This window comes from Colossoma macropomum, unplaced genomic scaffold (genome assembly GCF_904425465.1).
Source record: "Colossoma macropomum unplaced genomic scaffold, Colossoma_macropomum, whole genome shotgun sequence".
Lineage (NCBI taxonomy): Eukaryota > Metazoa > Chordata > Actinopteri > Characiformes > Serrasalmidae > Colossoma > Colossoma macropomum.
In genome coordinates, this window is record NW_023494805.1 from 736,082 (window position 1) to 880,260 (window position 144,179).

Sequence of the window (144,179 nt, forward strand, 5' to 3'; positions counted from 1 at the left end):
CTCTCTAAACCCAAACACGTCCGTACCAACTGTATCAGGGTCAGATCTCTGTACAGTGGTGGTGATAGGAACCAGGGGTCGCCATGACTACAACACAGATATAGACATTTTATTTACTATCCAGAACCACCAGTGAACCTACACGAGTCTTCTGAGTTTATATGAATGTTGATGATGAAAATAGTGGAAAATCTGAAATAATAAGTTTTCTTTGGGGACTATTTTGCCTCACAGCGCCCTGCATGTATCCCTCCACCATGAATGGAGTTTAAGTTCTCTAAACTATCATAAAACAGTGTCTCAGTCATCAGGCAGTGAATTCATAACCATTTCATGTAGGAACTTTCTGTGAGGGAGCTTTTAGAGGTGGACGTCTGGTTCCTATCACCACCACTGTGAACAGTTCTGACTCAGCAAGTTTATCTAGAACAGCGTTTCACACCAAACCACTCTGAACCGACTCTGTTTACATCTTAACCACTTATTAATGTTGAACTTCCCCTTTGATAATGTGAGCATTACAGATAAGCTTAATGGTAACTATCAAAATAAAGGTGTCTGAAATGTTGTATGAACATTTATGACAGACTGAAGCTGTTATTAGTTGTACTCAGTCAGGCTGGGTCAGTTTCAGATGGTCAAGAAATCCCAATGAGCAACTCAGACGAATCAAAGCAGTCAATCTTCTCCTGAGTGAAGCTGAGTGAAGTCCATTAGACGCAGCTATGTCACTCCTGAAATGAGGCGTTTTGTGAGAGGCAGGAACCTCTCGTTGCCTCAGGCTGTGCTGCTCGTAAACTCTCAGGGCTGATGACTTTACTTCTTGTCCAGAAGCCTGACACACTGACCGGAGGAATTCACTGAGACACCCCGTCAGGTCTGTCTGATGTGATCTCAGGTAAAGTGTGGAAATTCTTCACAAACAAACCATAATAAAGTCCTCTTTATCAGTGGAGCCCAAACAGACTTTTCCTCATTTCACTCTCCTTCACTCCACAGCCGTCAGCTGCAGTGCAGCAGCGGGAGAGCGAAAAGCCAAAGCTTTAGCATAAAGCTGAATAAATCTGTAATTAGCTTTTAGGAAATGTGCCAGCCTTTGTCTCTTTATGCTAACAAACCGCGGACGCCTGCTCCGACTAGACCGTACGTTCCAGAAGCTTCCACCAACTTCTGCCTGTCGGCTGCAGCCTGAGCGATGCTGAATCAGACGCTTTGATACTGATCTGAGGTCAGTTCGTCATGAGCTTGTCTGATCGTTAGCCCAGAGGTCGAACGATCTACCTTTCTGGCTTTTCCTGCACTTTAGTGACTGCGTTCAGCTCAAAACTGACGCTAATCACATTCTGATAAAGTCTCCTGATAACCTCACTCTGATGCTAACTGCATTTTACTAAACTCTAACTGCATTTTACTAAACTCTAACTGCATTCTGCTAAACTCTAACTGCATTCTACTAAACTCTAACTGCATTTTACTAAACTCTAACTGCATTCTACTAAACTCTAACTGCATTTAATAAACTCTAACTGCATTCTACTAAACTCTAACTGCATTCTACTAAACTCTATCTGCATTCTACTAAACTCTAACTGCATTCTACTAAACTCTAACTGCATTCTGCTAAATTTTAACTGCATTCTGCTAAACTCTAACTGTATTCTACTAAACTCTAACTGCATTCTACTAAACTTTAACTGCATTCTGCTAAACTCTAACTGCATTCTACTAAACTCTAACTGCATTCTGCTAAACTTTAACTGCATTTGCTAAACAGTGACGCTAACTGCATTCTACAAAACTCTAACTGCATTCTACTAAACTCTAACTGCATTCTTATGAAAAGTGACGCTAACTGCATTCTACTAAACTATAACTGCATCATGATAAACAGTGACATTAACTGCATTCTACTAAACTCTAACTGTATTCTAACAAACAGTGATGCTAACTGCATTCTACTAAACTCTAACTGTATTCTAACAAACAGTGATGCTAACTGCATTCTACTAAACTCCAACTGCATCCTGATAAACAGTGATGATAACTGTATTCTACTAAGCTCCAGCTGCATTCTACTAAACTCTAACTGCATCCTGATAAACAGTGATGATAACTGTATTCTACTAAGCTCCAGCTGCATCCTGATAAACAGTTACATTAACTGCATTCTACTAAACTCTAACTGCATTCTAATAAACAGTAACGCTAACTGCATTCTGATAGACTCTCAATGCCATCGTGATGAACAGTGATGTTAACTGCATGTTTATGAACTTTGTGGCTAATCACATTCTGACAAACTCCAACCACTGAAAAATTGAAAGCCACTTTCTGATAAAATGTGATGCTACATTCTGATAAACAGTTACACTAACTGCATTCTGATAATAAACCCTTTGATGATAACTATTCAGATAAAATGCGAATTGTATCCTGATAAATTCTCTGATGGCAGCTCTTCTGATAACTGATGCTGACTGTTCTTATGAACTCCTGCGTGGTTATAAACTGCACTCTGATGAACTGCATGCTAACTGCGTAGCTGTTCCATCCCGACTCAGGGAGCTGTTCTGAGACCAGCCTCTCCACGCGGCTCTGTGAGGCCCTAAAAGCTTCAAGTGGGTCAGACAGACAACAATTAAGCAGAAGAGAGTAGCTCGGACCGGGTTAATGACCTACTTAATTACGGCTTTTAAAAACGACCCCCAGAGGCTCATCTTTATTCCCATGCCCCTCCAGCGGGACAAAACCCCGGAGAGTCCTCCTCCTGCCCCGGCCTTTCATACTTTAACACCCGGAAGAACCCTGGAGACGAGCTAGTACCGACTGAAGGGCAGTCGGACACACAGAGACGGCGGGAGAGTGAGTTCAGCATCAGTGCGGATTCAGCGCGACTGTATTAATGAGTTCACACAGTTCACAGCTGTTACTCAGCGTTCAGCTCTGAGACACACAGTTCTGCCTCAGTCTGCAGCTACTCAGTGGGACATGCTTAACAAGACGGTTCTTCAAGGGTTCTTCAGTAAAGGGGTATTGTATATAGAACCATATACAGCACATTCTCCATCAATCTAAAGAAGCATGAAAAGTTTTTACACGATAGCTTTTAAATAAAGTGAATGGTTCTATTTAGAACCATGAGTTCTACATGGAACCATTTGCACGATTAAATGGTTCCTTTGATGGTGACATTGTTCTTCAGATTGATGGAGAATGTGTTGTATGTGGTTCTATATAGCACCAAAAAGGGTTCTTCTACTGTGTATGAGCTCGACAAGAGCAGAACCCTTTTTGGTGCCATATAGAACCATATACAACACATTCTCCATCAACCTGAAGAATGCTTTCATCATGCAGAGAACCATTTAAGCATGCAAATTGTTCTACATAGAACTATTCCCTTTACATAAGATTCCTTGAAGAACCATCTTATTTAAGAATGTAATTTCAGACACTTGATAGATTTTAAATAAAGGGATGAGTTCTACATGGAACCATTTCATGCATAAAGAGTTCTCTCAAATGGTTCTAAAGACTGATGGAGAATGTGTGGTGGGTGGTTCTATATTCCACCAAAAAGGGTTCTGCTGTTGTTACAAGTTTCACATGATAATAATAGAACACTTTTTGGTGCTATACAGAACCATTTCAAAAAAGTTTTATAGAACCATATACAGTAAATTTTCTATCAATCTGGAGAACCATTTCACCATGAAGAGAACACTTCAAAAGGTGCAAAAGGTTCTAAAAAGAACCATTCCCTTTACCAAAGAACCCTAGTTTACACAAAAAAAAGAAAGAAAGGGAATGGTTCTGTTTAGAACTATGAGTTCTACATGGAACCATTGCATACTTAAAGCGTTCTTCAGATTGATAGAGAATGTGTTGAATTTGGTTCTATAAGGCACAGAAAAGGGTTCTGTTGTTGTTACTAGCTTGACATCATAATAATAGAAGAACCAAAAAGGTTCCATATAAAGAACAACATACCATACATTCTCCATCAATCCGAAGAACGCTTTCACTATGCAGAGAACCCTTTCAGCATGGAACGGTTCTATATAGAACATTCCCTTTACTAAAGAGCCCTTGGAGAACCGTCTTTTTAGAGTCTAGTTTAGACACTTGGTATGTTTTAAATAGCTTTATATGCTATAAATTCAAATAAAAAGATAAAGTTCTAGCTTCGTTTTCTAACTTCTACATGTGACGTCTTTGTTTGACATTAATCAAAGGACTCGTGTCCTCTGTCTCAGTGAGACACGACAGGAATCGAGCTCGAGAGCTGAAAGGAAGCTGCAGTCGGTCCTTCACTGACCCCCCCTCAGAGGACAGCGACGTCGGGTCAGAACCGTATCAGTACCAGCTACGAGCTCTATATAGTGTAGTGGGTAACACCTCTGCCTTCTATGCTGCAGACTGGGGTTCAGTCCCTGTCTGGGTCAGCACCCTACACTATACCAGTAAGAGTCCTTGGGCAGGACTCATAACACTGCCTTCACCTTCAAATTGTACGTTGCTCTGGATAAGAGCGTCTGCCAAATGCCGTAAATGTAAATGTATACGCAACACAGACCTGGGTCATTCTACAGAAACGTCCACTTTTGTGTCCCTGGCATTTACAGATATATTACACTTAAAACGTCAATTTAGCAATATTGGTTTTTAAATCAATAATATAGAATTCCAAGCACCACAGAAGAGCTCGTCCTCACAGTCATGTGTGAAGGCTGAGGCCATATTTTGAGGCAAAAAACATGTTTTTCTGCCATTTTAACTGCAATAATCTATACATGACTATGAAATATATGATTTAAATGACATGAAGAAAACAAATGACAAATAAATATTATAAAATATATAATGAAAGTTGTTGTCCCAGGAGTCGAGTCACTGGTGTTATCGCGTAACAAAAATCTCTTATTTTGAAATAAAAGTTCATATAAAATAAAAGCACAAATAAAAGTCACACTGATGACATCACTCAACTTCCTTTTACCTGTTTTCTGAGGATCTATGAAGAAAAGCTCATGGTGAGTCCACTGAGTCTTTCAGTTATCAGAGATTTTCTCATTTAGCTCATGATTTCATATGAAGCTTTTAGCTGAAGTCAGTGGTGTGACCGACTTTATTTTGAGGTCATTGTGAAAATAATAGAATCCATATGGATTAAATTCCATATTTTAGTGGATATTCCATGATTGACAACATGTGGTTTGATGCTCTGTAGCAGCCATTCTGGAAAATGTATTGTTCATTAATTATGTATCTGGTGTTTCTTTATTATGTGGAACACCAATGAGGATCAGTAACACCAGTGACTCCTATGGACAGATAGAAAAGTGGACGTTTCTGTAGAATGACCCACCCACATCATACTGACCCACAGAGCGGTCAGGAGGGTCTAATCGGACTGACCACACACAGAAACTATGCCAGCGTTCTATTACTGCACTGACAGTCACCTCCGCAACAGCAGCCCACATGCTTTTAAACCCCTGTCCACAGTAACGTCGGGACAGTGATGAGGTTCCAGTGCAGATTATCACTGAAATAAGTCCCACAAACTCTAATCAGTCTGAAATTTGGCTTTTAAACCAGTTTTGCATTAACGGTCACCTCCGAAACAGCAAACCACACGCATTTAAAGCACCAAACTCACAGAAGTGTTATTGAAATAATCTATTAAAATTCTAAATAGTGTGAAAAATTCTGCTGTGAAAATCACTTTTACACTGAAATCAACCCCAAAAAAGCAAACAACACACTTTAGAAATGAAAATGAGCAAAGTTCTCCTCAATAAAGTGACAAAGTGGAAAAAACGCTTCAATAAAACAAACGATTAAACACGTTCAAACCATTTAAACACGTTCAAATCATCTCTTATCTTACAACAAGGCAAGTGACTCTTAAGGCAGCACTGAAGTGTGTTTGAGCTACAGTTACACAGGAACTCTGAAGACCTTCATGTTTTGTCATTAAATCACTTTTGCACTGAAATTCACCTCCGAAATAGAAAAAGACAAACTTTACAGATGTAAAATGATCGTAGTTCTCGTTAATAAAGTCAGTAAAGGGTCATTTTACTGAAGCGTCCACTTTTCTATCTCTCTGTCACTTTTTACTGATCCTCAATGGTGTTACACATAAGAAACGTCAAGTGATGTCATCAGTGTGACTTTTATTTCAGAAAAAGAGATTTTTTGTTACGCAGTAACACGAGTGACTCGACTCCGGGGGACTTTCATTATATATTTTATAATATTTATTTGTCATTTGTTTTCTTTATGGCATTTAATTCATATATTTCATAGTCATGTATAGATTATTGCAGTTAAAATTGCAGAAAAACATGTTTTTTACCTCAAAATCTGGCCTCAGCCTTCACACACGACTGTGAGGACGAGCTCTTCTGTGGTGCTTGTAGTTTTATATGATTGATTTAAAAACCAATATTGTTTTATTTTAAGAATATAAATAACATGTTTTTCTAGTGTGATATATCTGTAAACACTAGGGACACAAAAATGGACATTTCCATAGAATGACCCTAAAGTGGTTAAAATGCTGAGTAACTCCGACAGTGAGAGGATCTACAAAGTGGACCTGACCACAGAAAAAGCATAATAATAATAATATTTATAATAAATGATCGAATACACATCACTGAGTCAGGTAAATGAATGAAATGTCACTTGTGTCTCTGACGTCCTCACCTCACACAGAAGTGGCGCCGTGTTAAATCAGTATTTGTGGTTATTTTAGTCGGTAAAGTCGAGCGGATTAAACGATGCGCATTATTGAAAATTTTACAGTAACTCAAATTCAACATTTTGAATATATAACACAGCTGGAGGTCTGGAGTAAAAGTTTCAGTCACCATGAGTGACTTTCTCAGTTACAGTCAGATCAGCTGAGAGGTTTCAATATTTAAACAGTTACAGAAACACAAACAAACAGAAATGGGCTGAACTTTGTGGTTACATCACTTCTGCACTGATATTCACCCCCAAACAGCAGCTTGAGACAGAAAAGTGACTGAAGTTCTACTTATCAAAGACACGAAAGTGGTTAAAACACTGAGTATCCAACAGTGAGACGATCTGCAGAGACGACATATCACCAACAAACCTACAGTAACACACAAATTCTACTGTTAACAGACTTTTACACTGACATTCAGCCCCAAAACAGCAGCTTTAGACACGAAAACGGACAGATTTCTCCTTAATGTAGTCACTAAAGCAGAGACTGCAGGGTAAACGCTTCAGACTGTTTTAGCACTTTAACACTGACTGTCACGACAAATTAAACATCTGACGTTTTCTCAGAAATCTTGAAAAAACATTGAAACTAAGCTACAGGAGCGGAAAAACTCAGAAATGTCTTAAATTCTGCTGTTAATTCACTTTTGCACTGACATTCATCCCCAAAATAGCAGCTTTAGACAGGAAAACGACCAAATTTCTCCTTAATAAAGTCACTGATATATTAAAATGTGAGAAGATCCGCAGAGACTGCAGAGTAAACGCTTCAGTCTGACTGTTTTAGTACGTTTTACCCCGACGGTCACCACAAACGGAACATCTGACTCAGTTTTAAAGCCCTTTTCTCAGTAAAATCAGTTCAGCTGAGAGGTTTTAATACTGAAGCTGAGCTACAGGAGCACAAAAACTAAAAACTCTCTTAAATTTTGTTGTTAAATCACTTTTTTGCACTGAAATTAACCTCCAAAACAGCAGCTTTAGAAAAGAAAGTGATTGAAGTTCCCCTTAATAAAGACACCGATGTGGTTAAAACACTGAGTATCCGACAGTGAGAGGGTCTGCAGAGACGGCAGAGTAAAAGCTTCAGACAGTTTTAGCACTTTCTACACTGACAGTCACCGTTAATGAAACATCTGACTGACGTTTAAAGCCCTTTTCTCAGTGCAGATCAGCTCAGCTGCTAAACTGAGTTACAGTAACAGAGAAACGCTGCCTGAGTCCGAGTTTGGTTTAGTCTTCTGGAGTTTGCGGCGGCGGCGTTCACTCGGAGGAGGGTTTAACAGAGAGAGGGAGTCAGAGAGGAGTACAGAGGAGTGAAGAGGAGTAGACAGAGGAGCAGACAGAGGAGCAGACAGAGGAGTAGAGAGGAGTACGAAGGCTGTAAACTCACCACCATATGGGATAAGTGGCGAGGGAGCGCGGCAGTCCGCTCAGCAGCAGCACACACAGCACATACACCATCCTTACACTCTCTCACACACACACACACACACACACCACTCAGCCTCCACACACTGAGACTCCACACGCTCCCACCCACACGCCCACCCGCTCGCACGCCCAGCCGCCCGCCCGCCCCGCTGAGAGAGAGAGAGAGAGAGAGAGCAGGTACGGCCTCGGGGGGACATGCTAATGATCCACATCAGAGAGAGAGAGAGAGAGAGAGAGAGAGAGAGAGAGAGAGAGAGAGAGAGAGAGAGAACAGAGAGAGAGAGAGAACAGAGAAAGAGAGAGAGAGAGAGAGAGAGAAGAACAGAGAGAGAGGGAGAGAAAGAAAGAAAGAACACAGAGAGAACAGAGAAAGAAGAGAGAGAGACAGAGAGAGAGAGAAAGAACAGAGAGAGAGAGAGAACAGAGAAAGAAGTAAGAGAGAGACAGAGTGAGAGAGAGGACAGAGAGAGAGAGAGGAGAGAGAGAGAGGAGGAGAGAGAGAGAGAGAGAACAGAGACAGAGAGAGAGACAGAGAGAGAACAGAAAGAGAGAGAGAGAGAGAGAGAACAGAGGACACTTGACGCTCTTCCTTTTAAAACTTTTTTGTTCAATTTTTGAAATGTTTTTTTTCTTCTTTTTTCATTTGTTTTCAAACTTTCCTTTAAACATTTTCCAATGTTTATTCTGTAAACACTTCCAGCTGATGATGTTCTCTTTTGATATGTTTTATTTCGTCTTCAATAAAATTTTGTTTTTCGATTTTTGAATTTATTTCCATTTTTTGTTTCAGTTGTTTCTTGTAATGAAGAACTTTTCAGTTTTAAAATTTTTTTTTGATTTTTTCCAATTATTTTGGTTTAATGGTCATTTCTTATTTCTTAGCTATTTATTCATATTTATTTCCATTTTTAATCATCATTTTTCACTGTTTTTTCCTGTATTTTTCACTGAAGCAGATTATCTAGTCCTGGACAGTCTCAATGGGGCACATTTAAAGTATTATATGATAAATATTAAAGTGTTTATTAGACGTGTTAGCGCTGCCTCTGTACTGCCGTAATAATTAACCCTTAAACTCCCAGATTTATTGATCCTCAGCCTTATTATTAAAGTCCAGTCCACTCTGACGGAGCTCTGTCTGAGGTGTAGCCATCTGGACCTGCTGGCCGTGTAAGCAATTCACTGCTATGCTCTAATAAAGAGGGCTGACCTTCAGAGGGTCCATTTCAGTGTAACTCCAGTGGCGCAGTGGACACTGTGAGTCATCAGTGAAGCAGGTCTGACCTCGGCTCAGTCCGGATGTGTATTGTGGGGTCAGCGTGAGGAGCAGCAGGTGAAAGGATGAGGAAACACTCTCGCCCTGACCACTCGCTCCCATTCAGATTCGGAGAGGGTTCTCAGATAAAGATCTGTCTGGAGGAACCGGCGCTTCAGCCTGACTCCACTCAGGCCTGCAGCCCTCTGGACTCCACACTGTCCCTTCAACCTGATTCAGAGGGAGTGGGCAGCGGTCAGCACAGAACCACTCAGTAGGTTTAGATCAGGGGTGCCCAAACTTTTGCTTTAAGGGACCAAAGTGCAGTGTGCTCTTCAAAAAGATAGTTCTTCAAAGGTTCTTTAGTAAACACAATGGTTCTATATAGAACCGTGAACACTCAAAGAACCATTTGCATGCTTAAAATGTGTCGCATGTGGTTCTACAGAGCATCAAGAAGGGTTCCTCTACTGTTATGATGTCAAGCTTGAAAACATATATATCACCTTTTTTGGTGATATATAGAACCATTTTCAAAAGGGTTCTCTATAGATCCATATACAAATCATACTCCATCAATCTGAAGAATCATTTCGTCATATAAAGAACCATTTAAGCATGCAAATGGTTCTCTGAGTGTTCATAGTTCTATATAGAACCATTGTCTGTATATAGAACCCTTGGAGAACCATCTTTTTTAAGAGTTATGGCCTAAAAACAAAACAGAAATAAATAAAATATTACATTTTGTCACTAAAACCCTTAAAGAGAGAAATAAGAAATTAATCATTCATATACAGCGTAAAAACATGCTGGGGAACATTAGGGGTCAGGGTTACTTTCTGGCTGACCAAATCAAATGTCCTCACACTTTAGCCTCGATTCAGACAGAAGTATATGGGCCCGTCTTCAGACCACTCTGAGTCCTTCACTGAGGCAAAGACAGAGGCAGCCCTGAGTTGCAGGTGAACGAGTCTTCACTCCTCACCTGTTTCAGCTCATCAGCTCATTACAGAACCCTTTACCTGGATCAGACGGGCCTGATTCAGCCAGAAAACACCACCTGAGTACATTCATACTGAACTGCGTGTTGATCTGCAGCTGAATTCACTCAGAGGAACTGAGGCAGGGGTTCACACCTCCGGTCCTGGAGAGCTGGTGTCCAGCACAGTGAGCTAGTACTCAAACACACCCACTGACCCTGACCTTTAACAGAGGAGCTGAATCAGGTGTGTTTGAGCAGGTAAATAACTGTGCTGGACACTGACCCCCCAGGACCGGACATGTGCACCCCTGAACTAAGCCACTTTGAAACTGAGAGCCCCCCGGACCTAACCAGCTCAGCCTTTTATACAGCACCATCTAGTGGCCAATGCTGAGCAACAACAGTTAGAATGGTTTTCATTCAGCTTTAAAATCGACTCCAGAGTCTCCATTCAGCTTTAAAATCGACTCCAGAGTCTACATTCAGCTTTAAAATCGACTCCAGAGTCTTCATTCAGCTTTAATATCAACTCCAGAGTCTCCATTCAGCTTTAAAAGCGACTCCAGAGTCTCCATTCAGCTTTAAAAGCGACTCCAGAGTCTTCATTTAGCTTTAATATCGACTCCAGAGTCTCCATCTGGGTTTAAAATCAACTCCAGAGTCTTCATTCAGCTTTAAAAGCGACTCCAGGGTCTTCATTCAGCTTTAAAAGCGACTCCAGAGTCTTCATTAAGCTTTAACATCAACTCCAGACTCTCCATCTGGGTTTAAAATCAACTCCAGAGTCTCCATTCAGCTTTAAAATCAACTCCAGTCTTCATTCAGCTTTAAAATCGACTCCAGAGTCTCCATTCAGCTTTAAAATCAACTCCAGTCTTCATTCAGCTTTAAAATCGACTCCAGTCTTCATTCAGCTTTAAAAGCAACTCCAGGGTCTCCATTCAGCTTTAAAATCGACTCCAGTCTTCATTCAGCTTTAAAAGCAACTCCAGAGTCTCCATTCAGCTTTAAAATCGACTCCAGAGTCTTCATTCAGCTTTAAAATCGACTCCAGTCTCCATTCAGCTTTAAAAGCGACTCCAGTCTTCATTCAGCTTTAAAAGTGACTCCAGAGTCTTCATTCAGCTTTAAAAGCGACTCCAGAGTCTACATTCAGCTTTAAAATCGACTCCAGAGTCTCCATCTGGGTTTAAAATCAACTCCAGAGTCTTCATTCAGCTTTAAAATCGACTCCAGAGTCTACATTCAGCTTTAAAATCGACTCCAGAGTCTTCATTCAGCTTTAAAATCGACTCCAGAGTCTCCATCTGGGTTTAAAATCAACTCCAGAGTCTTCATTCAGCTTTAAAATCGACTCCAGGGTCTACATTCAGCTTTAAAATCGACTCCAGAGTCTTCATTCAGCTTTAAAATCGACTCCAGAGTCTCCATCTGGGTTTAAAATCAACTCCAGAGTCTTCATTCAGCTTTAAAATCGACTCCAGAGTCTACATTCAGCTTTAAAATCGACTCCAGAGTCTCCATTCAGCTTTAAAATCGACTCCAGAGTCTCCATTCAGCTTTAAAAGCGACTCCAGAGTCTACATTCAGCTTTAAAATCGACTCCAGAGTCTCCATTCAGCTTTAAAAGCGACTCCAGAGTCTACATTCAGCTTTAAAATCGACTCCAGAGTCTCCATCTGGGTTTAAAATCAACTCCAGAGTCTTCATTCAGCTTTAAAATCGACTCCAGAGTCTACATTCAGCTTTAAAATCGACTCCAGAGTCTCCATTCAGCTTTAAAAGCGACTCCAGAGTCTCCATTCAGCTTTAAAAGCGACTCCAGAGTCTCCATCTGGGTTTAAAATCAACTCCAGAGTCTCCATCTGGGTTTAAAATCAACTCCAGAGTCTTCATTCAGCTTTAAAATCGACTCCAGTCTACATTCAGCTTTAAAATCGACTCCAGAGTCTACATTCAGCTTTAAAATCGACTCCAGAGTCTTCATTCAGCTTTAAAATCGACTCCAGAGTCTACATTCAGCTTTAAAATCAACTCCAGTCTTCATTCAGCTTTAAAACTACCTGCACTCACTCTGGAGTTTGAAAGAGTGTGCTGAGACTCAGTGTCACACCGCCCTCTAGTGGCAGAGAGAAACACTGCAAGACACTGTCCCATCTAAAGCAATGTTCTTACGTTTTGTGTGGTGTTTTAATGGAGGCTCATTACAGACTGAGATAAGCTGCTGCAATGGACTCAGTTCATATCAGAGGTATTAGAGACGCCTTAGACAGCACTGATCTACTGATTCACACTCATTAATACAGTAATACATTCATCTCATACTGCAGCTGTAAATCAGGGCTGTGAGCTGCAAACGCTTCTCTGTGAAACTCCAGCTGCTGAATCAGCGGTTATGGGTTTAATGGTCAGTCTTTCTTTAGTAGTGAGTAAAACAGAGTGTAATGAGCCTGTCAAAAGTTTTGGGACACCTAGATTCTCAAACTGTTTAATACAAATTAACACTTTTTCTTTGTGGGTTTGCAATAACTTACCATATTAAAGCCTCATCTGATTTATTTAGAAGAGAACAATATCATACATGTAAATATTAGTGACAATTTACTTTAATTCAACCCTTATTTACACTAGAATTAATATACTGAAGAATTAAAACAAAACAATAATTATGAAACAATGATGCAGCTTATCAACATAGCATTGGTCAGGAGCTGGACTGAAGGCCTCACACGTTAAATTAACCACCAATATAAATAGGGAAAGACAGAATCAACCAACCACACTTTAATTTACAATTAAACCAGCTTAGAGAACCACACTAGACCTTCTGGAAGTTCTAGATACATCACTGACTGTGAATACAAGCTGTAGTCTACGCAGGTTTGGGTTAGTTGTTAGGAATGGAAAACAACGGCGGCAGCTGTATGTCAGCTCTATTTACTCTTTACCAATCAGCACTCAGTAGCAGTAATGTTAACCAATCAGCACTCAGTAGCAGTGATGTTAATCAATCGGCACTCAGTAGCAGTAATGTTAACCAATCGGCACTCAGTAGCAGTGATGTTAACCAATCGGCACTCAGTAGCAGTGATGTTAACCAATCGGCACTCAGTAGCAGTGATGTTAACCAATCGGCACTCAGTAGCAGTGATGTTAACCAATCGGCACTCGGTAGCAGTAATGCTAACCAATCGGCACTCAGTAGCAGTAATGCTAACCAATCGACACTCAGTAGCAGTGATATCAGCATCCTGCTGTTTGTTGTAGGAAAACACACAGTTCCAGGTAAGTTTTCTTTTCTTTTATATATATATATATTATTAATATTATACATCCTTCATCCTTCTACTATCCAAAATGATAGGAAGCTCCTGCAGAAATAGTTAGAAATGTTTAATCTTTATTTTTAGCTTCATCCCCTCCCATTCATTGAGGACTCTGGCGCCCTCTAGTGTTTTACACTCATATTTTACATATAAAGTGGCCATTAAGTGGCCAGTCTCCCCATAAACGAGCTGTGCTATAAAGCCTGTGATCCTAATGGGATGGGATCATATCAAAACAATAATAAAACATAAACAGTAAATACTAACAGAAGCCTGTGGGGTGACTCCAGTAGGTGAGGTACAGTGTGGTGTTATTACAGTGGGCAGAATCAGACCTCCGCGGTGTGAAATATGTGTTTATATAGTGTTTATATATGCTGTCCAGCTAGCGCGTTCAGCTGGAGTTTCCTATAGCGGAGCAGCAGGCGGGGGTGTAGATTACCTAAGGATTTTTCCGCTAGCTGGAGTAACTCAGCTAACTCAGCTGGAGATGACGTGATGTGAAACACACTCGAGTGACAAGAAAAACTCTGGACGTTCTGGACGCTGCAGCACGTTCTGCTCACGCTGTGGGAAAAAATATCACACTTCCTGTGCTCGGGTACACAGGGAGGCAGTGTGCTGGTGCCTCCAGCAGCCCGCAGGCTGAGATATATAGGCCGGGTTGGTCAGGGGGTGATTAATTTTGCCCCCCTAGGTGGGTAGAAACTTGTAGGACCCTCAGCGCTGCCTCCTCACCCAACCTGACTCTGACACCATGATTAGTCGGGGTACCTACATACACATATATAGCTTTGTGGGGCTAATGAGAACGTCTGCGGAGAACCAGGAGCTAAATGTTGGGGGGAACGTAGAAGTTTTAGGGTCAAAGTCAGTGTTAAACTCCTAAACCAGGCCAACGTTCTCATGAAGGCGGAGGCGCTGATTCGCTCGACAACACTGTTCAATGGCCAAGCTTCTCGTTAGCACATGGATGTAATGTAAGTGAGCATTAATAGTGGGTGATATAGTAGTTTATTAACACTCTTTAAAAAGAGGGTGAGTTTTACTACGCGTCACTCTGGTCTGTCACAAATGAGCACAGATAACACACAAACAGTGCAGACCATGCTAACGTTACCCCGTTCAGCTGAGTGTCTGAGTCAGAGGTTTAACTCACTTTTCAAATGAAAATGAAAGCACAGTGGACCCTCGATCACCGCCCACTAACAAATGTTAACATCAAATAAACAAAAGTCGCTCAGCGCCGCCCTCTAAAGGCGTCATTAACAAACATCAAATAAACAAAAGTCGCTCAGCGCCGCCCTCTAAAGGCATCATTAACAAACATCAAACAAACAAATGCTGCTCAGCGCCGCCCTCTAAAGGAATCATTAAGAAACATCAAACAAACAAACGTCGCTCAGCGCCGCCCTCTAAAGGCGTGATTAACAAACATCAAACAAACAAACGCTGCTCAGCGCCGCCCTCTAAAGGCGTCATTAACAAACATCAAACAAACAAACGCTGCTCAGCGCCGCCCTCTAAAGGAGTCATTAACAAACATCAAACAAACAAACGCTGCTCAGCGCCGCCCTCTAAAGGAGTCATTAACAAACATCAAACAAACAAACGCTGCTCAGCGCCGCCCTCTAAAGGCGTCACTAACAACGATCAAATAAACCAACGTCTCTCAGTGCCGCCCTCTAAAGGCGTCATTAACATACATCAAATAACGTCACTCAGCGCCGCCCTCTAAAGGTATTTTTGGGAGTTACAATTTTTTATTTTTATTGTTTGTTGTTTTCATTTCTTGATTTAATTTAACTCTCTCTCATTATTTATGTTTTAGGTTTATCTCAGGGATTTAGATTACGCCCCTGCCAGGAATCTTATGGATTCTCTGTCTCTCTCTCTCTCTCTCTCTCTCTCTCTCCTTTTCTCTCTCTGCTTTCTCTCTCTCTCTCTCTCTCTCCCTCTCTCTCTCTCCCTCTCTCTTTCTCTCTCTCTCTCTCTCTCTCTCTCTCTCCCTCTCTCTCTCTCCCTCTCTCTCTCTCTCTCCCTCTCTCTTTCTCTCTCTCTCTCTCTCTCTCTCTCTCTCTCTCTCAGTGTGCTGCATTTTCCTGCCTGCCTCTGAGGGACTTTGTATCAACACTCTGGAGCTTCCCTCTGCCTGTTCTTACCTCAGTAGCACCATGAGCTCATGCAGACAGGATGATGTAAAGGGAAGGAAGCGTCCAAAAGCTCACGTTCCCTGGGTGGGCCGAACTCACCGCGGCACCATCTGCTACAGAAGGTTCTCACAGAACTCTGTTCACTTCAGCTCTGTTTTAATTGTATGGTTCCCTCAACAACAGTCATTGTCCTAAAGCAGCTTTAATCCAGACCCCCCCCAAAATGAGTCTAACAATTTCAGAAGAACCTCGCTAAGAGCATGAAGAAGAACCACTGAGATGAACCAAGACTCAAAAAGAGTCCCTGCCTGGGCCTGGCCACTTTATTAGAAACATCTACCTTCTACTTCTGCTAACTGGCCGCTTTATAAGAAACACCTATCTTGTACTTCCACTGACTGGTCACTTTATTATAAACACCTACCTTCTACTTCCACTCACTGGCCACTTTATTAGAAACACCTACCTTGTGCTTCAACTAACTGGCCACTTCATTAGAAACACCTATCTTGTGCTTCCACTTACTGGCCACTTTGTTAGAAACAGCTAACTTGTACTTGCCTTAACTGGCCACTTTAATAGAAACACCTATCTTGTGCTTCAATTAACTGGCCACTTTATTAGAAACACACACCTTGTGCTTCCACTAACTGGCCATTTTATTAGAAACACCTACCTTGTACTTCCACTGACTGGCCACTTTATTAGAAACACCTACCTTGCACTTCCACTAACTGGCCACTTTATTAGAAACATCTACCCTCTACTTCCACTAACTGGCCACTTTATTAGAAACACCTACCTTATAGGTGTACAGTTAGACTGCAGTTGATCGGATATTGTTTAGGTACTGTATCATGGTTTCTCTGCACAGTGGTCACAACGGTGTGTTAGTGGAAACGTGTTGGTCAACTGTCTACGTGTGGGGTAACAGGAAAACTGTGTAAATCAGATTGTTTTCCATGCTGGAAACCCATTGACTGCTTTCTTTAGTTTGAGCCAGAAGTCCAACATTATCGAATGGTATTCACAGATGCCGCTCAGGCAGAGGAGCCATGGGGACGACTGAGAGAGTGATGGAGCATCAGTAGGACACCTGCTGGTGATGTATTGTAAGAGCACACTGGGTATGTTCATTCTGGGGTCGATGATAAGAAGCCCCTGATGGTCAGTCGTTCATCCTTCGCGTTCCAGCTGCAGAGCAGGTTTTGGCATTGATTGAATCTGGAGGTTCTGAGAGCAAAACAAGATTCATGCATCCTGCCTTATATCAACCCCTCTCTGTTTCTCTCTCTCTGGGCTTCTGGTTTATATATTTCAGGAGGTGCTGACTCACAAACTGGAACATGTGTGTCGCTCATGGTAACCTGGAGAGAGTGAAGTAAACAGAGCGGCTGAGTGGAGCAGGGGTCAAACCCATTAAAACCTGCCCTCCACAAGCCAATCAACTTTAGGTACTACTGTTCATTGTCAAGTGTCTAATGTGTGTAGTTATTATCACGTAGGTAATGTATATAATGTAGTTATTACCACGTAGGTAATGTTTATAATTTACTATTTTAACCTGTTGTGCTCGTGGGTATATTTCGGTTTTTCCATCTGAATTTACATCCCCAAATCTTAAGGCAAATTATTCAGAAACTGCCTGAAATAAACGTAATTTTTTGTATTTTCCCTCAAATTAACAGATCATATGTTTTATAATCATACACATATTGCTATATGCTTACAATTTACTACTGAAAGCCAAAAATCTTAGACTCTCTTTGTATTATTTTATAAAAGTAATGTTTACAGAGCAGATCACTGAAGAGACGCCATCTGAGATCCAGTTTATAAAAAAAAATGGGTGGACTTTCAGTAGTGGAAAAATGGGTGGACTTTCAGTAGTGGAAAAATGGGTGGACTTTCAGTAGACAAAAAAAAATTGTGAGTTCAGCTTCTTTTATTATAAGGGTTTAAAATTACATCACCATCTATTTGACTGGAAAGAAGACCTTTTGAATGAAGCTTATGAAATATGAAAGTTATAAACCGGTGGTTCCAAGGAGTTAAGCAGGTTAAATGCTAGTGCAATATTGGTTTCTGAAGTTAAAAACCAGAAATAACCAGAACATTTTGTTTGTCAAAATCAGCTGGTTGTGAGAAGGTAAATGAGACAAGAACATGCTAATGATACTCGCCACAGTGAACAACATGGCATGTAACCTTTTGATGGCTGAAAAAAAAACTAGCGAACAAATCAATAAGATAAGAAAATGTTAGCAGGAAGTCAGAGGGTTTAACACAAGATGCAAAGCGCTGGCTAATCAAAAACAAAAACAGAAAAAACATTACATTTTACCACAAAGAACCCAACAGGCCTGTAGAGTCCTGGGACAATGTCTTATGGACAGATGTGATAAACAAGAACCTGCACCAGAATGTGGAGGAATGAAAGAACTGCACCACGACATCTGTGACACATGGTGGAGGTAGTGCCACGTACAGCTGCAGTGAACTGGGACACTCATTTTATTGGCAAAAGAACCAGATTTCTAGCCTTTACTGGTGATGAAATGGAATAACTCATCCTTATAAACAGTGGAACTGGATCACTTGTCATTACAGATTCTTTAACTGGATCACTCATCCTTACTGATGATGCAACAGGATTACTCATCTTTATGAATTATGGAACTGGATCACTCGTCCTTCTTGATAACTTTATCACTTGTCTTTTTTGATGGTGGAACTGGATCTCTCATTTTTCTGGATGATGGATCTGATTCACTTGTCTTTACTGATCATCAACCTGGATTTCTCATACTTACAGAAGATGTAACAGGATCACTTGTTTTTATTAATGATAGAACTGGATCACTTTATTGAAGATGGAACCATATTACTCTCCTACATTCATGGTGGAACTAGATCACTCCTCTACATTTATGACAGAAACAGATTCCTCATTATTGATGAGGGAACTGTATCGTTGTTCTTTACTGACGATGGAACAATATCACACTTTAATTTCCTAATTATTGAGCTTGATTACTCGTCTTTACCGATAACAGAACCAGATCACCTGCCTTTATTGGTTATGGACCTGGATCGTTTCTCTTTATAGATGACAGACCTGCGTTTCTTCTCTTTATTAATGATGGAACTGGATCACTTCTCTTTATTGATGATGGAACCAGATCACTTCTCTTTATTGAAGATGGAACCAGATCACTTGTCTTTATTGGTTATGGAACTGGATCATTTCTCTTTATAGATGACAGACCTGAGTTTCTTCTCTTTATTGATGATGGAACCAGATTACTTGCCTTTATCATTGATGGAACCAGATCACTTGTCTTTATTACTGATGGAACCGGATCACTTGCCATTTATTGATAATGGAACCAGATCGCTTGCTTTTATTGATGGTGGAACCTGATCACTTGCCTTTATTGATGATGGAACTGGATCACTTGCCGTTATTGATGGTGGAATTTGATCCCTTCTCTTTATTGATGATCCAGATCACTCATGTTTATTGAAGATGAAACTATATGTGTTCTCTTGTCTTTACTGATGATGGAACTGGATCACTCACCTACTGATGTGACAGATAATGGAAGCAGAAGGATGGACTCAGGTGCATCTCAGGTGCTCAAATCTGACCAAATTCTTTGAGGATTTGAGTATCAGTAGTTGGAGCTTCACAAAACCCCAAAACACAGAATGGATTATTTTTCATATGACTGATTCTAATTCAAATACACTCACATTAATGCAGACATTTCATACTTCAAACTCATTAATGCTGCTTCATTTGAAGTCCAGAGTGCTGCAGCACGGAACATGGAACATGCTGCAGTTCTTCACTCTAGGATTCCACTGTGTGCTTAATGTCACAGCGGCAGTGAACTTGGTGAACTTTCTGGACGTGGCTCTCCTCTCCTGAAGAAGAATGCATTTCTAAGCAGCGAGCATTGAGAGAAATTCATTATGTGGTTAGATAACAATCATCTGTCATGCAGGTTTCATGGTTTACAGTCATCATTTTGGAAACGTCATTACCGTTTGTGATGAACAGTGAAGGCTGTAGCTCCAGAGTGTGTGCGGTTCCAGCCAGTAGAGGTCAGACTTGTTTGAGGAACAGCTGCTCTCTCTCCAGAAGAGTGCAGGAACCACCTGCTCACTCCTCACTCTTCATGGAAAGCAGGGGTGAAAAAAGTCCAGAGAAACTGCACTGAAGTGAAAGCATGAATCAAAATCTCACTCGCTTAAAGTGTGGAGCCAAAAATAGAGAAAAAAGTCTCCACTTTTAAAGATACTCACACATATGAAGATAAAAGTAAATGTTTTACCACATTAAGGCTTTGCTTGGTTGTGTTCTTGCACAAATGATCATAGATTGTGGACAGTTTTGTTTTGATGTTTTAATAAAGAAAGTGAAATGTTCAGTGGGTTCACTGGCCAGAGAAACGGTTAAAAAGGGTCATTTCAAAGTCAATAGAACATGTGAAGAGTAAAAAGTATCTTCTGATTAATGCTGGAAAGTAATTTGTTCCTTATCCAAACTGCATATTTGCATATATCTGCATATTATTGTTCTTAATATCGACATTTACTAAATAATCACATGTAATCAGATTCTGATTAACTCTATGGACTCACAAGAGGTTTGGACCATGCCTTCAAGGTGTAGTTGCAATATGAAGGAGACTGCTTGACTGCAGGACAGAGGAGAACTCTGAGATCTTTCTCACCCACTGCTATATAGGAGGAGACTAATATATAAGGCTGGAGGTTAGAGAACCAGCCCTGTGACCGGAAGGTTGCTGGTTCGATCCCTTGAGCTGACAGTACGTGACTGAAGTGCCCTTGAGCAAGATGCCTAACCCCCAACTGCTCCCCCCAAGTGCTGTGGATAGGGCTGCCCACCGCTTCAGGCTAGTGTGCTCACTGCCCCCTAGTGGGACTAATAAGGGTCACTTAATCTAATCTAATATGGCTCTATAACGAGTCTCCTTATTGCAGAGATGGTACTGATCTCCTGCTGTCTGAACTGAGATGAACCTCATCACTGTATCACCTCTCCTGTTAATACACACTGTGCAATATATCATAACTGCTACTGTAAAGACTCTCACTGTGCACTTTACACTGTAAACACTGCTGATATTCCTAGTTATGTTTATACTCATTGTGTTATGACTACCTCATAGCACTCAGTGCAACACCTGCTCTCATGGAAATACAACAAATCTGTCTTATCTGCCACGTAAATATGCAAATAGATATACTTCTATTTCTACTCTCTCATCCTTTTTTCTCACATATGTGTAATTTTTATTTCCGCCTAATATTGCGCTGCTGTCGGGAGAAAACCTTGTATCTCCAAAATGGTCATTTTTCTATCTTGGACTGGAGTCCTGGGGCTTCTAATTTGAGCTGTTTTGATGGACAGAGACAGGACTGAGTAGAAGAGGGAGAAGATATGGAGGTGGTTAGGTTTGAAAACTTCAAAACAAACTTTAAATCTCCATTTTGGTTGTTTTATTATGTTCATATTTGGCGAACATTGAAAACTCAAGCTGCTCTTCTTTACTGTAATGGTTTAATGATGAACGCTCCAAAATGGACTAAAATCTCCTAACATTCACAAAAGGTTTTCCTTGTCCTGTCATTTTCTTTGTCCTGTGGTGACGATATATGGAAGTAGGCGGAGCTTCAGGTGCGGTCCTCCTCCCATGCTACAGTTCCTAACTCCAGAGTGTACTCTGCCTAATCGGGTTTTGTAAACTTTGCAAAACGACATTATATCTCCATTCATCAAAAGTCACTCATGGCTGTCTGGCCGTTCCATTGTTGGGTTATTAGTACTTCCTTAAAGCCTGGGAGAGTTCTCCTGCTTGGCTGGAGAACAATAGAAAATCTTTAATAGAGCCTTGCGGTGTTTGATGTGGGTCAGTCTGTGGCCACTCCTGTCCTTAAAGCCATCTACGCTCAGCAAACGCAAACCACCTCCACTCGGCCATTAACAGAGCGCCGGTGAATAGAGCGCCGGCTCTCTGTTCTCCGTATGGGTGGCGGCTCAAAGAGCCCTGATAGCTTTTTAAAGGTTGAGCGACAGTTACTGTCTAGGTGTTGTTTAGCCCAATGCAGTTAAACGAGCATGAAGAAAATGAAGAATGAAGCTGTTTGTCAGACAGACTGTCTTTTACACTCTGCATGCAGATCCACTCTCAGCAGGACTGCACTCTCCCTGTGCTGAGAGGAAACAGACACAGCTCCTCTTCTCTTCCTTCAGAACTGCAATCATCAGCCAAAATCCATTTAGGACGCCTGGTGAGATACTTTGTTATAAAACTATGGAATTTATTATGGAAAAAACAATAAACACAGAAAACGTGTCAGAAGATATTAAAAACATAGTATAAAGAGTGAGAGAGGACAGAGTGACAGAGGGAGAGAGAGAGGGAGAGAAAGGCTCAGAGTGAGAGAAGGTGAAAGATGGGAGTGAAGAGGATGAGGAGAGTGAAATAGAAAGGGTGAGAGAGAAAGATGAATAGAGTAAGAGAGGGAGAGTGGGGGTGAGAGAGGGTGAGAGATGGATGGTGAGAGAGTGAGAGAGCGGGGTGAGTGATGAAAAATTCTTATTATTTTTAAATTCTTCTGTTCTTCTGGCAGAATATTTTGTTTATTTTAAGAATTATAGCTTCAAACAAGCAAAATATCTCCCAGTAAAATACAACCGAATTTCCAAAAAAGTTGTGACGCTGTGCAGAATGTAAATAAAAATAGAATACAATTATATGCAAATCATTTAAACTATATTTTTAAAGGAAAATACTACAAAGACAACATATCAAATGTTGAAACTGAGAAATTTGATTGTTTTTTGAAAAATATTTGCCCATTTTGAATTTGATGCCAACAACATGTTCCAAAAAAGTTGGGACAGGTTCATGTTTATCACTGAGTTTCATCACTTCTTCTTTAAACATCACTCTGTAAGCGTTTGGTAACTGAGGAGACACTGCTGTAGATTAGAAAGTGAAATGTTTTCCTGATCTTGTTTCATACAGGATTTCAGCTGCTCATCAGTTCAGGGTCTCCTTTGTCATATTTTTTTATTTCAAAATGCACCAAATGTTTTCAGTGGTGACAGATCTGGACTGCAGGCAGGTCAGTTTAGCACCTGGACTCTTTTAATACAGAGCAATGCTGTTGTAATACATGCAGAATTTGGTTTGTAATTGTCTTGCTGAAATAATCAAGGCCTTCCCTGAAAAAGACGTCGTCTGGACGGCAGCATATGTTGCCAAAACCTGTATATATCGTTCAGCATTAATGGTGCCTTCACAGATGATCACATCACCCATACCATGTGCACTAATGCACCCCTAAACCATCATGAATAATGGCTTTAGGACTGTGCACTGATAACAAGCTGAGTGGTCTTTAGCCCGGAGGACACAGTGTCCATGATTTCCACAAAGAATTTCAAATGTTGATTTTTTGGACCACAGGACACTTTTCCACTTCCCCTCCGTCCATTTTAAATGAGCTCGGGCCCAGAGAACTATGTCTGTTTTTAATGCAGTGCAACCTGAGAGCCCAAAGATCACAGCCAGCATATACTGGTTTTTGGCCTTGTCCCTCACATACAGAGATTTCTCCAGATTCTCTGAGTCTTTTAATGATATTACGTACTGTAGATGATGAAAAGCAACAGTTCTTTGCTATTTTAGGTTGAGAAACGTTATTCCTGAATTGTTGCACTATTTAATTGTGCAGTCTTTCACAGAGTGGTGAACCCTCCTCATCTTTACTTCTGAGAGACTCCGCCTCTCTGAGATGCTCTTTATACCCAATTATGTTACTTACCTGTTGCCAATCAACCACCAGGTGTTTTTTTTTTAGCATTACACAACTTTGTCAGCCTTTTGTTGCCCCGTCCCAACTTTTTTGGAACGTGTTGTTGGCATCAAATTCAAAATGGGCAAATATTTTTCAACAAAACATAAAATTTCTCAGTTTCAACATTTGATATGTTGTCTTTGAATATAGGGTTTAAATGATTTGCACATCATTGCATTTTGTTTTTATTTACATTTTGGACAACGTCCCAACTTTTTTGAAAATGGGGTTGTACGTTTCTCTACATAACAGGACTTAAATAAAGAATATTTACAAATAAGTTCAATAATCCTCTGATATATTTAGGGCACTCTTATGATATCTAATATTAGATGTATAACTCCCTTTAAGATGACTTCACTCACTAAGATGTCCTGCTCTGTGCTGAGAACACTAAATGAATTCAGAGTGAGGTGTGGGAGTGTTTACTGTGGACAGGACTGAAGTACTAGCTGCCTACAGTAAACACTAACTGAGTGCATATGTTAACATGAACGACACATGAGCTTCTACATTAATAATGATTGGTAATAAAGTAAAGTAAAGTAATTTAATGCATTAAGGTTATTTTCACATCAAGTGTTGACTAACAATAACTGATTAACTGTAACAGTGGTTAATGATAGTAACTGATAGCTCCTATTAACATATAACAACAGAATGAATATTTCACTTCTTTGTTCATAAACTACACATATAGATAAAGATTCAGTTATTAATGTTCAATAATAGCTTAATTACCTGTATTAGCACTGAAATCAGGAGCCAGTAGAAACTCATTAAAGTTAAAATCCCTCTCATTTTATGATGATTGAGCTCATACTGGTCTAGTCTGATCATCTTTAATAAGAGCAGATCTGCTGGTCATTTTCAGGTCATTTTCAGGATTTTCTGGCTGGTTAAGACTTTGCCAGCTGAATTATTAGTCTCTGTTCTTTTTCTTTATGGAGTTAATAAAGCAGTTTATTATCATACGGGAGGCTTTTTGAACGTTTCATGCCTACTTTGAGCAGAATTTTCAGGAGTGGGTCTCATTTTAATCACTTCAGTGCTGATTTAGGCTTGTTTATTAAAGTGTCTCCAGTGTTGAGCTTAAAGCTGTTCATTCTCAAGACACTTTGTTCCAAATGAGGTTTAAGAAAATGCTTAAAACTAGATTGATCTGCTCGTTTCAGCTAATTTTAGACTGTTATTGTGGCACCAGATTAGAACGGTGTTATAAATTCATCCACAGTGTATTAAATCAGTGGAATATTCAGTGGTTTACAGATCAGAGGATCATTTACAGCCCAGCGCGGAACATTCTCACCGTACTAGCAGCTTGTTATGCTTTGATTTCGGGACTTCGGTTCTGGATTTGTTTTTGTTTTTCCTCTTTTCTGACGCTGACGTGTTCTGCAGTCTGTCCTTCTGTTCCTCCGGTCAGTCTTCAGTGGCTCCGCTGACAGGTGAGCTCATTCAGGCCGGACGCGACTCACTCCAGCCTGCTGACCCTCTTATCTCTCCCTGGGCTTTGATGTCCTTCCCTCTTGCCCGCTCTCTCACTGCCCAGTGGTCAGGAGATAAACCTATGGGTGGACCAAGACTCCCTCACTGACCTCTAACCCTTTCATCAGCTCTCAGTTATGATGGGGCAGCTAGACCCCCCCCACCACCCCTGCCCCCACTTAGATCTCATGCGCAGAATAGAGAGACCGCAGACGTTGAAGATGGACATATTTAATATTCACATTCATCTATCAGGTAGATATTATCTTGACTGTGATTTTTCACTGTGATTCTAATAGTGACTGTATTCATGACAGTGATTGTGACTGTGATTCTGATTGTGACCGATCCTTATTTGGAATATTTCTCAGATTGTGTTGCTCTTTCTGGTTGTGATTCTGATTCTGACAGTGATTCCCATTGTGATCGATGTTCTTTTTATAAATGTGACTGTTATTCCGATTATTACTGTGACAGTGATTCTGATTCAGAATGTTGTTCTGATTTTTGATTCTGATTGTGATTGTGATTCTGATTGTGACTGTGATTCTGATTGTGACTAATTCTGATTGCTATTCTGACAGTGATTCTGATTCAAAATGTTTTTCTGATTGTGTGTCAGTTTTTGATTGTGACTGTGATTCTGATTGTTGTTATGATTGTGACTGTGATCATGACTAATTCTGATTGTGATACTGATGGTAATTCCAACTGTGATTCTGCTTGTGGTTCTTATTTTGATTCTGATTGTGACTGTGATTCTGATTTTTATTCTGACAGTGATTCTGATTCAGAATGTTTTTCTGATTGTGAGTCAGTTTTTTATTGACTGTGATTCTGATTGTTATGAATGTGACTGTGATTCTGATTCTGACTGTGATTCTGATTGTGGTTCTGGTTGTGGTCCTTATTTTTATTCTAATTGTGACTGTGATACTGATGTGATTCTGATTGTGACTGTGATTCTGATTGTGACTGTAACTGTTTATTATTGTGATTCTAAATGTGATTGTGATCATGTTTCAGATTGTGGATCTTTTTGTGATTGTGATTCTGCTTGTGATTCTAATTGTGACTGTGATTGTTACTGATTGTGATTCTGACTTTGACTCTGATTGTGACTGTGATTGTTACTGATTGTGATTCTGACTTTGACTCTGATTGTGACTGTGATCATGACTGTTATTATGATTGTGATTAAGACTCTGTTTGTGATTCTGCTTGTGATTTTTATTGTAATTTTGATCTCCTGGTCAGAACGTCTTGACCATACGGTCATATTCCTACAGTATGAAGAGTTTTTCTGATCAGCCATCTCTGTCTGAAAGGCCAGATTAACACAGCAGTGTGTTTTAGCCTGCGTGTTCATGCTAATGTATATTCCTGATTACGACTTGCTGTCAGCAGTTTAAAACTACAGAACAGAGCAGCTCCGTCAGCGCAGGCGCCTATTTTCACAATTAGTCTCAAATAAGAGTGAGTGTTATTGTTGGCATGGCACTCTGACAGGTGTGAGGCGGAGCTGTTACATGTACGATGTCATTAGAGGGGAAATTCACACTGGTGTATTTTGACCAGAACCCCTCACTGAGCTGTCTTTCTGGACATTCGGATGGCCAGTCAAGCGGTCCTTCTGAAGCTGCTGGGCAGCAGGATCTCCAGGCCTGTCCTGTGGCACCCAGAGGCTGCCAGAGCGGCCTGTCTGTCTCACACGAAGCTGTGGAAACGTGAGGAAAACGGCCGACAGTCGAGCAGACATAGCGGCTCTGAGTGATGACTGTTTTGATTAGAAAGGAGATATTTCAACCGAACTGTCACTCCTGCTGAAAAACGGCGTCAGAGTAAACGTGCTACAGAGCTTATCCAAGAAAAAGAACGACGTGAGGAAAAAAGATTGAAATACCTTCAGCTGCAGAGCCAAAGCTGTTGCACTAACTTTGAAATTTGACGGAGTTTATATTTCTTTCACTTCCTTAAATCGAGACTTATTACTGTCACTTTTCTATACTTTCAGTTCACATCATGTAATTGTTCAAATACAGAGACAGGGCAGTTCCATTTAACACTGATATGAAATTGATTGGACGTTTTAATAAAAACAGTAAAATATAGTAACTGGACTAATAAACAACAAAAGTAAAATCTGCTGATTTGTCGCAAAGTCTAAATGAAAGTGTAAGTAAAAGCACAAGCTTTAAATTTCATCATCATCATCATCATCATCTTTAACCACGTAGTCCAGAGAGGGTCGTGGTAGCAGTTGGGAGAGTTTCTCCAGCTCATTCCTGGGGGACCCCAAGCCACTCCCAGGCCAACTTGGAGACATAGTCCCAGTCCTAGGACGACCCCGGGGTCTAAACCCATTAGGTCGTGCCTGGTAAACCCCACCAGGGAGGTGTCCAGGGGGTCATTCTGATCAGATGCCCAACCCACCTCAACTGGCTCCTCTCAGTGTGGAGGAGTAGCGACTCTACTCCGAGCTCCTCCTGGATGGCCGAGCTCCTCACCCTGTCAGTAGAGTGTAGCCTCCACCCTGTGAAGAGGCTCATTTCCACTGCTTGTATCTGTGATTTCATTCTTTCAGTCATGACCCAAAGCTCATCCAGTAAACAGAGAGCTTTGCCTTATGGCTCAGCTCCTTATTCACCACTACAGTCCGGTACAGTGACCGCATCACTGCTGCCGCCTGTCCCAGGCTGCGGCCGAGCTCACCATCCCTCTTCCTATCACTCGTCAACAAGACCCTGAGACGCTGAAACTCCTCCACCTGGGCAGGTCCTCTACCCTTTCAATATCAATAGTACTGTAACAATAAAAAGACATCTTCCATAATAATACAGTACAGTAACAATGTACAACAACTTCAATACTTTTTTTAGTACTTATTTCAATGTAATTACATATGTTTATATAATGATTGCATAGTTAAACAATTAATAACATTTCTATCCAATTTCCATTCCATATCAACAGTTTACACTTTCATGTTTTCTTTTCGTTTCAATATAAAAAGACAACAAACCCAGTAAAACTGTAAAGGATATGTATTTTTTGGAGAGTCAAACTCTTGGTTAAGACTTTATTGAAGGCACCGACAAAGGGACTTTATAACATGTTCATAACCATTGAATAATATATTTAAAAGACAATACTTGCCAGTAATTGCAGAACGACTTGAGCTGTTCTATGATTTAAATAACATAGTGTTGGCATTAGTGGGCTGTAAACTAAAGTGATGTACAATTGTTCTGTTTATAACGCTGTTATGAAGCATCATTCCTGAGTAATAGCACTTATGAGGCAGAGGCCTAATTCAGAATGACACCGGTTCTAAACACAACTGGTAACAAAAGTACAGAAGCACAGTGTTTCTTAAAGACACCAGCTAACCACAGAAACGTAATGTGACAATATCTGTAATAACTAGAATAACTAAAACATTTTGAGAACTTCTGCTTTCAGTCAAATGATACTTTAACAAGGATATTTCTACCTTTACTCAAGTGCAGGACTTTTCGTATATATACGTATATGAATATGTGTATTTATGATTATCAGGAAAACATGAATGTAAGGTGATTTTTATTTCAAAATAAGAGATTTTTGTTACGCGGTAACACCAGTGACACGACTCCTGGTGGTCCACAGCTTTCAGTATATATTTTATAGTATTTATTTGTCATTTGTTTTCTTTATGTCATTTAAATAATCTGTTTCATAGTCATGTATAGATTATTGTATTTAAAATTGCAGAAAATTGTGTTTTTTATCTTAAAATATGGCCTCAGCCTTCACACATGACTGTGAGGACGAGCTCTTCTGTGGTGCTTGGAATTCTAGATAATTGATTTAAAAACCAATATTGCTGAATTGAGGCTCAGAAAGGTGTAACTGTTAAAATCACTTATTGTTTTATTTTAAAAATATAAATAAATTGTAACCCTAACATGTTTTTTAGGTGTAATATATCTGTAAACACTGGGGACACAGAAGTGGACGTTTCTATTGAATGACCCAAACATTCAGCTACTGTTTTATAAATACATTAACCCCTTAAATGGCCAAAGTATCCTTATGCACTGTATATAGGAACGGCTTAGGCAGTTTGCATTGAAGTCTCTGTAGGTACTGAATAGGCCTGGGATTTTAAGGGGTTAAATTCTCATGCACATGTAATGAAGTCCCCGATGTAGGAAGGCTTTAAGTAACGTGTTACCAGCTCTTCCTTTCACTCCTGACTTGCGATGTTGTGACTTTGTGGGTTTCCTTCAGGTCCTGGATGTGCTGGAATCTCACCTTTTCCCCCCGTAACCTTTCAGCTGTGAAAATTCCCGGGCAGCATTGTCAGGACAGGGTGTCTACCGAAAACGCCTCTGGGGTGCAGACACGTTCCTACACGCCGGCGTGTATTAGCGAAGGAATTTCACTCCATTTCACACAGAAAAGCACCTCCTCCGGTCAAACGCACACAACACCACTGCAAAACAAGCTGGAGACTCCTGTTCTCAGCAAACAGACACCATTTATCTCTGATTCTTCTGGAAAACATTCCGTCTGTGAGACAGCTGAGATGCTTCCACTGCACGGCCCACCAGTGGAGCCGCAGTTCAGGCAATTAAGACTACGAGGCTAATGTAGATAACAAGCAATCAAAGCTTATACCCCACCAGTTAGCATGGTGCTAACTGCATGCGGAAATCGTCATATGCCAACTGAAAACTGTGTTAATCATTCAGAGTGGTTTGGTGTGAAATGCTCCGTTCTAGATAAACTTACCGAGTCAGAACTGTTCACAGTGGTGGTGATAGGAACCAGACGTCCACCTCTAAAAGCTCCCTCACAGAAAGTTCCTACATGAAATGGTTATGAATTCACTGCCTGATGACTGAGACACTGTTTTATGATAGTTTAGAGAACTTAAACTCCATTCATGGTGGAGGGATACATGCAGGGCGCTGTGAGGCAAAATAGTCCCCAAAGAAAACTTATTATTTCAGATTTTCCACTATTTTCCATCATCAACATTCCATATAAACCCAGAAGACTCGTGTAGGTTCACTGGTGGTTCTGGATAGTAAATAAAATGTCTATATGTGTGTTGTAGTCATGGCGACCCCTGGTTCCTATCACCACCACTGTAAAGACACCTGAACCATTTCACACCAAACCACTCTGAATCTCTCTGATTACACCTCACACTCAGTTAAACATTATGAATTATTGCTTGAAAACTCTAACAGACTTGATTATGTGGTTTCTGACACTGTATGAAAAACTACTATCCATTATATTATTTTGTCTATTTGTTATATCTAATTGCTAGTCGGTGGAGTATAAGCATCCATTACTTGTTAGCTACATTAGCCTGATAGCTCCAGTGTTAAAACTAAAGAAACCAACTTCAGACACCAGACATGTCTCGGCTGTTCAGCTATACTTGGTGTGAAAACAAAGAAAAATTGATTTCTGTTTTTTAGCTGAACTAGTGGTTTTAACCTGATCTCTTTCCAGGAGGGAGGACATTCCACAGGTATGCTGACCTGGGGGGCGACAGCGTGTGTGTGTGTGTGGGTCTCCTGGGCCATATCTGTCAGTGGGGTAAATGAGGCTTAAAATGAATATTTTACATTCTTCTTTCCCTCTCAGTAGCTGTTCTCCCTGGAGCACTCGTCATGGCCCACATCATGCATGAGGCCCAAATCAGAGTGTGTGTGTGTGTGTGTGTGTGTGTCTGTGTGTGTGTGTGTGAAAGCACAGTGAGGAAGCACAGTGTGGAGTTTAACAGTTTATTCAGTGATACGACTCAGATACGATTTATACTCAAATACAGTTACTCTTAGTTACTCTGCGCTTATGCACAGTTAAAACTTACTGTCAGTTATGATTTATGCTTAAATGTGGTTTACATTCAGAAATGATTTGCATTCATCTGATTTATGCTCAGATACAGTTAATGCTTGGATATGGTTCACACTCAGATTCAGTTTACACTGAGATATGGTTTACACTGAGATACGGTTTACACTGAGATACGGTTTACACTCAGATTCAGTTTACACTGAGATACGGTTTACACTGAGATACGGTTTACACTCAGATTCAGTTTACACTGAGATACGGTTTACACTGAGATACGGTTTACACTGAGATACGGTTTACACTCAGATTCAGTTTACACTGAGATACGGTTTACACTGAGATACGGTTTACACTCAGATTCAGTTTACACTGAGATACGGTTTACACTGAGATACGGTTTACACTGAGCTACAGTTTACACTGAGATACGATTCACACTCAGATTCAGTTTACACTGAGATACGGTTTCCACTTAGAGATTGTTTTCACTCAGATACAGTTAATGTTTGGATACGGTTTACAGTCATATTCAATTGAAGCACAAATACAGTTTACACTCAGATATGTTTACACTCAGGTACTGTTTACACTTAGATACGGTTTACACTCACATACGGTTTACACTTAAGTACAATTTAAAGTCAGATACAGTTCACACTCAAGAACAGTTTATACTCAGATACAGTTTACACGTAAATACAGTTAGATACGGTTTACACTCAGATGCGGTTTACACTCAGATGCGGTTTACACTCAGATTCGGTTTACACTCAGATACAGTTTACACTCAGATATAGTTTACACTTAAATACAGTTAGGGATAAAATCTAAATTTTACTTTCTGATATAGATTATACTGAAGGAAAGTGTCTGCTTAGATATGATTCATATTATTTATGCTGGGATATGACTCTCACTCAGATTACAGCTGCGTATACAGCTATTCTGAAAGTCTCACTCAGTTCCAGACAGCCTCCTATTGTAGTTCTATTGGCACATTCAGTCAGGTGGCTCAAACGCTTTGACTGTACATGTAAAAGTTCCATTGGCTCTTAGTTGAGGAGCAGAATGTGTTGGCCAAACTCATCAGTTTGAAACTGAAAGGTTTCGGTCAACACTGTCCAGCTCATTCCAACAGCTCTGACCTCAAGGCCCAGCGGTACCTTATTGTAATTGCAAAGAAGCGTAGCACTGCTGGCTAGCACGGCTAATCCTCTCTGATTATTCTGGTCACAGCGGCAGTGGAAAAGAGGCTGACTGTGAGAGAAGCTGATTCTTGGCACAGCAGAGTGAAAGTCTTTCTGATGAAGAAATCTGGGGACTGATATTAAACCTCATCATGCCTCCGGGATCAGGGCGCAAACGGCACCACATGTAAAGTGGACATGAACCGAAATGGACAAAACACTTCAGTGGGTGAGAGTTGAGAAGGTTACCATGAATTTATGACCAGACGTGTTTAGAACTGAGCTTTGGTTAGGATTGCATTGTAGTTTTGGATTACACTAAGGGTTGGGTTATGACTAGGGTTGGGTGGTGGTTAAAATGGGTTGTGTTTAGTGTTGGGTTATGTTTAGTGTTGGGATTGTGATTTGGGTTGGTCTGTGTTTAGGGTTAGGGTATGGTTAGTGTTGTGTTATGATTTGGGTTGGGTTGTGTTTAGGGTTAGGGTATGGTTATTGTTGGGTTGTGATTTGGGTTGGGTTATGGTTAGTGTTGGGTTATGATTTGGGTTGGGTTGTGTTTAGTGTTAGGGTATGGTTAGTGTTGGGTTATGATTTGGGTTGGGTTATGGTTAGTGTTGGGTTATGATTTGGGTTGGGTTGTGTTTAGGGCTGGGTTATGGTTATTGCTGGGTTATGATTTAGGTTGGGTTATGGTTAGTGTTGGGTTATGATTTGGTTTGGGTTGTGTTTAGGGTTAGGGCATGGTTAGTGTTGGGTTATGATTTGGGTTGGGTTATGGTTAGTGTTGGGTTATGGTTTGGTTTGGGTTATTGTTTGGGTTGGGTTGTGTTTAGTGTTAGGTTATGGTTAGAGTTGGGTTATGGTTTGGTTTGGGTTGTGTTTAGGGTTGGGTTATGGTTATTGTTGGGTTGTGATTTGGGTTGGGTTGTGTTTAGGGTTGGGTTATGGTTATTGCTGGGTTATGATTTAGGTTGGATTATGATTTGGGTTGGGTTGTGTTTAGGGTTGGGTTATGGTTAGTGTTGGGTTATGATTTGGTTTGGGTTGTGTTTAGTGTTAGGGTATGGTTAGTGTTGGGTTATGATTTGGGTTGGGTTGTGTTTAGTGTTAGGTTATGGTTAGAGTTGGGTTATGGTTTGGTTTGGGTTATGGTTAGTGTTGGGTTATGATTTGGTTTGGGTTGTGTTTAGTGTTAGGTTATGGTTAGTGTTGGGTTATTGTTTGGGTTGGGTTATGGTTAGTGTTGGGTTTTGTTTGGGTGTTATGGTTAGTGTTGGGTTATGGTTAGTGTTGGGTTATGATTTGGGTTAGGGCATGGTTAGTGTTGGGTTATGGTTAGTGTTGGGTTATTGTTTGGGTTGGGTTATGGTTAGTGTTGGGTTATGGTTAGTGTTGGGTTATGATTTGGGTTAGGGCATGGTTAGTGTTGGGTTATGGTTAGTGTTGGGTTATTGTTTGGGTTGGGTTATGGTTAGTGTTGGGTTATGGTTAGTGTTGGGTTATGATTTGGGTTAGGGTATGGTTAGTGTTGCGTTATGATTTGGGTTAGGGTATGGTTAGTGTTGCGTTATGATTTGGGTTAGGGTATGGTTAGTGTTGGGTTGTGTTTAGTGTTAGGTTATGGTTAGAGTTGGGTTATGGTTTGGTTTGGGTTATGGTTAGTGTTGGGTTATGGTTAGTGTTGGGTTATGGTTAGTGGTGGGTTATGATTTGGGTTAGGGCATGGTTAGTGTTGGGTTATGGTTAGGTTTGGGTTATGGTTAGGGTTATGGTCATAGTTAAGGTTGGGTTAAGATCAGAATTGCTTAGAACTGAGCTGTGGACAGGATCAGCTTCTCTGGACATGTTTTGAGAGCGGTCCTGTGAGTGCAGATGCCTTAAGTGAGCGAATGAGTGAAATATTTCTGCTGGATTCAGGTGATGCAGGACTGTCTGTCACCCCAGAAGATACCCACATTCCGGGCTTGTTGACGTTTCTGCTGGCCGACTCCCGCAGCTCGCTGACCGAACTCTTCCTTCTCTCCATTTTTCATCTGCGACAGCCCATGTCCACATCAGCCTGATCCAGAGGCACGCAGACATCTTCTCTCGAATGATGACAAACGCAGCATTACAGCGTTACCTACAGGTGCTCCTTACTGAGATCACTCTGCAGCAGCAGTCGGAATCTGGACCCACCTGAGAGCAGTATGTGTTCATCACTTTAAGGACGTTCTGATCTGAAGGTTTTTGCTTAAATGTTAGGAATGTGATACAAATATAAATAGCATTTATGCCTGTATATGAATTGAATATCTCAATTTTGAATTGAAGGATTATATTTTTAAACCCAACAAGTAGTTTTGGGCAGCCAAGAAGCTGTATGTTCATCTCTGGTGGCTCCTCATGAAGCTGCTTAAGAGAGAACCAAAGTTTAGTCATCTAAACTGAAGAATCTGAGTCTAGATTTGTTTACACGTTTCTGGTTCTTGAGCCTTCTTTCTAGTTTCGGTGTCACTGTTATTCTAAAATGTGGAGAATGAGTCGATGTGTAGGTGTGTCTGAACTTCTAAGAACACGGCTTAGGGGAGATATTGGGAGAGCCTTCTGTCAGCACAAGCACATTTATCTGACATTCTGCTCTGTCCAGTCTGAAAGAGTTGAGAAATCGTTCTGAGACGTTACAAAAGTTTTAATAGATGACGATAATATAAGAGATTAACCTCTGTCTTACAAAACTCAACGATAAATGAATCACTGAATGAATAGCTTTCGTTCATAACTTCTCAATTATCACACAGCCCATTAGGTGAGATTCCACTGCCAGTAGCTGGTAAGATTACTTTTGCCATTATAGGTTCTTAGCGGGGCAGACGGAGTTGCATCAGGGCTGCGATTGTGCCACAATCCGGCAGAACTGGAAGTTCTACAAACAGAAACCTGGCAGTGGACTCCAGCAGCAGCACCATCAGGCCTGCTGTTTGTGCTGCTGTGATTCTGGCCTTGTAAACTCAGCAAATTCAGACCATGCCTACAACAGAGACCACCCTTTACTTAATTTCCTCTTAGGATGTGAGACAAGATAATCCATTTGTATAAAGAAGAAAGAAGTTAAAAACTGATTAAAAGCTCAAAAGAAAATGTGGCTCCTAACAACCACCTGGAAGACCTGGTAGACCCCAAAACTGCCCCCATCAGATAAACAGCACTTAAAGCTTTCATCTCTGAGAGAGAGGAGAAAATCAAGCTCCATGCTTGGTTGATCATTTTCTGAAGTAATCAAACCCATTCAGTGGTGTTGAGGTCTGGACTCTGGGGTGGTCAGTCCATTGTCCAGCTTCTTTGTTTGATGTGTCCGTCTCATTTTCTCAGTGAGGTTCTTCTTGATCAGCTACACATCCTTTCAGACCCACAGTGCTGAGTCGTCTTCTCACAGTGGAAGGATGGACAGAAACACCTGTGGATGTTTTCAGATCTGAAGCAGCTTTAAGTGCTGTTTATCTGATGGGGGCAGTTTTGGGGTCGACCAGGTCTTCCAGGTGGTTGTTAGGAGACACATTTTCTCTGTACCTTTAAATCAGTTTTTGAGCTCCAGTTTTGGAAACTCCTGTTTTTCACTCTGACTTTATCCTTATTGTATATCTAACCTCCTCATAAATATCTCCCGAAAGATCAATAACTTGTACTTCATGGCTTTTTTTGCTGGAAATGAAATAAATGAATGGATTTCCTTGGTTTGTGCTCAGTACTGTATTTGCCCAAAAGCCACAAACATGCTGGCTGCATGACACATCTTGCGATATATTTCTAGCGTATTCCAAGTATTTCACATTTCTGTAGTAGTATCACCTGAAACAGACTCTACCTGAGATTTTCAGCACTTCTGCTTATGTTGCATATTTTCACAGTTACACTGTCAGACTCATTAAACTGAAGCGTGTGATCAAGTCTCATAAAAAGGGTGGAGAGATTGGATTGTTCTCTGTGTTGAAAACACAGAAGACTGTTCCTGTGTTAATAAAACGCCGAGGCATGAACAGACAGAAAGCTTTCTGTGTTCGGCTCTTGCCAAAGCAAACTTCTCAATGAGATTTATGACTTCCAATAAGTTATTTTGCTTACTGATTAAAATGTTTCATCTAGATCGCTTGCAAAATATTACCCTAAAGAAGGATTCAGAATATTCCGGTGCCTGCAGTTGTTCACCACGGCTGAACCTGTGCCAGCATTTTTTTCTTAGAATCATAACTAACGTAAAAAAAAGACAAAGTAAGGAAACAGGAGGGCAGTGAAAGGCACATTGAGAAAAGTCAGGGACGGAGGCCGATTTTTGACCTTGCTGGACAATATTTAACTGAAACGGACATGCATAATGGGAAAAATATGTATATGCTGTATGAACATGAGCCTCAGTATTGTTTGACATTTAGCAGACTGAAATCTGAGCGAAGCCTCACTGAAATGTCCCGTTTCAGGGATGTCTGAATCCCGAATCCTGAAAAGTTTTTAGGGCACTTTTACAAATCTGACAGTATCTTATCCTGGTCTGTGGACAGAATCTGAACATGATTTAAATATCATTTAAGTTACGTTACAACTTATAGCATCATGTTTTAGAGGATGGAAAAGGCAGTGTTAAAGGAGGACTCCACTGATTTCTGCAATTAAACTGCTTAAGATGTGATAGGAACCAGACGTCCACCTCTAAAAGCTCCTCACAGAAAGTTCCTACAGTAAATGGTTATGAATTCACTGCCTGATGACTGAGACACTGTTTTATGATAGTTTAGAGAACTTAAACTCCATTCATGGTGGAGGAATACATAACATGCAGGGCGCTGTGAGGCAAAATAGTCCCCAAAGAAAACTTATTATTTCAGATTTTCCACTATTTTCCATCATCAACATTCCATATAAACTCAGAAGACTCGTGTAGGTTCACTGGTGGTTCTGGACAGTAAATAAAATGTCTATATCTGTGTTGTAGTGATGGTGAACCCTGGTTCCTATCACCACCACTGTAAAGAGGTCTGAGTCTCTACAATCAACCATTTCACACCAAACCACTCTGACTCTTGTCCACCTCTTTAGCCCAGAGGATGAGGAGTCCGTGATTTTCAAAAAGCATTTCAAATGTTCATTCGTCGGACCACAGGACACTTTTCCACTTTGCTTCAGTCCATCTTAAATGAGATCGGACCCAGAGAAGGAGGTGGCGTTTCTGAATCCTGTTTATAAATGTTATTTTCTTTGCATGGTGGAGTTTCAACTGACATTTGTGGATGTAATGATCTGAGGGCACTCAGGCAGTCTAAGGGTGAAATTATCAATTAAGCACTACTTCATAAAAAAGAAAGAGAAAAAACACATTTATTTCATGATTATAACTCATTTATATCTTCTCTTTTTTTCTCTACATTTGACCAGCCTTAATGCCCTCCCTGCTGCTTCACATATTTCATCCCTGTCACAGTATGTAATACGTAAACCTAATCTCCAGCCACCACTACAATCACTACATAATGAACCTATTTCCTGATAGGACCGTGCTGCTTAGAAACATGAATGAGCTGAAGTCTGCCCACTCTGACTTTCTGTAATGACTGCAAGCTGTGTACATTTTAAGAACCGCCCAGTATTTCCCTGAACACTAAACTCTGAATATTAATGCGTTTGGCTTGATGTCAAAAGAATTTAATTATTAGCGAGATTGATTTCCTGCAGATGGCATTATCAGAGAAACACATCAGGGCCGTCAGCATCAAACCAGCAGACTGGACGGCAGTTAAAAACTCACACGCCACAGAGCACCTGCAGAAAAAAGCTCTGATACTCCATATTACCCCATACAGTACATACAGTATACTCCAATACTCCATATTACTCATTGCAGTGCATACAGTATACTCTAATACTCCACATTACTCCATACAGTACATACAGTATACTCCAATACTCCACATTACTCCATACAGTACATACAGCATACTTTAATACTCCATATTACTCCATACGGTACATACAGTATACTCTAATGTTCCATATTACTACATACAGTACATACAGTATATTCTGATACTCCATAGTACTCCATAAAGTACATACAGTATACTCCAATACTCCACATTACTCCATACAGTACATACAGTATACTCCAATACTCCACATTACTCCATACAGTACATACAGTATACTCCAATACTCCACATTACTCCATACAGTACGTACAGCATACTCCAATACTCCACATTACTCCATACAGTACATACAGTATACTCCAATACTCCACATTACTCCATACAGTACATACAGCATACTTTAATACTCCATATTACTCCATACAGTACATACAGCATACTCCAATACTCCACATTACTCCATACAGTACATACAGTATACTCCAATACTCCACATTACTCCATACAGTACATACAGTATACTTTAATACTCCATATTACTCCATACAGTACACACAGTATACTCCAATACTCCACATTACTCCATACAGTACATACAGCATACTTTAATACTCCATATTACTATACACAGTATATACAGTATACACCAATGATCCACATTACTACATACAGCACATGCAGTATACTCTAATATTACTCCATAGAGTACATGCAGTATACTCCAATACTCCATATTACTCCATACGGTACATACAGTATACTAAAATACTCCATATTACTCCATACGGTACATACAGTATACTCTAATGTTCCATATTACTACATACAGTACATACAGTATATTCTGATACTCCATAGTACTCCATAAAGTACATACAGTATACTAAAATACTCCATAGTACTATGCACAGTGCATACAGTATACACTAATACTGTACATTATTACATACAGTACATGAAGTATACTCTAATACTTCACACGCCCCTGTATTTCTCTTTCTCTCTGTAACAGCATGTTTGTGTTGGCAGTACTTGGTTTAAACAGTTTAGCAATAGTACAACCCCAACTCCAAAAAACAGGGGCAACAAAGGCTGGAAAGGTAAGTGGTACCGTCAATACTGGATACTCATGATCTTCGGGTCCTCAGGCGGCACTGCATTGAAAACAGGCATGGTTCTGCACTGGAAATCAGTGCATGGGCTCAGGAACACTTCCAGAAATCACTGTCTGTGAACTCAGTTCGCCGTACAATCCACAAACGCAAGTTAAAGCTGTATCATGCAAAGAAGAACCCACACATAAACAGGTTCCAGAAACGCTGCCGTCTTCTCTGGGCCAAAGCTCATTTAAAATAGACTGAGGCAAAATGGAAAACTGTTCTGTGGTCAGATCAATCTAAAATTCTTTTTGGAAACCACGGACGTTGTGTCGTGCGGACTCAAGAGGAGATGGACCATCAGCTTGTTATCAGTTCAAAAGCCTGCAGCCCAGACCTTCACCAAGAGAAAACATTCAGCGTACCACAAGACGAAAAATCAGCAATTCATCATCACAATAATGATGCAAAAATCTAATCTATCTAATCTATCTAGGGAATCAATCAATCAATCTGTCTATCTATCTATCTTTCTTTTTTCTTTTTCTTTCTCTTTTCTCTTTTTTCTTTCTTTCTCTTTCATTCGTTCTTTCTTTCTTTTTCTTTCTATCTCTTTTCTTTTTCTTTCTTTCTTTCTTTCTTTCTTTCTTTCTTTCTTTCTTTTTCTTTCGTTCTTTCTTTTGTTCTTTCTTTCAAATCACCCCAAACTGTTCATACAGTTCACATCTTTTTTTTCTTTCTGTTTCTTTCTTTCTTTTTCTTTCTTTCTTTCTTTCTTTCTTTCTTTCTTTCTTTCTTTCAGATCACCCCAAGCTGTACATAAAGTTCACATCTTTTTATTCTCTCTCTCTCTATGCTCTCTTTTAAACCGTTCCCCCTTTTTATCGTGTCTCTGTCTTTTTTTTCTCTTTCTCTCTTTTATTCATGCTCTTTTATTTAGTGTATATACTCTCTCTCTCTCTCTCTCTCTCTCTCTCTCTCTCTCTCTATGGGAGGAGCAGCCCTCCTCTCCCTCTCTTTCTCTCCTCCTCCTGCTGTATAAGTCTCTCTCTCCTCCTCTCTCCCTCACTCTCTCGCGGTTCTCCAGTAGGGAGAGATGATCTGGTCTGGACTTGCTGAAGATGCTGGATGGACACGGAGCCCTGGGATGGATACCGGTCACTCTCTTGGTGTTTCTGTGCTGCCTGCCCACGCTCGCCTCGGCTTACTTCGGGTACGTGCTCTCCCTGTTCTCACTCAGGTCGTGTGGGGCGGTAAGACGGCGCGTGGGGCGCGCGCCGTGCGGAGGAGGCGCAGGTTGGTTTGCGCGCTGAAGTTTGCGTTGTTGTTGTTGTTGTTCGCGCCGCGCTGGAGCGCGAGAGGCTGAGAGCGCGGGGGGAGTGGAGCTCGTGAGCCGGTCAGAGCGGTCAGTGAGCCGCTGTGGGAGAGCGGAGGATGAAGCAAAGTCCTGTCCGCGATCTAGAGGCACAAAACCGAACCGAGTGCGGCGTTCAGGTCAGTGTTGGGGGGGGACAGTGTCAGCACGGACACACGCGCGGCATTCGGCATCCAGCGCGAGCGCAAACTGGAGGTAAAGTGACGCTCCTCCAGCCCGGCTCGCTCCCCCAGCCCGGCTCGCTCCCCCAGCCCGGCTCGCTCCCCCAGCCCGGCTCGCTCCTCCAGCCCGGCTCGCTCCCCCAGCCCGGCTCGCTCCCCCAGCCCGGCTCGCTCCTCCAGCCCGGCTCGCTCCCCCAGCCCGGCTCGCTCCCCCAGCCCGGCTCTCTCGGTTCCTGAAGTGTTTCTGCTGCTCTGCAGTTTGTTTGACACACCGCGCTGAGCAGCACACATTCCTCAGAGAACCGGAGAACCAGCCGCACTGAGTCCGTTCCCACAGTCCTCCCGGTAGAACATGATCTCCAGAACAGCTTCAGCTGCGCTCTTAGCCAAAAGTCTCTGAAAAAGAACAGCAGAACCCTGCCTGACTACATCTAGAACCATTCTGAAGAGCCTTTTGAAGAACAACATGCACCTCAGGTGGCCCATCATACACACTGAAAAATGATGGTTGCTCAAGGGTTCTTCTGTGAGGAAAATGGTTCTATATAGAACCATGAACACTCAAAGAAATCTTTCCATAGTGAAATGGTTCTTCAGATAGACAGAGAATGTGTTATAGATGGTTCTAGATAGAACCTTTTGGAAAGGGGTTCTATATAGCACCAAAAAATGTATCCTATTGTGTCAAGCTTATAACAATAACAGAACCTTTTATGGTGCTGTATGGAACCATTTACACTCAAAAAACCATCTGCATGATTAAAGGGTTCTTTGCATGGTGAAAGTGTTCTTCAGACTGATGGATAACATGCTGTTTATGGTTCTATATACAACCTTTTGGAAAGGGGTTCTATATAGCAACAAAAAGGGTTCTTCTAGCTTGTATCCCAACAATAACAGAACCCTTTGTGGTGCTGTATGGAACCATTTGCACTCTTAAAAATGATGGTTCTTCAAGGTTTCTTTAGTTAAAAATGGTTCTATACAACACTCAAAGAAGCTTTTGCATGATTAAAACGTTCTTTCTAATGTGAAATGGTTCTTCAGATTGATGGAGAATGTGCTGTAAATGGTTCTGTATAGAACCTTTTTGAAAAGGGTTCTTCTACTGTGTCAAGCTTGACATCGTAACAATAGAAGAACTCTTCTATTTACTATTTAAGTCCCCTTAAAGAACCGTCTATTGTAAGGAGTACAATCTATTGTAGAGAAGAGCCATTTAACCATGTCAAGAACCATTCAGGTGGTTCTCTGAGTTGTTATGACTTCATTTTCATCTTTGGACATAAACGCCAGGTGATCTTTAGGTTATGTGAACGTTCCGTGACGAGTTGACCAATAGAAATGCTCCAAAGCTGCTTTTACATTAACTTCCAGCGACTTTATACAACTGATGCCTTTACTAAAGAACCCTTGAGGCCCTTCATTAAAGGTTCCATCTCTGCTTACCCTTATAAACAGTATCTGTAATGTATATTGGAGCCTGTTTGGGAGGCTGCAGCTCTAACAGAGGCCTGGTGGCCTCAGGTGGCTGAGCGACTTCCTTTCGCAGGTCTCTTTTACGCGCTGTGGTAACAAAAGGTGCAACACATCTCAAAATATTGTGTCATGTGGCGCCCCTGGCTGATGTGGGGGGGGAGGGCGCGGTGCGAGATGTTATCTAGAGCTATCTGCTGGAGGTATTCTCTCTGAGATGCGAGGGGCCAGCTGAGGCCGTGCTGAAGGAGTGGTTCCCTAAGGGCCAGTTGAAACATTATGAAGCTGTAAAAGTGGCTTGTTGGGCCAGAGTTTGGGGCTTGGCTGTTCTTTTTTTTCCCTTCTCCGATCTGTTTCTCCGAGCTTCTGGATCACATTACCTTGGGTGGGATAGGCAGCTCTGCGTGAAGAATTACAGCCATACGTCTTTGATCTCCCTCAGATCAGTGCCGTGAATGGCTGGAAGTGATTTTTGATTGCAGTCACTTGTGAAGCGTTCTTGTTTTTCGAGCAGGTATGCGGTGTCAAGAGTGCCCATTGTTTCTGGGCACTTCTTTCAGCCACTTCGTCTCCTGTAGCGGAGACTACCTGCACTTCCTCTGCTATCGGGTCATGAAAACAAGCCGTAGGAAGCGCATTGGTGATAGAAGTAACCTGTGCACGTTGGCTCTTATCTCCCGTAATGAGCTCTGGGACTCTGGTGTTGATGCGGCTGTCGTTTTTTGCTCGATAGTCCTTTGATTTTGGCCCCGGCGACAGGCTTCTCTTAAGTTTGATTGAACTGTTCTTGAATGAATGTTATCTCGAGTGGCTCGGGCTCAATCAGGTACCGGAGGTGTGAGTGAAGTGGACTTGGCAAAGCCGTACGACGTGAGTCAGAGTCCATACCCAAAGCGTAAGTCCAGGCGGACGCCAGTGGGCTTGTGCACCTAATTAAATCCTAATTAAAGTTGAGTGCGCACCAACAGGAAGTCTAATGTTTTATGGGTTGGATTGGGACGGGGCCCCGTGCACTTGCTTGTGAAAACAAATGCTGGGCTGCTGCCCATTCACTTCGCAGAAGGTAGATTCTGATGTTGGCTAGCTGCCCCCTTACCTTGTGTGAACGTTGGAGTTTCTTGGATTTTTAAGATGTAGGCAAAGTCATTCGGAGCGCTCTGATCACAGTGGTCGTGATAGGAACCAGACATCCACCTCTAAAAGCTCCCTCACAGAAAGTTCCTACATGAAATGGTTATGAATTCACTGCCTGATGACTGAGACGCTGTTTTATGATAGTCTTGAGAAGATTTTGGTCTTAAAGTCCATTCATGGTGGAGGGATATGTGCAGTTAAATAGTCCCCAAACTTATTGTTTTCAGGTTTTCCACTATTTTCCATCATCAACATTCCATATAAACTCAGAAGACTCGTGTAGGTTCACTGGTGGTTCTGGATAGTAAATAAAATGTCTATATTTGTGTTGTAGTCATGGCGACCCCTGGTTCCTATCACCACCACTGTAAAAAAGTCTGAACCATTTCACACCAAACCACTCTGAATCTCTCTGATTACATCTGAACTGCAATTGTGAAAATTGGCTGAATTCCTGAATGTCTCTAAGCTTGTTTTTCCCTCGTTCCTCTATCGTTACTGTTTAGGAGATACGTGGTTTTCTTACGACAGCGACGATAAGTGAAACATAAACACGGCCTGCTCTGGTCCGCCAGCCGCACTTCCGAGGGCGTTACGGGAAAGCTGGCCAAATCAAGCTGCTCGGATCGTCATTCCCGCCACAAGAATGCGAAAGCTCGGTTTTCCCCCGGCTGCGTGCGCTCCGGGCCGAGACGGCAGGTGCCTCTGTAGGCTGGGGCCAGGCTGGGTGGGACTGAGACTGGGCAAAGGGGAAAATGAGCGATGTCATTACCGAAACATTCCTGAGCTGAGAGAGGAGAAAAAGTGATGCAGGAGCTACAGGCAGCAGCGCTGGATGATCCAGCGTCTGATGGTGTCGGATTTACTGGTTTTAGTGGTATTGATGGAAAACAAAAATCTCAGTTAACTGAAATGTAAGACACTCTCTGTCTGGTAAATGTTGACATGCTGTGTACGGTTCCCTGTCAGGTCTCTGTCAGGTTTGTAAGGCATTCTTTTAGAGTAGAGTAGCAGCTATGGGGTCATTAACTTTATTAATGCAGCGTTAATATGACACATCTGGAAATCTATTCGGAAAAATCGCGATATTGAATTTTATCCATCTCTTTGACCTGCACAGTCAAGCCCATTTATAATCAATTAAGCCCATTTAACATCAACAAACGCTGAACAAAGTGCTTAACAATAGGTCAAATAAAGCTTATTTGAGCAAATAAAACACAGATAACATTCAGATATAATATCAAAAAAGGCTGTAATGTAGCGCCAACATATACAGATAAAAGAATAAAAAGACAATAAGACGCTTAGAGAGGGAGCTACGCTGCTGTGAGTGGATCATGAGTTCAGAGTGGACCGTCCACCACCCAAAAATATCCAGACAAGATCAGCTCTGTTGTGACTGTTGACAATGAAACTGACCACTGATGAAGGACGAATGAAAATGTTTCCTGACCCGGTCCTCACATTTTTCCTTCATCTCTATGTGTTCCGAGTTGATTTGGAGCACAAGTGTGGAGCGTCTGGTGGCTCTGTGGACCGGATTAGGAGCTACTGGACAAGAGAATGACTAACACAGACTGTGCATCAATAGATGAGCTATAGTCTATAACTGTACAGCAGCCAGGTGGAGCTACAAGAGAGGGGCTTTAAATAAAGTGGCTAGTTCTATGGATGGTCAGCAGTGGTCTTAAAGTGGCTGTTTCCAGTGATGAAGGAGGTGGACGAGGGCTGATAAACTGTACAGTAACAGACGGACTACAGTCTGGAACTGTAAACCTTCATAGCGCACATATACGGTGGGTGTTTCTGATAAAATGGCCAGTTTTTGTATATATAAGGTAGGTGGACATAATAACCTGAACACTGTTCCTAAATTCAGTTTCCCATATTTTTGGCATCCAAACCCTCCCACATATCGTTCAGTACTGTGCAGTGCAATACAATACAATATAATACTATACTATACTATACTATACCGTATTATTCTTTCATAGTATACTACACTATACTATACAATGCAATACAATACTATACTATACAAGACTATGTTATACTATAGTATACTACACTATATTATTCTTTTATTTTGCTACACTATATAATATTATACAATACAATAAAATATAATACTATACTGTACAAGACTATTTCACACTATACTATACACTGCACTATACTGTACTTTACTACACTATACTATTCTTCCGTACTATACTACACTATACAGTACTATACTGTACAATACTATATTACACAATACTATACTATACATTATATCATACTGTTCTACATTATAGTATTCTTCTGTACTGTACTACACTATACAATGCTATACATTATAATACTACACTATACTGTACAATACTGTATTACACTATACTATATTATACTATGCTATACTATACTATACTATTCTACTGTACTATACAACACTATACAATACAATACACTACTATACCATTCTATACTATACTGTACTGTACTACTCTATACTACACTATACTATAATATACTATAGCCATTTGGTGAAATTGTGGTCTAAACCTGCAAAATTAGCATTGTTATGAAGTGACAGTGGTCCGTGTCATTTAGTTGTGTTTCTGTCACATCAAAATCTCTTTTCTTAATTTTTTAAAAAACAATTTCAAAATTCTAGCTGTCCTTTATATCGTGTGAACATTTTGTGATGAATGGACCAATAGAAATGCTCCAAAACGACTTGGACTAAAATCTCGTCGTTAACATTACAGTACATTAAAGTTAAGAACGCTATTTCCTACTTTTATAAAGTTATCGTTTCAAAGATAAAAGCTTTTGTAGCGACACTGACGGTACGTTCAGTGAGAAATGAACCGAACAGCCTGCTAACTATCCGCTAACAGAGGCTCTCATAATCGCAGTAGCATTTCTGATCAAACCTTAATTTAGACTACGATACAAGAGCAGCACATATCTATGACTAGCGCTTAGATTTATGTATGACTGGTCTTCGTTAACTGTACTTCACTTACAGTCATATGTAAACAGCTAAAAATTTTAATTAAGTGTAAAATATTTACAGTTCAGACCCCTATTTTGTCAAATCAATTCTTTTTAGCAAAATGAATTAGCTATTTGTCTGTGTTTATGTGCTCAGAATAACAGTAACATCTAAATAAATACAGACATTAATTCAATATGTAGTGATTTTACGGATGTTATTATGTTAGCATAACCAATTCCAAAACTGTCTTCAAGGAAGTCAAGTATTATTTGTAGTTATCATACAAAACCTGCTTTATCTAATCAATACTTCAGAGTGCAGCAAGAAGTTAGGAACCAAACCTGTGCTCTTCCAGTCATCTCAGCTGCTTTTTCCTGCGTTACTGTTTGCATGTATTCTACAATTAAACAGTGCTTTTATGAGCAAAAACAGACTGACTGCTGAGATAAACGGCTTTAAGCAGTTTGCTTAGGTGCTGAGGCTCACATGGCGCCGTATGTGTGGCGTTTAAGCTCAGTAGAGTGAGTTACTTCATTGCTCCACTCCTCTGTCTAATGTTTACAGCCACCTGAGTCATAATTGCCTGCAGAAACGCTAGCGTTAACGCTAACGCTAATCAATCACTCCCACTCAGTCTGAGTCCTGAGCCGTCAGTGTGTCCCCAGGCATTAGCGCTTTCAGCTGGGCTTAAATACCTGCGCTCTTCTACAGCAGATGAGTGATATACTGCCGCTCCGCTGGAACCCGGCAGGAATTTCACCACTCCGTCTGTGTCTGTGTCCTATTGAGGATGGCTTTAGCTCTCTCCGAGATTTCCCTCAGGATGGTCCCGAATTCCAGCACAAACCGCTGTGACATTCACCCCACATGCACGCACACTAGTCTCGTCACGAGAACGTCTGGGGACAACCATGAGAAACTCTGGGCTGAATGGAAGTGAATGCAGACTTACTGTTGTCAGAACAAATCAAGCGTAAAATCTCTTAAGCAATCCAGTGGCTGGTGAAGGTGGAGCTCAAAGTAGGGGGCGCTGGTGGGCTCGTCGACACCGTCCAACAGACTTCAGGCCTGTTGTTAGCATATGGAAGTAACGTAAATTAGCATGCCTGAAAAGTTCCCTCAGAAAACTCCAATTAACCTTTTTCTGCAGTGCCCCCTAGTGGCCAATCCACAGGCAGATATCAGATTAATTAGGACATTGATGTCTCTCTGTGTCTGACTCTGTGTTGAGCTGCTAGTGAGCAATGAGAGGTTGTGAATGTGGAATTGACTAGAGGAGTTTGGGGGGCTGTATTAGAGAAGAGGGACCCTTGTTAGCGAAGAAATTTAGCACAAAAAGTTTAGCAAGTTGTCCCCAGATGGGGGAACTGCAAGAATAACACACACACTGATGATGTCCGATCTGCAAACAAGTTGTGTTTTGAGCTGGTTCTTTTTCAATGAAGTTTCAATTGAATCACATTTATCTGTAGCATCTCTGCATCATTTTACGTCCACATTATAGGACGAATAACTAACGAAATTCCAATCATATTTTTCCAGTATTTGCTCTCACCACACATTTATAATAAATACCACAAATATTTTAATTTAAATCCTGCCTCTGAATATTATCCTGTTAGCATGTTAGTATGTTAGCTTTCTGCTGAGCTGGTCCACCTACTTTGATGAGGTCAGAACAGAAAACGTTACAGAGAATATAAAATGTAGACCAGATAAAAAGAGACTGTTTTTGTTTGGATTTTATGGCATAAACTCAGTTTGTAGATCAGCTTTGAATTACACCGTAGTGTTCCTAAGTTTTCTTTGGGGACTATTTTGCCTCACAGCGCCCTGCATATTATGTATCCCTCCACCATGAATGGAGTTTAAGGCCAAAATCTTCTCAAAACTATCCTAAAACAGTGTCTCAGTCATCAGGCAGTGAATTCATAACCATTTACTGTAGTAACTTTCTGTGAGGAGCTTTTAGAGGTGAACAATTCTGAACCGTTTAACTGTGCAGTTTTGACGAATCAGCGTAATTCCCTTTGTAGATGTTGATAGCTGCCTATGAAAGTGTAGACAGGCTAAAAGAACCGATATGACTGGGGTAGAACATTTTAGACCATTCTAGAACTTCCCAGCCACATTCAGTTGTCATATAATCAATGTAACTTTGGGTCATTATGGTCCAGAATTGATAGAATACCAGATTCTGTGCAGTTCAGGAAGGAGACCTGTAGATAAACGCTTGCAGTGCCCGCGGTGTCCACTGGGGGGAGCGATCATTGCTGCCAGTGTGGCCGGCTCCTCACTCAGCACCTTCTGCTGCTTTCTGTAACCCAAGGACAGTGGGAAACGGCAGCTAATACAGATATGCGCTCTGAACTCCGGGTAAATACACAGCCAGGAGAGGAAGGAGGAGGAAAAGAAAAGAGAAATAGCTCTGTCCAGTGCCAGCTGTGGTCACTTGCATTCTCAGGCTCCAGGATGGTGCTTTTGATGGTGATGGTTTTGGCCACAGCTCACAGGAAAACCCTCCAGGGTAGAAGCTCGCTGACTTAGATGTAGAGTTTTAAGGCTGGTGCTGGAGATAAGAGTGGGTGTGTTGGCTTGTAGCGTCAGAGAACGCTGCTGCAAACTCACTTTGTTTGACCGCATCCTTTAGCTGATTGTGAGCAAAGAGGACGTCTCAGTTTTTACAGTGTAGTCCAGCTTTGGCTACTTCATTACTGACACATCCACAAAGCTCTGTGTTCTTTTTTAATGGCTAGAAATGAATATAAACTGCAGGGCTGGTCTCTCTGCTCTGTTCTGAGTCAACAGTGAACTTCAGTGCTGTAGAGATCATGTGGTTATGAGTGTCTGTGTCGTGTTGTGCAACTTTGTCGCATTAAATTTGAAGTAAACTTAATCTCACTTGTGTTGTATAACGTAAAACCTCCTGTAGTTCATTTTAAACCCAGCAAGAGCTCCAGTTGTCTCAGCTTTGTCTCATGAAACAGCCAATCAAAATGAGGAAAAAGTACCATCTTATACTATTAAACTGACACATCACAAACAAGAAAATCGACTAGCCAGCTAGCTAACCAATGCTAATGTGACAGCTATTTAATGTATTATGCTGTAATATGATCTCATTTATTTCTTCTTTTTTTCTCTCCAATTTAGTCATTGATTAATTCACACTTTCACATTTGACACAGCAGAAGTCGTCACGGTAGGGAAAACATCACAGTAGTGGCGGCATTTCTGAACGAGAATGTAGAGGACTCGCTTATTTCGACAGCATTATTAGGTATTTTCTGCAAAAAAAGTTTCTTGTTTGGAAGCTTTAGAAGGGCTACATTAAAGTAGTAATCTATAAATAAAATAAAACTGGTGGTGTTACTGTAGTTAGCTAATGTTAGATAGACGATCCAGTGAACTGGCTGCAGTGTCCCGTGTTGTGATTGTGTTATATTTTTTGATGCTTTTGTGTAGTAAATGTTAATGTTTGTGATATTACATCCAAAAACTTTGCTCTGCCGTCATTTTAGCCCTTGTCAAGCTACTTCTTTTCTCTAAATGAAAACTGTTCCACTAAGCAAACAACATTTTTGTTGAAAGGTTAGATAAATGACATAAGAAGACGCAAAAAAGGTGAAACATCTCTATTCTCTGTCTGAACGCCCCCACTGCTGTAATATAATGACCAGAAGTGTAAAATGGATCTATATCCACCTCCTAGCTATTTCTCTCTCTATCACAAGATGCTACCAAGCTAAGAGGGTGAAGTTTAGAACGTGGTTCTTCTAAAACACATGAAGCTCCACCACAACTTTTCAAACTGCTGGTAATGAAGTGTATTGGACAGTTCAACACGTTTGGAGGAGAACACTAACTGCTAATACCGATACGTCAGCTAACAGATGGTCACACACCCAAAGAGAGAGAGGATGACTGTGGCATCAAACTTCTTTGCTTTCTTGACATAAAAATCGTAAGAAGGCGTAAACGTTGAATAAATTACAGCATTGCCCATGATTTTATACGGCCAGGAAGGACGTAATGTATTAGAAAAAACAGCTACTAATCTCGCTTGACTTTAATTATTTTTGAATTACTTTGCCAAGTTAAACGGAAATTCCATTTCTTACTTCAACTACTGTGTAAAGCTACACTGATGCCAGCCTCAGAGCTTTATGAACGTCATATAAAGAGTGATTTGTGGTGTCACCGAGAGGACATGTGTTTGGCGGAGCCCCATCCAGCATGTTTATTCCTCCCAGTTCTGATGAATTTGACGTAAGCGATGACTCTGTCATTCATCCTGAACAACATGCAGTGTAGTATTTTAATCACACACTTCCTCCACAAGCACCCAGGCATGTGTCCCCCCCCCCGTTCTCCAGCCTGTCCGAGCCCACGGCCGCTCCTGACGGGCGAGAGAGAGCGGCCGGTCCAGAGGCGAGCCTGCAGCCTGATTATATGGTATTACTGCAGTGGGGAATGTCTTTAAAATGTGTTTGGCACGCCTGGGTCTGCAGGGTTTTGGAGCTGCTGCTGCAGTGTTGTTGCCCTGACCGCAGTTTGGAGAAAGGCTAAGAGAGGGCGGCTCCTGCCCTTGCCCGTCAGTGTGTGATGCGTGGGCGGGTGGCGCCCGGAGGCTAGCGGGCACTAGCATCTCAGGACGAGGGAACAGCCGGCAAAAACAGGAAAGCCAGTATGGAATTCGCTTCTTTCTCTTTTTTTTTTGCGTTTCGCTGGGCAGGGATTGATGAGTATGACGTTAATTAGTGGTGTTGCCATGTTGTGTGTTTTCCATTTACCACACCGCAGGCCAATTTCCTCCCAGAGCCGAGCAGAAAGAAGGAGGGGGCACCAAGTGACCAGGAAATGGAGCCAAGATTAGATGACTGAGAAACCATAAGAGTGCAGAAACTCTGTGGTTTCAAATGCATTCATTACCCTGAGAGCTTCTCTGCTGTTAGCTCTGACAGACAGCTGCTGGAGAAACAGATGACGCTCCTTTATTTCTGCTTTCATTAGAGAAACTGTATCAGACTTTTTCAGTCTTGCACCCAGACCAGCTAACGTGAAAAATCTGATATATAGTTTGATATATCTTATATCTAGTTTTCCTCTCTTCAATATATTCAGTTAACCAAGAGCTTACACCCCACCAATTAGCATGGTGCTAACTGCCTGCCTAACTCATCACACACTTTCCTCAAACTGTGTAGAGTTGTTCAAGTAGACTTTCTAATGTGTTTTCTACACTGTATCACACACTGTTATGTATAAATGTGGACTAAAGTACATTAACATAGCTAAAACAGTAGCTAGCCTAGAGTGTTGAAGCCCCAGATTGGACGCAAGTTAGACAAATAGTTGGTGAAGCAGCTAATTAACATAAACATTAAAAAAGTTTGGATTAAAGTTGGATATAAAGTTAGAACTCCATTTGAGCTGGATTAGTTTTACCTGAGGAGGTTCTGTAATGTAATGTGTGATTTAAGGATTTGGGTCAAATCAAGTCCCATTTTTTAGCCTTGATAATATTAATTCTATTACTCAGTTTTGTAATTCCGTTACTGAGGGAGCTCCGAATTCGGCCAATCACAGAACGTAATTTACTCTGGAGTTGTTACTTAGCAAACTTTTGATACTGGATTGAAATCATAGATCTCGTTGGTAAACGATCAGATTACAGCACCTCCCCAGATAAAACTAATCCAGCTAGAACAAAAAACGTAAAATGGCTTCATGTGTTCCAGCTAGCTAACCAGTTCGGAGAAGTAGCTTACGCTAACGCTAACCTGATTTGAAAGGAGGAATTTGTACTAGCTAACGTGGTTGTGGAAGTCGCTAACCTTAACCCTAAAGGAGTAGTTTATAATGGCTGATATAATTATATCATATAATACGTTATAATGTTTATAGATAACAGTGAGTTGTACAGAGTCAGAAACCACATCATCAAGACTATTAGAGACACTGAACACCTCCACATGCTTTGAGCCAAGTTTGATGGTTTAGTCATGCACTTAGCACCATGCTAATCGGTGGGGTGTAAGCTTCCATTACTTGTTTAGCTGCATTAGCCTCGTAGCTCCGGTGCTAAAACTCAAGAGTCAAGAAGAATCAGACTCTGGCTCTGTCTTGGCTGATGGACTGCAGTTGAGGTAAGAGGGAAAACTGGGAGCATTACATTTTTCTCAGAACTGTTCTCTTAACACATCAGTCTGGAACTCTAAAGATGTTCTGGCTAACTGCCTGCAGAGCCGCTCACATGGGATACCTGACGAGCCGCGAGCGCTTTGTGCAGTCGGTGTGGGCTGAGAGGGCCGGAGCAGCGCTAAACTCAGATAAACCAATAAAACACGCCGAGCGTAACCTGCTGTAAAATCCCTCACACACAGGATCTGACTTACTGCAGTGGATTAGGCTCGGTCTGGGCTGCAGTTGGCCTGCAGGAATGTCTCTGCCTCTCCCACTCGCTGAGAGAAATACCCCCTAATCTCTCACCAGCTACTGTAAATAACCTCCGCTGGCGGCTGCTGCTGAGCTTTTACCTCCGTCTTAACTGCTCACTTTAATACACAAAATACAACATGTAGTTATTCTGTTCTGTTTAACTCAGTTAGCACTGTGCTGACTGTTGGGGTGTAAGCTTGTATTACTTCTCAGCTACATTAGCCTCTTAGCTCCAGTGTAAAACTGAGGAAGCAAACCTCAGACAGTAAACACCTCTCGGCTGATTGAACACATTTGCTGTAAGAGAGGAAAATTATACATATATATATCAGATTTTTCACGTTAGCTGGTCTGGGTGCAAGAAGTCTGATACAGTTTCTCTAATGAAAGCAGAAATAAAGGAGCGTCATCTGTTTCTCCAGCAGCCTGTCTGTCAGAGCTAACAGCAGAGAAGCTCTCAGGGTAATGAATGCATTTGAAACCACAGAGTTTCTGCACTCTTATGGTTTCTCAGTCATCTAATCTTGGCTCCATTTCCTGGTCACTCAGTGCCCCCTCCTTCTTTCTGCTTAGCTCTGGGAGGAAATTGGCTGTAAATAACCTTCTGCTGGCTCATGTTAATAGAGGCCTCCATTAAACAAAAATGGAATGTATTAGGGTTGTATATGTGTGTGTATATATATATACAACTCTAATTCCAAAAAAGTTGGGGCGTGTAAATAAGTGTCAATAAAAACAGAGTGCAATGATTTGTAAATCTCACAGACCCATATTTTATTCACAATAGAACACAGAACACATATCAGATGTTGAAAGTGAAAGTGAATTTTACCATTTGACGCTGTCTGGATGGGAGCATATGTTGTTCTAAAACCTCTATATACTGTTCAGCATTGATAGAGTCTTTCCAGATGTGTAAGCTGCCCACGCCATAGGCACTAATGCACCCCCAGACCATCAGAGATGCAGACTTTTGAACTGTGCACTGATAACAAGCTGGATGGTCTCTCTCCTCTTGAGTCCGCAGGACACGGCGTCCGTGGTTTCCAAAAAGAATTTCAAATTTTGATTCATCTGACCACAGAACAGTTTTCCATTTTGCATCGGTCCATTTTAAATAAGGTTTGGCCCAGAGAGGGCGGTGGCGATTCTGGATCGTATTGGCATATGGCTTCTTCTTTGCATGATACAGCATTCAGTTGCATTTGTGGACTGCACGGTGAACTGTGCTCACAGACAATGATTGCTGGAAGTGTTCCTGAGCTCATGCAGTGATTTCCAGTACAGAATCAGGCCTGTTTTTAATTCAGTGCTGCCTGAGGGCCCGAAGATCACGAGCATCCAATACTGACCGTCAGCCTTGTCCCTTGCGTACAGGGATTACTCCAGATTCTCTGAATCTTTTGATGATATTATGTACTGTAGATGGTGGGATTTCCAAAGTCTTTGCAATTTTACATTGAGGAACATTTTTCTGACATTGTTCCACAATAAATAATGTTCCACAATTTTCAGACGCAGATTTTCGCAGATAGGTGAACCTCTGCTCATCTTTGCATCTGAGAGACTCTCTAAAATGCTCTTTTTATACTCAGTCATGTAAGTTAGTTGCAAATTGCTCCTCCAGCTGTTTCTTTATTAGTACCACTTACTTTTCCAGCCTTTTGTTGCCCTGTCCCAACTTTTTTGAGATGCGTTGCTGCCATCAAGTTCTAAATGAGTTAGTTTTTCATGAAATGGTAAAATGTCTCACTTTCAACATCTGATATGTGTCCTATGTTCTGTTGTGAATAAAATATGGGTCTGTGAGATTTGCATATCATTACATTCTGTTTTTATTTACATTTATATGCATTTTACATAGCGTCCTAACTTAAATAAAAAAAATGATGTGATGTGAAAAATGTGATTGTCTTGTTCTTGTCACTTTCATGCGGTATAGGAGCTCAGAAGGAGCATTTTTGTGGGCTGTGACAGGATGTGACTCAACTCCTAAATCCAGGACAAAACAGTCATTATAGTGTTAGTTCTGCAAAGCAATTCTAATTCCCCCAATTTTCTCCAAGATACAGTCAATCAGCATAGACATGTTTGATGTCTGAAGTTTGGAGCTATAAGGCTAAAATATATATTTTTTTTAATTAAAAAATATTTATTATTTTTATTTTATTAATTTTGCATGTATAACCCTGCAGTAATCAATGTAATATTTCTAGCTAATGCTTTATAAATGTTTATGTATGTAATGGAAAATATCAGATATCGGCCCACAGTTCTTATATCAGTTTATGGAGAACAATGTCACTTTACTGTAGGTCACTGTTCATTAGGCTACATAAGCTTGTCATGACGACTGACTTAAACCTACATGAACATTGATAAAGGCTTATTTTAAAAGGCGGTGTTTGTCTTAAAGGCTGCTTTGGTCACCTTTGATGTCAAGTTGACAGAACACCTATGTGAGGTTACATTGTTTTTTCTGACAGTGGGTTGTCATGACACCTTTTGCACGTTATAACAACTGACTTTGTGGCTTAGTGTATATCACAGTGGCATCACGCTGATGATGTGATGTGGCTTTAATAATTATTAAGAAGAATCTCACTTTATCTGAGGACCATAGAATAGCTTACTTTAGTTCAACCAGCCAGACTCGACAAGCTCCGTCACACCATCAGCATTATGTCACTGTGACGTACACTGAGCGACAACAACGGCAACCTAATGTCAGAAAACGTCTGACATAGATGTTACATCAACTTGACATCAAAGCTGGCAAATGCCTCCTTTATGACAGATGACGTCTGTTAGAATGAGTGTTCATGTTGTTTATGTAAGTTTATATCAGTTGTCGTGTAGCCTTATGAGCGCTGCTCTACAGTACGAGCGTGATTTAGGCTTACAGTTAGCATCATGCTAATTGGTGGTGTATAAGCTTTTCATTGCTCGTTAGCTATGTTAGCCTCGTAGCTCCAGTGCTGAAGTTAAAGACACGTTTTGGCTGCATTCAGTGTAAGAGAGAAATCGCTGACTTCTCTTTGGACTGCAGCTGCAGTAACGTGTGAATGTGCTGAGCTGTGCCCTGTACCTGTCGCTGCAGTGCATGCTGGGAGCTGGTACTGGCGCTCAGTGCCATGGTGTGTGATGTGGAGTCATGCGGGCGTCGCACGGCCCCACAGTGCCAGTCACCCACTCCGGCAGAGTTAAACCTCTTACCCACAATCCCCTGCTCCAGGACCGCACCACCTCGCACCGCTGCCTCCGACACACACACACACACACACACACACACACACACACACACACTGTACTCCACATACACCAGGAGCTCTTAACCCTTTAAACTGCAGACTTATTGTTATTCAGTGCCTGCTCAGTTGTTCAGTATCTACTACTAATTATTCAGTAACTTCTATGAATTATTCAGTATCTATTATAAATTAGTATCTACTATGAATTATTCAGTAACTTCTATAATTAATTCAGTATCTACTATAAATTATTCTGTATCTACTATGAATTATTCAGTATCTACTATGAAGTATTCAGTAACTACTATAATTAATTCAGTATCTACTATGAAATTATTTATGAGTTATTCAGTATCTACTATAAATTAGTATCTACTGTGAGTTATTCAGTATCTACTATAAATTAGTATCTACTGTGAGTTATTCAGTATCTACTCTGTTTACTTGCTTACTTGTAATATAAAGTATTGTACCCTCTATGTGTAGTTATATAAAGGCAGTGTTGGTATTTTGTATCGTGCCGCTCAAGTGTCCTGGTGTGAAGAATGCAGTGGACATGTCAGTCTGCAGTGACTCAGAGGTCAGAGGGCACCCATGACCTCAGTGTGGGCCACTTCCTGTGTGTGTCACTCACCCGAGCTGTCATGTGACCCTTCCTGTCTGAGCCGTGTGTGTGTGTGTGTGTGTGTGTGTGTGTGTGTGTGTGTGTGTGTGCAGACGGTCCGTCATGCTTTTGCTATTTCACACGCCTCGATTCCTGCACATCATTAACTGCTGAAGTCACCCACTCGGCTACTGACACGACAGCGGCAGCTCACACTTCTGTAACCAAACCATTCCACTGTTCACCCGCTCACACGCAGCTCACACGCAACTCACACGCAACTCACACACCAGATCCGCTGTGCGTAATGCAGTCGGCAAGATGCACACACACAGGTGTTTTCCATGAGTCTGTTAGAAACTGGAAGGAAGTGAGATTCAAAACTGGATGCATGAGCACGATTCAGTTTAGTTTAACTGGCAAAGCAAGCAGCAGAAACAGATGTACTGTAGTCTGTCTACTGTAGTACACTGCAGAGAACTACATCAAAAACATGTTATAAGAGTTGTTATAAGGAGGTAATATTGTCCTCCATCTCCTCACTCTTTCTTTATTGATTGTGTGTTTGATGCTTCTGTAAAGCAACCTTGGATACGAGAAAAGTGAGTTTTATCGCCTAATTCATCATTTATAATTAAAATGATAAAATCTTTCTGTCACATGGGACTACTGACTAACTTCATTATTGTTGATTTAAGAAACCACAACTACTGTCTAAATGTTAGATGTGCCATCGAGAGGTCGCAAGTCTGATCCCTGGTTATGTAAGCAGGAGTCCGTAAGCAGGAATCCAAGACAGCATAACTGTCCTCTCTCTCTCTCTGGATGAGTAGGATGGTCCTCCCTCTCTCCCCATCACTCAGTGTAATACTAAAGAATGTGGGCATCTATTAGCTGACACAACAGAATTAGCACTTAGCGATCTTCTCCAAGCTTGTTGAGCTCCATTGACATTGTGTTGGCAGCAGTTTCTAAAGATCGTAGGGTGTCCCGGTTCTTGTTGAGATAGAGGGGGAGGGCGAAGTGTTGGGGCTACATGACCCCTCCACACGGAGGTTTTTCAGACACTCCAAACAGAGAGTTATGAGAAAAAAAGTAAAGGCCCAGGTGAGGGTGTCTCTGGTAATGCCCCATGTCAAAGTGTCCCAGGTAAAGGCCCAGGTGAGGGTGTCTCTGGTAAAGCCCCATGTCAAAGTGTCCCAGGTAAAGGCCCAGGTGAGGGTGTCTCTGGTAAAGCCCCATGTCAAAGTGTCCCAGGTAAAGGCCCAGGTGAGAGTGTCTCTGGTAAAGCCCCATGTCATAGTGTCCCAGGTAAAGGCCCAGGTGAGAGTGTCTCTGGTAAAGCCCCATGTCAAAGTGTCCCAGGTAAAGGCCCAGGTGAGAGTGCCTCTGGTAATGCCCCATGTCAAAGTGTCCCAGGTAAAGGCCCAGGTGAGAGTGCCTCTTGTAAATGTGTCTGTGGTACAGGCGCAGATAAAAGTGTCTCTGGTAAATAGCCAGAAGACAGTGTTTCAAGTTAAAGTCCAGGTTGGGGCGTTTCAGGTAAAGGCCCAGGTCAGACTGTCTCTGGTAAAGGCCCAGGTAAGAGTAGCTCAGGTAAAGGCCCAGGTGCGAGTCTCTCAGGTAAACAGCAGGTGAAATTCTAATCCTGCCCTGCAGGTTAAACCCCAGCATGAACCGGACAAGGCTGGAGCACTTGGCCGCAGTATTCGGAGCAGAAACGTCGTAAAACAAACACTCTGGTCGGCCGGAGCCTCACCGCACTCACATTCCTCCTGAGCCCAGCAGAGTCCAGATGGGGCCTGAAGGAGGGGGCGGGGCTACTGAGACTGATCTGAGAGAGAACAGTTCAGAACATGGGAGTGCAAGCACTGAGGAGTCAGGGGAGAGAGACAGAGAAAGAGATGGAGGAAGGAAAAAAGAAGAAAGAGAGTAAAGAAAGACAACTAGAGAAAGAAAGGAGAGGAAAGAAAAAGTGACAGAGTGAATGGAACAGAAGAGAGACACAAGAGGGAAAGAAAGGGGGGCAGAAAGAGAGGGGAAAGAAAAGGAGAGAGGATGTAATGGTAGTAATAGTCAGTAATGATGGAGGGTCATTAGACTGACACTGAACAGGCTTTCAGGACCCTCAACTTTTACCATTCTTGTGTTTTCTTTACAACATCGTTCACATACTTACCGGAGTTTAATTTAATTTGGGCCTGGGTAAAGTCCTTGAAACGTCTTGCTGGTTTAGGAGTGTTTTCGTGGAGGCGGAACACTGCAGTCACACACATATGTGGTCTAATATTTGCCCGATGTATGTTGGACTTCACTCTAGATGCAGTTTAGTTTCTTCAGCTGAGGAATCCGAGGGTTGCGTTCCAAGCCCGAAGCAGAAACCCGAGGCCGCATTTGTGGACTTTTGTTTGGGCTGCGTGAGCAGCTACACTTCTCCCAACATCTGCCTTTGTTTTGGGTTTTGGGTGCAGACGGCTGGGGGTTTTGTCTGAGAGTGGGCTCTGTTTGGGGTCAGCAGCTGGAGAGAATGACTGGCATGTGTTTTGGGGGTTTGGGGGGTAATTGGCCTGCTGAAGGTCCTGGACTTACCCACCTAAAGACCACACAGCCTGCAAGCTGAGACACCAGAGCTTGGAATATTTATCCAAACCCAACGGCACATGACTGTGTATTTTGGGGTTTTGAGAAAATCAATGAATTTATTGACTATCATTTGATTTCAATTAAATGAACTATTATGCCTTCTGCAGTTCAATCTCTCTACTTTTACAACACAATATGAGCCATATCGCCCCCTATGCTCCAGCAGTCTGATAGAATGACTGTGTGAGATGAATGGACATATAAGCACATTTGGTTTCAAGAAACATGAACTTTTTCTTAAACTATGCACTCAACATTGCAGGCCTTGTTCAGACTATAGTCAGACAGAATTTTGTGGGCTACAGTCGAGTTCAGACAGAATTCTGTGGGCTACAGTCGAGATCAGACAGAATTTTGTGGGCTACAGTCGAGTTCAGACAGAATTTTGTGGGCTACAGTCGAGTTCAGACAGAATTTTTTGGGCTACAGTCGAGTTCAGACAGAATTTTGTGGGGCTACAGTCGGTTCAGACAGAATTTTGTGGGCCACAGTCGGGTTCAGACAGAATTTTGTCAGCTACAGTCGGGTTCAGACAGAATTTTGTGGGCCACAGTCGGGTTCAGACAGAATTTTGTGGGCTACAGTCGAGTTCAGACAGAATTTTGTGAGCTACAGTCGAGTTCAGACAGAATTTTGTGGGCTACAGTCGAGTTCAGACAGAAATTTGTGGGCTACAGTCGAGTTCAGACAGAAATTTGTGGGTTACAGTCGAGTTCAGACAGAATTTTGTGGGCTACAGTCGAGTTCAGACAGAATTTTGTCAGCTACAGTCGAGTTCAGACAGAAATTTGTGGGCTACAGTCGAGTTCAGACAGAATTTTGTGGGCTACAGTCGGGTTCAGATAGAATTTTGTGGGCTACAGTCGAGTTCAGACAGAAATTTGTGGGCTACAGTCGGGTTCGGACAGAATTTTGTGGGCTACAGTCGGTTCAGACAGAATTTTGTGGGGCTACAGTCGGGTTCGGACAGAATTTTGTTGGTCTACAGTCGAGTTAAGACAGAATTTTGTGGGCTACAGTCGAGTTCAGACAGAATTTTGTGGGCTACAGTCGAGTTCAGACAGAATTTTGTGGGCTACAGTCGGGTTCGGACAGAATTTTGTTGGTCTACAGTCGAGTTAAGACAGAATTTTGTTGGTCTACAGTCGAGTTAAGACAGAATTTTGTGGGCTACAGTCGGGTTCAGACAGAATTTTGTGGGGCTACATCTTCAGACACAGTCAGACACAAGCCTCTCTGTTTGAATTCAGATGCGCCCACTGTTCATTCTCAAGTTAACACTTTTTGGTAGCACAGCACACACACAGATCCAGCAGCTGTTGGTGAAGCAGGACAGGGAGTGTTAGAAAGGGTGTGTGAAAGGGTGTGTGACGGTGTTTGACAAACAGCTGCTGACTCGACAGAAGAAGAGTGTGTGAGCGGTGTTCTCCAGTTGTTCTCCAGCTCTCCTTGTGCTGTATTTGAGAGAGCTTTTCTGGTCATTGTTCACTGTGTCTTCATAAAGTGACTCTATGAACACCACTGCATGAACAGCAGGAACATCCTTTCATTTTAGTAGTTTTTTTGTCATTTTTTGACATTGAAACAAACTGAAATAGTCAGAAGGGCAGGCTCAAACTTGTCCATACAGAATGTAAATCAAATTAAGTAATTTGTCACACGACTCCATAATTATTTAATTATTTAATTACTTTTGGATAGATTAGGTAAAACATTAGTACCCAGAGGAAATTTTAATGCTCTTTGATGGCCCAGGAGCCTTATTGGTGATTCTCCAAACATTCTCATGCAATAATACTCGCACACAATTAAATTGTTAATCTCAATTATTTACGTGGCACTTAATTGTCAGCTAAAATTTCATGATTGTGACCAGCCTATTGTGTTAGTAAGCTCTTTGGCTGGTTAGTTCTTTGTGTACCAGCAGGCCGTGTGATAAACATGCTTATTCTGCTTTTGGTTACATACATGTCTTTTAGAATTGGTTTGATGTTTGGCATGTACTCCTGATAGAGCTGGGCTGGTTTACCTACTGCTATCAGTGTGTGATTGTGACCTCCTCTTGTATAGTTTTTCAGGACGAAATGTAGACTTCGGAGAAAATGCTGCTCTTTTTTCTAATTGGGTTAGACTTTCAGGGATGCGCAGAAGTTCAGTTAGTAGTTAAGTATCAGTACTTGTAAAACGTTATAAATAAATTAAAATGGAGAAAAGAACTCGACCCATGGCCCTCAGTTTGAGACCTGACCTGAAACAACTCTGTACTGCTAAGTTTGAAACTCAAACCCAACCCAAACCCGCTCGCACACTAACCGAGGTCGGTTATCTCAGACACGGTTTTACTTGCTTCGCTTGGTTACTAAGAGCCTGAGTTGAGGGACAGAAGATGTGATGCTGGGATAAAGTGGTATCTGCACTAATAGGATTTGTTTTTAGTATATTTTTGTGGAAATGCTGATCATACCTGGAGGAACAAGAGAGAAAATTCACAAAAAACACTCATTACAAAATGAGCCTGACCCCAGCCTGATACTGTACCCGGGTTGAGTAGCAGACCTCTAAGATTAAGTTTCAGTCCTGGATTAAACTGCAGTTATGTTTTACTATGAAAAATCCTCTTTAGGCATTGTCTTAATCCGGCCCGGAGAAACCGGCCCCTCATGTTTTATAATGTAGATTTATGTATGTATGCATGTTCCAGATTTTCCCTCGTCATCTGGCCCTAGCTTCATCTCTGTGACCTTGCCTCATTAGTCTCCATAATGACCCTCAAACCCCCAATTTAAAAGCCGTTAGCAGTAATGGACGCTGGGGTCACGTGAGGTCACTGGCACTGGAGTTCTCCAAACAAACTGGAGGGATGGACAGGCCGTGGTTGAGTAAATAACCAATGCCAGAAAGCTGACAGCAACCTCCCGACTGCGTAATGGACCGTTCTCGCTCAGCCTTCACCTCCGAACACGTATGTGACGGTAATTTCACGGCCAATATGAGGCGCTGACAGTCATAATAAAGAGCCAAGCCAGGTCCAGAGCCTTAAAGAGGACGCAGCAGGGCAAGCCTAAGGCCACAGAAAAGACTCGTAAGACTTAGTCCAGAGGTCTTTGAATCTGGACCCTTAATCCAGTTTCCAGTCCTGGATTCTGTAATTGCTGGTATTTAACAGAACTGCTGGTGTAACTGATGGGCCACCTGTTGTCACACTTACCAGCAACTTCGGAATCCAAAACCAGAACTAGATTCAAGGTCTGGATTTTAAGAGCTCTGGCCTACATTAGCTCCACGTTTATTTCAGTGGAAACTACGGCAGTGAAGATTTTCACTTCACAGACTTTCAACAGTGAAACAATTTCATGTGTAAAACCTATTTGCATAAATTTGCATAATCAACAAATGGCAAAACTGCTTTGCACTGACCTCTGAGTGGACGGGTTTTCATATAGCAGATCCGAAATAGAGGAGGTGCTCATTTTTTGGGCATCGCAATTGCTTTTTTGTTTTTACTCTTCGTGGTTGACAAGTTAGCTAGCGTCCAAAGCTAACAGTAGCCACTGTTCCTTGGCTCCTCATTCGCGTTGCTAACCACAGCTAAATACAATCATTGCTACATTGATAATTGCACCAAAATCGAGGATCTCTTCTTCATTGCCACCTTAATCATGGCAATTTTCCAAGAACTTTCTTGCACGCCTGCAGCTTTAAGTTGGAGCTGCAATACAGCACATTTCAGGAGTTTCACCCCAATATTAGCCACAACTTCAAATCAGTGTTCTAGCTGGTCTCCAGATAAGAGGGCAGTTAGAGAGGCCAGTTTAATCAGAACTTGGAGAAGTTTTTTTTTTTTTCTCTTTTTGCCTTGAAATCTGCATATATTCAAGTAGTGCCCACTGGTCTACCACTGAAATCTGAATGGATGGCGTCAACATTGAATGAAAACAAAGCAGCTGCACCCTTTTGCTGTCAGTCTACCAGCTGCCATAAAGATGTAGGCTGCAGAAATCAGTGGGAAAGTGCGATACCTTGTCTTTTCATAATCTTTTAGCATTTGAAAAGTTGCGCAGTGTATCCAGGGCTTTAGCGTGGAGCGTGCGAGGTGAGCCTGCTGGAAAAAGCCAAGCTGAGCAAACAGAGGCGAAGAATCACACCTTTCCCAAAGATAACACCGAGCTTTATCCCACTGAGCCGTCCCTATCATGCTCCATATGTGTTGCTGTGCCAACACCTCAAACATCAACAGAGCAACAGCATGGCTGAGGATTCAAAGCCCAATGCTTTCTCCAGGCGTTACGGACAGCTATTGAGCCGCTAACCCGCCCGTTTTTTGAGTTAGCGCGGGTGCTGAAAGATTATTTTCCTTCCGTGACCCTGAGCAGATGGCAGGGAAATGAATGGGATGGAGTCAGTGGAACTCAATTAACATGGCAGGTTGAACGGCAAAGTGCCCAAACACCTTGCTTTTACAGGATGCAGGGATTTTTATGAACACATGGGGGAATTCAGCAGGTAACGAAGCAGGTTGAGTGTAATTAGCAACGTCTTGTGGCTCATTTGAAGGTATGCAGTTCAGCTGTGCTCGATTTTTCCCTTACATAACATTCAAGTCACCATGTTTGGTGTTTACTGCTACAGCTCTGCACTGTAGCTATAAAGCTAATGTAACAGTGGATGAAGGTGCTTAGCTTCCATTACCTTTAGGCTACATTAGCCTCGTAGCTCCAGTGCAAAACTAAACCCTTATAGAAAAGAACATGAGCTTCACATTCGAACAATCACGTGTGATTTTTAGACAGATCACATTGATTTCTCACGCACATGTGAAAATGTGTGATCACATGTAGGGAAATGTGAACACAAGGAAAAATGTGATTGCTGGAAAAATCTGAAATCACATGTAGGAAAAACATGCTAACGTGAAAACCATGTGGTTGCATGGGAAAAAAGTGTGATCACATGAAAAACGTGTGATCACATGAAAAACGTGTGATCACATGTGGGCAAATGTTTGTCCACATTTGGAAAAAATGTGATTACATATGGGGGAACTTGTCAACATGTGGAAAACGTTGGATCACGAGAAAAAATTTGTGATCATATGATGATTCAGGGCATAACATCACAGGATCACATGCTATTTATCCGATGTTACATGTGATCATGTGGTTTTTAGACACTTGAAATGACTTCTATGTCATATCTTGGCTACATTTGTTGTCAAGCACAAATTCAGTACATTTGATTGATTTTTTTTTTGTCCTTTGATGAAGTATGTTGAATACAGAGCCCTGCTGGTGACATCCCTTGTAAATAAAAGTAACGTGTGGCCACGACTTAGTAAGACGTGGGAACAGGATAGTTAAGTTGTGGCCATGACTTGGAAAGGCATGGGAAAGAGATCCTAATGCATGGCCATGACTTAGTAAGGCATGGGAATGGGATAATTAAGCTTTGACAAAAGCTTAATAAGGCATGATCTTGTTCCCACGCCTTACAAAGTCATGGACATGGCTTAATTATCTCATTCCCACACCTTACTAAGTCATGGCCACACATTAGGGTCTCGTTCCAATGCGTTAATATGGCGAGGTCATGCATTATTTTTATTCACATGGTCACCAGCAGGGCTGGGTAGTTGGGTGTAATTCATCAACAGGCGGGCTGAGAGCTCTTCAGTGCCTGGCTCTGACAGGGCTGACAGCACGACAGCACAAACAGAGCTTTTATCACTCCAGACTGCAGGCAGACGCCTCGTTATCTGCTGTGTCACTGATGAACCTGACCTGTGTTATAATGTCAGACTGAAGTCGTCAGTCTGTCAGAGCTGTAATGCTGATTCGTTCTTCACCCAGACTGATGACAGCTGATGACAGTAGGGCTTAAATACAGGCTCTGTCGGTTGATGAGGATTTACAACCCCCGTCCGCATCTTCCTTTCAATAACTCTGGGTATTAATATGACTATTATGGAGTTGCCCAGGTATTCATCATAGAATCAGAGGTGAAACTAAATGCATAAAATAATGACACACTTGAAGAACATACTTCCAGACTTGATCTGGTAATATAACATTGTTGTGGTAGCTGATGCCACGTTTACGGGTATCCGTACCCAGTAGCACCAATATATAATAAAAACTGTAGTCGCCCTAGAACAAAGCCCTGTGGAACACCACGCTATGCTTTCATACATACAGAATTTCTGTTTATATTTACAAACTAACAGTGATCTATCAGGTCAGATCTGAAGAGAGAGCAATTCCTATTAAACCTACTAGATTTTCCAGCCGGTCTGGTAGGATAGATGATCTATGGTGTCAAATGCCACCCTAAGGTCAAGTAATATGAGCAGAGACACCTAGCCCTGGAAAGAGGAGGGTAACAGATTGTTTATTGTCTTCACTTGTGCTATTTGTGGTATTATGATGAGGACTAAATCTGACTGTCATTTTGCATATGACATTTACATATGAGATTATTATGCAAGTATGAATTTAGCTGTTGTACCACAGCTTTGTCTAAAGAGATGAAGGTTTGAGATCAGCATTCAACTGAATGACTCACAAGGTCATTGTTTCTTGACCAGAGGTTTGATTAGTGCACCACATAGTCAAAAAGAGTCTGACTGGATTTTAGCAAAATGATTTCTGAAGGTTGTTGAATGCTGTAACACCTTTTAGTCCACATATGTGCTACGCAGGTTTTTTGAGCTTGTATTGACTAGAAACAGCTTGTATTGAACAACTACAAGCAACAAGAGTCCCATATGTGATTCCTCACTTTCATAACTACAAAACATACACATTGGTTTCATACTTTTTTCAATTCATAACTAATAATAGGTATTAATTGATAATATATGCCTAGTGTAGTGTAATCAACAGTAGGACTAAACAATTTGGGCAAAATATCTAATTGCATTTTTTCTGACCAGTGTCATGTCTGGTTTTTAAATTCAGACTTTTATAAAACAAGCCTGTTTTTGCCATGAAGGCCAGCAAATCCACTTTTTCTGGACGTAGGTTTGAATGCTGAATGTATTGTGCCAGACTGCCAGTTAGTTGTGGTTGTGATGCATGGGGGTTTGGTTGCTTCTGATTGGTCGAACTCAGGGGTCACAATCCAAATGTTTAGAAGAGCCTTTTTGTCCTTTCAACAAAAAATCAAACCACCTTGGGAGCCACATCATTTTATGTCCATTCTACCATCTTGGCTGTAAATATGTATGTGCTAATGTGCTACTACAGGCAAAAAAATATAATGTAAATGAAAACGCAGACTTACTTAGCTCTGCTTTAAGCTATAGCTGCTTTTCTCGCATCTCCAGCAGGAAACCTTTCCTCAAAAGCAGAACAGTTTCTTGTAAAATGCCTCAGTGTTAGATTTTTTATGAGGCTGAAGCTTTTCGTTGACCAGCTTCCTGTTCGAATTTTCCTGTTCTGCCTTTCCATGCCTGAGGCTCCAGAATGTAACGGCTGCACCATTTAAGGTGAAATGGGACAATTCAAACGAGTAGCTGGAGAATGAGGAGCGACTTCAGCCTTGCAACTTTTCAGTGTTTCTCAGTTTCTCGTTGCAGATTAAACGTATCAGGAAACCAGCTGGAGTGACCATAAATGCAAAGAAGTCCATTCGTCTCCAAATTATCGATGTTCGTCTTAAATCTCTCTCTTTGCCGTTTCGTTAGCTACTAGCCAGACGAGACTGTTGTCTGCGTTGCTATGGTGACCAGCAGTCTGCGCTGATCTTCAGGGTTAAAGGGTGAATTAGCAGTTCTACAGTAACTCCAGAGTTTAAGACCATTTATTGTTAAACTGTGTTGAACGATCAGCAGAGCTTTATTTTACTGTAAAGGAGGATTATTTTATTTTTACCTACTAATCTGATTCTGCTGTGGAGACACAACAGGACAGTAAAAGAGCTGACCCCTGGTCTAGCTACTCTAGATCCGTGTTATCTTCCCACTTAAAACTTAAGACAACATCGTTCATATTGTAGACTATAATAAAATTTCTCTTAAAATTTAAAAATTGCACCGTCAAATTCCAATTTCATTGCAAAACCGACTCTTCTTTCAGCCCCAGTCTGTATTTCAGCCTTCTAGTGTTGTTGTTAGTGATAATTGCAGGAATAAGGCTTAAGTGGTAAATTGGAGCCGTTCTGCGCTGTTTGTAGGTCCTGAATTGGTAAATGGGCTCATTTGTAACACGTGTTGGTTCTGCGCTGGCCACACACACAGTTGCGGTGAGGTGTGGTGACTTCATCTCTCGAAACCGTCTGACTGCTCTCTGGTTCTCACCCCTGCCCCGCGGCACTCTGGGTAAAGGCTATAAATACAGGGCTGTGAGTGAGAAGGCTGGGGGATTAGAGCAGCTCCAGTGTCTGGCTCAGCTCCAGCTCCACTGCAGTCTTTGTGCTGCAGATGGATGGACGTCATGCAGAAGAATGACGCGTGGATTCCCCCTTTTGTTCCCCTCAGCCTTTGGCCAAACGGCTCCGGTTCTCCTGCAGGACTTTAGCCTCAGGCCTGCGCTGATCATGGAGGGATTGAGTGCATGTGGACGCTTCGTCAGGCGGTGTTTTTTTCTGGAGATGCTCACTGAGGGCCAGATGTACTGAGCCTGTAGCGCCAGGTTTCAGATGCTAACAGGACACATTCTGTGTTATGTACAAAACTGCTATACAAGCCTTAAACATGTAGTCTGTGCTCATTTACAAGTTAAATCAGACCAGAATTTGGAGAATTACACAAAATATGGAGAGAAAAGGCTGATTAATACTCATTTCCTTCAAAACACAAAAAACAGTGCATCAGCACATTAACACTATTTTAGCACAGATATAAGACTATTTCAACTCCTGGCAGAGTTTGTCTAGTGGCCTCTATAGCTTTGACATTCCATGTTTTTGTTTCCATAATCTATTTCTTGACCCAGAGTAGCTGGTACGGGTTTATGTCCACACTGATCATAGGAAAATGTATCAGCAAGTGGAACTTGCTGGGGGCAGTCATGGCTGGAGCCATGCCTTGTGACCAAAAGGTGACCAACCAGCCTTGTGACCAAAAGGTCGCCGGTTTGATCCCCTGACCAGACAGTACGTGACTTAAGTGTCCTTGAGCAAGACACCTAACCCCCAACTACTCCCAGGGCGCTGCGGATAGGGCTGCCCACCACTCCGGGCAAGTGTGCTTACTGCCCCCTAGTGTGTGTGTTCACTAGTGTGTATGTGGTGGTTCACCGCATGGATGGGTTAAAAACGGAGGTGGAATTTCCCCGTTGTGGGACTAATAATGGTCACTTAAGTTAACTGTAGGTTGCACCACTGAGGGCTGATCAATTAGGGAAAAACATTTCATTTTGATTTTTCTGACTTAATTGTGCAATTTTTTTTTTTTTTAGAATTGCAATAAAAATGATAAAAATATATAAAATAAGAAATGTTTATTGGACAAGAAGATGAGTTTTTCCATTGTTTCTATAAAATAAAGCTTGTTTTTGTTCAGGAAGCCCAGCATATCCACCTTGTACCAGACTGTAGTAGTGATGTCACAGCACATGGGTGTTTGGTTGCTTCTGATTGGTCTAACTCATCTACAGGCAGTTTGCAAGCTTAATGTTTTTAGGTTAAATTTCCCTACTTAAAACGAAGACAATGGTGATATGAATGTAAGCAGCTCTTGTAATTTGATAATTGAAGGCCTTTAAGTTGCGATTTCAATATAAAAATGCAGAATCGTTCAGCTTCAGTGCTGCTGTGTTTTCAAACAACAATATAGCATCAAACAAAAAAGATACACATCTATAGGACAGTCTAAATGTAAACTTCAGTATGGCCAAGAAGGAGAACTAACCACTAAACGTGTAAGACGTTTGGGGTAAACGATTGTTTTGACTCATTTGCTGATCTTGAATTCTGAGACGTTCTGAAGGCAAACAGAGCCAGCAGTTTTCTAAAAACAGGTTCTGGACGGAGACTCTGGCGGCTGTGACCGTCGCTTTAATGTGAATGAACAGCCGTGAGAGACGGCTGTACCTGCACGCTGTGTACCGCTCGATTTTTCCTACAGCTTTACCACAGAGCAGAAAACACAACCTCTCTCTGCGCTCAGTCCTCCAGGCTTTAACATATGGGGCGTCTGCGTGGAGGTGAAGTTAAGCTGGAGGAATTTGTCCATTCAGAGGCCCAGAGGAGCTCCTTTCCAAAACCTGTTTACTTTTCTCCACTGCTTTGACAACTGGGGATGAATTCTGAAGTGGAGAGCAGGCAAGTTCCAACTTGGAGAGAAAAATAGCCTGACAAGTCTCAGAGTTTCACAAAGAGAGGCTGAATGGAGACGCGTTCTGTTCTGAAATGACAAATTCATAAAAAGCAAATATCAACTGCTGTTATTCATCAACATCAACTAGACCCAGGAGTTATGGGGTTTGGGCCATGACCTGCCATAAACCACAGCCTCAATACATTAACATACTGCAGCCTCAATACATTAACATACTGCAGCAACAATACATTAACATACTGCAGCCTCAATACATTAACATACTGCAGCAACAATACATTAACATACTGCAGCCTCAATACATTAACATACTGCAGCCTCAATACATTAACATACTGCAGCCTCAATACATTAACATACTGCAGCAACAATACATTAACATACTGCAGCCTCAATACATTAACATACTGCAGCCTCAATACATTAACATACTGCAGCCTCAATACATTAACATACTGCAGCAACAATACATTAACATACTGCAGCAACAATACATTAACATACTGCAGCAACAATACATTAACATACTGCAGCAACAATACATTAACATATTACAGCATCTGTATATAAACATACTACAATATCTATACGTTAACATACTTCAGCATCTATACATCAAAATACCACAGCATCTATACGTCAAGATGTTACATCATCTATATATTAACATGCTACATCTTTATGTTTACATACTACGTCTATATGTTAACACACCACAGCATATATACGTTAACATACTACAGTGTCTATACATCAACATACAACGTCTATATTTACATACTACAGCATCTATATGTTAGCATACAACATATATGTTTACGTACTACAACATCTATATGTTAACATACTACAGCGTTTATACGTCAACATACTATAGCATCTATACGTCAAGATACTACAGCGTCTTTATGTCAAAATACTACAGCATCTATATATTAACATGCTACAACATCTACATGTTTACATACTACAGCATCTTCATGTTTACCTATTACGCCTATATGTTTACCTACTACAGCATATATAAGTTAACATACTACAGCATCTATACGTCAACGTACTACAGCATCTATATGTCAAGATATTACAGCATCTATATATGAACATGCTACAACATCTATGTTTACATATTGTCTATATGTTTACATACTACAGCATATATGTTAACATACTGCAGCATCTATACGTCAGCATGCTACAGCATCTATACGTCAACATGCTACAGCATCTATACGTCACCATACTACAGCATCTATACGTCAACATGCTACAGCATCTATACGTCAACATGCTACAGCATCTATACGTCAACATGCTACAGCATCTATGTTAGCACAACATCTCTATGTTAACATACTACACGTGTTTACATGCTACAGCATCTTTATGTTTACACACTACAACTTCTGTATGTTAACATACTACAGCATCTATATGTGAACATACTACAGCACCTGTGTTAACATGCTACAGCATCAATATGTCAACATACATCTATATGTTTACAAAATACAGCATCTTCATGTTAAAATACGATATCTGTATGTTTACATACTACAGCACCTATATGTTACCACAGTACAACATGAATATGTAAACATTCTACATTAATATTTTAATGTATTGCAACATTAATATTTTAGTGAATTATGCCATCATTATAAAAACACACCATAGTATATAAAGATACTGTAGCATTGTTAACATACGACAGTGTCGATACAGTTACATGCTGTATCATCGACATGCAAACACTCTACAGCATCAACTGTTAACACACTGCAGTGCCAGTACACTGTACAGTGCGTACTGCAGTACAGTGGGTTCCAGCCCTGCTTCTGTTCTCTGTCTCACAGCTGGGTTTCCTGCTTAGCCAGATAACTTTACACTGAGCTTCATCTAACTCTGCATTTCCTCATGACGCCTCACACTGCACGCCTAACCTGCTCCAGGGCCGGTTACGTTCAGGAATTCTGACCATAAACAGCTCTTTGAACAATTAGGGTCAAGTTTCTGACCAATCAGGGACAGTCTGACCCCTCCAGTCCTTTCGGATCTTCTTTTTGTCTTCGTCATATATTTGTCCGTCACTTATCCACACAGTTTGAGGCCATGATGACTTTGGTGTGCATTTAGCAACATGCTAACTGATGGGATATAAGCTATCATTACTTGTTAGCCACATTAGCCTCATAGCTCCAGTGCAGCTGATGGGCTCCATCTGACGTTTAGGATGGGGAACTGGGTGAATCTGAATGATCAGAACTACAGCTGGAGGTTCAGGATTGTTTTATCGCTCCTTTATATTTGTATCTTTTTTAATAAACGGTGTGTTGATGGTTTTTGTATTACCAAACCCATGAAAGCCCCTCAGCTCCCACCAGTTCTGTTTGTGCTCATAACGAGGGGCTTCAGCGTCAAGACACGCTTCAGTTAAACATCCTGCTCATTAAAGTGTTTGGACAGTTCAACACTGACCTGCACACTGTCCAGTACAGTGATAATGGAGCCTTCGGAAATATCAGTGCTGTAATTAGCTTATCATAAACCAGCCTGCAGGACGAGAGCACTTCCTCACAGAAGAACCCCTAGAAGAGGCAGTTATGGCAACAGAAATGATAACAATATTATTGTGTAGTTTTATATGAATAATTTCTGGATCTTAGTTTTACGTAAAGTGGAGAAACTGTGTGGACAGTGCAGATGGTAAAATTTCGGTCCGGACCACCCGAGTGTCTATAAGCAGAAGAGGAGATATTTTAGAGGAGTTTTAGAGGAGTTCAGACTCAAACCTGTCCAAACAGAATGGAAATCAAATGTAAATGTAATTTATGGGACTAACAGTGTAATTAATGTTGCAAATATGTCATTTTAGATAATTACGTCATTACACATGCTTTATGGTTGATTTAAGAAGGAGTGGAAATGGGACAGCTAGCATGCATGCTAATAATATTAGCGTTAGCTATTGAAACAAACAGGAAAAAGAAATGGGGCTCAAACTGGTCCATACAGAATGGTAATTAAGGCTTAATATAGTTGGCAATGTACAGGTGGTGCAGTGGATAGCCTGACAGCAAGAAGGGTCTGGGTTCGAGTCCCTGGCCGGGCGACCAGCATCCTTTCTTTGTGGAGTTACAGCCTCTACTCTTCTGGAAAGGCTTCTAGATGTTGGAACATTGCTGTGAGGATTTGATTGAGCATTAGTGAGGTCAGGTACTGATGTTGGATGGTCAGTTCTGGGTCACTCCAACTCATCCCAAAGGTATTGGATGGAGCTCCATCAGATTATAGAAGCTGCATCAGTAACTGATGACCTTAAAACAGCTGAACTCACACATTAGAAGGAGCACCTCGATACCTCTGGAGATGTAGGGTCAGTTTCCCAGACAGAAACTAGACTAAATGGTGTTTTTCATGGTGAAACACCATTCGCGCTGCGGTTTAGTCCAAGACTAGGCTTAATCTCTCCATGATCACCAGCTCACAGTGCATTTCTAGACATTTTTTCACATATTGTTAAGAAATATTAGCTGGTAAAATTGTTTTATTCCTTTGGCAGCTCATTTTAAAATCAATCAATATTATTAAACAACATAAATTTATTAAAACAAAAAGACAAATCATTTTGTAATATTTTTACGCCACTTGTTTAATGACAAATGTCTGACATATTACTATGCAAAAGTTTTGGCCCCACTGGTCAAATCTACGTATTTGTTGATTTTCCTCTACAGAGAACTTCTGCACATTTTAATGCACAGTTACTGTTTATTTACTGAATTGAACTAAACATAAAGTTTGGCCTGTATGAATGTTAGGGCACGTTTTCTGAGTGGACAGATGTCATATTTAAGTGTGTTCTCTGTAATATGACTGGGGTGTTCGATCTTTAGCATATAGACTTGATTTAAGATGATTTCTCTTCAGAAGATCTGACTTTTTCAGCGCTCTCTCAGTGAAGTGCTGTGAAACTGGCTGGCCGTTAGTGTCCTCTGTCCCTGAGCGCTGCTCTGTGTAACCCCCGGGCTGGAGTTAATAATAGCAGCTCCTATATTAGCAGACAAAAGTGGCAGATTTCAGGCGGTAAACTGCGCTGTAATGACACAGTGCTGGAGCGCTGCGTGTTTCTGAGCGCCGTAAACCCATTTATTCCGCCGGCCGCGCGCTGGACGTGTAAAAACGACCCAGAAATTACACATAATAAGCGAGTGGCCTGCCAGCGCGGCCACGCGGGGTGACCAAAATGGTCGCAGGCTGTCAGTCCCGGCCCCCTGGACGTTCAGTTGTGAAATTTTGAGGCCGCAAAGCCTCAGAATGCCGGTCAGTTTGGGTTCCAGCAGGGCGGTGGACTCCGACAGAGCGTTTTATGTAGCTTACTCTAAAATAAACTGACAAAAGAGGTGCTAGACAGTCACACGCTGAGAGCGTGAGCGGGGTTCAGGCCTCGATGACTCTGAGACAGGGGGGCTGAGTCGAGGGGTTCTTCATACACTGCCTGTTCGTAGCTTCTTTAACCCTCTATAACACAGTGTTGCCATATGGCAACAATTACTTTATCTCAATTTTACTAAAAAGCAGTGATATAAAATCAGTTTTCCTATTTAATTGTGGAAAAAGGGTTTTTTACTTTGAAAGGACAAATAATTTATGACATCACATGACCAGGAATTCTTAGTATGATGTTATTATTGCCATATATTCCGAATACCAATATTTGTGAATATTGGGTCGTAAGTTTTTTAAAGCAGCAATATGTTTTTTTTTAATTAAAACTGAAAGAAGTGTCGTTACTGAGTGAGGAGAATAAAAACAGGCTAAACTACGGTGCTGCTGCTGTGAGTCGCCCTGCAAAGCCTGAAATAATCATATAAAAGTCAGAGGCGTCGAGTTTTCACACCACGTCGTACGTCTTTACGTATTAACGTCACACACAGACTCTAAAAGAAGGTCCGGCTCGATGTTTCGGCCTCAAATCATCTCAGAATCAGCATCACACTGATGAAGATATGATGACATCCCCAAATCCTACATAGTGTTGCTTTAAGACGTGTCAGGCTCCAGTCCTCGTGGGCCGAAGCTCTGCAGACTTCAGCAGAAGGCCTTCGTGGACTGAATTCAGAGTGTTAGATGAGGGTAAACGCTGATCTCTGCAGTAGTAAGGTCCCCATTTTGACCGGGCTGCTTTAGGATGTGTGAACATGTCATGATTAGCAGATCAATAGAAAAATGTCCAAAATTGATCCAGAATAAAATTTTAGAAGAAAATTCAGAAAACAATTTGTGCTCCTATGAAGTTGTCATTTCGGTTTTGTCCCATATCGCTGAAGTTTTGTCAGTGTTTAATGTTTAATTACTAAAAGTGCTCCAAAAATAAAACCTGAACAGAAAAATAAGAAGCTAAATAATACGAAGTTGTTGTCTGATCAGAGGACGGACGGGTCAGGCAGCCTTACTGTAGTGCTGATTAGATGTTGCAGCTTTGCCGTGTTTTCCAGTGAACTGATCAGCTCAAAGATACACAGTAGCAGTCAAAAGTACACACCTCCTCATGGAAGAGTTTTCTTTATTTTTACTGTTTTCTGCATTTTATAATCACAGTGAAAAAACCAAACCTCCACAATAAAAACACACAGAACCACTCCAGTCAGAAATGTCAGCCTTCTGACAAACAGGGCACCTGATTGGCTCAAACTGAAGCTGTTGGCTAAATAAATCTGTACACAGCCGTTAACTTCACTGCTAATATCCTCCTCAGGAACAAACTTAAAGCATTTCAGCTCGAGCCTTTCTGAATTACGTGGGACTGTAAAACTCATCCAGTCAGATTTGGGCTGGTGCTGTGCTGGTGTAGAGTCACTGCGCTGACTCACTGCTCTGAGGCAATGTTTGCATTTTCATGAGCTTCAACTTTTTTGAACGGGGGTTTCGTTTTAAGCGCGATGGTGATCTCACAGTTCTGAGCTGATTCTGTGACTGAAAGCAGAACCTGGGAGATCCAGCTGGATCTGTTTTTGGGCTCAGCTTGAGTGACCGGCCTGGCTGATCTGGAGCCGCCGTCCTGCAGAACATGCTGTGTTGAACATGCTGGATTAGACACTGAACTGAACTCTTAAGTCTTTGTCCAGAGTGATCATACTGACTCATTCATGTTGGTACATCCTCAGTTTGCTCTACATACATACATTAATATGAAGTCATTAGCATGTTATGTTGGCATGAACACATTAGAATCAGGATATAAGCATCTATATATTAGCATGAATCATGAGTATGATTACCATAAATACACTGACTCCTCAAACGACCCAAAGCTTTATTACACACTTGTATAATCTAAGAACAGCTCAGCCAGTTTGCACTGAAGTCCCTGTAGTTACAGAGTAATAAGCCTCAGTATGTAATAAGCCAGAGATTTTAAGGTGTTAACATAAGTACATTCACAAGCTTATATTAGCATGAGTTTAGCATGTGTATATTAGCATGAGGACACTGGACATGAGTGTGTTTCATCACTGTGATGTGAAAACGTTCATTTGTTGTTTTTGACCTCTTTACATCATTTGAAAGCTGCAGCTACTCTTCACTTTCTGTGAATGAATCATAATAGAAATCCTCCAAAATGACTCAGTATAGTATCTCATGCTCATTTACATGAACCTTCCAGACCAACTTCTGCTGTTTAATCTACTCTTTCCCATTAACAGCCTAACTTCTGCATTTATTAGCCAAGTATGTGATCTAACAGCCTAAACTTCAGAGATTTTTATTCAGTTTGTTGTTTATTGTTATTGTAATCAAACAAAACAATATTAACCTCTTATTGACCAATCTGGGAGCGGCATGGTGTAGCCTGGGGCAATAGGGGGCGGGGGCGGGGAGGGCACACCCAGGTATTCCAGTCCTGGGCTTTGAACCTGTGACCTTCTCCTACCACTAGGCCACTGGCCACCGCCAGTCAGGAAGAATCACAGTACATCCAGCAACAAAAGAGCCTTGTGCATCTTTTGCACAGTGATAGGAAACACAGCGGCTCACAGAAAGTCCAGTTCTACACTCTGAAATGAATATGACGACTGTACCTGGATGAGGCGGAGTAGCTCCTCTGGTGGCGGATATAAATGAGCAGCTTTATCTATTTTACAGGTTTGTGTATTTAAGGTTGAGAACGTTTTTTCTGTATATCATGAAGTCACCGTTTTGGAGACGCTGGCCTTCACCCTCCCAGCTCGGAAGTGCCACACACTTATCACAGGCACTCATGCAGTTCTCTCTGCAGGTTAGTTGTGTCCAGCTAGTTCTCCACCATCACACAGTGCATCCAAGCTGGGAGGGTGAAGGTCAGCGTCTACAACTAACTTCATGATATACGGAAAAAACGTTCTTAATCTTAAATACGCGAACCTGTAAAATAAACAAAGCTGCTCGTTTAACATAATTTGATGTTAAGTGAAGTGTGCTGGGGATGGAGCTTAACATTTGATGGCTGGAGGCATCTGGAACCAAACTTTTGTTTTTCAAACTAGCTCACCAAATATCATTATTTATTAATTCTTTTAAAAATAAGAACGGCTCGTTATCTTTTTACTGTACTTATGTTCATTTTATTCATTTTCATGTTCTACAGTGTTTCCGCTGATAGAAACAGACCAGATAAACGATAAGTAGTGTGGTTAAGTGAATTTTTCACAAAATTGTTTATACTTCACCAAAAACTGACAAAATCAAAAGCACTAATGAATTAATGGATAAATGAGATACTTACAGAAGTCAGTATTGTGGATCGACTTCACATGGAGGACATACAAATCACACATACAGAAATGTAACAATAAATAAATTAAATCAGCTCGTATACCACAAAAATGCTGTCTTGTTAAGTGAAATGATCTTCAATCTAGATTAATCTAGATTAATATCTATAAGATGCTGTTGGGAGAAAACCTTCTATCTCCATTTTTGCCGTTTTTTAGTTTTTGACATCACCTGAAAACACCTGTTACACTTTACATTCTTTGTAAATTTCACAATGAATGGACTTACAGAAATGACCCAAAATGACTTGTAAAAAGCTCTGGTTCCATTGATTTACATTAAAAGTAAAGTGTGTTTTTTCCTTCTCCTGTAAAGTTACCATTTTGGAGATGCGAGGTTTTCTTCAACTACAGCGCTATGATACTATTTTCTGTGTGAAATGTGTTTCCTCCACGCGTAATCGCATAGCCTCATCTGGTCTGGTCTGTGTGGATGTGTAGACCCAAACACAGGCTTCTGGAAGTCTCTTATCCATAGATCTGTTTTTGACTGCGAGGCTGATTGACAGGCTGTATTACTGTATCACCCACTTCTGCTCCACTCTGTGAAAGTCAGACTATAAGCCGCATTCCTGCAGCTGAATACAGTGTGGAGAGGCGTCTTACAGCAGCCTATTCACTCTCAGATTCCTCCAACAAGTTTAAACACACTGAGCTCCTGCCTGTTTGGCCTCACGTGCTGCGTCGTGCTCATTGGGCCCCAGACAGACAGACGGCCGGGTTTACAGAGCGTTTACCCCACTGGGTTTCCTTTGTCCTCTTTAACTGATTAAGATCTGACTCTAGTAGTTGGTGAGTGTTCATATCCACGTAAAACGGATCAGTGTGTGGAATCGGAGCTTTCAGTGACCGGCCGTGTTTCCTATCGCTGCGTTAAAGAAGCTCCATGCTGAGTTCTGTTGTGTTTCAGGCTGAATGGCTGTTTCTTTGTAGTTCTCATACCTCCAGACATCTGTAGTCTCCAGAGGGTCTTCTGAAAAGGAGGGTGTTAATAGTGAATCTGTGCTGCAGTAACAGCCTCTACTGTTCTGGGGAGGCTCTAGATGTTGGAACATTGCTGTGAGGATTTGATTGAGCATTAGTGAGGTCAGGTACTGATGTTGGATGGTCAGTTCTGGATCACTCCAACTGATCCCAAAGGTACTGGATGGAGCTCCATCACTCCAGAGAACACAGTTCCACTGCTCCACAGCCCAATGCTGGGGGGCTTTGAGCCCACACTTGGCAGTAGGGCTCATGTGCAGCCCTATTCTACTGGTCCCATCTTGATACTTTTGTGCAGTTAGTTCATGTTTGTATCCCTCTCACTTTGCCGTGTTGTTGTGTTCCAGGCTGACGGGTAACGAGCCCCTGTCCATCCTGCCGCTGAGCGCCCAGCCTGAGGAGAGGTCAGCTAAGTCGCACTATAAGCTGTGTGACCGGCTGAAACTGGAGAAGAAGCAGCGCAGGATGTGCAGGCGCGACCCAGGCGTGGCCGAGACTCTGATGGAGGCCATCAGCATGAGCGCGCTGGAGTGCCAGTACCAGTTCCGCTTCGAGAGGTGGAACTGCACCCTGGAGGGGCGCCACCGAGCTAACATTTTAAAGAGAGGTGAGGCTCATCCTGCTGACCTCCTCAGCCTCTTATCTCCAAATCTATACCAGTAAAAACATTTTAAACTTCACTGATTCAAGACTTCATTCCTAGTCATTTTAGAGCATTTCTGTTAGGAACACTTTTTGGTGCTATACAGAACCATTTTCTAAAATGTTCTAAGCAGCACATTCGCCATCACTCTGAAGAACCATTTCACAATACAAAGAACCCTTTAATCATGCTAAGGGTTCTTTGAGTAGTCATGATTCTGTATAGAACCATTTTATATCTGTATAGAACCCTTGAAGAACTATCTTTTTTAAGTGTGTAGGGTAGAACTGAATTGAATAGAATAGAATAGAATGGAGCTGAACAGAATAAACAAAATTGTATAAAACAGAACAGTAGAAAAGAATAAGGTAGAACAGAACAGAATATAATAGAATGGAATAGAACAGAACAGAAGAATGATATATAATACAACAACACAATATTAAAAAATTAAATAGAATATAACAGCTTAGTGTAGAATGGGATACAGCCAAACACAATAGAATACTGTAGAATAGAACTGTAGAATAGAATATAACCGAATAGGATAAAAAAGAACAGAACAGAATATACTAGAATAGAACAAATTACAATAGAATAGAATGATAACAGAATGGTGTAGAATTACATAGAGCCAGACAGAACAGAATAGAATAGAACAAATTAGAAGAGAATAGAATAGAATAGAATGATAACAGAATAGTGTAGAATAGCATAGAGCCAGACTGAATAGAATAGAATAGAATGATAACAGAATAGTGTAGAATAGCATAGAGCCAGACAGAAAAGAATAGAATAGAACAGAACAAATTACAATAGAGTAGAATAGAATAGAATGATAACAGAATAGTGTAGAATAGCATAGAGCCAGACTGAATAGAATAGAATAGAATGATAACAGAATAGTGTAGAATAGCATAGAGCCAGACTGAATAGAATAGAATAGAATGATAACAGAATAGTGTAGAATAGCATAGAGCCAGACAGAAAAGAATAGAATAGAACAGAACAAATTACAATAGAATAGAATAGAATAGAATGATAACAGAATAGTGTAGAATAGCATAGAGCCAGACAGAACAGAATAGAATAGAATAGAACAGAACATTCTATTCCACACCATTCCGTTTGTAATTCTATTTGAGTTTCAGTACAAATATTCTACATTCTTGATTACTGAGAACATATGATGGCTGGATTCACCAAGACAACATACAGGGTTTGTCCTGGTCAGTTCAGAGGTCCAGTGACAGAGCTTTGGTTATAGTGCAGAATAGGCTTGTGAAACCAATGCACCATCACACTATGGGGAGGGGGGTCATTAGGTAGGTAGTGAACAAACAAGCAGCTTTCCAAAATCAACATGCCTGAAGTTTAATGAGGTAAAGTCTTCAGTGGATCCACTTAGATCTGCAGTTGTTGGCTGGGTTTGTATTTGTTGTGATTTAACTATTCCTTGAAAATTCTCAGTAGTGTCTGGACAGAACTTTGCTGCTTGCTGACCCATGGTCCATGTGCTCTGCAGGATTTAAAGAGACGGCGTTCCTCTACGCCATTTCATCAGCCGGCCTGACCCACGCCATGGCCAAGGCGTGCAGCGCTGGACGCATGGAGCGCTGCACCTGCGACGAGGCTCCAGACCTGGAGAACAGAAAGGCCTGGCAGTGGGGGGGCTGCGGAGATAACCTTAAATACAGCAACAAGTTCGTCAAAGACTTCCTGGGCAAGAGGTCCAACAAGGACCTGCGCGCTCGGGTGGATATGCACAACAGCAACGTGGGCATGAAGGTGGGTAAGAACCTCCTCCCCTCTTATGCTTCATTTAAAAAGAGCTCTATAATGTTCATATGAACAGACAGACTGTAATACACTACAGGAAGTGTAGGGGGCGATATGGCTTCTACTGTTTCATTTAAAAAGCCTCTATAATGTTCATATGATCCACACAGTCACTCTGACAGACTGTAATACACTACAGGAAGTGTAGGGGGCGATATGGCTTCTACTGTTTCATTTAAAAAGCCTCTATAATATATGTTTTCAGATGTAAAGGTTGGGAACTCACTTATTTGCAAGAGCATGTGTAGCAGTCCGACGTTTCTCCAGCAGAGGGTGCTATTAGCACACAAGTGGTTTATGTGCGTCATTTAAAGAGATGAAATAGCTTTCAGTACGGCTGAAATAGTTTTCAGAAAATGTTGTGTTACTCCTTTTTATGTTACTTGAAGTGTGATTTTCATTAAGGCAGTTAATGTTTAAAAAGCGTTACGTAGCAACACCTTAGCAATCACCTGGGATACTGTAGCGATGGCCTAGCAACATCTTAGCAACCACCTACGGATACAATAGTGATGGTTTGCAACATCTTAGAAACCACCTGGGATAGAATAGTGATGGTTTGCAACATCTTGGAAATGACCTGGGATACTATAGTGATGGCCTAACAACACTATAGCAACCACCTGGGATACAATAGCGATGGCCTAGCAACATCTTAACAACCATCTGGGATACTGTAGTAATGGCTTAGCAACACCTTAGCAACCATCTGGGATATGATAGTGATGGTTTGCAACATGTTAAAAACCACCCGGGATACTATAGTGATGGTTTGCAACATCTTAGAAATGACCTGGGATACTATAGTGATGGCCTAGCAACACCTTAGCAACCATCTTGGATACAATAGTGATGGTTTGCAACATCTTAGAAATGACCTGGGATACTATAGTGATGGCCTAGCAACACCTTAGCAACCACCTGGGATACTATAGTGATGGTTTGCAACATCTTAGAAATGACCTGGGATACTATAGTGATGGCCTAGCAACACCTTAGCAACCATCTTGGATACAATAGTGATGGTTTGCAACATCTTAGAAATGACCTGGGATACTATAGCAGGGTTTGTCAAGCCAGACCTTAAGGTCCATTCATTCTGGATCGTTTCTGTTGGTTCTTTCATCAGGAGTTCTAGACAGTAGAACTAAAAGGCAGAGTTTTTTTAGATTATGTACAGAAATGTACCGTAACTAAAGTGGAGATACGAAGTTTTGTTCTGACAGTGACGATGTACGTCTGTCGCCTACATTACGACACAGAAAATCACAAATGAGCCATAGACCACAGAAACGGAGACACACTGAGAATCGTTTGTGAATGCATCCTGGCACCCTAAACCCAAATCGGACGAGGTGCCCACAGACCCCCCTCCCTACACCACAGGAGGTCCGTCAGAAAGACCGTGTGGGTGGCCGCGTGAGTTACGACATCCACAGCGCAGCCTGAACGTGCTGTTTTGATATTATCCATGCACCGTCTGTTCGGCACTCAACAAAGCGTCCCAAAAACCACAGCGAGCGTCCAGTAGGTTTCACTCACGGCCACTGACCATATCACAGATAATGTTGACTCTGCTGGATTACTGAGAGATATAGTGCCCCGTTCTAGACTCCAGCCAGGCGCTTGTCAGAGGGCTATGAACTTTCTCAAAATAGACAGAGCGTGTTTAGGTTTAAGCTGGTCCTCAGGCCGCGCTGAGGTCATGCTGTGGCTAATTGGACTCCATCGTGATTACGTGAGCTCAGAGTAACATACGTTTGGGTTTTGCTGCTTTTCGATTGGGAGCTGGGCTCTTCACTGCGCCAGTTAAACAAACACCGCCATACATTCCTTCACAGTGTCTGTAGCAGAGCGTAGAGGCTGGGCGTAAATCGCCTGTTTGATTCAGTAATTCGGAGAGTGCTGTGCGTCAGGCTGGTGCGGTGAGGGACGTGTTCTCCACACGCTGAAGAGAACGTGGTTCTGAAGACCCTGGAGGAGTGAAAATAAAGGGGGGGAGCTGCGCTGATGACTCGCAGCCAAAACAAACGACACGTCTGGCACCGTCAGCGTTTGCTCAGGCTTTCGCATATTGTTGCCATTTTCGTTTTAGTATGAAAATAAATTACGGCAGGGCACCCCTCCCCCCGTCGCCCCCCCCGCCCCCCCTGGCCGCCCGCTCCGTCCGTCCTCCTCAGGCCGTTTTGTCTGCGATAAAAGATTTACAGCACCGTGCTGTGTTTTCTCGGTCTTCTTCGTTGCTCATGCAGTGAGGAGCGTGGTGTTTGGGGTCAGTTCCCATATGGAGCACAAATTTGGGAATGTGCTGGCCTCGACTCGCTCGCGCTGACGCTTCACATTCCCCCCCTCTGCTTCCCCTCTGCTGGATCTGCAGCTTTACCGCTCCACCTTTACCTCTCTCATCCTCGCCCTCCTCCCTCTCTCCGTTCTCCCTCTCTGTTCTCTCTTTTCTCCATATATTCTCTCTCCCTTCTCTCTCTGTTGTATCTCTCCTTTCTGTCTCTTATTTACCTTTCCGTCTCTCCTTTCTCTCTGTTTTATCTCCGTTTATTCTTTTCTTTCTCTCTCTATTCTCCTTCTTCTCTCCTTTCTCTCTGTACTTTCTCTCACTGTTTTCTCTTTGTCCTTTCTGTCTCTCTTTTCTCACTCCCTCTCTTTCTCTCGCTATTCTCTCTCGTCTTTTTCTCTCTCCTTTCTCTCTATTCTCTATTTTATCTTTCTTTTTCTCTCTCTATTCTTTCTCTATTTTATTTCTCTTTATTCTCTCCTTTTTATTCTCTCCTATTCTGTTTTTGCTCTCACACTTTTCTCTCTTTTCTTTCTCTCTGTCTTTCCACTCTTACGTTTTTTTTCTTTATTTCTTTCTCTTGCTTCTTTCTTTCTCTGTCTCTTTTCTCATCTTTTCTGTCTTTCTGTTTTCTCTTTCACTCTCTCTTCTGTCTCTTTTTCTCTTTCTCTTGATTCTCTTTCTCTCATGCTTTACTGTCTGTCTTTCTCTGTCTCACTCCCTCTTTCTCCATTTCTATCCTCTTTCTCACCTCTTTCTCTGTTTTCTCTTTCTCACACTCTCTCTCTCATTCTCTCTCTCTTTCTCTCTCTCTCTCTGTTTCTCTCTCTCTCTCTCTCTCTCTCTGTTTCTCTCTCTCTCTCTCTCTCTGAAGAAGCGTCTTCCTCCTGAGTGTTGATCTTTACAGCTCATGTTCTCGTGAGAATGCTGAATGTTGAAACACCTTGTGGTTTGTTTTGTCCTGTGTTTTTTTCTCTCTCATGAATCCAGTAACTGTAGTTGTTATTCAGGGTGTAAAAGTTTGGACCCACCTGACTGAACGTATGTTTTTCATAACCTTAAAGACGTGTCGTCATTCTGTAAATCCCCGTTAGTACTGAGACGAGCTCTGAGTCTGAACCGGCTGCAATAGTCAAAATATTACTGTTGTGAAATGTAAGCTAACACTGCTGCACTGACCTGACTTCATAAGACTGACTTCATTAAAACAGCCCACACAGACCAGCAGGCTCTGACCAGTGTGGGACCAACAGGCTCTGTCCAGTGTTGGACCAGCAGGCTCTGACCAGTGTGGGACCAGTCGGCTCTGTTCAGTGTGGGACCTGCCAGCCCTGTCCAGTGTGGGACCAACAGGCTCTGTCCAGTAAAGCAACCAGTGGACTCTGTCCAGTGTGGGACCAACAGGCTCTGTCCAGTGTGGGACCAGCTGGCTCTGTCCAGTGTGGGACCAACAGGCTCTGTCCAATGTTGGACCAGCCAGCTCTGTCCAGTGTGGGACCAACAGGCTCTGTCCAGTATGGGACCAAAAGGCTCTGTCCAGTGTGGGACCAACAGGCTCTGTTGAGTGAGAGACCAGTAGGCTCTGTCCACTGTGGGACCAGCCGGCTCTGTCCAGTGTGGGACTAACAGGCTCTGTCTAGTGTGGGACCAGCCAGCTCTGTCCAGTGTGGGACCAGTCGACCCTGTCCAGTGTGGGACCAGTTGGCTCTGTCCAGTGTGGCACCAGTTGGTTCTGTCCAGTGTGGGACCAGTCGGATCTGTCCAGCATGGGATCAGCTGGCTCTGTCCAGTGTGGGACCAGCTGGCCCTGTCCAGTGTGGGACCGGGTGTCATCGAATGGTTTGATGAGTATGACAGTGATGTAAATCATGTGCTACAGCCTTCACGGTCGCTAGATCTCAACCTAGTTGAAGACGTTAGCCTGCATTCTCCACCACCATCGACACAACACCAACTGAGAGAAGATCTCTTGGAAGAACGATGTCCTGTCCCACCCGTACAGTTCCACAGACTTCTGAACCAAGGGGCATTGTAGCTGTCCTGGTGTTCGTGGTGGCCATAAATACCTTCAGCCCAATAACGTTACACTGATGGCGCAATCTCTCTTCAAATATAACCATGAAAGTCCTTCAGTTAGTCTCCGATGTTAAACATCTTTACCTCGTTTTTGTTCAATTATGATTATGAAGCAGCTTTATTATGATCCACATGCCTGTTTGAATGAATACAGAAGACAGAAAACCCATCAGGGGGTCATCCAGGTGCTCCCCCATGGACCACCTCAATGGAGCTTTTATTTCTTCGCAACGTTTGAAGTGCGGGACCCTCTGCTTTAGCTCTGATGGCTGTGATTGGCTGTTAAAGTAAGCGTGTCCTTCATAATACACCGTCTATGTCCTAATCCAGGACAGTGTTACTCATCCAGTCCCAGAATTCCCTCTGCCGTACCCCACACAGTCTCCTCGGTGAATACGGCGCCTCTTCATTCAGTCTTAAATTAAAGACTCGCCTTAAAATGTCGAGACAACCTCCGCAGATACCATCAGAGCCGGAGAATTGGTGTCATTAGGTAAGAATGTGGCAATATTCTCCCTTCACTGCTCAGCCGTACATCATCATTAAGTCTGAACGCGCTCGTTCAACTTCAAAGCCGAAAGCTTTGTTTGCTTTTCAGTCTCGTGTTTTGGAAACAGCTTTATTAATTCTGACCACCATCATCTCCTTATCTCCCGCATGTGTTCTGCAGTGAGGGCAGGGTTGAGCTGCCTTTGATGCAGTGCAGCTGGGCACTGTTCTGTTCTTTTGAACACACCAACTTTACATCGTTTGAACATTTCATGATGAAGATAAATAGATAGAACTTTATTAATCCTGGGGGGAAGTTGCAGTGTTACAGTAGCAAGACATATAATTGCACAGAAACGTACATATCGTTGCTGTCAGAACAAAACCTTGTATGTCTAAAACAGTAACTTTACAGGAAAAGGAAAAAACATACTTTACTTTCAATGTAAGTCAATGGAACCAGATATTTTTTCAAGTAATTTTCGGTCGTTTCTTTCGGTCCATTCATCATAAAATTTACACACAACGTACAGAACAACAGGCATTTTCGAAAACACATCAAAAACTGAAAAACGACAAAAATAGACAAGGTTTTGTTCAGACAGCAGCGACATATTAGGCCGAGATAAAAATAGACAGAAATGAGACAGAAATAAAAAAATAGACATAAGTTAAAGTACGAGGGAGTAGGATTAGAAGACATACTCTTTTGCATAGTTACATAGTATATAAGACAGATTGTTGTAAACGGTCTGAAATTATTGGAAACAAAATTAAATGAAAGGTTATGTTCACTTTGAAAACACACAGTCGTCCATAAGTCAAAGACAGCATTACTGGTCTCTCTTGCTCTGGGTGGGTGGTCCTCCCTCTCCCATCACTACAGAACAGAATTAGCAGTTAGCACTTGCTTCACCATCCCGGCTTGGTAGCATCGTGTGAGTGAAGGAGACCTAGCAAGCATCTGGAATTGGACACAACTAAACTGGGGAGAAAATTTGGTTTATAAAAAAACCCCAAAAGTTATAAATGATGCACGGAAATTTCAGCCACCAAAACATTTTGGCTGGCACTTTGGGTTTTTGGACGGAAGAGAAAATGTCTGAAAAAAAATTTGGCTGGAAAAAAAAAGATTAAATAGGGCAACAATGAAGTGTCAAAATCACTTAACAATCACCTGAGTGATAATGAAAATAAGTAAATGATTAAAAATGCAGTTAAAAGAGCAAATCGACAGCAAAAATATCAGCCTCGTGTAACTATTCAATGGTTTGCATGAGGAACTTTATTATAATCTGTTCATGTGGAGGCTGAAGAAATAGATGACATTAAGTGACCCTTATTAGTCCCACAACAGAGAAATTCACCTCTGCATTTAACCCAGCCATTTGCATTCTTGCACCGCCCCATTAAAGGGCAGCCCTGCGGTTTGTTTTTTGTTTATCTGGAAATTATTATGAATATCTGTGTTAGCCAGTTAGCTACTAGCTTACATCCATTGTTAGCCATGTTTAGTCAAGCTATTCCATTACCCTGTCAGCATGACCTGACCACTCCTTTCCTGCTTTTGCCCCCCCAGGTGATCAAGGCAGGTGTGGAGACGACCTGTAAGTGCCACGGTGTTTCGGGCTCATGTACGGTGCAGACCTGCTGGAGGCAGCTGGCCCCCTTCCACGAAATCGGCAAGCAGCTGAAGCAGCGCTACGAGACGTCGCTGAAAGTGGGCAGCTCCAGCAACGAGGCGACGGGTGAAGGGGAAATCCCCCAGCCGCGCGCCCCCGGACATCACCAGCTGACCCCAGAACCCCGCCCCTCCGACCCCATCCCTCGGACCACCGACCTGCTACACATCGAGGACTCGCCCAACTTCTGTCGGGCCAGCAAGTATTCTGCCGGGACCGCAGCGCGAAAGTGCTACAAGGACAAGAACTGCGAGGCCATCTGCTGTGGGCGTGGCCACAACACCCAGAGCCGCACGGTCACGCGGCCCTGCCAGTGCCAGGTGCGCTGGTGCTGCTACGTGGAGTGCAAACAGTGCACCCAGAAAGAGGAGGTATATACATGCAAGGGGTAAACAAACAACAACAACAAAAATATGCCCACCCTTTTCTCCCAGTAACCACAACCAGACTCACACTGAGGCTGGGGCAGAATGAGGAGGTCTACACCCAGAAAGGGTAAACAAAAACAATGACAACAATAACATGGCCCCATACCCTTTTTCCCAGTAACCGCAACCAGACTGAGGCTGGGACAGAATGAAGTGTAAACAAAAAACAACACTAACACAAAGAATAACCTCCACCTACAGTTGCCCCCAGTTACCAGTGGTAACCACACTAAGGGTTTCTGAGACTCTGACTGAGAATGCAGCAGGTCTATATCTTGAAAGAGTAAATAAAAACAACAATAACAAGAACATAGAAAACAGTATTCAACAATAGATGGTAACCATATTAAGGGTCTCTGGGACTGGGGTATAGAGATGAGGTCTACACCTACAAGAACGGGTAAAAAAGGGTAAAAAGCAGGTTCTCCCCACCCCACAGTAACCAAATTAAGGGTCTCTGAGAGCGGGTTATAGAGAGGAGGTCTACACCTGCAAGGGGTAAAGTTGGGGTTACAAACGAAGGGGGGAACAAAATGTGAGCTGGTGCTGCTATATGGAGTGGAAGCAATGTATACCTTTAAAGGAGTAAAAAAAAAAAACAACAACAGAAACGTCCCCACCCCACAGTAGCCAAGGGTCACCAAGCAGACTCTGAGACGGGGGTTTAGAGAGAGTGGGTAAGGATATGGGGGTTGTGAGGGGCATACACACTTTAATTTTCCCCTAGAACAGGGGTTTTATTGTACCAAGTCTTTGGAGATCAGACTAGAATGCAGTGCACTTTGAGATTTTCCGTGCACTCTTAAAAATACAGGGGCCAAAATGGGTTCTTTGGAGCAATGCCAAAGAAGAACCACTTTAGGCTCCCTAAAGATCCTCTCAATTGATGATTCTTTGAAAGAACTAGATGTGTGAAGAACCTTCTTAAAGGTTAAAGAATCTCTGAGTCTTGAAAAGGTTTTATACCAAGCAAAGGTTTATCAAAGAACCATATACCCAAGCATAAGTGTGGAGTTCAAAGCTCCATCACTCTAGAGATGAAGCTCCATGACTCTGGAGATAAAGCTCCATGACTCTGGAGATGAAGCTCCATCACGTTGGAGATAAAGCTCCATCACTCTGGAGATAAAGCTCCATGACTCTGGAGATGAAGCTCCATCACTCTGGAGATAAAGCTCCATGACTCTGGAGATGAAGCTCCATCACTCTGGAGATAAAGCTCCATGACTCTGGAGATGAAGCTGTATCACTCTGGAGATGAAGCTCAATCACTATAGAGATGAAGCTCAATCACTCTAGAGATGAAGCTCCATGACTCTGGAGATGAAGCTCCATCACGTTGGAGATAAAGCTCCATGACTCTGGAAATGAAGCTCTATCACTCTGGAGATGAAGCTCCATGACTCTGGAGATGAAGCTCCATGACTCTGGAGATGAAGCTCTATCACTCTAGAGATGAAGCTCCATGAGTCTGGAGATGAAGCTCCATCACTCTGGAGATGAAGCTCCATCACTTTATAACTGAGCTCCATCACTCTGGTGATGAAGCTTCATAAGGCATGGAAGGTTTTCCCCAAATTTAGGAACTTGTTCAATCACCAGCACAGGTTCAGTCCAGGACAGCTGGTGTTGTTTAGAGTTTTAACCCCCTCACTTCTTTTCAAAGATCTACTTTTGTATGTGTTAGTATGACGGAGCTGTTTCTAACAGAGTTCAGAACTAGCGTTATATATGACAGAAACATGACAGGGGTGTCAGATTTGTTCTATAAGCACATATATTCTACACCCACACAATAGTGAGTGTATGCATCGTGTACATAGATTAAATTGTATTATAATTATTTTATATATATATATATATACATATATATATATATTCACACCACTTATCGTAATATGTAAAAAAAAAAAATAACCACTAATCACACAAATGCGCTGTTGTTTGTGTGTTCTTGTTCTCTTGACTTTTTTAAATTCCCTTCGACAAGGCCCTCGCTAAAGCAGAGACTTTTTAACGCGCCCTTCGTGTGGAGTTATTTATGTAGCTTTGGGGACCGGTTCTACACCAGGAAAGAACAACGCTAAATTCCCGTATCCTTGTTTTTCTTCTTCTCGCTGTTGTTTGACGGTGACAGCCTTTTCCAGTCGATGTAGTGTTTTTCTTATTTTTCTTGCTTTTTTTTTCTCGGCCTTAAATGAACTCTGAGAGATGACTGTTCAGGGAACCTGTTAAACCACTATGGCCTTTCTGTACGGGACGTCCGAGGGGAACTCTCCGGAACCTTGTTAAAAAATTCGCAGACTCGTTGCCACAGCAGCAATCCGAACGTTGTGCTGGTTCACAGCCGAACATACATGGGTGAAAGGTTACTTTACTCTAGGACTGGGCGATATGACGATATATTACCATCACAATATCATATACACACGTTTATGATTCTTTTTTCTGAGCGTACGTTGGTTATGGTCAGTACCTCTAGAACAACAACTGCATGGATCATAAAATGACCAATTGTAGAGAGCCTGTAAACAACCACCTGTACCTCCAGGTGAATAACTCGCATCCAGTCAGCGCTAAATTTACGCTAAATACGAGCAGAACAGACAAAACATTAGCAATAACGGTAAAATGTTGGTGTATTGAAGCTGAAATGTGAGTTTTACTGACATTTTTCCTGCTTTTTCTAGCTTTCTAAAGCAGGTCATGGGGCTATAAGCAGCATTTACCCCTCTGAGGACCCTCTGTATTTGCTAACACTTGCAGCTGAACCACAATTTAACAAATTCTTTGCTCTTCCAGATGAAGATGAAGTCGCTGAGCACTATTACACAAACAACAAGAGCAACGGAATGTAAACTAGTACAGTATGTTGATGTGTTGATTGCCATTTTTAGAATCATTGCAGAGAGTTCATCATAAAGTCACATAAGACATAGGAAGCTAACAATATTAGCATTAGCATCAGAGTGTTTTCACTCATATTTTCACACTTGACAGAGAAAAACTGAAGCTTTGATTCTACACACGATTGTGTGCAAATGTAGACGCTTATATGGACAGTTCTGTATATCGTTTCATATCAGGTAATAAGGTAACATTAAGCTAACTAGCAAGCAAAGTAGCTAATTAGCAAAATTAGAGTGACATAAAGTGATAAAGACCATTAAATCGTTAACCGTTGTTATCATAAACAGTTCCTTCTGTAGACAATCAGCTTTGACTCTGAGTGAACTGCTGACCATTTAGTAGAAGCTAAAGGACAGTGCAGAGTGTCCACCTCATTCAGGGGCTGAACCTTTATGAGCTTTTTCACGTACGGCTCGGATCTCTGGTTTAGCTGATTTTGGAGATGCAGCTCCAAACGTGGTGAAGCATCAAACTAAACTAATAATTCTGATGTTTACCTAAAACTTCTAGATGAGGGGTGCCCAAACTTTTTGTCCTGGGCAGCCAAAAAGACAAATAAATAAGGCAGATGAGAATTTTATAAACTTACTCTACAATGCATTACTAAAAAACTTCACAAACACAATTTTAAAAGGAAAATAAGTAAATTATATTTATGAACAATCAGTTCCTTCTGTCATTGGCTGATGGTTGGGCCCTGATCCAGATGATCGGTCAGCTTAGGTTGTCAACAGAGAAACAGTGACAGGTAGAGTGAGTTCAAGCCACCAGCTGAAGTTTGCAAAAATCAGAGGATAAAAACAATAATCAGGTTTAGTGCGCACAAGATTATCAGTCATATATGTGCTCTAATTAATTTACTGATGTGCGAATAAATTGCACAGATAATCCTGCTCGGTGCGTAAAGGCCTTTAGAAAGACGTCTAAACTTTTATTTTGTAAGTGGCGCTGATCGATTAACATATTGTTGGTAGCAACATTTTTAAAAGATTGCAATCTTTGACTGACAATCAATTCTGACAGCAAGCCTTAAAAACAAACATGCTGTCGCTGCTGAAACTAATCTCAGTTTTTTTGCTAGTTTTGGTCATTTTGGTAAACTGACAGCGTGAGCTGCTGTTTACACTGTCAAAATCTCATGACAAACAGATCAATAGAAACAGTTTAAAATGACTTCAAATAAAATTGTGTTACATTAATTTACATTAAAAGTTAAGAAAGTTTTTCTCCTGAAAAGTTACTTTTGTGGAGATACCAGGTTTTGTTCTGACAGCATTAAGTGTGTTTACATGCATTCAAAAATCCGATCATAATCAGATTTCTGCAGTTATCTGATTATTCAAATGGTCATGTAAACAGGACACTCTGTTTTTTTAGATCGGAGTAAGGTCTAGATATCCGATTAAGAAATCTGATAAAGAGGCTGGAGTTCAGCTCAGTAATCAGATTTCTCAGTGCATGTGAACTCTTACTCTGATTTCTTTCGGATCTCTCAGTCTGAGCATGTGCAAAAACAGACGGCGGCACCGGAAATAAGCGAGCAGCGTCGCTGCGAGACGCAGCAAAACACTTTTGGAGCGATGCTGAAAGCAAATACATGCTTGACGAAATAAAGAATATAATTATTCTTCATCTTCTAGACGATGTTTGTTCATATTTTCAGGTAAAGTGGCGATGTTTAAAAAAAAAAAGCTGCAGTATGAAGTTTGAGTTTTGCGTTATGTTTATGTCTCGTCTTCTTCTGTGAGTTTATTGGCTGGTTGTAAAGCAGAAATCTGATTACTGTCTGACTCATGTAGACCCAGAGATTCCCCATTATCTGATTACTCAAGTGCATGTAAACGCGTTGATTTGATTACTGACAAAATCTGATTTTCTGCAGTTATCAGATCATCTTCCTGTTCAGCCGTAGTTTCTCGTGAGAGTATCTGCCTCCTTAAAATCCACTCATCTGCTTTTAAATAAGACGACCGACTCCAAATTCACACCAGTGCAAATACGTTCACTACAGTTTAATCACGTCCAGTGTCAGCAGTGTCCACTGATCCCATGAGCTTTTAGTTGTGGTCATTCAGAATTTATAAAGTTCTGTTAATCTGACCGAACGACAGGATCTGAACAGCAGATCTGACCGACCACAAACCCCGTTAACACAGCGGCTGCACTCGTTTGACTTTTCTACTCAGATCGGCTGACCTTCGTCAGACGCTACACGCAGTGTAAATAGAAATGCTTTATATAAATACCTTTGACAGATGAGTGAGCTCTCTATATGAATATATATATAAATATATCACATATTTTTATTGTTTTGGATGAGTATGACTGAAACTACTGAGTGAGGGACCCAAAATTAGCCAAACAGCACCGTTCACGCACTGAAGCTCAGAAGCTTTCCCAATTATTAGTATTTAAAAAAAGACATTTTTGTTGTATTTATGAATCTATATCTCGCAGATGTTTTCTTTTTTTCAAGTGTAAATAGTTACGGTTATGATCCTGTGGTGTAGTTTCACACAACAGAAAGATGGCTAACTGAGGAGCAGGCGTGTGCTAGCGTATTAGCCTAGCAGCTTTAGCCTAGCTGCATTAGCATAGCTGTGTGTTTTGGAGGTTTGTGTGTGTATTTAGCTCTTTGTGGGGACCTCAGTTTGATAAGAACATCAAAATTTACTAATTAAGCTGCTCTTTGTGAGGAAAACTGCCTTCTTCCCAACAAAAACTGCAGCTTTCTTAGTTAGAAAAAAGTTAAAGAGGCCAAAGCTGACCTTGGGCTGCTGTAGCATTTGGGTCATTCTCACAAAATATCCTCAAAGTGTATCTATAAATATTTGAATGTCATAATCATGCAGATAAACAGTATTCATATAACTTAGTTGGTCAATTGGAGCTCTGTGTGGTGCATAAATCTATTTTAAAGTGTTTTTAATAATTCTCATTACCGCAACGTGTCCACATGTTTCTCACCACCAAGATTTCTATTTTTTTTACTTCTTTTAGTTTGAAAAATGAGTTTGAGCTGCTGAAACATTTTGTGGCACAAATAAAAAGAAAAATCTCAGCTCTGTCAGTTTGTTGCAGTAATGAGATAAAATGACAAATCAGTTTATTTTGTAAAATATATATGTTTTAATAATTGGCTTAGAATACTTCGACTGACAACAGTTTACAGATTATCAAATGAAAAGTTATTATTCACATATTTACAATTGTGTGCAAAAGTTTGGGCACCCTTGGCCAAATTATTGTTACCTGTTAGTGTTGATTTTCTAATTTTCTATTTATTCATTTAGTATACCATAAAAAATATACATAATGTTCCACAGGCCACATTTTTCCCCCAATAAACAAATAACAAATAAACCGTAATTATGCACACATAAGTGTGTAGATTTTCTCCTGCCCAAACTTTTTCATATGACCATATCTTCAGATCTGACCATGTTGCGGTAATGAGGTAATTAGTCATTTTTCACTTCAATTGGAAATTATAATAAAGATCAATTTAATGCTGATTAAAGTATTCAGGTTTATTTTTAATCATTCAACTGCTCATCGCTGTCTTAAAAGTTTTATCTAGGATCCAGTTTTGGTCAGTTTGTGGTCGGTTTGTGAGAAAAACCCATTTAGCATTTAAGCTACAGCTGTACTGTAGGACCCCACGAAGACAGAAATACATACCAGCGTGTATGTGTTTGTTTTGCTGGCCGTTTGTCAGTTCTGAGCTGAATTCCAGGCAGTTTTGTGAGGAGGACACATGCTAATTAAGGCAGGCTTGGTAGCACATGCTTAGCCCCTTGCACGCTACATGCTAACCATAATGGCAAAGTGGAGAAATTCCTCTGAACCACAGCAGGGCAAAGCTGACGGGAGCACGCCAGTGTCCAGCCGGCATCTCCCCGCCCTCCTGCCCTCCTGCACGGCCTGAGAAAAACACAGCCGCTAGTCAGCATAGCCGCGAGGCACTTTCCCCCCGTGTAGGCCGTACCTTCCACAACAGATCAACCACGTCGTCTCACTGAGGAAAATACTTTGTTGTGGTCCCACAAGTTCTCTCAATTTTTTGAATGCGATGTGTAAAAAAAAAAGTAAAAATCTATTTTGTAGGAAAAGAATAAAGAATATAAATTATTTTGAAGTGTTTTATGAGCATGTGTTCAGTGTACATTTTGTACAGATCAAACGGATTTTGTATTCTGGATTTTGTATTCTCGCGCTTGCCTTGGGCCTGTTTTTGGGTGTTTGCGCTTTTTTGGGGGTTTGAGGCTTCAACACGAAGCATTGTGTGACTTTTAAATTGTTCTTAATGACTCAAAGAAATCATTGTAAGTCTGTCTGCAATTTACAACACAAACCTTTTTAAATGTATTGACTGAACAGTGATTGGACCCCTTCTTGCTTCTCAGCTGCGTGCTGGAGTTCTGGTGGGATATTTTGGACAGAACAAAAAGGTGATGAGGCAAATAATTCTAAAGAAAACCTGAAATTTGGTATAAAATCTGATTGCATGATGAGAAAAATAAAAAAAACACTTTCCAGCAGAGAGCAGTAGCATGTTAATAGATGTAGCACAGATATTAAATTAATTATATTAGAAGGGTGCAATCAAACAGTGGGGTGCAGAAATCGGGAAAAATTTTGAGCTATCTGGAGAAATTTAGAGAAATCTACAAAAACTGGAGGAATCTGAAAAAAAATGGAGAAATCTAGAAATAAAATGGAAGAATCTGATGAAATTTGGGGGATTGTGGAGAAATCTTGAGGAATCAGGACAAATTCTAAAGATTTTGGGGGAAATTTAGAGGAATCAGGACAAATTCTGAAGATTTTGGGGAAATTTAGAGAAATCAGGAGAAAATTTGGAGAAAAATTTGTAGGTCATTAAAACTGAGAGATGTCAGATTTGTTGCTAAATGCCCATCCTTGGTGAAACGCAGTGTAAAAGCAGGGGGGTCCAGTCACTATACTGTTCTGTTGTGGTGTTTGTGGTGATTTGTGCAATGCCACGGCTTTTCCGTCCGAGTGTAGCGCGTCATCAGTAGCTTCTCATTCTCCACTCCTTCATGTCTTATGGGATACTAAATTATTTTCCTCTACCTCATGTGTATAGCTTGTAGGTATAAACTGATCATGAATGACTGGTAAGAATGTATTTAAGTTATTTAACATCTTTGTATAACAAAGGCAAGAAAATCTGAAAATATTAAATGAATTTTTAAAGAACTTTTCATGGTGCTGTTGCGTTATTTGGCCATCACCTTCTGTATCTGATTTTGTGTGTATTTATATTGTGGAATTTTTTTTTATATGACATATGCAGTGCAGTTTACGCAAAACGTAAGATATATATCATCATAGATGTCCATGTAAAACAATCTAAAGGGATGCTTTTTAGAAAATATAAGGTTAAAAAGCCTAAAAATGAATTTCATTTTAAAACCATAGTGTATCACTAAATTTTGTGTGCAAAATTGCTACATAAAACCACAGTCAGGTGTGAACGCACTTCTGTGCAGCTGGTTTGATCTGTTTAATCAAAAACACTGTTTACAAAGAGCCATGAAAAGTCTTTCAGTGTGGGGTATAGTAAATCAAGAAGTTTTTCAACAGTTTTCCATGTTTTGAAGCTGGTAAATGAGGCACTTTTGCCGACATGGAGACCACTTTGTTTCTGGTGGGTGTGTTTTTGTTGCAGCACCATTTTGAGTGACTCCATTTCCTACTTATCAAGCTGGAACAGCAGGCTGTGATTGGTTCACTTGCATGTCAAACAGCCCCTTTCTGTCAAAGTAGGTGGTTCTTCACCACAGTAAGTAAGAGCTCCGGATTAATCAGCCACGCAACAGTAAGTGCTTCACACTTCACACTAAATCAGACATCTAACCCAAATCAGATTACTTCTTAAAACTTTAAATGACATAAAATATGAAACATCCTGCATTACTCAACTATTTTGAGTTTGGGAACTTTTTGGATGATTTCTTGTATTGAAATGGGATTTTTGAAGTTCAGTTTAGTCTATTGCCAGTAGCAGCTGGAGAGATTGGCACAATAGATTTTATTGGCTCCTGGCTCCATTTATTTGCATATTAGGCGTGTCTTTCCTCTTGTTGGAATATGTATGTAAATATTCCATATTGTGGTTAACTGCCTAGCCTCATCATTGTTGGCTGTAAGAGTCCAAGTAAAAGTAAGTTCAACAAAATTTACGGAGTTGATTTGGGAACGTGATAAACGATTAAGTTTAGCCAACGTAGTAAATTAAACTGGATCAAAAAGCTATTTAATCTCTTTCTGCCGTGCCTTCTAGTGGTGCTCAGGGAAGGGAACTCAAATATTTCTATTGAATATGAAAATAATAAAACATTTGTTCCCTGTAACTCAGTTATCAGATTAACCGTGACTCTGTCGTCTCTCTGTGTGTGAAATGTTGTTGAGCTGCTAGTGAGCAGTGAGGGGTGAAGGGGGAGGGGTGAGACCCCCTGCTGTGAAAAACTATTCACATCTCTACACAAAGACAACAAAACGGACAACTGCAGCTTTCTTCATATCAAACGGTCCTGAACAACTGACACAATAAACACACACAGCATTTACACACAATAGTGATCCAGAACTGACCATCCAACATCAGTCCCTGACCTCACTAATGCTCAATCAGATCCTCACAGCAATGTTCAACATCTAGTGTAAAGCCTTCCCAGAAGAGTAGAGGCTGTTACTGCAGCACAGACTCACTATTCACACCTTCATTCCAGAAGAAACGCTGGAGTCGACAGACTTTCAGACACATAGTGTTCATACACGATCAATCAGCACAGGCTTCAGTGATGACATCATCAGCTCTGTTTGTCGTCGTCTCCTGGTAAACGGCTTTGGCGGTGCCCCCCTAAAATCTTCTCCCCTGCAACTGGTGAGCAGAGCCGAGGGTACGTGAGGAGCAGGAAGTGGTCTTCGGGCTGTCGCCGTGGTTTCCTGCTCTTCTACTCCATCCTGTTTTGTGGCACAGAGTCATTAAGTGAAGGAAGCAGCTGTGTGAAGGAGCCTTCAGCTCACTGAACGATTTACACCAGACTTACACCAGTCACGGACCTCCACACGTCACATACATCATCACCGCTTCATGACAAAGTCCTCTATCGGCTCTAATTAAAGCGATAGTTCAGCCAAACATCAAATTTACCCCTCTTACCCTAAATGATCAGCCTGGACATGTTTGGTGTCTGAAGTTTGCTTCTTTAGCTTTAACACTGGAGCTATGAGGCCAATGTAGCTAACAAGTAATGGAAACTTATACCCCACCAATTAGCATGGTGCTAACTGCATGCTTTAATTATTACATACTTGTCTCAATTTGTGTGGAGGTGTTTAGTCTCTCGAATAGACTTGATGATGTGGTTTCTGACACTGTATAATACACTGTTATCTATAAACATGGACTAAAGTACATTAGCATAAAGCTAAAAACTATTCAAGCCTGTCAGTTTCTAGAGATAACAGGGAACCCTCAGCATCTTCTAGGTCTTGAGAAGTTCTAACGGTCTCTACAGAAATAATAAATACATGACAATAAGTTTAAATTCAGGTGTAATTAAGAGAATCATCATGCTTGTTGAACTTTACCTCTCTAAATAGTGTAGTTACCCTCTTTTTCAATGTTACATTTTGGTTGGAAACAAAAAAATTACACATCCAACAGAAAATTTTCCAGTTGTTTTCTCTGCATAATCCAGGCAAATTCACTGTTTTTTTCACAGCCAAAAAATGTTCATGTGACTCACTATTAGCTTAGCGGGCACTAGTGAAAATTGGCATTAATGTAGCATGTTTTTGACACGTATGGCTTAAAATTTCTAGCTCCAGCAGTCATGGTTCACCACTGTGTAACACTGTCAGAACCACATAATCAAGTCTATCACAGATTTCTGAACAACTCCACACGGTTTGAGACGAGCGTCAGATGATTTAGGAACACAGCACCATGCTAACTGGTGGGATAAGCTTCCCTTACATTTGAGTCATTCCATGTAAAGGGTGCCATCTGATGCTGTGTATAACAGACAGAAATCTGCTAATGAGGGTTTTTCAAGCTGAAATATGTTCATTCAACTTTCATCATTAACATCATGCATGAAAACATTTAGTGCAGAAAAAATAGTTTCATTTATAATGTTGTGGTATAAACAACCACTGAAGTTCCATCTGAAATAATACAAAATAAATACAGAATTAATGTCAAAACTTTGCCATGTTCAGGTGTACATTAACCCATAATACATTAGCTAAATATTAAAGCATTCAACTTAGGAAACATATACTAACTTATTTATTTTTTAGTTTTCCTAAAAAATATTTTGCAATATTCACAGTACAATATAATAATAATAATTATTATTAATAATAATATATAATATAAATCATAAGTCATATAATTAAGTGTTTAAAACTGACATACATATAGATACAAACAGTGATTTTTTCATATACAAATGTGTAAAATATCAGATTTAATCTAAATCTAATCAGCATCTCCATTTGGCATCTAAAACTAAAGAGGCAAACTTCAGACACTAAACACATTGTCTGAAACGATATCTGATCAATGTCACATCCAGTCTGATTCACCACATTTGGAGTGAGCAGGCAAATTAAACATTTCCACCAAACTATCGCTTTAATCGTCTTACTGTCCAGCCAGTTCAGTGGTCAGTCCTGTAATCGCCATGGCATCTGATGTAAGAGAGGATGTTCTGATTGCGGTGAGGGGCTTCCGAGGGGTTTGCAGATGGGCAGATGGTCAGGAAACAGAAGGCATGAGACCAAACAAACAGAAGAAACAATCCCATCATTCATCACTGCACTCTGACTGTACTGCTGTTGAGGAACTCTGTCATAAGTCAGAAAGACAAACAGTCTGATGGGTTTGTTTACAGCAGCGCTCCTTTGTCCAGCATGCCGTATTTTTCCCATTACAGAACTGATAGTTCCGCTTCTCAAATCTGATTGGCTGAACATTGTAAAATACTCATGCACACATCAACTGAATTCTGCATTAAAGCACTGAGTTCATAAAAAACACTGTAATCTATGATTGTTATGTTGCAGCCATAACCTCCTCCTAAACGGGAATTCCACGGATTCTCCATAATTCAGTGTTTCTGATGTAAACAGAGAGATTCAGAGAGTTTGGTGTGAAATGGTTCAGATGTCTTTGTCAGTTCAATAAAGAGCAGCTCTCAGCAGAAATTATGGCCCCACCTGATTCTTCTTCACCACATTGTCACAATATAATTTAATAAAAGAAATCCTTCTGCCAAACAAAATAGTTTGTTGAAATGGAAGGACGTTTTTTAAAAATTCATTCAGTGGTTTGGTGTGAAACTCTAGATTTTAGAGAAACTTACTAAAATTACATGAAATGGTTATGACGCTAGTATTATGAAAAGCTCCGGGACAAAAACATATTTTGGTGGAGGGATACACGCAGAGCGCTGTGAGGCAAAATAGTCCCCAAAGAAAACTTATTATTTCAGATTTTCCACTATTTTCCATCATCAACATTCCATATAAACTCAGAAGACTCGTGTAGGTTCACTGGTGGTTCTGGATAGTAAATAAAATGTCTATATTTGTGTTGTAGTCATGGCGACGCCTGGTTCCTATCACCACCACTGTAAACAATTCTGACTCAGTAAATTTCTCTAAAATTTAGCGTTTCACACCAAACCACTCTGAATGAATTTTTCAAAAACTGTCCTTCCATGAGAACTGCTCTTTATTGAACCGAAAGCAGAAATAGCCACTAAAATACAGCCAGAATTGTGAGGAAGGTCACCTCTAGTCATAGGACTCACCTCCATGGTAGACACACAAGCTGCTCAATTAATCCTGCTGCCCAACACAACACACAAATAACACATACATCTCAAACTACAAACAACATCAAAACAACAATAAACAGTGCCTATTTAAGGGGGATATATGTCTTCAGTGAGCTGTTTCATACAGCTCTCTGCGTGACCAGCTCCTGATGAAATATGTTAAATTGTTTTTGAAAATTTGGGCCATAGTCTATGCCATTTTATAAAAGCACCAATCCACTGCAGGCTGTATTTACAGTGATTCTACTCCACTTCACAAAGTGCCTAATAATGTTCCTTAACCGTGGGAAATCCCTGTTTGTTATAATGAAGCCTTTGGTATAATGAAGTGACAGTGTTCTAACCTTCACCTTATGTTCACATTAGGATTCAAGACGTCACTGATGTTGCCCAACTTTGTTGCTTCTGGGTGAGTTTTTGGCTGCTCTTACTGCTGCACACTGTCGAGCTTCTGACGCTAAAATGTAAATAATTTATATTGTATATGTATTGCCGTTTAGTCTAAAATCAAATAGAAACAAAATGCCAGTACAAAAAGTTCAGAGAGCAGAGGCTGAGGAGCCTTGTTTCATAGGCTTGTGTCATGACCAATCAGACACAGTCCCTGTGTCTGTGATTGGTCCAAAGATTATTAATTGAGCCAGTCATTCAGATTTTCACTTCACTGCATCACAGTTTGTTTGCATAAAGTTGAGAAAATTTCAGCTTGATTTATTGATGATAGCTTTATCACTAAATTGCAGCTACAAATTGTGTACTGCCCATAAGAAATGGCCAGATACTTGATGCTTTGTCATCTGCTAGTGTGAATGAACTGTTAGAAGTTGTGGTTCTGGATGTAGTTGTGCTGTAATTTTATATGAATTATTTCTGACTGATAGTTTTATTGAAACGTGTGGAGAAACTGTGGAAAGTGCAGATTGTAAACTTTCAATCCAGATCACATTAGTGCTTGTAAGTAGGAGATATTGCAGTATGATTTGAATTTGTTGAAATGTTATTGTTGTGCATAAAGAAAAAAAAATGCTTTACATTTAGCTGTTTGTGTCATTTTGAGGCAGACGTGCAGACATGAGTTTGTCCTCAGAATGTAAATGTGATTAACCTCTTCAACTCCTTGAGACCACCGGTGGTTCCAAAACACACTTCATCATATTCTTCATAACTGCCATATTTCATAAGCTACATTCTAAAGGTGGGGGTCGTATGAGAGCTGTAACTGTCTTCTTTCCAGTCAAATAGATGGTGATGTCATTTTAAACCCTTATAATAAAAGAAGCTGAACTCAGTTTGTTTTTTCTACTGAAAGTCGACCCATTTTTCACAAATCTGGGCTGTAAACTATAAACAGATGGCGTCTCTTCGGTGATCTGCTCTGTAAACATTATTTTATAAAATAATACAAAGAGCTGACTTTCAGCAGTAAATAGTAAGCATATAGCGATATGTGTATCATAAAACACATGTTCTGTTAATTTATTGGGAGTTTTTACAAAAAAATAAATAAAAATAAATAAAAAAATAAATAATAAAGATAAATAAAAAATATAAAAAATAAAACAAATAAAATAAAAATATACATTTATTTCGTGCAGTTACTGAATAATTTCAGATGGACAAACCAAAACATTCCCCCAGTCCATAAACTTGTCATCATTTATTTTTGTTATTTTAGATCACTGTATTTGCAAATGTGTTTGTTTTCAGTTATGATGAAGCGGAAGGAGGAGGGTGCTAGCATACATGCTAATGATGTTAGCATTAGCTACTGAAACAAACAGAAATGTCAGAAGTTCAGATTTGAACCCGTCCATACAGAATGTACATTCAGTGTAATTCAAAATCCAACCAACTGCAGGGTATGCAAAAGTTTGGGCACCCATGTTCAAATAACGTTTTCTTAGTGAAAATTGGTCATATTGCAAAAACGTGAAACATAAAATATATAACGTCCATAAATTATACACAGATTCAACAATTAAACAGTAATTGTGCATTAAAATGTGCAGCAGTGTGTCTTTGAGAACGTCCTAACTTATTCACACAAATCAACAAATACATGGAATTTGACCGGGGTGCACAAACTTTTTCACACAACTGTACGTGATTGGGTATGTAATTGTGTAATTACAGTTAAACATTGACAGTATTTGTTGCTGAACATAATTAAACGTCCTACAGCACATTAGGCTGAAGCTGCAGTCCAGTAAAACTCCATGAGTTTTGATTCGGAGAACAGTGCAAGTTTTTTTTCCAGAGAATGACCCCAGCGCTCGTCCGGTCAGTGACTTCGCTCAGCTGTGCGGAGGTTCGTAGAAACAGCCTTGTCACGTTTCGCAATGTTTCCTCAGCGTTTAGGCCCAGAGGAGCGTGAGGAGTTACGCACACCGGCCTGCTGAGAACAATCAGCGCCTGAGCTGGAACGTTATAATAAACACCCAAAGGAAATTTTAACATACTGCAAAATTCATCAGCACACTCCAAAATGTAAATGAAACATAGTGGAATATTGTTCCAATATTGGAATAAACTATCGGAACATCTTCTGCGTGACATTCTGTGAAGCACCTGTCGCTGCACACTGGTCTCAGTTACACAATGCTGTTCCAGGTTTAATCCGTCTGATGGGAACTGCAGATCTGTAAACAGTGTCCTGCTCTGCGCACCATAACGAGTCTTCTGGGTCAAAAGAGTGGCTGGATTAAAAACATGAACATGATTTTTTATGGTGTCGCATCTTTACAGTTCCATCAACAGTTTTTTTTGAAGTTCGTAGAAGATGGTAAACTAGATCTCCTCACATTTGCTGATACCACTTTGTTTCTAGTGGGTGTGTTTTTGTTGTAGCACTGTTAGGAAAATCGCCTGCCCTGCTCATCACACTGGAACAACGGTCTGGGATTGGTTATGTTGCATGTTAGTAAAGCGGCCCTTTCCTGTCAAAGTAGGCGGTTCTTCACTACATGAAACCCCAAAATGTACCACACTCTCTGATGATGAGCAGAGCTCCGGATTAATCGGCCAAACGGCAGCAAAAACCCATAGAGGCAGTTCTTCATACTTTTAATCAGACTTTACAGTCCATCTAACCCACGTCAGATCACTTCTTCTGAAATATTTCTCTGTTCCTACTGTCCAAAGAAAATGAGGTATCTCCAAAGTAGTAACTTCCAAGTGATTTTAGAGCATTTCTATTGGTCCATGCATTATGAAATTAGTACACAATGTAAAGGAGAGCTGCGTTGTTGAAATGATGTAGAAAACTAAAAATCTGCAAAAATGGAAATGCATGGTTTTCTTCACAGCGATGATTTGCATTTGTATCGACTTAGGAAATAAAACAGGTTATAATAGATATCATATCTATCTAACATTCAGTCTATCCTCTGTTTGTCTGTCTATCTATCTATCTATCTACCTATCTATCTATCGTTGATTCAGGAGCTGCTGATATATCCCCGGCACGTGTGGGAGCATTAGCCACATTAGCGGGGCCCACCTGCAAGGCCCACCCGGACCACCACATTATTCACACTCTAACGCAGCTGAACCGAGGGGGACCAGAGTCTTCCCAGCATGCTCTGCTCCTCCTCCTCTCTTTCCCGTCCTGTTCCAGACTCCGGAGCGGCCGCTGTAATCCAGCAACGTTTTCACAGCTGTTAGCCGAGAGGAAGTGGGCGCAACTACAGCAACTAGAGTCTTACGAATGAAAAAAAAAGCTCTGTCTTTCCTCTCCGCTCCAGTCAGGCACTGCTGAGGAAAGCGTGAGATAATTCCTCCACTTAAAAACCTCCCAGTGCTGAAAACAGCATAAAAACCCCCTCTGGAGAGCCGAGAGGTGAAGCAGACGCAGGAGTTAACGTTGTTTATATAATTACAGCTGAAGAAACGAGCTTCAGAGACACCTGTTCCTCCAGCGCTTCTCCTGAAATGGAGGGTGTTAATAGTGAGTCTGTGCTGCAGTAACAGCCTCTACTCCTCTGGGAAGGCTCTAGATGTTGAACATTGCTGTGAGGATTTGATTGAGCATTAGTAAGGTCAGGTGCTGAAGTTGGATGGTCAGTTCTGGATCACTCCAACTCATCCCAAAGGTATTGGAGGGAGCTCCATCACTCCAGAGAACACAGTTCTACCCTTCTAGCCCACACTTGGCATTGGGCATGGGTCTTGGCCGCAAATGACCTGGGGGACATTAGCCAGATGGTCTTTTCCAAAAAGGGGTGGACGAAAAAATGCAGAAGAAAAGTGTCATATTTTAAGCATGAATTTTAACTACAGAAATACATACACCCATCTCAACACATCTTAGTGTTCATTAGCGATCATTTCATCACAATAAACCACATCTACAAATACTACTACATCAATTTCTACAACTAGTAATAAGACTACTACTACTATATCTACTACTAAAAGTACTACTTCATCTATTTCTACAACTACTAGTAAAACTGCTACTATATCTACTACCAAGACTACTAAAACTAGCACTGCTATATCTACTACTAAAACTGCTGCTAATAAACTACTACTATATCTATTAGTACTACTAAAACTACTATTACTATATCTACTGCTAATATATATACTACTATTACTGAAACTACTACTGCCATTAAAATGATTAAAGATACTACTACTACTACATTTATTACCTTTAATAATAAAACTAGTAACTACTACTACTGCAAAAACTACTAATACATCTATTACTACTACTAAAAGGACTATTACTACATCTTTTAAAACTGCTACTACTACTGGAGCTACTAAAACTACTACCACAGTTACATCTACAAATAATACTACAACTAATGCTACATCTTTTACTACTAAAATTAATACAAGGACAAATGTTAGTACTATTAAAACTACTAAAACTACTACTAAAATACTATTGCTACTATGACAAATACTACTAGTACTAAAACTACTACTACAGTAACTTCTACTAATAATACTACAGCTAATACTACTACAATTCTATTACACTATTAAAACTACTCCTGCAATTAATACTACTATAACTACTCCTACTACTTCTACAAGAACTGCTCCTACTCCTCTTACCGTGTCTGCTTGGTGAATCTACCTGTTAGATGCAAATATATAGCTGAAGAAAAATAGAAAAATGATTTTTGTGATGGATTTAAGGACAAATTGTAAATATATGATGGTCCAGTGTTTGATGCAGGCACCCCTGCTGAAGTATGGACACCTGAGTCATTATATTGTTAGTGGTCAATTTGATTGATGGTGCAGATTCAGAGCTTTCAAACAGATGAGGAGTTATTTTATTATTTCATCAAAATATTTCAGTTAGATTTAAAAAGATGTCCATTTCTTGTTTTTGTCATTCTTTGACAAACAGAAAGTACAGACTGGAACCTGTACTTACAGAAGGTAAATCAAATGTAAATGTAATTTAATACTTACTTACTTAAGTATTTATGTAATGCAGTCATGTAAATCAAATATTACTCAGTTGTTGATCAGGTGCTAATTTAAAAATCGGACTCATATTTTGGTTCATTCTGAAAGTAAAGCATCACTGCTGAAGCATCAGTTGCAGTCACAGTGAATACTGTCCTGTCCTCAGTGACTCAGTGTCGTTCTGGCTTGCGCTGAGCTGCTACCAGTCAAATGATCCTCTAAATGCTTTTCCCAGGCTCAAAAATGCTCACACAGACCTCCCACTACAGCAACTGACCTCAGTGCACCGTTTAAGCTAATCGATACGGCTGAAGACTGTCCTTAACTGACCTTTCATATTTCCTCTTAGCCTCTGTCAAAAAATTCACCAGTTTCCACAAATGAACTCTGGAGCTATGAGGCTAATGTAGCTAACAAGTAACGGAGGCTTATTAGCATCACACCAGTTAGCATCGTAGGGGCCTGAGCGAGCCTGAGGGGGGCTGTGTTCTCAGGCCAAGCTGTCCCGCTTGAAAGCTTGGCCTCTTTCTGATTGCTGAAAAAAGTTCTATGCGAATGAAAATATTACTAAGTGGAAGGTGGTCGTGGGCAAAAGTGCTGAGTCTCTGCATCCTACTGACCCTGTTGCACCTTAAATAAGTAAAAGAGGCTGATAAAGCTCTCCTTACAGCCCCACAAGGCCTTGGTGGATGCTGTCCCCATGGCTAGAGCTGCTGAAAGTCACACAACAAGCACAAAAAGATGCTTGTTTTCCAACAGTAACATGTAAACACCACAATAGCCGGATCCACTGTTTCCCCTCAGCTGTGCTAGCGCCCACAGGCTGCTTGCCCAGCACTATGGTGGCTACTTTCCACTAGCTAGAAAAATATTCTGTCAGTTCTACTATAGTAACTGATTAGTGAAGTGCTGAAATGAAAATTCTTGAAATTAAAGACACGCAGAGCTGAACTGAAGATGAAAACAGTTTCCATAAATAAACTAAGATGATTACAGTGCGAGCCACAAAGTCCATGTTCAAAAAATGAACCAACAGGTTTGTTTGGCCTACAAACTTAAAAAAGGTGACTTATAAACTATTTTGCTGTTTTTAAGTAGCTGGTTTACATAAAATGGACAAAAACTGAAAGTCCATTTCATTGAAAACTGTGTTCGTTGATCCAGAGCGAACTCAATTCCAACGAAACCCAAAAAAACACTGAAATATTTGTTTTGTTCCACCGAAAACTGATCTTTATGAGTCAGTAACAGAGTCTGTGTGCTCTGCTCTGTTTGATTGAACAGAAATATGTGGTGTAATTGAATTAAGTTCATACACTGAATTTATTTGATGTATTTGTGTTGCATCTCCTCTTGATGCTCCACATGAACAGAGGTTATAATACCTCATGTCTAATGTTTCTCTAATGTGGAAACCATGAAATAGTTACTGGTTTTACACTGTAGATCAAACTGTTTGAACACATCTGAGCTGCCATGCGTATTCACCAGCTTCTGATTAAATTTGCCTGTTCCACCTTAAATGGTGCAGCTATTACATTTTGGTGCCCACAGGCACTATAATGTAACTGCCATACAATTTAAGGTGGAACAGAAACTTCAGTCCCACTTTATATTCTCTAATATATCTCTAATTACTGTGTAGTTACATGTGAACATATGTAACAACACTGTAACTACTAATGATTTAGTCACTGTTACAGAAGTTCAACTTATGTAATTACATATTGTATCAACTTCAGTTTTGCCTCATGTAATTACACAAGTGTATCTTAATAGTTGTAACAGCCTATTCTCTCTCATGTAATTACACAAGGGTAATAACATAAATATAATGTCCCCTTATCTTAACATGTAAGTTTTATGATGTTAATTAAATGTGTTGCTTTTCCCCCCAAAGCAGCATCTATATTACCATTCCATTATTACACAGTACCTACATAACAACTACACAGGAACTGTCCACTTATTATAATGCCTAACTTTAACACTATACTACAACTCCTGTGTAGTTGTTATGTAGGTAGAGTGTAATCGCAGAATGGTGTTAATCAGTGTGATGTGACTAGGTCGCCTTGTTATAACACAGTTACTACACAGTAATTATGTAAAACATAAATTTAATGTTATGTTAAACATACTTCCTTTAACTGCTGGAAAAGACTCTGTAGTGTATTAAAAAGATACACTTGTGTAATTACATGAGACAAAACTGAAGTTGAAAAACATCCGTAGTTACAGTGTTTTTGCATGTGTTATTCATGTGTAACTACACAGTTATTAGAAACACTTGTAAAGTGGGAAAATTCCAGTAAAGGAGCTGCTGAGCTTCACAGAAACTGAAGAGAACTAACAACATTTTAATCAGTGTTTTTCCATTTTCAGTGGCGTTAAAATGATGTGTAAAGTTTACACTGCAGGCCTGTTTAAACTGTCATGTTCAAAAGTGTTTTAGCGGTAATGAAGTCGTCTATTTGGTGGTGGTGATCCTCACTACAGCAGTGTCTCTGGGTTTTAATGTCACTGATGGCCTCAGACACCATTATTAGCCCGTAGCTCTGGTGCTGGAACTACAGAAACAAACGTCAGACACTGAACGTCTTGGCTGGTCCACTACATTTGGGGTTATGGTGCTAAAGGTTGATTATTATAATGGTTTATGTGCTGAACTATCGCTTTAACTGAGCCCTCTTACTTCTGAGGAAATGGTATGTCAGTTTGTGTAAATTCATTTCGCCCTGTTTTTGAAGCCTCTTCGGGGGAAAGTGAGTGAGGTGGAAAGTGTGATGTGGGGCGCTGGCCGTGCGGCTCCAGCTGCAGGAGCCGTGCTGTTTACAGCTGGATGTAATTGTTGTTAAGTACCTGTCCGAGTTCCCACTTGTCCGACCCGCCTGGAAAAACAAGTGAGCTCAGGAGCTTCAACACTGCGGCCAAAAAAAAATAAAAACACAAACGGCCCAGGTGCTCTGACCCCTACACCGTAAACTACAGCAGCCCAACAGCCAGACCCACCTGACTGAACGAGTTCTTCATCATCTGGAAGAAGAACTTTACTGATTTTTATACATCGAAACATTAAGAGTCACTCAGAGTGGTTTGGTGTGAAACGCTGTGTTCTAGATAAACTCACCGAGTCAGAACTGTTCACAGTGGTGGTGATAGGAACCAGACGTCCACCTCTAAAAGCTCCTCACAGAAAGTTCCTACATGAAATGGTTATGAATTCACTGCCTGATGACTGAAACACTGTTTTATGATAGTTTAGAGAACTTAAACTCCATTCATGGTGGAGGGATACATGCAGGGCGCTGTGAGGCAAAATAGTCCCCAAAGAAAACTTATTATTTCAGATTTTCCACTATTTTCCATCATCAACATTCATATAAACTCAGAAGACTCGTGTAGGTTAAACTGGTGGTTCTGGATAGTAAATAAAATGTCTATATTTGTGTTGTAGTCATGGCGACCCCTGGTTCCTATCACCACCACTGTAAAGACATCTGAGTTAGCAAGTTGTACTACAGTGAGTAAATTTACCATCCACTCCACAACGTTTGTTTATTTGATGTTTGTTAATGACGCCTTTAGAGGGCGGCGCTGAGCGACGTTTGTTTATTTAATGTTTGTTGATGACGCCTTTAGAGGGCGGTGCTGAGCGACGTTTGTTTATTTGATGGTTGTTAATGACGCCTTTAGAGGGCGGCGCTGAGCGACGTTCGTTTATTTGATGTTTGTTAATGACGCCTTTAGAGGGCGGCGCTGAGCGACGTTTGTTTATTTGATGTTTGTTAATGACTCCTTTAGAGGGCGGCGCTGAGCGGCGTTTGTTTATTTGATGTGTGTCAATGATGCCTTTAGAGGGCGGCACTGAGCGACGTTCGTTTATTTGATGGTTGTTAATGACGCCTTTAGAGGGCGACGCTGAGCGACGTTTGTTTATTTGATGTTTGTTAATGACGCCTTTAGAGGGCGGCGCTGAGCGACGTTCGTTTATTTGATGTTTGTTAATGACGCCTTTAGAGGGCGGCGCTGAGCGACGTTCGTTTATTTGATTGTCGTTAATGATGCCTTTAGAGGCACCTACAATTATAAATGATCACTTATACATTAGGAAAACGATAAACAAAATGTTTGCTTAGGCAATATTATTAATATAATGGTTAGTTAATGCTAATGCTATTAGCATCCATTTAGCAGCTGCACAACGTGTTTTTGCTCATATTTTTACATTCACATTCTCAAAGACAACTACATTCTTCTTTCTGTCTCCGTCAAATCGTAATTTAGCAGTAATGCTCCTGGATTTGTGCTCCGTGTTTGTGATCCTCGTGGTCCCAGGTCGGCGATGCCTGTAGTGATTTGTGGATCGAGCTGCCGTGGCTGATAAAAAACACACTCTGGGTGGTGAATTTGTCCCAAGGCTAAATCTTTTCTGGCTAAAAGCGAAAGTGCAAACACACGAACTCAGTCCGAACTAACCTCCCCCCACTTCGCATTATCTTTGCTGTCATTAGCGCAGAATTACAGCGCAAATCCAGAGCCAAGAAATAAGATTTAACACTCAGCACAAATCCAGCCATATTCAGATGACCCAGGTCAACATTTTCCTCCAGGAAAAACGTAATGATAATAAATAAACACATTAATCTATAAATAATAAACGTAGCATGTGGTTTTTTCATCGCACCACATATTTGCTGAGTGAGAGCGGCCCTGGGGAGGCCATAGCAAGACCGGCGGGCAGATACAGGCCCAGTTAGATGGACGCTTCAGGTTCTGGCAGGTTCTCTTGGTGCTTGCGTCTGCAGTGAGGGAAATCAGCGCTGGCCAGCGGAGGTGCAGGGTTAGCAACATTTTATTTTAAAAGGAAATTCCCCCTATTGCAGCATTACTCAGCTCCGTCCCTGAGGGACAGGCTGCTGTGAAGACTTAAACAGACGCTGCGCTGGTGCAGGAACGGCTCTTCTTTAGCTTCACCGTCATCTAGGCATTCACACAGAGCTCCATATGAGGGAGGGGGGCTGCGTACCACCTAGACAGAGATCATCTACCCTTTCCATCTCGTTTGGGTTACCTTTATCTAGACCACTGTACTGGTACCGACACACTTCAATCTAAGGGTCGCGTCCAGTTTTTTAAACATCATTTTTATGCATCAAATCGTCCAGTAATATTGTGATGCACTGCACCAGCAGAAAGCGTGAAATCTCAGGAATTGATTCCCACAAATCATTTTATGATCTGATATTCACAGCAGTTACAATCGCCTCATTTCATCAGCACCAAATGAGCAAACGCTAGCAAATCTGTGTGTCTTCACCTTCAAAGCCTCGCCGCCTCCACAGAGACACCATAATCCAAAACATGTGGTCTGATAACATGGCAAGAGTCAGAGATCAGTTTAGAGATCTGAGCCAGGTGCAAATAAACTCCTCTATTTTCACCTCCAGCACACTGTATTAGTAATTCATACAGTTCTGATGGTTGAGAAAAAAACATGAGAGTGATTCCTTTCAAATGAGACCAAGTATGTGGGAACAGAACTCCCTTTCGTTTGGTTCTACACTGTTCTACCAAAGAAAAGGGAGTGCTGTCCCCACATACTTGATCTCATTTGAAAGGAATCACTCTCATGTTTTTTCTCAACCATCAGAACTGTATGAATGACTAAAACAGTGTACTGGAGGAGCAGGAGTTAACAGGTTAACCCTTTATACACTTATTTTCTCTTTAAACAATGCAATTCCTTAATGCTGTTGTAACATTCAATATGTGAAGAATGTGATCTAATCAAGTGACAATATGCCATAAAACGTCGCCGCCTTCTCTGGGCCTGAGCTCTTTTAAGATGAACTGCGGCGCAGTGGAAAAGTGTCCTGTGGTCTGATGAATCAAAATGTGAAATTTTTTTGGAAATCATGGAACCTGCATCCTCCGGGCTACAGAGGAGAGGGACCATCCATCTTGTTATCAGCACACAGTTCAAAAGCCAGCATCAATAATTGTATTGTATAATAGGGATGCATTGGTACACATGGCGTGGGTGACTTGCACATCTGCGAAGGCACCATTAATGCTGAACGATATATACATGTTTTGGAGCAACATATGCTGCCATCCAGACGACGTCTTTTTCAGGGATGGCCTTGATTATTTCAGCACGACGATGTCAAACCACATTCTGCATGTATTACAGCAGCATTGCTCCGTATTAAAAGGGTCCCGCTGCTAAACTGGCCTGCCTGCAGTCCAGACCTGACACCCATTGAAAAGATTTGGTGTGTGATTATAAGCTTACACTGTGTTATTGAAGGAGGAGGTGGAATATGTTGCAGGCATCAGATTCAAAATGGGTCTATACTTTTCGAAAAACAAAATTTCTCAGTTTTAACATTTGATATGTTGTCTTTGTACTTTTTTCAATTAAGCATAGGGTTTAAATGATTTATAAATCATTTTATGCTGTTTTTGTTTACATTTTGCACAGCGTCCCAACTTTTTTGGAAATGAGGTTGTACACAAATGAGCCAAAACATTATGACTTCCTGTCTAATATGCTGCCAGTCCTCTGTGTGCTCTGACCCACGGAGGCATGGACTCTACAAGACCTCTGAAGGTGCCCTGTAGTATCTGACACCAAGATGTTAGCAGCAGAATCCCTTAAGTCCTGTAAGTCGCGTGTTGTTCCAGTATCCAGTACATCCCACAGATGCTAGATGATAAAGATCTGGGGAATTTGGAGGCCAGGCAACACCTTCAACTCTTCATGAAGTGGTGTACCTGGTCCACGACATGTTTAGGTAGGTGGCACATGTCAAACTTATGTCCACATGAATGTCCAGACGAGAACGTTGCCCAGATCTTCACACTCCCTCCACTGACTCATCTTCTTCCCACAGTGCCACCTGGTGCCATCACTTCCTAGGGTAAACACCACACACATACCCAGCCATCCACATGATGGACACATTAGACTAGGCAACCATCTTCCATCACTCCAAGGTCCAGTTCCAACATTTGTGTGCCCATTGCAGGTGTTTTCAAAGGTGGACATGGTTTAGCAAGGGCCTCTGACCAGTCTGTGGCTACACAGTCCCATATACAGCAGGGTGTGACACACTGTGTGTTGTGATACATTCCTCTTGTAACCATAACTTATGTATCAATGAGCCTTGGACTCACTCAACACTCTGTTGCTGGTTTGTGGTTTGTCCTCCTTAAACCACTGTCAGTAGTTGCTCCCCACTGCTGACCAGGAGCACCCCACATGCCTTGCTGTTTTGGAGATGCTCTAACCCAGTCATCTGGCCTTACTGATCTGGTCCTTTTCAAAATTCCTCCCACATTCTGCAGGTACAAGAACACATATGAGAACCGACTGTTCACTTCCTGATTATCTCTTTATAGAATCATCTACAGTTAAATTCATCCTTGAACATTAAATACAGTAAATACAGACAAACTAAAATAAAATGCTAAAGCTCCAAAGTCAGAGATGTGACCAATCACAAAACACTACAGATACTGTCAACATTAATACACCATAAAATTAAACACAACAAAACAAGGTCTGAGTGGGTCAGACACAGCAGTGCTGCTGGAGTTTTTAAACACCTCAGTGTCACTGCTGGACTGAGAATAGTCCACCAACCAAAAATATCCAGCCAACAGCGTCCTGTGGGCAGCGTCCTGTGACCACTGATGAAGGACCAGAGGATGACCAACACAAACTGTGCAGCAGCAGATGAGCTATCGTCTCTGACTTTACATCTACAAGGTGGACTGACAAGGTAGGAGTGTCTAATAGAGTGGACAGTGAGTGGACACAGTGTTTATAAACTCCAGCAGCACTGCTGTGTCTGATCCACTCAGACCAGCACAACACACACTAACACACCACCACCCAAATAGTACCTGCTGTGTGGGGGTCCATGGGGGTCCTGACCACTGAAGAACAGGGTAAAAGGGGGCTAACAAAGTATCAGAGAAACAGATGGACTACAGTCTGTAACTGTAGAACTACAAAGTGCACCTATATAGTAAGTGGAGCTGATAAAATGGACAATGAGTGTAGAAACAAGGAGGTGGTCAGAATGTTGTGCCTGATCGGTGTATCTGTCCAATACAAACTTCTTCACAAATCCTAACAGACACAGATGCAGTTAACTCGTTTTACCACAACAGTTCATTCCACTGTTAATCCAGGCAGATACTGAGTAATTAATTAGTAGTAACTGACTAATTCAGAACAATTCATAGTAGTAACTGAATAAATAATGACAGGTGACTGAGTAATTGCAGTAGTTTCTGAATAATTAATTAATAGATCATTAACCTTTAATTAGTTAATGAAGAACACATCTTCAGATGAATAACTGGATAACCGCTCTGCAGTTTGAGGGGTTAAAGTCACTGTTTTGGAACTATGGTTGAACTAAAGCTGTAACGCGCTGATAGAGTCAGTGTTTGTTTTCTCAGTAAATTGGTTCTAAAGTGCCATCATACATGCTGGACTATTTTTATTGGGGGTTTATCATGCCGGTGGTGTGATGGGTTTATCTCCCAGTGGTCCTACTGCAGCCTCACTGACGGCCCGCACCAGGCCAGCCTGGGCCACTAAAGGCCACTAAAGACCAGTAAAGACCCTGCAGCTGTCTCTGGATTAGGCCGCATGATTAAAAGCTTAGGCCTCATGGCACCGCGGCTGGTGGGACGGCTCATACCCGGCCAGACTGGAGCCCACCGAGATCCACCACACAAACATCAGCTATAGAAACTCATCACAACCACTGGTACATTCAACATCAACCATGACATTTCCTCACACAGATCAGATCGGGAGCTCAGCGCGAGTCATTACGGGCGTTTAGCTGCCCCTTCGATCTACAGTGCACAGTTATTTAAGTTACATAATTATGTATGTAGTTATGTAATGAATTATATGCACATTTGATTTTGCACTTCTCCTGTATATTGTAACTAGGTTGCATGAACATAATATAATTGCATAATTTAAATCACTTATTTACATGCATGAGTAAGACTGAGCTGTGTCTAATGCAGAGATGCACAACTCCAGTCCTGGAGCTCTCCCACTCAAACACACCCACTAAGCCTGACCATTAACAGAGGAGGTCAATCAGGTGTGTTTGACCAGGTGAACTGTCCTGTACGTCGGCCCTCCAGAATGGGAGTTGTGCATCCCTGGTCCACTGTATCTACAACTCCATTTCCAAAAAAGTTGGGACGCTGCATAACATGTAAAAAAAAACAAAATGCAATGATACGTAAATTATTTAAACCCTACATTTCATTGAAAATAGTACAAAGACAACATATCAAATGTTGAAACTGAGAAATTTTATTGTTTTCCATTTTGAATTTGATGGCAACAACACATTCCAAAAAAGTTGGGACGGGGGCAACAAAAGGCTGGTAAAGTTGTGTAATGCTAAAAAAACACCTGGTGTTTGATTGGCATCAGGTCAGTAACATGATTGGGTATAAAGAGCATCTCAGAGAGGCGGAGTCTTTCAGAAGTAAAGTTGAGGAGGGGTTCATCACTCTGTGAAAGACTGCACCATCAAATAGAGCAACAATTGAAGAATAATGGCCGTGATCTTTGGGCCCTCAGACGGCACTGCATTAAAAACAGACATGATTCTGTAGTGGAAATCACTGCATGGGCTCAGAAACACTTCTGAAAACCACTGTCTGTGAAAACAGTTCATCACTGCATCCACAAATGCAAGTTAAAAACACAAAGAAGAAACCAAATATAAACAGGATCCAAAAATGCTGCCACCTTCTCTGGGCCCAAGCTTATTTAAAATGGACTGAGGGGAAGTGGAAAAGTGTCCTGTGGTCGAAAGAATCTACATTTGAAATTCTTTTTGGAAATCATGGACACTGTGTCCTCCGGGCTAAAGACCACTCAGCTTGTTATCAGTGCACAGTTCAAAAGCCAGTATTCATGATGGTATAGGGGGCATTAGTGCACGTGGCATGGCTAACATGCTCATCTATGAAGGCACCATTAATGCTGAATGATATATACATGTTTCGGCAACATATGCTGCCGTCCAGATGACGTCTTTTTCAGGGAAGGCCTTGATTATTTCAGCAAGACAATGTCAAACCACATTCTGCATGTATTACAACAGCATTGCTCCGTTTTAAGAGTCCAGGTGCTAAACTGACCTGCCTGCAGTCCAGACCTGTCACCACTGATAACATATTGGCTAATTATGAAATGAAAAATACAACAAAGGAGCAGCTGAAATCCTGTATCAAGCAGGAACGAGAAAACATTTCACTTTCAGAACTACAGAAACGTCTCCTCAGTTCCCAAACACTTACAGAGTGCTGTTAAAGAAGAGGTGATTAAACACAGTGGTAAATATGCCCCCATCCCAACTTTTTGGAACGTGTCCCAACTTTTTTGGAACGTGTTGACTGTAAGCTAACCAGTAGAAGATTTTGAAATAGCTTACAGTCCATTCATCCACAGATAAGGAGCAAATGAATTAAAAGTGGGGTCACTGATTTTTAAGTTTAAGAATCTTTTACATAATATTTGTTGAAAAGAAAAGAAAATGACCGACTCAGCTGACAAAAGTGAGCTAACAGCTAATATTAATGCTAACTGGTCAGCTAGCAAGCGTAGTTCCCACAAGCTGTGTCAGCTAGCATGTGCTGTAGCGCTAGCTAAGAATATTAGTTGCAGATAGCTAACATGAAATGATAACATGAGTAAACATTAACAAGCTTAACAACATGAACCAACATGATTTAGTGATCTTTAAGAGCCTGTTTACCTGACTAATGCTGAACTTCCTTCTAATGCTAAACTTCCTTCTAATGCTAAACCTCCTTCTAATGCTAAAGTTCCTCACTGAGTGGAAGAAGTACTGTGATGTGCTGCCTCAGGCAGAAAGCCTGGATGGTGGAGCTAAATTGGTTGTAACTGATTAGCTCACATGAAGTGATGACCTGAGTAAACATGAACACAGTGAGCTAACATTAGCAACATAAAGGTGAGCTAGCTAACTAACATTGTCCAGCAAGGGTAATGTTAGCCAGCTAGCTAACTCTGATGTTGCTAATGTTAGCTCGCTGTGTTCATGTTTACTCAGGTCATCATTTCAGGTTAGAGCTACCTGCAGCTAATGTTTTAGCTTGTGCTAAAGCCTACGCTAGCTGGCACAGCTTGTGGGAACTTTGCAGGCTAGCTTACCAATTAACATTGACATTAGCTGTTAGCCCACTTTTGTTACCGGTCACTTTCTGTTGTTTTCAACAAATATTACATAAATATATTTTAAAAAAAAGTGACCTCATGCTTCATGGTTATCTGGACGTTTCTGAGTTACTGATGGTCATGAATACAAAAACACACCCAGTGAGGTTTTCATTTTAATGGATATACAACTGAGATTTCTACTGTAATCTGCAGATTTGATTCTCTGATCTGTAAACTAAGTTTTCAGTCTCTGCAAGTGAAATGAATCATTAATATTCATCACTATTATTAATTCATTGGAAATCTACAACCTCAGTTTCATCATTTCAAAGAAACCCCCTGTTTGCACCCCCCCTCCCCCAGCACAGATGATGCAGGCAGGACTGAGGGCTGTAATCCCATCTGTAAACGCATGAGGTTCAGTCTTTCACTCTGGCTTTGTCCACTGTGTTTACCCACCGCATTCAGTCCCCCAGGACTTCACTCAGAGCTGAATACACTTCAACTCCTTCACCTCTCCAAGAATTTCCCTCCAGTCTGTTGATTTGTTGGCTGAAGCTACGCGCTACACAACTTTTCAATGCTGATGGATTAATAAACGACTGGATATCTCACAGTTTCCACCTGATTTCTGTACATTTTTATTATGACTTTAACCTCAATTTCAGCTCAGTTTAATCATGTCCAGTTTCACCAGTTCCCACAGTTCACAATGCTACCAAGCTGGGCTTTATAGCTACCTATCGTCATACAGTCTGCTGCATTTTGTTACTTGACATGGCCCAAAACTTTCTACTTGGATCAGTATGTGTAATGACCAATCACAGACCGGTGTTTTAGTGTGATGTGCAGGGCAGGTGATTTTCAAAATGGGCCTGCAACAAAAACAAACCCGTGGAAAACAAACTGCGATGCTATCTCAGTTAGGAGTAGAGTTAAAGGCTACTGAAGGTCAAAGGAAAACTCTCGAGTGAATTTTAAATATTGACCTAGCAACTACAGGGAGGTTCACTCAAAAGAGGCCCTGAATATTCTGCTGTAACTCCCGTTAGGATGAAGCAATCTGAACCAAAAAATACACTACATACCTCGACATGTGTGTAATCGATTGCTTTACACGCAATGCTGGAAGTGATCTCCGTTTTCTGCCAGACACATGAAGGGGTACGAGGGTCTGCACCTGGAAGTTGCAAACGGAGGTTAAACGTCACGATGGCTGTCCAGCACCTACCTCATCGCGCCGACGCAGGGGCATCCCAGCTTGTTCGGAGCTCCATATACTGAGGAGCTCATTGCATGTTATTTGGTTCAGAATGATTCGTCCTAGAGAGAGTTATTACAGAATATTCGGGGCCTCTTTCATGTGAATCGCCCTGTGCAACTCACTCCAGAAAGGTGCAATCAGGTGTCTCCTATGGATCCCTGCTTGTGATATACTGTATGGGAACAGCATTGGAACAAGATATTTAATCGGTGACCACAACTTACTAAGGCATGGGAACAAGATCCTAACGTGTGGCCTTCACTTAGTAAGGAGTGGGAACGAGATAAGATTTGGCCACAGCTTAATAAGGCATGATCTTGTTCCCATGCCTTACTAAGTTGTGGCCACAACTTAATTATCTCGTTCCCACAAATTAATAAGTCACATTATTTTTATTTATACAGGACGTCACCAGCAGGGCTCCATAGTTAAAAATCACTTCACTGAGGTGTGATATGTACAGACACATGGCTACTTTGTTAGCCCCCTTTTGCCCTGTTCTTCAGTGGTCAGGACCCCCATGGACCCTCACAGAGCAGGTACTATTTGGGTGGTGGGTCATTCTCAGCACTGCAGTAACACTGACGTGGTGGTGGTGTGTTAGTGTGTGTTGTGCTGGTCTGAGTGGATCAGATACAGCAGTGCTGCTGGAGTTTTTAAACACCTCAGTGTCACTGCTGGACTGAGAATAGTCCACCAACCAAACATATCCAGCCAACAGTGTCCTGTGGGCAGCGTCCTGTGACCGCTGATGAAGGACTAGAGGATGACCAACACAAACCGTGCAGCAGCAGATGAGCTATCGTCTCTGACTTTACATCTACAAGGTGACAAGGCTAACAAGGTAGGAGTGTCTAATAGAGTGGACAGTGAGTGGACACAGTGTTTAAAAACTCCAGCAGCACTGCTGTGTCTGATCCACTCAGACCAGCACAACACACACTAACACACCACCACCACGTCAGTGTTACTGCAGTGCTGAGAATGACCCACCACCCAAATAGTACCTGCTCTGTGAGGGTCCATGGGGGTCCTGACCACTGAAGAACAGGGTAAAAGGGGGCTAACAAAGTATGCAGAGAAACAGATGGACTACAGTCTGTAACTGTAGAACTACAAAGTGCACCTATATAGTAAGTGGAGCTGATAAAATGGACAATGAGTGTAGAAACAAGGAGGTGGTCAGAATGTTATGCCTGATCGGTGTACGATGATTTAAATGAATCTGAGGCTGACACTGGGAGGGTGAAGGCCAGCAGAGGAACATGAAGCTCCACCACATCTTTTTGAACTGCTGTTGCGGCAATAACAGTGCAGCTCATGGGAGGGAGAGGGTTATGATCTGGATGATGCACTCCTGCTTACGGACGGCTGTGGCATCACTGGGAATCAAACTTCTTGACCCTGTGACCAACACTTGGACAGACGTGCCAATCGTTATTTTTATATATGGACTGTAAGAACTGGAGAATGAATGGTATGTTTTAAAACTTTATGTTTACATATTTCATCCATCATTGTTTAATTAGTTTTTTTGTCACTTGTGACAATAAACTGACTCAGAGTCTGCAGTTGGAACAGCAGTGAAGTGGAACAGAAGACCGCGGCGTCCCTGACTCAGATATAGGTCTTTCTTTCCTCCTGCCAGGTTCCTCCACGCTGATGTGTGGACCCTGTCTGCTCAATAAAGCTTTCATTGGCAGTAAAGTTTAGTAAACTCTCTTCTCGTCTTCCTTCTGGCCCAGGATGGGGTCAGCTGAGCTCTGGAGTGGACGTTTATCTCTGCCACAGGAAATCTGCTTTTCTTCTCATGGCTACCCTGTTCACCACCACAAACCTTAGCTTAGCTTAGCACTGTTAATCGATATAGGTGGTGTTTTATGGGGAAAATCCTCAGTAGATCATCACAGTAAAGCAAAGAAGCTCAACATTGTTCCAAATGTCTGTTTTAATATTAGTGATTTCTCACATCCTCACAGCCGTTATTGTTGTATAGCAGCTGGTGTTCATGGAACCATTTAGGTTTGGTGAAAAAACTGAAATCTGAAATGGACTGATGATCAGTGGAAATGTGAACAGAGAGGGAGAGAGAGAGGGAGAGAGAGAGAGAGAGAGAGAGAGAGAGAGAGAGAAATACAGACAGAGAGAGAGGAAGAGATAGAGAGAGAAAAAGAGAGAAAGAAAGAGAGTAAGAGACGAATAGAGACAGAGAGAGAGAACAGAGAGAGAGGAATACAGACAGAGAGAGAGAGAGATAAACAGAGACACAGAGAGAGAGAGAACAGAGAGAGAGGAACACAGACAGAGAGAGAGAGAGAGAGAGAGAGAGAGAGAGAGAGAGAGAAATACAGACAGAGAGAGAGGAAGAGATACAGAGAGAAAAAGAGAGAAAGAAAGAGAGAGAGAGATGAATAGAGACAGAGAGAGAGAACAGAGAGAGAGGAACACAGACAGAGAGAGAGAGAGACAAATAGAGACACAGAGAGAACAGAGAGAGAGAGACAGAGAGAGGAACACACAGACAGAGAGAGAGAGAAAGAGAGAGAGTGAGAGAGGAATGGAGACAGAGAGAGGGAGAGAGAGAACAGAGAGAGAGAGAGAGAGAGAGGAATACAGACAGAGAGAAAGAGAGAGAGAGAGAGAGAGAGAGTCCAGCAGTGAAGTGCCTGCTAAATTAGTCCAAATACAACCAACATGTTATTATGAATTATTCAGGATCTACTATTAATTAGTTATAATAGAGTTTTAGTATGTAGTCACATAATAAAACAGTTTCTTGTCAATTAATTTCTAAAACATGAAAGAGTAAGAAAGTTTTTACAATAGACTTTATGAATATGTGTTTAGAATAAGGTTTTTGCAATGGAGCTTTTGAAGTAGTTTTTATTCTACAGTTCTTAATTTTATTTTACGGCATTTTAGTAGTTTTTGTAATAAAGTTTCTGTGATAGAGTTCATAGAGTTTTGTGGGGGTTTTGTAATACAGTTTTTAGAGTTTGTGTATGAGAATATTTATAGTTTTTATAATAAATGCATGTGTAATTATTTTTTATTAAGTTTTGTAAAAAGAGTTTGTGTAAAACAGTTCTTAATAACAAAGTTTGTATGATAAAGTTGGTAACACTTTCTATGAATATCATCTTTATAAGCATCTATAAACACATTAATAAATGTTATAATGCATTCATAAGGCATTACAATCATGGCTATAAATATTTATAAATATGCATTATATGTTATAGCCATGCTTATTATGCATTATGAATTGTTAACATAATACATTATAAGTACTGATCATAACAAATTATAAGAGCTCATAAGTTGTATTTGTCCGCTCTAAGTAAAGTGAAGCGTACTGTACTAAAGCCTCCTCCAGTGTTCAGAGTGAGGCTTCAAGTTGAAGTATTTACTGAAGGATTTACTGAAACACTAAAACATTCACAGTAAAGCACATTACAGGCTTCAAATGTCAGAGTTTAAACTAGTTATGAACTTATGAGCTCTTATAATTTGTTATGATCAGTACTTATAATGTATTATGTTAACAATTCATAATGCATAATAAGCATGGCTATAACGTGTAATGCATTTTTATAAATATTTATAGCCATGTTTATGATGCATTATGAATGCATTATAACGTTATGAATGTGTTTATAGATGCTTACAAATGTGACATTCATAGAAAGTGTTACCATAAAGTTTTGTGTAACAGACTTTTTATAGTACAGTTTTGTGTAATAGAGTCTTATAGTACTGTTTTGTGTAATAGAGTCTTATAGTACTGTTTTGTGTAATAGAGTCTTATAGTACTGTTTTGTGTAATAGAGTCTTATAGTACTGTTTTGTGTAATAGAGTTTTATAGTACAGTTTCGTGTAATAGAGCTTTATAGTACTGTTTTGTGTAATAGAGTTTTATAGTACTGTTTTGTGTAATAGAGCTTTATAGTACAGTTTTGTGTAATAGAGTCTTATAGTACTGTTTTGTGTAATAGAGCTTTATAGTACTGTTTTGTGTAATAGAGCTTTATAGTACAGTTTTGTGTAATAGAGTCTTATAGTACTGTTTTGTATAATAGAGTCTTATAGTACTGTTTTGTGTAATAGAGTCTTATAGTACTGTTTTGTGTAATAGAGTTTTATAGTACAGTTTTGTGTAATAGAGCTTTATAGTACAGTTTTGTGTAATAGAGCTTTATAGTGCTGTTTTGTGTAATAGAGCTTTATAGTACTGTTTTGTGTAATAGAGCTTTATAGTACAGTTTTGTGTAATAGAGTCTTATAGTACTGTTTTGTGTGATAGAGCTTTATAGTACTGTTTTGTGTAATAGAGCTTTATAGTACAGTTTTGTGTAATAGAGTCTTATAGTACTGTTTTGTGTGATAGAGTCTTATAGTACTGTTTTGTGTAATAGAGCTTTATAGTACAGTTTTGTGTAATAGAGCTTTATAGTACTGTTTTGTGTAATAGAGCTTTATAGTACTGTTTTGTGTAATAGAGCTTTATAGTACTGTTTTGTGTAATAGAGTCTTATAGTACTGTTTTGTGTAATAGAGCTTTATAGTACAGTTTTGTGTAATAGAGTCTTATAGTACTGTTTTGTGTAATAGAGCTTTATAGTACAGTTTTGTGTAATAGAGTCTTATAGTACAGTTTTGTGTAATAGTCTTATAGTACTGTTTTGTGTAATAGAGCTTTATAGTACTGTTTTGTGTAATAGAGCTTTATAGTACAGTTTTGTGTAATAGAGTCTTATAGTACTGTTTTGTGTAATAGAGCTTTATAGTACAGTTTTGTGTAATAGAGTCTTATAGTACTGTTTTGTGTAATAGAGCTTTATAGTACTGTTTTGTGTAATAGAGCTTTATAGTACTGTTTTGTGTAATAGAGCTTTATAGTACTGTTTTGTGTAATAGAGCTTTATAGTACTGTTTTGTGTAATAGAGTCTTATATTACTGTTTTGTGTAATAGAGCTTTATAGTACTGTTTTGTGTAATAGAGTCTTATAGTACAGTTTTGTGTAATAGAGCTTTATAGTACAGTTTTGTGTAATAGAGCTTTATAGTACAGTTTTGTGTAATAGAGTTTTATAGTACAGTTTTGTGTAATAGAGTCTTATAGTACTGTTTTGTGTAATAGAGCTTTACAGTACTTTTTTGTGTAATAGAGCTTTATAGTACTGTTTTGTGTAATAGAGTCTTATAGTACTGTTTTGTGTAATAGAGCTTTATAGTACTGTTTTGTGTAATAGAGCTTTATAGTACAGTTTTGTGTAATAGAGCTTTATAGTACAGTTTTGTGTAATAGAGCTTTATAGTATTGTTTTCTGTAATAGAGCTTTATAGTACAGTTTTGTGTAGTAGAGTTTTATAGTACTGTTTTGTGTAATAGAGCTTTATAGTACTGTTTTGTGTAATAGAGCTTTATAGTACAGTTTTGTGTAATAGAGTCTTATAGTACTGTTTTGTATAATAGAGTCTTATAGTACTGTTTTGTGTAATAGAGTCTTATAGTACTGTTTTGTGTAATAGAGTTTTATAGTACAGTTTTGTGTAATAGAGCTTTATAGTACAGTTTTGTGTAATAGAGCTTTATAGTGCTGTTTTGTGTAATAGAGCTTTATAGTACTGTTTTGTGTAATAGAGCTTTATAGTACAGTTTTGTGTAATAGAGTCTTATAGTACTGTTTTGTGTGATAGAGCTTTATAGTACTGTTTTGTGTAATAGAGCTTTATAGTACAGTTTTGTGTAATAGAGTCTTATAGTACTGTTTTGTGTGATAGAGTCTTATAGTACTGTTTTGTGTAATAGAGCTTTATAGTACAGTTTGTGTAATAGAGCTTTATAGTACTGTTTTGTGTAATAGAGCTTTATAGTACTGTTTTGTGTAATAGAGCTTTATAGTACTGTTTTGTGTAATAGAGTCTTATAGTACTGTTTTGTGTAATAGAGCTTTATAGTACAGTTTTGTGTAATAGAGTCTTATAGTACTGTTTTGTGTAATAGAGCTTTATAGTACAGTTTTGTGTAATAGAGTCTTATAGTACAGTTTTGTGTAATAGTCTTATAGTACTGTTTTGTGTAATAGAGCTTTATAGTACTGTTTTGTGTAATAGAGCTTTATAGTACAGTTTTGTGTAATAGAGTCTTATAGTACTGTTTTGTGTAATAGAGCTTTATAGTACAGTTTTGTGTAATAGAGTCTTATAGTACTGTTTTGTGTAATAGAGCTTTATAGTACTGTTTTGTGTAATAGAGCTTTATAGTACTGTTTTGTGTAATAGAGCTTTATAGTACTGTTTTGTGTAATAGAGCTTTATAGTACTGTTTTGTGTAATAGAGTCTTATATTACTGTTTTGTGTAATAGAGCTTTATAGTACTGTTTTGTGTAATAGAGTCTTATAGTACTGTTTTGTGTAATAGAGCTTTATAGTACTGTTTTGTGTAATAGAGCTTTATAGTACAGTTTTGTGTAATAGAGTTTTATAGTACAGTTTTGTGTAATAGAGTTCTATAGTACTGTTTTGTGTAATAGAGCTTTACAGTACTTTTTTGTGTAATAGAGCTTTATAGTACTGTTTTGTGTAATAGAGTCTTATAGTACTGTTTTGTGTAATAGAGCTTTATAGTACAGTTTTGTGTAATAGAGCTTTATAGTACTGTTTTCTGTAATAGAGCTTTATAGTACAGTTTTGTGTAGTAGAGTTTTATAGTACTGTTTTGTGTAATAGAGCTTTATAGTACAGTTTTGTGTAATAGAGTCTTATAGTACTGTTTTGTGTAATAGAGCTTTATATTACTGTTTTGTGTAATAGAGTTTCATAGTACAGTTTTGTGTAATAGAGCTTTATAGTACAGTTTTGTGTAATAGAGTCTTATAGTACTGTTTTGTGTAATAGAGCTTTATAGTACTGTTTTGTGTAATAGAGCTTTATAGTACAGTTTTGTGTAATAGAGCTTTATAGTGCTGTTTTGTGTAATAGAGCTTTATAGTACAGTTTTGTGTAATAGAGCTTTATAGTACAGTTTTGTGTAATAGAGCTTTATAGTACTGTTTTGTGTAATAGAGTCTTATAGTACAGTTTTGTGTAATAGAGTCTTATAGTACAGTTTTGTGTAATAGAGCTTTATAGTGCTGTTTTGTGTAATAGAGTTTTATAGTACTGTTTTCTGTAATAGAGCTTTATAGTACAGTTTGTGTAGTAGAGTTTTATAGTACTGTTTTGTGTAATAGAGCTTTATAGTACAGTTTTGTGTAATAGAGCTTTATAGTACTGTTTTGTGTAATAGAGTCTTATAGTACAGTTTTGTGTAATAGAGCTTTATAGTGCTGTTTTGTGTAATAGAGCTTTATAGTACTGTTTTGTGTAATAGAGCTTTATAGTACAGTTTTGTGTAATAGAGTCTTATAGTACAGTTTTGTGTAATAGAGCTTTATAGTACAGTTTTGTGTAATAGAGCTTTATAGTACAGTTTTGTGTAATAGAGTTTTATAGTACAGTTTTGTGTAATAGAGTCTTATAGTACTGTTTTGTGTAATAGAGCTTTACAGTACTTTTTTGTGTAATAGAGCTTTATAGTACTGTTTTGTGTAATAGAGTCTTATAGTACTGTTTTGTGTAATAGAGCTTTATAGTACTGTTTTGTGTAATAGAGCTTTATAGTACAGTTTTGTGTAATAGAGCTTTATAGTACAGTTTTGTGTAATAGAGCTTTATAGTATTGTTTTGTGTAATAGAGCTTTATAGTACAGTTTTGTGTAGTAGAGTTTTATAGTACTGTTTTGTGTAATAGAGCTTTACAGTACTGTTTTCTGTAATAGAGCTTTATAGTACAGTTTTGTGTAATAGAGTCTTATAGTACTGTTTTGTGTAATAGAGCTTTATATTACTGTTTTGTGTAATAGAGTTTCATAGTACTGTTTTGTGTAATAGAGCTTTATAGTACAGTTTTGTGTAATAGAGTCTTATAGTACTGTTTTGTGTAATAGAGCTTTATAGTACTGTTTTGTGTAATAGAGCTTTATAGTACAGTTTTGTGTAATAGAGCTTTATAGTGCTGTTTTGTGTAATAGAGCTTTATAGTACAGTTTTGTGTAATAGAGCTTTATAGTACAGTTTTGTGTAATAGAGCTTTATAGTACTGTTTTGTGTAATAGAGCTTTATAGTACAGTTTTGTGTAATAGAGCTTTATAGTGCTGTTTTGTGTAATAGAGTTTTATAGTACTGTTTTCTGTAATAGAGCTTTATAGTACAGTTTTGTGTAGTAGAGTTTTATAGTACTGTTTTGTGTAATAGAGCTTTATAGTACTGTTTTCTGTAATAGAGCTTTATAGTACAGTTTTGTGTAATAGAGTCTTATAGTACTGTTTTGTGTAATAGAGCTTTATAGTACTGTTTTGTGTAATAGAGCTTTATAGTACAGTTTTGTGTAATAGAGCTTTATAGTACAGTTTTGTGTAATAGAGCTTTATAGTATTGTTTTGTGTAATAGAGCTTTATAGTACAGTTTTGTGTAGTAGAGTTTTATAGTACTGTTTTGTGTAATAGAGCTTTATAGTACTGTTTTGTGTAATAGAGTCTTATAGTACTGTTTTGTGTAATAGAGCTTTATAGTACTGTTTTGTGTAATAGAGCTTTATAGTACAGTTTTGTGTAATAGAGCTTTATAGTACAGTTTTGTGTAATAGAGCTTTATAGTATTGTTTTGTGTAATAGAGCTTTATAGTACAGTTTTGTGTAGTAGAGTTTTATAGTACTGTTTTGTGTAATAGAGCTTTACAGTACTGTTTTCTGTAATAGAGCTTTATAGTACAGTTTTGTGTAATAGAGTCTTATAGTACTGTTTTGTGTAATAGAGCTTTATATTACTGTTTTGTGTAATAGAGTTTCATAGTACTGTTTTGTGTAATAGAGCTTTATAGTACAGTTTTGTGTAATAGAGTCTTATAGTACTGTTTTGTGTAATAGAGCTTTATAGTACTGTTTTGTGTAATAGAGCTTTATAGTACAGTTTTGTGTAATAGAGCTTTATAGTGCTGTTTTGTGTAATAGAGCTTTATAGTACAGTTTTGTGTAATAGAGCTTTATAGTACAGTTTTGTGTAATAGAGCTTTATAGTACTGTTTTGTGTAATAGAGCTTTATAGTACAGTTTTGTGTAATAGAGCTTTATAGTGCTGTTTTGTGTAATAGAGTTTTATAGTACTGTTTTCTGTAATAGAGCTTTATAGTACAGTTTTGTGTAGTAGAGTTTTATAGTACTGTTTTGTGTAATAGAGCTTTATAGTACTGTTTTCTGTAATAGAGCTTTATAGTACAGTTTTGTGTAATAGAGTCTTATAGTACTGTTTTGTGTAATAGAGCTTTATAGTACTGTTTTGTGTAATAGAGCTTTATAGTACAGTTTTGTGTAATAGAGTTTTATAGTACAGTTTTGTGTAATAGAGTTCTATAGTACAGTTTTGTGTAATAGAGCTTTATAGTACTGTTTTGTGTAATAGAGCTTTATAGTACAGTTTTGTGTAATAGAGCTTTATAGTACAGTTTTGTGTAATAGAGCTTTATAGTACTGTTTTGTGTAATAGAGTCTTATAGTACAGTTTTGTGTAATAGAGCTTTATAGTGCTGTTTTGTGTAATAGAGCTTTATAGTACAGTTTTGTGTAATAGAGCTTTATAGTGCTGTTTTGTGTAATAGAGCTTTATAGTACAGTTTTGTGTAATAGAGTTTCATAGTACAGTTTTGTGTAATAGAGCTTTATAGTACAGTTTTGTGTAATAGAGTCTTATAGTACTGTTTTGTGTAATAGAGCTTTATAGTACAGTTTTGTGTAATAGAGCTTTATAGTGCTGTTTTGTGTAATAGAGCTTTATAGTACAGTTTTGTGTAATAGAGCTTTATAGTGCTGTTTTGTGTAATAGAGCTTTATAGTACAGTTTTGTGTAATAGAGCTTTATAGTACAGTTTTGTGTAATAGAGCTTTATAGTACAGTTTTGTGAGTATTAATAATAAGTTTTCATGTTTTTTAATAGTGATGGTGTTAGTTGTGCCAGTTCTCCGGTATAATCTGGTGAGTAACTGCAGAGGAAACCCTAAACTCTGCAGGACTGGTCAGGGTGGTGGTCAGGGTTTGAGTAGAGCTCTGAATGAAAAACACAGTTTCTGACTGACCATCTGAATGCAGAAGTGGAAGTGTGCCCAGTCCAGTCTAGCGCTGCTACCGGAAACCTTCCTCTGACCTGAGATCAGTTTGGAGTGACTGTGGTCAGTGTTTGGGTCAGTGAGTCTGGTCTCAGTTCAGTCCTGACCAATGGCCTCTCCACTGCTATCAGCTCCAGAGCTAAGAGGATAATATGTTAGCTGATATTGGAGAGAGAGAGAGAGAGAGAGAGAGAGAGAGAGAGACTGAAAGAGACAAAGAGAGGGAGGGAGAGACTGAGAGAGATATACAGAGAAACAGAATGAGAGACAGAGAGAGACAGAGAGAAAGAGAGAGCAAGAAACAGAGAGAGAGACAGAAAAGAGAGAGAGAGATTATGCTTGTACTGAAACTCATAGGAATAGGAATATACTTCAGTGGCCTTTTATTGTAAACAAATCAATAATAAAGTCATCATCCATCCTGAAAAGTCAGATCCACTGTAGTGTATTCAGTGCATTCAGAGTTAAAGCTTTAATAATGTTGTATTCATATACAAATTATTAATACCACAAATTTTTAAACTCATTTTCCTTGTTTGACCCTTTGACCCCAGCACTGTATGTCGCTCTGATAGAATCCGTTACTGTAGCTCTCATTCAAATACAGCTTTTAAACGTCATTCAAAGCAAAACCTTCAGCATCTTTAGCTGACCACGCTGGACAGACACTCGCAGGAGAACTGTGGATAAATTAACAAGCAGCAAACTAACAACAGCAGCAGCTGATGGAGCTGCAGTTCCCCTTGAGAACCTCCACTAGAATAAGAACCCACGAGCTGAATGAACGAGAGGGAGAGATACAATCACAGAGGAGCTGAACCACTGACTGTATATATATGATATATACAGTCACTGACTGTATAAGATATATATGATATATACACTCATTGACTGTATGTGATATATGAAATATACACATTAACTGTATGTGATATATATGATATATACACTTGTTGACTATATAAGATGTATAGGATAAATAAACTCAATGACGATATATGATATATACTCTCATTGACTGTATATATAATATATAGGATATGTACAATCATTGACTGTATATGATACATATGATATATACACACATAGTCTCGATATATGATATTTATTATATAAACACTCGTTGACTTCATATATGATATATATGATATATATGCTATAAACACTCACTGACAATATTTATGATATATACACTCATCGATTGAAACATGCAGACACTGTTGCTCTAACTGGACAGCTGTGATGAAAACTGTTCACTCTGTAAAGATCACATGACCTTCAAGTTCAGATTCTGTGTCCAAAATAATGTAATTGAACTACTCAACGTAGTAAATACATTCTGATAATTTTGTCCATTCATATAGCTGTAACTCATAACTCCAAAAATGTAGAAAGACATCTTTCTTTATGGTCAAATTGAAGAAAATAGGACAAAAAGGCCATTAACTCTCATTAACAGCACAAAATCATGGGATTAATTGTGATTAATTACTGTAATCCTTTGTCAGTCCTAGTGTCCTACATTTAACATGCTCAGTAACTGGAGACGCTGCTTTGTTTGTCTCCGTAACAATTTCCCCAGAACTGTAGAGAAACTATTTTTGATGTAGCCACTCATTTATGCATGACTGGATGACTCCCAGATGAATTTGACAATATTTGGGGCCCTTTTATTGTGTATTCCAAATTCTGGACATAAATAAGGAACTGAGCTGGGTTTTTGCGGACCGTGTGCCAGGCCGGTTCTCCACACTCTGGAGCTCCTCAGTCATGGATCAGTGACCTGGAGAAGCAGCTAATAGCCCTCTCTGAGCTGAGCGCTATGCTAACTCTCTCTGCGCTAAAGTGGCTCCTCAGGGGAATCAATGGCTCCATTCTTCGGCGGCCTGCAGTGCGCCTCCCTGCACCCCATCTCCACCTGAAACTGTAGACACTAATGGTGAAACATAAAACATAATACTTGTGTGACCAGCTGGTCACGCTGGCTCGCCGGTGACTGTGTTAAGAATGTGTTGGAGCTGGAGTTTGGCTGGATTAGACACTGGACACTGAGAGCCACTCACAGAGATGTATACGGTCACTCTGTCGCTGAGGTAACAGAGCTGAAGGCCTGTTATGACAGAAAGTGGACTTTGGATGTGGACCAGAGTGATGTCACATTGTCTGCTACATCGTATGCTGTAAAATAGATCAGTGGTTCTCAAACTAGTCTCAGGAAACTCTCAAAAGGTCCATATTTTTGCTTCAACCTAACTTCAGACAAGTATTGTTTAGAGCTGAACTGTGGCACTGAGTGGTTTTGCCAACTTGGAGGTTGGTGCCATTACTTCTCTCCATAATATAGGGGTCCAGAAATGAATGATTCTGTAAATCATGCACACAAAAGCTACTTAGCGCCCCCTTGTGGAGAACCTAAGCCTGCTAAATGCGTGAAAGTTACAAGGCACACGAACGACATCACGTGACAAATAAGCTGAGCAGCAATTTAAGAGTAGAAACATTGTTAAATGATCATAAAATATTGTAAAAGAGGTGATACAATCATGCATGTACATAGGAGGAGCATCCAGGAAAGGCAGAGTCCTTTATGAGAGAGGAAGGGTCAAGGCCATTTTGCCAAAAATGCATCAAAAAGAAATCCAACAGTTTAAAAATAACATTTCTCAAAGAGTGACCATAAGAAATTTAGATATTTCACCCTCTACAGTTCGTAATGTCATCAACAGATTCAAAGAATTGAGAATAATCACTGTGTAAAGGAAAATGTTGAAAAACACAACCGAATGCCTGTGACCTACAACCCCTCAGACAGCACTGCATAAAAACAGCATGCTTCTGTGATGGAGATCACTATGTGGACTTGGGAATACTTTGGTAGACCATTGTCAATAAATGCTGTACATCATTGCATCCACAAAAGCTGGTTAAGACTGCACTGGACAGTGGAAGTCATATTTCAATGTCCAGAAATGCCGCCGACTTCTCTGGGCTCGAGCTCAACTGAAATGGAACGATCCTCAGTGGTAGCATGTATCGTGGTTTGGCAAGTCGACCTTTCAGATTGTTTATAGAGTAATGAATGTTCTCCAGACCAAATGAAAAAGGACCATCCAGATTGTTACCAGTGTAAAGTTCTAAATTCCAGCATCTGCCATGGTGTATGTGGGGGGTATTAGTGGGTAACCTGCACATCTGTGAAAGCACCAATAATAATGAACACATTTTGGAGTGACATATGCTGCCTTTTAGACGTGTCTTTTTCAGGGACGTCTATGATTATTACAACATGACACACCAAGAAAAATTCTGCATGTGTTACAGCAGCATGGCTGCATAATCAGAGTGACCTGTGTGTCTCCTATTGAAAATATGTGGCACAGTATGAAAAGTAAAATATAAGAAGGCTCTGATTGGTTGCACAGCTGAAGACTTACATGACTGAAGAATGGCAAACTTTTTCAGGAATGTGTTGCCAGGATTATTATTAGTGTTTCACATACTGTCCCAACTTTTTATAATCAGGCTTTTCTTATATACAAAGAATCAGAAGTAAAAGTACCATGAGTTATTCTACTGAACGAACATTTCTTCTTCTCTTATGTGGTTTAGGAAATGGATAAAATTTGACTTCTCATTCAAACTCCTGGAATACCTGCTATCTGATTTAAAATACCTGTTATGGAATTGTCAGAGCTGCCTGGGCCTACAGTGGTGCTTGAAAGTTTGTGAGCCCTGTAGAATTTTCTATACTTCTGCATAAATCTGACCTAAAATGTCATCAGAGTCCTAACAGTAGATAAAGGGTACCAGATCAAACAAATGAGACAAAAAGATCAGAGTTGGTCATTTATTTATTGAGGAAAATGATCCAATATTACAGATTTGTGAGTGGCAAAAGTATGTTAACCTTTGCTTTCAGTATCTGATGTGACCCCCTTGTGCAGCAATAACTAAATATTTCCGATAACTGTTGATTAGTCCTGCCGGTCAGCTTGGTGGAGTTTTAGCCCTCCGTACAAAACAGCTTAAACTTTGTTATGTTAGTGGGTTTCCTTCCATTAAGGTCAGGACTTTGACTTGGTCATTCCAAAACATTATTCTTTTTAATGATTCTTTGGTAAAACGACTTGTGTACCTAGGGCCGTTATCTTGCTGCATGACCCATGTTCTCTTGAGTTTCAGCTCACAGACAGATATCCTGACATTTTCCTTTAGAATTTGCTGGTATAATTCAGAGTTCATCGTTCCATCAATGATGGCACGCCGTCCTGCCTAGATAGAGAATAACAGGCCCAAAATATAATACTACCACCACCATGTTTCACAGATTTGATGAGGTTTTTTTTATGATGAAATGTAGCATTTGTCCAAACATAATGTTTCTCATTTAAACCAAAAATATGTATTTTGGTCTCATTTGTCCACAAAACATTGTTTCAATAGCCTTCTGGCTTGTTCATTGATTGAAAACACCTGACTAATTTCACCTTCAAATTATCTGCTAATCCTAAAGGTTCAAATACTTTTCCCACTCACAGATATGCAATATAGGATCATTTTTGTCAATAGATAAATGACCAAGTCCAATATTTGTTTCATTTGTTTAATTTGGTTCTTTTCATTCACTTTTAGGACTTGAAAATCTAGGTGTGAAAATCTGATGAAGTTTTAGGTCGAATTTATGCAGAAATACAGAAATTCTAATGGGTTCACAAACTTTCAAGCAAACCTGTAGTTACAGTTGCTAAGCTACAACTCAGCATTCTGTTTTTAGATTTAGTTATAAGTGCACTGTGACGTGTTTGATTTATTTGTGAGAGTGTGTAATGAGGCATGCGTGGAATGAGAAATATAGTGGAGTGAAAGTAAAAGTGGAAAATGGAAAGTAGGGATACTTGAAGAAAGTTCCTGTCCCCACTGCTGTTCACAGCTGAGCTGAAGCTTTTCTTCCCTGTGAGTGTTGAAACTCTGAGTGTCACAGCGGTTCAGTGGAGCTGCTGCTCTCTCAGGTCTTTTCCTAGTGGAGCTCAGAGCTTCTGCTGCTTGTGTTTTTTTTCCTGTTTGTGGTAGCAGACGGATCAAAGCCTGACCGCAGACCTTCGGGCCGTCCTCTTTCTGATCGAGCGCCGCAAAAACGTCCGACCTCGTCTGGAAACACAAACACGTCTGCTGCTGCTGGAGACGCGTGCACATTAGCGCTTGGCTCCGGCGATCGCGTCTGGCCGACCGGGCCGCCGCCGCCGCTTCCCTGAGAAACGCTGCAGAGTGACCACAACATCCGCGCGCTCTGACCACACAGACCAGCTCTGAAACCCAATTACACTAACGTCCTTAAACAGACATCACAGCAACCACCACCATACCAGCACAGCACTGCAGAACTGCAGAACATCACATCTCTGAAAGAGCATCCTCAGTCCTCTCTGGACAGCTAACGTGTCCATTAGTGAGCTCAGTGTAAGCAAAATAGACCATTCAGCTTATTTCCAGACATTTTCACTTGTTTCAAGTCATTTTATTTAGTGAAATGTTCTCTTTGCTTGTTTCAAGAAAGAATAATTGAGTCAGTTTTGCTTGTCTCAAAACTTTTTAAAAAGTCAAAATTACCTGCCAAAGGAATAAGCCTAAAAAAAAAGTGTCTGCTAATCCAAAATATTAGATGTATTGATATGTTTCTGTGCTGCGAGTGCACTATAAAAAATGATATTTTAGCAAGTGAAAATAATTGTAAATTACATAAATGTGTAACTGGCTACTTTATGCACTGCTGGTGACTGAATGCTCATTTTGGGTACTAATAGTTTACAATCCCATTTCCAAAAAAGTTGGGATGCTGTGTAGAATGTAAATAAAAATAGTATGCAATGACATGCAGATCATTTAAACCATTTTTTTTAAAGGAAAATACTACAAAGACAATATATCAAATGTTGAAACTAAGAAATGTTATTGTTTTTGAAAAAATATATGCCCATTTTGAATTTGATGCCAACATGTTCCAAAAAAGTTGGGACGGGGTCATGCATACCGCTGGGTTTCATCACCTCTTCTTTTAACAACACTCTGTAAGCGTTTGGGAACTGAGGAGACACTGCTGTAGTTTTGCTGTTGCCATGCACATTAATGCCCCCCTATACCATCATGAATACTGGCTTTGAACTGTGCACTGATAACAAGCTGAGTGGTCTTTAGCCCGGAGGACACAGTGACCATGATTTCCAAAAATAATTTAAATTTTGATTCGTCGGACCTCAGGACACTTTTCCACTTCCCCTCAGTCCATTTTAAAAGAGCTCAGGCCCAGAGAAGGTGGCAGCATTTCTGGATCCTGTTTATATTTGGTTTCTTCTTTGCATTTTAGAGTTTTTAACTTGCATTTGTGGATGCAGTGATGAACTGTTTTCACAGACAGTGTTTTTCAGAAGTGTTTCTGAGCCCATGTGGTGATTTCCACTACAGAATCATGTCTGTTTTTAATGCAGTGCTGTCTGAGGGCCCAAAGATCACGGCCAGCAAATACTGGTTTTTAGCCTTGTCCCTCACATACAGAGATTTCTCCAGATTCTCTGAATTTTTTAATGTTACTTTGTACTGTAGATGATGCTATTTTATGTTGAGAAACATTATTCTTGATTTGATTCTTATGATTTGCACATCATTGCATTTTGTTTTTATTTACATTTTGCACAGCGTCCCAACTTTTTTAGAAATGGGGTTGTATAATTTCATCTAGATGGGAAAAGTTTGTAAACGAGCTTTAATTTGGCTTGACAAAACCAGCAAAATAGCATCCAAATGTTAAAGCAGTTATTTAACCTAATTAGATTTATATAGTAGTTTTACACATTTAAGTTAAAATAAGCAGAAATAAACCTTGTCAAGTGAAAGTATCTTAAATCTTTGTTGATATTTTCTAATATTTCTGTTTTTGAGATTGTTGTAAGCTTATCATATGTTTAGACATTTGTTACTTGTTTTAAGTGATTTTAGTAAGTCGGAGTTTGTCAGTAGACTGGCTTGTTGTAATATCTTATAATAAGATTATAACAATTTCAATATGAGAAATATTAGATATTGATTAATTTAAGAAATTTTCACTTGATAAGGGACCGTTTTTTTCAGAGTGCAGACCTAAATTTTGTGTAATATTTCGATCATATTTTGAGATGTAAACAGAGAGATTCAGAGTGGTTTGGTGTGAAATGGTTCAGATGCCTTTACAGTGGTGGTGATAGGAACCAGGGGTCGCCATGACTACAACACAGATATAGACATTTTATTTACCATCCAGAACCACCAGTGAACCTACACGAGTCTTCTGAGTTTATATGAATGTTGATGATGAAAATAGTGGAAAATCTGAAATAATAAGTTTTCTTTGGGGACTATTTTGCCTCACAGCACCCTGCATGTATCCCTCCACCATGAATGGAGTTTAAGTTCTCTAAACTATCATAAAACAGTGTCTCAGTCATCAGGCAGTGAATTCATAACCATTTCATGTAGTAACTTTCTGTGAGGGAGCTTTTAGAGGTGGACGTCTGGTTCCTATCACCACCACTGTGAACAGTTCTGACTCGGTAAGTTTATCTAGAACCATTGTTTTGACATCTCAGCCATTTCATTATGCAAAAATTGTGATTGTACAAATGTAATTGTAAAAACAGCTGGACACTTTACATGGTCATTGTTAAAGATGAGGTTCTACAGACATGTTTACTCTCAATAAATCAAACCACACATAAGTAGCTACCATAAACTGGTCGATCATCATTGTGATGATGGTGATGTAGACGGCCAGTTTGAGACGTTCTCACTGGTCTGAGGAAACTGAAGACTCGCTCTGAGTGGCACAGTATGAATTAGAGCAGCTTTGGGTGCAGGAGCTCTCCGCAGGGCAGCAGTGTGAAGTACCCAAATCAGATTAAGACGGCTAAGCCTAAATATTTACAAATCAGATGGAACAGGCTACTCCCTGGCACTACCACGCCACCGGCCACTGGCGTGGACGAGAGTGGACACGGCCGGCGTGCTGCCAGCCCAGGAGCTGCGGAGACGCTGACACCGACCGGGGACAAGCTCGGCCTGTGTAGGGTACCATTAGCAAATGGCACTCAGGGATTGTTCAGGTTCGGCTAATAGCATCAAGATTCCTGTAATATTTAGCCTCTAAAAACTGAAACACACTGTGTCCAAACTGCGACTAACGTTGCTAAACTGCTGTAGATTTACAGACTGTTGACCCAAACTGCCTCTCTTACCTTTCACCTTCTTCAGATTCACTCGCTGCTTGTGTTGTTTAGCTAATAAGTGATATTCAGACATTGTTTTGGGGAAACATTTCACTGCCTGTACAGCATTAGCTGAAACTGTTCACTGTGACCACCTGGATTCAATTTAAAACTGCTTTTTGGTGAGATGCAGCAAAACTAGTCACAAATGCCCCAAGAATGACAAATGGAGCTCTGTGTTATTAGCATCTTAGCTTTTCCTTGGTTTTTAGCATCTTTTCCTTTGTTATTAGCGTCTTGCATTCCGTGCTTGTCTAAGCTGGTCTCAGCTGGTGTGTTACTGGTTTAGCTGGTCATCCAGCAGGGCCACGTTGAAAAAAATCAAGGAATGCATTACAAGTTTCTGCTGGTTGTAGCCATTAATGGTATTCTGTGTTTTCCTGATGGGCTGATACCACAGCATAAAGGACTGTAATGGTTTAACAGGTGTTCTGATTCCAGGTGCATTTGGTGGTTTTCTAATGGGATCTAAAGGTGACCTACAGGAAGCTAGTGATTTCTAAAGGTAACCATTAAGCCATAAAATCGCCATTAGAAAGATTCTCAGATTTTGATCCTAATGGTTCCGATACCGGGCGGCACGGTGGCGCAGTGGGTAGCGCTGTCATCTCACAGCAAGAAGGGCCTGGGTCCGATTCCCGGCTGGGTGACCAGGGTCATTTCTGTGTGGAGTTTGCCTGTTCTCCCCGTGTCTGCGTGGGTTTCCTCCGGGTACTCCGGTTTCCTCCCACAGTCCAAAAACATGCAGTCAGGCCAACTGGACATGCTGAATTGCCCCTAGGTGTGACTGTGTGTGTATGTCTGTCTGCCCTGCGATGGACTGGCGACCTGTCCAGGGTGTATCCTGCCTTCCGCCCAATGACAGCTGGGATAGGCTCCAGCACCCCACCGCGACCCAGAAGGATAAGCGGTTTAGATGATGGATGGATGGTTCCGATACCAGCATACCAGTATCTGAGTCACAACATCTGCAGGTTTTTGCAGTGACCAGCCATGCCAGTCTCTAAACGTTCCAACTGGAAGATTACTTTGCATCTTAGCTGTTTGTTTGAAATAAACTTCTTAGCTTTTGCTAATATCATGTTAACTTTATCTTATAAAAAAACATCTTAGTGTTTCTTTGAAATTAGGATCTTAGCTTTGGTTTTGGTTCCCTATTCCAGTCTCAGCTTCCAGGTAAGGAAGATGTGAGGAAGACCTTCTAGTACTAAGAACAGTGTAACTACCAGTGCAGGATTTTCCTGAAGGATGGAGGTTTTTGGATGGCTGTCCAGGAAAAAAAGAATCCTGGAATCCAAGAATTTTCCAATGTTAGCAATTCTTAAGAAGTTCAAACTGATTTGTTTTGGCCAGTCAGACTATTTGTATACAAAGAATTGGGCTTGATTGGTTCAGATTACCAGTATCAGGATAGTTGTCTGGGAAAGATGCACTGCTGGTGAGATGTTTAGGCAGCACTTCAAAGAGATGACTGAGAAGATTAGATTCTGTAGTTGAACTGGCATCTATCTGCCTTAGACAGCACGGAGAGGCTAACTGTCCACTCAATTTAGTAAGAAAACAGGCCACTGACTGACCGACCAGGGATTTTACAGACCTGCAGAGGCAACTCAGAAGAACTCCTTTCGTTTTGACATTTTTCACACTACAGACTGTCACAATCATAAAAACATACAAATCAGCATTAATTTTAATGCTAATCTGTGCCTGGAATTATGACTTAGCTTGACCTGGCCATACATTTGTATGTAGGAACAAATGCATGATTGGTCAGCTATGCTTGCTCTCAGTTTGAACTCCTTTTTCCTAGAAAACAAACATGTTTGTAGCGTTTTTATGAATTTGTGAAGGCTAAGCTACTGTTTCAACTGCATTAACAGCTGTGGAGTCAAAGGTCAGACCAGTCCAGTCACTTTTTTCTAATATTCTCTCAGCGGGTATTTGAGGTTAGACTCTATAAGACACAAGAGTTCCTTCTGGTGGCAGAATCCCTTCACCATGGCCATGTCCACTCGTAGCGTGACGGCCTGGCTGGTGGAGGGAGTGGACACTCCTGTTCTGGCCTCATCAGTCTTATTGGGTTCCTATCACTGAGCTTTTGTTTTGGACTTTAGCGGAAGCCGATACAGGTTGTAAACGGAGCCTGTTTGCTACAAGAGTCTTCAGAAAGGTCAAACACCAGCAGTGCGTTTTCTCCGGGCTCCCGGCGGTACACTGCGTGAAAGCTCTTTCTACCTGCGAGCAATCAGAGGCAACAGCACCGCTGCCAACCGTTCAATTAGAAAGCAGACAAAGAGGCCCTTATGATGCTGCCAATCTGACCAATATCAAACAGGGGAAAGATTCGAAGCCCCGCGATACGGGACAGGAGGGAGAAACGCAGGCCAGATCTCCTCCTCCTGCTAGCGTATATCAGAGAACCAGCTGGGTTCTAATTACAGATAACTGAAACTGAGCTGGACGAACAGTACAGCTGCACAGGCACCAACAAACTGCACTGTTTCAACACAAAAACAACAACAAAAACTGCCCTGAAGAACTCATACAGGTCCAGTGGGGTGGAACATGGAGTGAGTCTCGGACTAAACCAGTGCCACTTTAACCATTTTAACTCCTGGGAGCCACCGGTGGTTCTAAACGCACTTCATCTTATTCTTCATAACTTTCATATTTCATAAGCTACATTCTAAAGGTGGGGGTCGTATGAGAGCTGTAACTGTCTTCTTCCCAGTCAAATAGATGGTGATGTAATTTTAAACCCTTATAATAAAAGAAGCTGAACTCAGTTTGTTTTTTCTACTGAAATTTGACCCATTTTTCCACAAATCTGGGCTGTAAACTATAAACAGATGGCGTCTCTTCAGTGATCTGCTCTGGAAACATTATTTTATAAAATAATACAAAGAGATTTTTGGCTTTCAGCAGTAAATTGTAAGAATATAACAATATGTGTGATCATAAACCACATGTTCTGTTAATTTGAGGGGAGCTTTTACAAAAAAAAATAATCTACATTTATTTTGAATAATTTGCCTCATGATTTGTGTACGAAATTCAGAAATATACTCACAAGCACAAGAGGTTAAAGCATTAATGTTAATAAAGATAACAATTTAGCATTAAGTGAGCATTAATAAATTTAATAAAGTGGCATTTCTGAATTTAATTAGCATCAGTAATTAATAATTAATAAAGTTAAGCTAGCATTATTATAGTTAAGAAGTTAGCACGAATAAATTTAATAAGGTGGCATTCATGAATTTAATTGGCATCAATAAGGTTAGAATTAATAAAATGAATAAGTTAGTATTAATGAATTTAATGAATTCCTGCATTAACAAATAGAATTAGCATTAATAAAGGTAATAAGTTAGCATTAATAAAGATAAGCTAGCATTAATATAGTTAATAAGCCAGCACTAATACATTTAATAAGTTAGTATTAACAAAGTTAGCATTAATACATTTAATAAATTGGCTTTTATGAATTTAATTAGCATCAGTACAGTTAATAAATCATTAACTAAGTGAATGTTAGTATTAGTGAATTTAATGAAGCCATGCATTTAGAAATATAATTAGCATTAATAAAGTGAAGCTGGTATTAATATAGATAATATGTTAGCATTAATAAACTTCATATTATTGGTTAATATTTTTTGCCCTGCCCACTGGTGCACAGTGATGTCATCAAAAATAAGAGGACATTTTAGGGGCGGGGCTAATGTCATTCCATTTCGATGGAAGATTTCAGGAAAGACTTTAGTCTTTTGAATGGTTTGATATGATGAGATCTATGAGGATGTGAGCAGGAACGTCCACGCACCAGGGAAACAGGTCAGTTCTGAGTTCAGGTTGGCTTTAAGGAATTAATAAAACTGACAGTCAGTGCAGATTGTGATGTTTAATAAATGAAGAATAAGTTCAGTGTTACACTCACTGCAGGTGGAGGTTTATGAATTCCAGTGATGATAATTCACCTGCTGTTTCTTTGCATGCTGACCGGGCTGGACGCACTCTAGTCATTCATCAGAGCCACTGTGAAATGAAACGTCATCACTGTGGTGAAATGAACACCAGTTTCTGCTCAGCTCCTTTCAGCACTTTAAACACGAGTCACGTCAGTTCAGACACCAGTGAGCTCAGTGTGCAGTGAGATCAGACAGGAGTAAGTTCAGCCTGCAGTGAGCTTCAGTCAGCAGTGAGTTCAGCCTGCAGTGAGCTTAGTCTGCAGTGAGTTCAGACAGGAGTGAGTTCAGATGGAAGTGGGCTTACACTGCTTTGGGTTCAGTCTGCAGTGAATTCAGTCTTATGTAATTTCAGTCAGCAGTAAGTTCAGACTGCAGTGAGTTCAGTCTGCAGTGAGCTCTGTTTACATGGATTTTGGTCCACTATGAGTTTGGAATGCAGTGAGTTCAGTCTGCAGTGAGTTTAGTCTGCAGTGAGCTTTGTTTGCAGAGATTTTAGTCTACCATGAGTTTGGGCTGCAGTAAATTCACTGAGTTTAGTGTGCAGTGAGTTTAGACTTTAGACAGTGAGTTCAGACTTCAGTGAGTTCAAACTGCAGTGAGTTTAGTGTGCAGTGAGTTTAGACTTTAGACAGTGAGTTCAGACTTCAGTGAGTTCAAACTGCAGTGAGTTTAGTGTGCAGTGAGTTCAGACTTCAGTGAGTTTAGTATGCAGTGAGGTCAGACTGCAGTGAGTTTAGTCTGCAGTGAGTTCATGCTGCAGTGAGCTCAGTCTGTAATACATTTATTCTCTTCCACTCTTATTGCTGCTGCTAGTTTAAATGCAGGTCACTTTGTTTTGTTTTGATAGTTTGATAGTTCACGTTGTATAGGCTGTTCCTATGGTAACACCACACATGAGGTAATTTCCTTCAAATGTCATGGCAACCCAAAGCCGCTCCAAGCTGCAGCAGTCATGATAAGAAACGTGATAAGGTGTGTGATTAAGCTGAGTAAAAGCACCAGCTCCATTTCAGTGGACTTGAAGTGGGTCATTACAGCGGAAACTGCAGCAGCGGAGACATTTACTTTCATTCATTTACCTTCTTATGACCAAACATCGCCTGAGAGCTTCTCTTTGTTAATGGTGAACAGGCCAGTGAACTGTCCAGTACTACCTGCGCCAGGAAACACTACACTGTTTGTTTGCCTGTTTGTTTGTTGCCTGTTTACTTTATATTTCCTTTTGACTTATGGAATCGTTAGAATCATCAGTCACCATATAGGTCTGGTCTGCGTTATTCAGTTACTCGAGTATTTGTTCGCTGTGCTGGTATTTGTTTTGTTTATTATTATTTATAGGCTGTTTTTATGCAGTGCTCTGTTTTCCCTTTAACACTGCAGTCGTCAGCCTAAGCTGATACTGAGTTGGTATTATGTTGGGTAACCAGCCACAGTGTTTGGTGGTTGAAGCTCATTTAACTGTCAAATGGCAAAAATAAAATATGCTTGATGTGCAGGCGTGGTTTTGTAAACATGTGATGGGCCGTATGAAAGGATGTGTTGGTGGGTCGGTACTTTGAGACCCCTGCTGTGTAGAATCTTTGGCATCACTACAGCTCTCAGAATGTTGCCTGTTGCATCTATTTGTGCTTCTGTGCACCAGTTTATTCCTGTTACTAACGCACTGCACTGGAGTACAGAGTCAAAACCCCACAAACTGTCTTACTGTCCAGTTACTAACGCACTGTGCTGGAGTATAGTGTCAAAACCCTATAAACTGCCTCACTGTCCAGTTACTAACGCACTGCGCTGGAGTACAGAGTCAAAACCCCACAAACTGTCTTACTGTCCAGTTACTAACGCACTGTGCTGGAGTATAGTGTCAAAACCCTATAAACTGCCTCACTGTCCAGTTACTAACGCACTGCGCTGGAGTACAGAGTCAAAACCCCACAAACTGTCTTACTGTCCAGTTACTAACGCACTGTGCTGGAGTATAGTGTCAAAACCCTATAAACTGCCTCACTGTCCAGTTACTAACGCACTGCGCTGGAGTACAGAGTCAAAACCCCACAAACTGTCTTACTGTCCAGTTACTAATGCACTGCGCTGGAGTTTAGTGTCAAAACCCTATAAACTGCCTCACTGTCCAGTTACTAATGCATTGCGCTGGAGTACAGAGTCAAAACCCCACAAACTGTCTTACTGTCCAGTTACTAATGCACTGCGCTGGAGTTTAGTGTCAAAACCCTATAAACTGCCTCACTGTCCAGTTACTAATGCATTGCGCTGGAGTACAGAGTCAAAACCCCAAAAACTGTCTCAGCATCCAGTTACTAACGCACTGCGCTGGGGCACAGAGTCAAAACCCCATAAACTGCCTCACCGTACAGAGTCAAAACCCCACAAACTGCCTCACTGTCCAGTCACTAACGCACTGCGCTGGAGCACAGAGTCAAAACCCCATAAACTGCCTCACCGTACAGAGTCAAAACCCCACAAACTGCCTCACTGTCCAGTTACTAACGCACTGCGCTGGAGTACAGTCAAAACCCCATAAACTGTCTCAGCGTCCAGTTACTAACGCACTGCGCTGGAGTACAGAGTCAAAACCCCATAAACTGTCTCAGCGTCCAGTTACTAACACACTGCACTGGAGTACAGAGTCAAAACCCCATAAACTGTCTCAGCGTCCAGTCACTAACGCACTGCACTGGAGTACAGAGTCAAAACGCCATAAACTGTCTCAGCGTCCAGTTACTAATGCACTGCGCTGGAGTACAGAGTCAAAACCCCATAAACTGCCTCAGCGTCCAGTTACTAACACACTGCACTGGAGTACAGTGTCAAAACCCTATAAACTGCCTCACTGTCCAGTTACTAACACACTGCGCTGGAGTACAGAGTCAAAACCCCACAAACTGTCTTACTGTCCAGTTACTAATGCACTGTGCTGGAGTATAGTGTCAAAACCCTATAAACTGCCTCACTGTCCAGTTACTAACACACTGCGCTGGAGTACAGAGTCAAAACCCCATAAACTGCCTCACCGTACAGAGTCAAA

General features: G+C 40.6%; 2 protein-coding genes across 2 annotated transcripts in view; one reads left to right on the top strand and one right to left on the bottom strand.

The window, feature by feature from the left end:
* wnt3a (wingless-type MMTV integration site family, member 3A) overlaps positions 1 to 8,269 on the bottom strand; it is a 35,874-nt gene extending 27,605 nt beyond the window's left edge. Inside the window, exon 1 of the mRNA XM_036597290.1 lies at positions 8,159 to 8,269. Coding sequence (XP_036453183.1) covers positions 8,159 to 8,229 — 71 coding nt within the window. The 5' untranslated portion in view covers positions 8,230 to 8,269. The remainder of the gene's footprint in view (positions 1 to 8,158) is intronic.
* A 32,160-nt stretch (positions 8,270 to 40,429) lies between these two features.
* Positions 40,430 to 88,563, top strand: wnt9a (wingless-type MMTV integration site family, member 9A). The gene is made up of 4 exons (XM_036597287.1): positions 40,430 to 40,558; positions 78,838 to 79,097; positions 80,659 to 80,921; positions 87,407 to 88,563. The coding sequence occupies exons 1-4, from the start codon at positions 40,467 to 40,469 to the stop codon at positions 87,899 to 87,901; spliced, it is 1,110 nt and encodes a 369-aa protein (XP_036453180.1). The 5' UTR covers positions 40,430 to 40,466; the 3' UTR covers positions 87,902 to 88,563.
* The last annotated feature ends 55,616 nt before the right edge of the window (positions 88,564 to 144,179 follow it).

What these genes read in the sequence shown, in the direction of transcription:
- wnt9a (XM_036597287.1), top strand. Translation starts at nt 40,467, where the DNA reads ATGCTGGATGGACACGGAGCCCTGGGATGGATACCGGTCACTCTCTTG. An exon ending in CTCGCCTCGGCTTACTTCGG is followed by an intron (nt 40,559 to 78,837) that starts GTACGTGCTCTC and finishes GTTGTGTTCCAG; the next exon opens with GCTGACGGGTAACGAGCCCC. An exon ending in AGCTAACATTTTAAAGAGAG is followed by an intron (nt 79,098 to 80,658) that starts GTGAGGCTCATC and finishes TGTGCTCTGCAG; the next exon opens with GATTTAAAGAGACGGCGTTC.